We start from the raw sequence: 120,381 nt of genomic DNA on the forward strand, positions 1-120,381 counted from the left end.
GCGGGGTTTACAGAGGCCCAGCGCACTTCCCGAAGGCACTTAAATGAAGTGCCGGGAAAGCGGCAAAGGCCTCTGTAACCCTTACTTACCGTGGTTCAGCCGGCATCTGGAGATGCATCACCATGGCAACGCGGCATCACAGGGTCATGTGACGTCACTTTGCTATGGCAACATGACGTCATGACGCCAAGACGCCGGGTGCCACGGTAAGGAGGGAGGGGGGCGCGCGGAGAGCAGGACAGCCGGCAGGGTGGCGCAGGCGAAAAAAGATTGTGCTCCCCTTACTCCATGTGACCTTCATCAGGGTCCTGTGTATATAACACTTGGGACTTTAGCAAATGAGGTCCTCTCTCTTCAGCAATCTCTGATCGGTTAGCCTGACTGTGTAAGGTTTAGCCAGTGATGTTTGTAGTGGTGAAATAAGGAGTCAGACCCTAAACACAGAAAAAATTATTTATATCTGAACATTGATAAATAATTCAGCTCGAAATAAATTATTATTCCAGCCCAATAATTTCATAATCATGACGTGGTATTCTTCATTGTTTCTAAAAAAAAAAGAGCTGGCACTAAATTATTAAGGTGCATTTATTTGTAAGATATGCGAGGAGGTGACCAGACCCTGAGTGAGTCACTGAACTAGGACAAGAGTCTCTTATAGGACAGGAAGGCGCTCGGTGTACTGTGACCATACTACAGTTTGATGAAGAGTTCTGTGACCCAGCGCTGTCTGAAGCTGACACTTCACTGAGCACTTAAACCATTTCCCCAGAGAAATACAGTACAAGGGTTTCATCTTAAATCATGATGCGGTCACTGCTGCCGACCTTCTCCGCTCATTAACCCTTTCACTGCATCTCTTGTGCTTAATCCACACAGGGGACTGAACTCCTTGCAAAAACAGCACGTCTAGCGGTCGGAAAATACTGATTGTCCATCAGATTTTTGTCACCAGGGTATGGGGGAAGTAAGGGTTTATTTTCATTGGCTGTCTCTGAAGCGGATCTACGTACCCCTCTTCTACTCTGCCGTTCTCACCCTTCTAACCCCAGACCCTGGCTAAACTGTCACCCACGCATGCTCCGCTCCTGCACTCGCTCCTCTGATCACCTCTGGAGGAAATCTCACACTCTCGCAGACTTCCTTCACTACAAATTTATACTATCCCATCTATGCCCTCTCTCTCAGGCTAAACAAACCTAGTTTTCGTCACTAATCAACACGTATAAGTCTAACCCACGCACTCTTCCCTGTCTTTGACGCTCTACTCAGATCACCATCTGTTACCTGTTTTTCTTCCTCTATTGTACCTCAGACCGTTGCTGATTATTTCAAGACAAAGGTGGAATCCATTCGGCAACACATCCCCTCTGTATCCTCCTCACATCCTACACCGCTTCCTAACGCTCCTCCTAAAGGAAAAAAGAATAGTTGCGCCAACCGTATTTAAGATGAATGGTATAGTTCAGTCCCACTCAGTGTCACTGAGGAAGCCAAGGGCGAAACGCGTTTGACAAATTTTGGGCATCACAGGCCACCGTATGGAGGAGTTGTAGCTTCATCCGGCTTGGAGGCAGAAACTGCGACTGACGCGCATGCGCATGCGTGAAGGGTGAACACGGAAGCTGCGGCGAGGAGAATGGCAGAGGGAGAGACCTGGTCTGTGCACAAGCACCAGGAGATCCCCCATTGCTGACATATCCTTGCAAAGAAACACCTTAACTGCTGGAGCAGGATCCACACTGACAACCAGGGACTCTGGAGGACGGCCTGTGGAGCCTGGATGCATCCTTCTCAATGCCATAAACTGCTGGCTGTTTGTGAGTTTTCAATCTCTTTTTTAAGTATTTGTTAATAAAATGGTGTTACACTATATTTGCTTTTTTATCCAATTTTGAGGTATCATCAGGAAGTATCCCCTATTACTATTGAAGAAATACTGATTTATGTAAGTGTATTTCCTATCAAGCTTAACCAAAGGTTTTATTGTATTTTAAATACTCCTGATTGTGTTTTTTTTCCTTTATAATTTCATGTGTCCTGGAGTTAAAGTGGAACCACGCGCCGGAGAATCCCTTTTTTCCATGCTTAACTCTCCTCCTGCCTTCCTCGACTCTTTTTCCGCTGTCACAGAGGAGGATGTGTCGCTGCTGATCTCCTCTTCCCCCTCTACCACCTGTCCTCTTGACCCCATTCCCTTCCATCTCCTCAAACCTCAACATTTTCAACTCCTCCCTCTACTCTGCTACCTTTCCCTCCGCCTTCAAACACGCAACAGTTATACCTTCACTCAAAAACAGCACGCTTGACCCTGCCTGTCTCTCTAGCTATCGTCCTGTCTCCCCTGCCTTTTGCCTCTAAACTCCTTGAACGTCTTATATTCTCTCGCTCGCTCCATTTTCTCAACACCTATTCTCTCTTAGAGCATCTACAATCTGGTTTCCTCATGCCATTGAAACAGCCCTCACTAAAAGAACTAATGACCTCCATGCTTCCCAAGACAAAGGTCATTACACTCTACTCATACCCAAGTTCAACCTATGCTAAAATGTAGACGACATTTCAATGTACACAATTCTCCTCCTCTCTTTTAAGACTATACCCCGCTCTGCCTCTCCTTACATCTCAGCCCTAATATCTCCCTATACACCATCCCGACTCTTGTGTTCTGCTCAAGGATGTCTTCTGTCTAGATCTTTTGTATCTAAAGCCCTCTACCAACTGAAACCTTTCTCATTCACTGCCCCCACACCTGGAATACCCTTCCTCTCAATATCCAACTGGCACCCTCTCTCTTCACCTTTCTTAAAAAAAAAAAAACCAAACACCTCTTTAATGAAGCATTTGGGTAGCTCCGCTGGCTGATATACACCTCATATGCACTGACTGTGGCCCCTTTACCATAACACCCTCCTACTTTCTCTGTAAGTTCTCCCTGCTTGCCACTTAGATTGTAAGCTCTTCGAGGCAGGGACTCCTTTTCCTATTGTCTTATTCCTAATGTGTTATACTATTATGTCGCGTGTATTGTAAAGCGCTACGAATCCTCAGGTCAGACCAGGCTGTTAGAAGATTAAGATAAAAAATATGGGGATTTGTATGGGGTTCTCCCAGCTGCGGAACTGCTGCCACGTCTGCGAATAAACGCTCTACATCGCTTTGAGGTGTTTCCTTCCTTTGCTGGACAACAAGTCAAAAGTGACGCACTGTGAGTGCTCATTTGCATGTGATTACCCAGAATCCCTGGCTGCAGTGAAAGCATCGTACGCTAAGAGGTAATGGGGAAAGCAGTTTTATGGACCTGTCTGAGGCATGTGAATGTGCTCACAACGTGGGATTTGTATTTGCTATAAACTCCTCCTCTTCTTCCATGATAATGCAACTCAGCCCTTATCATTCTTCCTCAGTATTATTGCCAAGATCCACCCTTTCCTCTGTCAATCTACTGCTAAAACTCCAATGCCTGCCCTTATCCTCTCCTGTCTGGGTTATTGTAACATGCTGCTAACAGGGCTCCTTGCCTCACAACTTTCTCTACCCAAAAGTCTGCTGCTTGAATAATTTCACGTTCTCCCAAAACAGTCTCTGCTCATCTCCTTAAATCTCTCTCCTGGCTTCCCATCAAATTTTGGATCACCCACAAAGTTCTCCTTCATACCTTTTTAAGGTTTCTCCATTTATCTGCTCCTCCCTACATGTCAGCTTTGATCTCTCGCTATGCCCCTGCTCGTCTCCTGCGCTCTGCCCATAACTGTCTCCTCTCCACCCCTTTCACCTCTACTGCTCTCTCTCACCTTAAACCTATTCCCCCCACTGCCCCTTACCTGTGGAACTCCCTCGCACTCAGTATACGCCAAGCACCTTCTCTCCCCACCTTTAAGTCAAACCTTAAAACTCGCCTCTTAAATGAAGCATCCCAATAGCCCAGACGTATGGCTACTGTCCCACACCCACCGTCACTGCTACCAACCACTTTAGCCAAGCACTGCCATCTACTGCACTTATTCCCTCACCTGCTGTCTCTGTAAGTCTCCCATCATACCACTTAGATTGTAAGCTCTCCGGGGCAGGGATTTCCTTTCCTACGGTCTGATTTTGTGTGTTGCACTCAATGTATTATAATTCCCTGTATTGTTTTGTCTCTCTTGTAAAGCGCTCTGTACACCGTGGGCTCTCTCTCTATATATAAATAAAGATATGCAAAAGTTGAAAGTCGGCAGCACTCACAAATAGAAAAAGGTAATTTATTCTCAATAAATCACCAGGCAGTCAAACAAACTCCAGAGAATCGTACGTTTCAGACCACAAGGTCTTTTCTCAAGCTGAGAGCTGTGGTCTGAAACGTACGTCGCTCTGGAGTTTGTTTGACTGCCTGGTGATTTATTGAGAATAAATTACCTTTTTCTATTTGTGAGTGCTGCGGACTTTCAACTTTTGTATATTTTTTCGATTGGCTGGTGTTCCCTATCCATCTACAAGCACCTGAACTTTTGATAAGTTTACTTGTATTTTTTGTATATTTTGCTTGTTTGAGTGCACCCAGCACTCTTTTTGTTTATAAATAAAGATATACATACATACAAAGGAGGAAGCGATGGCGGCCAAAATAATGAATGTCCTGCAATTATTAGTCCTGGTTACTTGGATGTAGGTGTCAGACAGAAAGTTCCGTGGCACTCAGAGTCACAGAAGTGCCACAGGATGGCGATCTCTTGGTTTGCCGGGTCTATATCCGAGGTGCGTGAGGATTCACAGAGTAACCTGGTTATGTGCACAGACACAACGCTAAAATGTCACGGTTAATGTCACTGGACACTTTTACATTTTCCTCCCTCCTGGTGTGGCTTTTCCTCCCCGAAGCTTTTGCAGTTATCGGTGTGACGGTGGAAATGTTCTTTTGATGGTTAACCCTTGGATGTCACATCCTGGGGCACGGTAACTGTAACACAAATAATAACCAATCTCAACTCCGACAGAATAGTGTAAATCTGGGGGGGAAGCATCTCCAGCGCTCCGTGGGTTAAACTGACTTTAAAATGTGACTTGTCTGCAGCTGATAATCCGGCGTGTGGGAGCATTATGGGGTGGGGGGTGGGGGTCCTCATACCAAGTTGCCTAGATCAGTGATGTATGAAATAAAACTGCCCCCACCCTGAATCGCCGTCTCTGGTCTGTGTCTCCGGAATCCTTTCCACCTGCAATTCCATGTATTTTGGCTGAGAAAGGAAACCCCCTCCCCGCTCCCCAACACACCCTCCCACTGACCACCTCCCCACTTACATGCCCTCACTCCCCACTCACTCATCTCCACTCCCACATTCACCCACCCCCCACTTACCACCTCCCCACTCACCCTGTATTTTTCCTGCCATGTTTAATTAATATATATATATATATATATATATATATATATATATATATATATATATATATATACACTTTACCATTACTTTCCATAATTTACCACTGCCCAATATTATTTCCATGTTGCACCTTCTCCAACAGCCACTTGCAATGCATAACAGCGCCCCCCTCTGACAGAGCAAAGGTGACCCTAATTACAGCACCTGCTCACTTTTTAGGAGGGGAGTTTGCAGTTGATAAGTGCTGCTACGTTACGCCACTGTCTCCTCTCTGGCAGTGACAGGGTTAAAGCCCCCCCCCCCTCTTTACTGTAAATTATTTTAACACTTTCACTGCCCAAATCAGAACATGTGAATTGTGGACATTAGAAACTGTTGAAAAGATACAAAATGAAGATACCTCGCACAGAACATCATTACCCCCAAATCTGGGAATATTTGGGGCGATTGTTTGAGAAGCGCAATACTGTAGGTGTTTTGCATCATTTCCCCCACATAATGGGTGATTTTCTTTTGTTATTGCGAATTTGGATCCGCAGCGGATCGGGCGCGGAATTCAGTGGATCAATCTCTAAAAGGGGCGAATCGCGACACTCAGATTTTAAAAATGATTATTTACCAATGCACTCCGCGGATTCAGCCTTCCCTCCGCGGGGGGTCGAATCCAATGGCGGATTCTGATGATTCCGCGAGGATTGAAACCGACCAAACCCCGTTTGTGGATTTTACACCGCGAAACGGATTTTGGGGGTGAGATCAGCGAAAATCCGGGAAACGGATTTAGGTGGCTTCGCCCACCGGAGGCGTTAAAATATTTACTGGAACATTGGGCCACAGATCTGAAATATATTCACACAGAGAAACAGCTGGCCACTCATATACTGTCCTGTAGATCCCTTGAAATAAACGTATCCTGCCACCCAGTGGACATTCACAGGTACTGCTTTGTAGGATATTTCACTGGGGGTTTGATTATAAAAATGATTGAATGTTTTCGATTTCTACAAACATTGTTTTTGTAACAAACTGGAGGTTTAAAAAAAAAAAATGTTTAACTATTTTATTAAAAATCAAACAAAGCAATCTCCCCCCCCCCCAAAATAAATAAATAAAAATCAATCAAAAAAAGAAGAAATAAGAACGAAGAATGAGCTTTTCTTGGACTTGAAATGCAAAATTATATATATATATATATATATATATATATATATATATATGGTATATATACAGCCAGGGTGACCTGCAACCTAATGCATTACACATAGCAGTGAAAGGGTTAATGTGCATCCCTTGCCTCTCCAGCTGGGGATAAAGGTGACTGCTCATACACGGACTTGTATGAAGATGTTTAGTGTCTTCCCGTGAATGCATTTCCCATAGACCCTCCTGTTGCCAGGAAAAGCTCTCGACGAAGCTTTCAAACCCTCGGTTTCTCTTCACCATGATCAGGCTGGAGGATCAGCGCCCTGCTGGCCCTGAAGGGGTTGTAGTGTCTGCGCCCCTTGGCTGGGGGGTTCATGGTTTCCTTAGTGGGCTCTGCATATACAGAAGACTTCGCTGCCAGAGAAACAGAGTGGTGCTGGCCTCTCTGGCAGTTGAGGGGTTAACATTTCATCCTGTGGCACCCGCTTTAATACGTGGTTTTTATGTTCGATATATATTAGATTACAGTATTGGAAGCGGGGGGTCCTTCAGGGTTGAACGGTGCTAATTTGAGCTCTGGGGACCCTCTGGTTCTCGATATACCTACCGTTTTAGGTGCCTGCATTCTATTCATCACCAGGGGGCAAAAGTTGCCATCAATCCGTGGGCTGATAGGAAGTTGCCACGGATAACCATAGCTGAAAGTAGTGCAGTTCAGCTCCGTGAGAAGCCGGATTGCTGCTTTCATTTTAATTCGGACCAGTCACAGACAAGACACAGCCAGAACTAGGCACTGCCCCATGGTACATTGTTTCAGAAACACATTACAAACTTAGGCCCAGACCTATAGAAGGGGGATAAGCTTTAGCACGCTTGCGGGTAAAGTCGCGCTAACGCTTAGCACCCTTCTACGGATCTGGGCCAGTGGGCCTGGCACATGAGATCATACTTAAGGCCACTTCCAGACCTAGAACATTAGAAGGCAGGAGGCAGGAGGCGGCCGTCTGGGATATGTGATATATGGCTAAATCATACTATATACTTCCTCACTAATCCTCCTGCCTTCTCTTTCCTCAGTAACAGTACACACACTCTGCCGAGAAAATATGCACATAACCCAAGAGGAACATGTGGAGAGCGTCCCACCATCTCTCCTCCCACTGTCCCATCTCAACGCCCCACCATCTCACTTCTCCACCGTCCCATCATCTCATCTCACCGCCCCACTGTCTCACCATCTCATCTCACTGTGCCACCGCCCCATCATCCCATCTCATCTCCCCACCGTCCCATCTCATCTCCCCACGGCCCAACTCACTGCCTCACTCTCACCATCCCATGTCACCGCCCCACAATCCCACCTCCCCACCATTCCGTTTCATCCCCCCATGTCCCATCTCACTGTCCCAAAATCCCATCTCACCGCCCCACCATCCCATCTCAATGCCCCACGTCTCATCATCCTATCTCACCGTCCCATCTCACCATCCCACCTCCCTACCACCCCATCTCACCTCCCCATCATGCCATCTCACCGCCTCACTATCCCATCTCACCGTCCCACAATCCCACCTCCCCACCGCCCCACAATCCCATCTCTCCGTCCAACAGTACCGTCTCACCGTCCCTCAATCCCATCTCACAACCCCACCTTCCCATCTCACCGCTTCATTATTCTGTATCACTGCCCCACCGTCTTACCATCCTATCTCACCACCCCACCTCACCCCCCCACAATCCCATCTCACCTCCCGATCATCCCATTTCATCTCCCCACCATCCCATTTCAACTCCCCACCGTCTCATCTCACCTCCCCATCGTCCCATCTCACTGCCTCACTATCCCATCTCACTGACCCACAGTCCCACCTCCCCACTGTCCAATCTCACCACCACACCTCCCCACCATCTCACCTCCCTACCACCCCATCTCACCTCCCCACCATCCCATCTCTCCGTCCAACAGTACCGTCTCACCGTCCCACAATCCCATCTCACAACCCCACCTTCCCATCTCACTGCCTCACCGTTTCATTATTCTGTATCACTGCCCCACCGTCTTACCATCCTATCTCACCGCCCCACCTCACCCCCCCCCCCCACAATCCCATCTCACCTCCCGATCATCCCATTTAATCTCCCCGCCGTCCCATCTCACCTCACCACCATCCCATCTCACTGCCTCACTATCCCAACTCACCGCCCCACAGTCCCACCTCCCCATTGTCCCATCTCACCACCTCACCTCCCCACCATCCCATCTCACCTCCCACCATCCCATTTCACCTCCCCACTGTCCCATCTCAGCTCCCCATCGTCCCATCTCACTGCCTCACTATCCCATCTCACCGCCCCACAGTCCCACCTCCCCAGAGTCCCAACTCACCACCCCACCGTCCCACACATGGTGCAGAACATCGCAGAGGGTCATGTATGAGGTACAGAAAACCCAAGGTGCTGGTTTTGTGGTGGAGCTGACAAGGACCCTTCCCCTGTGTGGCACATACATGTGGCGTGTGCCCGTTACATAGAGAACAAAAGACATTCATGCAAAAAAAAACAAAGATTCTTTGGAGAGACATTAGGCATAATGCAAATAAATCCAAGCAAAGCCAATGGGCAGAAGGTGTCTGTGGGTGCTGTGAGTGGTGGGGACCCCCAGAAGTCCAGCTGTTCCATTTATTGTCCACTTCCCATTGAGAACCAAATGATAATCAGCTGAATACAAAGCACTGACAACTAGCGTAACCCTTTGTGAGTCGAAACAGTGCAAGGGTTAACATCTTTATCTCAAACGGAGAACCTCTCCAACCCCCCAATAGTTACTTCTCAAACAACCACCAAAGGTGCAACCACAGGAGGGTGACAAACCCTCACTACTGTGTCAGTTTGGGTCACATTATGATCAAAAGGAGTCCGAGGGGTGTCCGTCACCTTCTGGTGCCGGTGTCATGAGCTGCAGAGATTAAGCATACGGAGGTGACCGCATCACGCCAATACACACCGGCAAACAGAGACAAGGAGACGGACACCGCAGAGGGCGCCACACCGCTCATTAAAAGTGTAAACGCTGGTTTGCTTGGGGTATTGTGAGTTGGATACCACTTGTTTTTAGAATTTATTTTTAGGTAAATTGTGTTACACTATGGGTGTTTTGTGCCCTTTCTTTTCTCTCGCTATGTTCTTCTCGTTACCCCCTTGTATGTCTAAAGCCCTCTCCTGCCTTAAACCTCTCTCACAGACTGCCTCACACCTCTTGAGTGTCCCTCCTCTCAATGTACGACTAGCACCCTCTCTACCCACCTTGAAGACCCCGAGAAGGTAAATAGAGACGCTGAGCACCATCTGTACAGAAATAATACACCTTGGTGGGACTCGCCTTTTGACCCGGGTAAGGAGGAGAAAAAAAAAGACACCCTACAAAACGTTCTCTCTCAAGTTGACAATTCCCATCGTTCTCTGTTTACGTTTTGTGCAGCACGGAACTTCCAGGTACTTCTACATCCGTAGGAAGCGCGCACTGCTCGCAGGGGACCTTCCAAACACAACTGGCAGGGGTCAGTGGGAACAGGATGACCGAGCGCAAGGGTCATGCTTGTCTTTTCTCAGTAGAAGGAAGGTGCAGGGAAAGACGTAACATTAGTATGGAACTGATCTGTTCTAATGTAGGTGAAACGCTCAGAAATAAGGTGAATTTCACTGCGGATAGTCTATTTCCGCTTTAATTCCGTTGGATCTCTGACTTATTGTATACATGCTAAACACTGTACAGCTGACCAGGTTGTAGTGTTTCATGATGTCAATTCTCTGCATCCTATCCAGGAGTTAACCATGAGTGCCCTCTTCCCCATAGAACATATTAAGGCAACTGTGTCGTTTTTATACATTTTTTTAATATGCGAAACGCCCTCCATGTTTCTGTGTTTCCGTGTCCATAGTCCGGGTGATGGCGTAAGCGATGTGGCGCGCGGCGCAAACAAAAGGCTGTACCTCAATGAGCACGGCCATAGAGCACGCATGCACGAGAGCGACGAGGCGGCCAAATTTTTGCGAGACGTTTTCGGATTTTGTCGCGTGACGGCCGGGTCACGTGGGCAGCTCGGCCAATGGGGGCAAACGGCTCATGTGACGTCACGGACACGCCTCCAACACGCGCGTCTCTAAACATTTCTCCAGTGTACAGGACTCTAACCCCTCAGGTTTAAGATATAGCGCCATTGAACACGTAGAAATCAAGTGGAGAAGGCGAGATAGAGACTAGAAATCAATCCAAAGAGAGAACTTTTGAATATTTAAACTCAAGACTCTAATACCACTTGGATAGTGTGAGGTAAGGACGCCACTGCGCATGACAAAACTTCACTAGGTCCCGGATGAAAATGCAAAAAACTTTATTGGCACAAGGCATACACCAGGGCTACACCACGATCTCCCCGCCTACGCGTTTCACCCTTAGGAATAGGGCTTCGTCTTGGAGTGGAGAGATGTGGTGCTCCCTGAACATTTATCGTAAAAAAATCCCGCGAAAACGGGTAACAATAATAATTAACCCCTTCATGGAAAAATGCATATACAGTAGCATTAGGAGGCTGTTCATTTCAATGTTGCAAGCATCTTTTTAAAGCACCTTCATGTCAATAGATTAGCCTTTACTTAATATCACTTTGAGTCATTTGTGGTTAGTATATATTTACCTTGTATATATACAGGCTATTTTGTGAATGATATTACCATGCTCATTCATAGCATTGTGCTATATGCATTTTTCCACGAGGGGTTAATTATTATTGTAGTGAAGTTTTGTCATGCGCAGTGGCGCCCTTACCTCACACTATCCGTTCACATCCATTGAAGGCAGCACGAGGACGCTGGAAGACAGAGGTTAGCAGGACCCAGACCGGAGTGGAGATAAAGGTAAGAGTTTACTTTACTACCACTCACATCACTCCGGTCACTCTAGGGTTGCTCACAGCTTCCTCATACCCAGCCAACATGACCCATTGACACAGTGGGGTGCATTGCTGTACAGCTGAAGCGCAGGACAGGTTTCTCTTTCTAATACCACTTGGTCTGAACATTGATATAGAAATTGTCGCCTTCCTCTGATTCTGACTCTTATTCTGTTTTTTATCATTCCAATTTTTTAAAAGAGAATTTTATATAAATAATTTTTTTATAGGATTTTTATATATATTTTTAAAAGCCTTGGAATCATGAGTATAGTTCTTTTCATCAACTGGTACTTTTTTAGCCTAATTGGCGAGTTGGATGTTTGATCTTAAAATATCCTTCTTTCCCTGGGGCCGGGTTATCATTGCAGTTCTTATGATATTAATTGTTGTTTGTATTCTCTACAGAACTCGCAAAGAATAATGTGGGGCTAGTTTTTTAATTAAAAAAATTATTAACAATTTTTTTTTAAAGATATGTCTGTTATTAATATTTTTGGAACAATTGTATTCATATTATGTTTTTGGTAATAGCATTTTTGTGTATAGCCCTGTTAGCTCGATTTAGATGGATGTGTATACAACAGGTGCATAATTAAGTTCTCAGCCCGTTTGGAGGCTTGCCCACAAAGCCTACGGTGATTGGGCAGAGGAAGATATTTCGTATGGAGCAACCAGTGTCCAACCAACTGACTCCAGACGAAGCAAGTGCGAAACGCGTAATCTGTGTGTCAGCTGGAGGAGCGCACGGCACCACGTCAGTGATGTCATCAGCGGGAGGAGACATCCGGGTACTCGGGACTGACTCCCCACCAGTTCCCTGCTACAGATGCCGGGCTGACCCTTAACCCCGCCAGGAACAACTGTTACTCGATCGTGGGACTTTGCTTTGTCTCACTTCCCTGTCAATATTTCAATGCCTAGATTCGAGGCTTAAAACGCGTGTGTGCATTTAGCGTGTGGACATCTGTGTATAATACATGGTGTTTTATTGCCTACACCACCCTGCTGTCTCTCTCGTTTTACATGAAATCATCTTCCTCACATTCTGTGTGTGTGACCCAACTGCAGGCTGTCTACGAGGGAAGAGACATCCCCACGAAATGATGTTCGAAGAACCCCTTCACGTGTGAGATTTAACCTGTCATTTATTTGTCACTTTGCACCATATTGCACCATATTGCACTTTATTCCTGTTGCCAGCGCTCCCGTTTTCTTTTCCACGGCTTCGTTTAGATCCTGTAGGAGGATCCTATGAGGGTTGAGTGAAGGCAACTGATTATATATCGCCTTATTTACACTATATATCACTGTCTAAATTGCTACCGTATTGCACAGCACTATTTTTTATTATCATTCATTTATTTGAGCACTTCATTAAGTGAACACTTAGAACACCAGGTCAAAATCGGTTTTCCATTAACTGCATCGGAGCTTCATGAATATCGCCGTAAATGCTTTTAGGAATAAGCAGTAAATGAGCATTAATCGTGTAGATGTGTTGTAGTTGTAATTCCTTTTAGGGAACCAACATAAGAGTTCTCCATAGATAAAGAAGAGAACTGTGAGGTTTGGAAAACTCTATACACGTGAAGAAGAGACCTGTGAGGTTTGGAAAGCTCTGTACAGGTGAAGAAGAGACCTGTGAGGGTTGGAAATCTCTGTACATGTGAAGAAGAGACCTGTGAGGTTTGGAAAGCTCTGTACATGTGAAGAAGAGACCTGTGAGGTTTGGAAAGCTCTGTACATGTGAAGAAGAGACCTATGACGGTTGGAAAGCTCTGCACATGTGAAGAAGAGACCTGTGCGGTTTGGAAAGCTCTGTACATGTGAAGAGGAGACCTGTGAGGGTTGGAAAGCTTTGTACACATGAAGAAGAGACCTATGAGGGTTGGAAAGTTCTGTACATGTGAAGAGGAGACCTGTGAGGGTTGGAAAGCGTTGTACACATGAAAAAGAGACCTGTGAGGGTTGGAAAGTTATGTAGAATAAATCTGTGAGGTTTGGAAAGTTTTGTACAGTATAACGCCATCTATGAAGAACTCATGTTTGTCCACTAAAGGGTTTCGCACCCTACAACAAATCTACACTTCTCCAGGACCTATAAAGGTACTAGAACTTCGTAGTACATACAAGATGTAAACGAATAGAACACTGATTACTTATTCCCATCTCGTGCAAGGGTTAGGAAATATCACTCTAATGCGAATCGGAGTCTATATAAGAGAGGACACGTGTGCCCCCCACCTTCCCACTGTTACAGGCTGCGAATGTCGTTTATCTTTGCTAGGCTGTTCCACTGATGAGCAGCTGCTAATTGCAAAACCCGACTGGAGAGGTGCAGTCATGGCCCTGTTTTGCAGCTATTAAATGCACAGTCAACACAGCAATATTTTAGTGACCCCCTTTGCTCACAAATAACACTCACTTGCCCTCCAAATTCCATGACGTGGTTGCACCTTTGAGAGAGGAGGTGGATGTGGAGACCCTGTGCTGCCCCCTGGGCACATGGGTGGTTACCCAGTGTCTCCACTAGTCTCAATATACCACGTGCAACCCTTTACTTGCTGCCTGACCATCCCATGTCACCAAAAGGTCCCTCCCCCGTGACTGACCTCGGGGGCGGCCCGCAAGGGGTGCAGAGATCAGAATCTGTGTCTGACTCCCCCTCAGCGATGTAAGGACGGGCCTTGGTGGACGGGACAGGACCCACTACAGCCCCATTGTTCTGCACCTCCAGGTTCTCCTTGGACTGGGAGATGCTAAAGCCACTGAACGAACGTTCTAGCTCCTCGTGGTCCACAGAAGGGATGGAGATGGAGGTGTCACTGTCCCTTAGGGCCGCGGAATCCCGAGGTTTGGCCGACCCTTCCTCGTTTCTCTCACTCTTGCCGCCTCCCATCCTGCTGCCTCCATATGCAGAAAGCGAGCGCTCATGTGAGGGCGGGGGAGGGATTCTCACCAGGGATCCGGGATCACCCACCGGGGAAGAGCCGTGGCTGTGACGGTGGTACGGCTGCTGCTGCCATGATGTGGAGGGAGGGCAGTGGGTTGTGGGTGTCTCCGGGGCAGGAGGAGCACTGAAGTTCTTATGACCCATGGAACTGGTAGAGCGGATAATCTTGGTGATACAGCTGTTCTTTTCCACCTGCTCCCGGGTGTCCTCTGGGCTGTGATATGGGGGAGCTGGCTCGGGGTCCTTGGCCCCAAAGTAAGCCTCAGTTTCGGAGGGGGCGATTCCCATCCTCTGCATGTAGATGTTCACGAGGAAGTCAAGCTTCTTCTCCATTGAGAGCACCTGCAAGAAGCACAGGGGTTAAGATCTCCTCTTGAACACCAGTGACAGGTCCTGCCAGTCAAGGCAAAGAAACGTTTGCTTCATGTACAGCCTCATTTTTGCACTCTGGGGCTCCAAAACGTTATACCCCTGGCTACTAGTGTACTAATATTACTTACACTTCGCTGCATTCATCCATATATATTTATAACATTGATACCAATTTCAGCCGGTCAGGAGAGTAGAATATTCTCACACTAAAGGGTTAGAAGACCAGCAATCCAGGAATCACAGTTTGGGAAGTAAAGCTGAGCTGCTGGGTTGGAGGTCACATACATTCCCTTTAATCGAGGGCTATTAACAAGCAATTAGCTCTTCTAAAATGTATATTTTTAAATGCCCGTCCAGGATTGTTCACTCTTGCAGAACCATCACAACGCAATTTACCTTCTCCTTGCCAGACATGAATCTGAAGTTGTTGGGATACCCCATTGGAACAAACAGCCGTTATGACCTTCCACCCCATGTACCAGCATTGTTGCATCTTAATTATCTCTTTCAGTGCTGCATTGCAAGTGAACTTCTGAACTGAGTGGGTTAAAGCCACTGTCGCTGTGCAGTCTTGCCAACCTCTACTAAACCTCTATGTCACTGGTAGAAAAAGATGTGTCTCACCTGCTTCTCCACCTTCCCTAGCCTCCCCATCATACTGGGGTCCTCCGGCATCTCAGCATCAGTTGCCCCCTTGGCCCGGTCTTTGTCTGTGATGGAACCTCCTCTTCCCACAATCTGGTCCACTCTACCAGAAACACAAAAAAGCCCAAAGATGCCCAAGAGTTAGTCATGTACCAGGGCAAGTTTCTGCTCCAGTGAAGGAAATGCCTCTCTTTTTTTTCTTAACTCAAGAGCAGTCCAATACCAAGAGACGCTTTAGCACCAGGAGCCCTCTATGTTAAAAGCTGCAAAATGTTTCATCATAGAGGACCTACCTCCAGGTATCTGGAGCCCATTACCTGTGAAGTTTAAGGGGGTCTCCCAGTCATGCTATGAAGAGTTAAACAAGAGTGCATTGGCTTAATCATTATTTGGGGTAGAAAGAAGAGGTCCCAGCATGTTCAGTCTGTCCTTTTTAAATGCTGGTAACGCAGACAGAAGGCACCAATGGCCCAAAGATTCTGTCCCTCCTACTGCATGGTGACATAGTGACACAGAGAGAAGTCCCCCATGGCCCAGCTGTGTCTGTTCCTCTCAAAGACAGGCTGGGATTTATTAAACTCAGGTAACCGGTATCGGAGCTCAATCTGCCGTTATCTGCCATTGAGTTCAGTTAATGCAGGATTTCGATCCAATATCCCTTCTTGGAGAGTAATTAATGTTCCCCTTTGTGTGAGGATGATGCAGCCTTTGGAACTCACCGATGGGTGAGCCGAGAACATTGTAAGGTGCCAGTGAGAAGCAGAGCAGAGCATTTCCAATGCTGAGCTCTATTCCTGACTTGGGTAACAGCAGCTCATGTTTAACTCTTTCAGCACAGGCTCCCAGGAGTGTTTATGGGAACCTTCCCTTGATTTTTCACTTTGCGCTCATTACATATGTGTGATGCTCGGATGCAGCTGGGCTCCCCCCCCCCATACCCCCCAGTCAGCGTGACATGTGTGATGGGGATACGTGCATTGAATAGGGGAGAGGAAGGAGATAGAATGGAGAGGACACAAACAGTGACAGCAGAGACGATGAGCAGCCATGATACTGCACGGCAAAAAGCAGCAGGCAACACCTGCCCTGTCACTCCGAGAGGGACTAACGGGGAAAAATAAAGCATTTGTTTAACCCACGGTGCACAGAAAAGCATTCATTACCTTACCTCCCCTTCACCACGTTTACTAACAATTAGGTTGGGATATTTTTGTGGCCTTCACCGACCATGCACTGTCCTGCCGTGTGCAATGCCAGGTATATAAAGATGTACTTTCATGTCCCGAGTTCTACCTTTCAGTCCAGTACAAAAGAAAGATTCAACTAGAGATGGGGGAATTGTTTGGCGACATTTGAATTTGCCGCTTGTATGGCTTTTCTTTGTAGCTTGGGTTTAAAAAGTGACATTCGCCTAGCTTCGTGTATATGTAAAACCGGCGGCCACCACTGCACATTCGATTGCGAATGTTTATACGCTCGATTCGCCCAGATGTTCCCTGAAATATGGGTTTTGCTCGAGGGAGAGAGAGTGGAAGAAAGAGAGAGTGGAAGAAAGAGAGAGAGTGGAAGAGAGAGAGACAGTGGAAGAGAGAGAGAGAGAGTGGAAGAGAGAAAGAGAGAGTGGAAGAGAGAGAGTGGGAGAGAGAGAGAGAGAGAGAGAGAGAGAGAGAGAGAGAGAGAGAGAGAGAGAGAGAGAGAGAGAGTGGAAGAGAGAGAGAATGGAAGAGAGAGAGAGTGGAAGAGAGAGAGAGAGAGAGTGGAAGAGAGAGAGTGGAAGAGAGAGAGAGAGTGGAAGAGAGAGAGTGGAAGAGAGAGAGAGTGAGAGAGAGAGAGTGGAAGAGAGAGAGAGAGTGGGAGAGAGAGTGGAAGAGAGAGAAAGAGTAGGAGAGAGTGGAAGAGAGAGTGTGGAAGAGAGAGGGGGAGAGAGAGTGTGGAAGAGAGAGATTGGGAGAGAGAGTGTGGAAGAGAGAGTGTGGAAGAGAGAGTGTGGGAGAGAGAGTGGGAGAGAGAGAGAGTGGGAGAGAGAGAGAGTGGGAGAGAGAGAGAGTGGGAGAGAGAGAGTGGGAGAGAGAGTGGGGGATAGAGAGTGGGGGAGAGAGAGTGGGGGAGAGAGATGGAGAGAGAGATGGAGAGAGAGAGACGGAGAGAGAAAGAGAGATGGAGAGAGAGATGGAGAGAGAGATGGAGAGAGAGGGGGAAAGTGGGAGAGAGAGTGGGAGAGAGAGAGTGGGTGATAGAGTGGGGGGAGGGGGAGACTGGGAGTGAAAGGGTGGGAGAGCACTGGGGACTATATTAAAATATGTCTCTCTCCCATATTTCAGGGTCTGGAACTTCTGGGTGAATCGAATGTCTCACAGATTCGGAGGCGGATGTTATAATATTCGTGTAAAGGGAAAATACCGGCGGTTTCAGGAGCATTCGTCCGAATGTTTAAAATGTCCCAACAGCCTACGAATATCCGTCTGCAAATGGAATTTTGTTCAGAAGCCTGCAAAGAATTTGTGGCACGAAGTTGGACACATTTGCCCATCTCTAGATTGAGCTGCATTGAGAGCCCAGTGTATGACCACAGTAATACCCTTGTGAAGGGGTAATGGGGATCCAGATTCCCTGATTTCCTCCTTTCATGGACATATATAAAGTAGCGTTACTAGCAAAAGACCAAAACAATAGGAGTCTTGCATAGCATTGTAACGGAAGGACTGGTGTTCTTGTCCATGGTGCTGAATGTTGTCACATTACAACGCTCGGCTGTTTGTGTTCACATTTCTCTCAACTTCTTCTTCCCTGACCCACCGCCGTCTTGACGCCGGGACAATTAGCCGCCGGCCGTTTCGCCACCAAGGTAACCCCCCAACCTTACCCCTTCCCCTAAAATCCCTAATTTTAACCACTAATGCTAATCTTAACTCTAAAAACCTTAACCCTGTACCCTAACCCTCTAACCTTATCCGTTACCCTAAAATCCCCTAACCTTAATCCCTAATGCTAATGTTAGTCAACTCTATAAAGCTTAACCCCCTTACCCTAAACTCCTAACCCCTTACCCTAACCCTCTAACCTTACCCCTTTTCTTAACCCTCTAACCTTACCCCATTACTGTAACCCTCTAACCTTACCCTAAAATCCCCTAACCTTAATCCCTAATGCTAATGTTAGTCAACTCTATAAAGCTTAACCCCTTACCCTAAACCCCTAACCTTACCCCTTTCCTTAACCCTCTAACCTTACCCCCTTACTCTAACCCTCTAACCTTAACCCTGTAACCTTACCCCCTTACCCTAACCTTACCCTAAAATCCCCTAACCTTAACCCCTAATGCTAATGTTAGTCTTGGCGCTAAAAACTTTAACCTCTTACCCTAGCCCCTTAACCTCTTACCTAACCCTACCTTAAAATCCCCTAACCTTACCCTAAAGTTAACCCCTAATGCTAATCACTTATCTTAAGGGCAGAATGGACGGTGGCTGACTGTCCTTGGCAGTGGCGGCGGTGGAAGGTCCCATTCCATCACTGACAGAGAGTGGATGCAGTAAGTCCACAGACTGACATACCTATTCAACGAAAATATGTGGAACAGGCCACAATACAATCATTGCAGTGTGTACAACATGAATTAAAACCTGGACTTCTTAAGCACAGGACTCACTAGGGAAGTAACCTTATTTTGTAAAGTTTTGCTGGTACAGAAGCACTGCTTAAAGCCTCAGAGGAAGAGACGTTTCTTAGCCTAATACCCTCAGTGCAGTATACCCAAGATAATAACTATGCACAATTCTGTCCTATTGTGAGACCCAATGCATGTCTGGCATATACAGATGTAGCTAGCTTTATTTGACCAACTCATAATGCAGAATATCACAGAATATTGCACCAGAACATGCCAGCAATAACCCTGGGTACATCTGGATGTCTCATATCATTTAGTCCCAATCCATTGCCAACAGGTTTCCAAGAAAAACAGATCCATGGCTGCTAGTGAATGATCTAACTAATGTATCAAACGTGTATCAAATAAACATGTCCACTTTGGGGTTAAAGTGATTGCAAGTTGGAAGTTGATGCATTGTTAACTTAGCATTAACACCTGAACAAGGTGTTAAGAGTCATATAGAGTCAGGAAGGAATGTATTTTTCCCCTTATGGGATATCATTAGATGATGTGTCACTGGGGTTTTTTGTTTGCTTCCTCTGGATCAATATACTGTAAGTACGGATATAGGATAAAGTATCTGTCGTCTACATTTAGCATAAATTGAACTTCACTGACGTATGTCTTTTTTTCAACTTTATGTAACTATAAAACAATATAACTATATACAATGTGCAGCTTTTCGCATCAATGGTTAAGGCTGCTCTGTGCTGATTTTGAGGAGTAGAAGTTAATCCGTTACGGGGTGGGGTTCATCAACTTCATTTTAGGGAAGCTACAGCAGCAAGAAAACATGACAATACTTTTTTTATCAGCCACGATGCCACCTCTGTCATGCTGCATTAAACCACATGCTCGCATGCAAAACAATGTATCACCCCAGCGCAGAAAATCCCCATCAGCAGACTCATAGCCACAAAGAAAAGAAAGGATGCTTTTTTTTTTTTCTCCCCTTGATGCAGCTCAGACACTTTAGCAAACCCCTTTCACCCACGTGTGAGAAGCACAGACCACAGGAATAGGAGTCGCGACAGAACTGGCCTTAAATCATCCAACAGTTATACGTAGTTTGTCGCACTGCCAAAGGTTCGCCAGCGTCTAGATGCCATCACATACCGAGGTGTGGAAGGGGTTTACCATCAACAAAATGAAATAAAAGAAGTCCAAACAAAGAGGCATTTTGGTGAATCCTAACCTAGGAGAGTATTGGGGTGATTCTTTGGTAGAGTGCATTGATCCTTTGGTTGGGTACTTCTTATGCCGGGGTGTTGAAGGGGGTGGGGCACCCACAATCATATCTATCCTGGCAAAGTAAATAGAAAAAAAAAACACCAGCAAAATGCATAATGAAGCAACATGGGGGTAAAGAAGGAAAGGAAAAGAGTCTGAAAATATATTCCACCGGGCCGAGTTCAGCTGGCTCTCGGGTGTAGGTTCAGATTGCCATGAAAACATCAGTCACCAAACATTAGAGGCTAGGAGCATTGGAATATATTTGCATATATGTATGTGGCAATATCCTTGTTGGAATACTGGATATAAAACAACATATATTCCTATGAATAGCAGTGAGCAAACACTGTGATGTAGTCGAGTACAGGGAGGGGTTGTCTATTATGGTGAAGGAGGGGAGTGTCAGAGTTGGACATATTAAACCAGGACAAGGACAAAGACACAATATGACACAATAGAGACATATCAGACACAAGACACGTTATCACACACACACGCATGCCAGTGTGTACTGGGTGCTGAAACTGGTTCTCTGTGTACAGAACACTGACAATAAAACTAATCTGTTTCCATGAGTCAGGTCTAGTCCTAAAGTCCCTCAAAATTAACCTACACCCTACACCTAGTTCCTGTACTCACTAAAACTTAAGCTGACAAGCTGCTCTGTGCTGTGCTGTAACATGTAAACTGGCTAGTTTAAGGCAAGTTTTAGAATACTTGTTGCCTCGTCTGTAAGTGTATATGGCTGGATGGAGTGTAAAGATGTTACAAGGCTGCTTACCCAGTAATTGTGATGTGCAAAAGGGTATGAAAGAATCATCCATGGGATAAACAGATTATTGCAGATACTGTTTGAAGAACTCCACAGTGATAAGAGAAGGCAGGGTATACATTAGAATAGCCAATAACAATACATAACTGTAATTGAAGTATTTTCACAGTTTTGTAACACAGCCTTGTAATATAAAACATTTTATGTTCTTTGGAGCTTTCTCAGAATCTCTCTTGTACAGTATTTCACAATTAATGTACTTGCTGTGGAGTCACAATTCCTTTTACATTTGGAAAAACCCCAAAGTATGGTCTAAGCTGCCACCCAGAAACGTAATGCTGGGTTCATGTGTAAGCCACTAACTCAACTTCTAACACTAACTTTCACCCAAGCATTGTTCCAGTGACTAGGCTCCCATTATCATGTGCTGCTGTATCTGCACTGTTCTCCTTTTCTAGATGCTGCTAGTAATACACCAGACCATCATAAGCCACAGTAGTCCATCTGAGACCATTGTATGGAGCAGCTCTGTTATTACTCAGTTTCCACACCCTCATACACTCTGGCATGCACTTACTAGCACAGTAACCACATGTGAGGAGCTGATCCTGACAGTGTAAGTGATGGGCAGCTCAGCAGACGTTTGGGTCCATCCATCGTGTGGTCCTCGACTTAAACACAGCAATGCATTCTGGGAGCTGGACCTCAGACCAGATGGACCTTACTGAATTTCTGTCTTAACTCATTCACCCCTGAAGGGGTATGCAGCGCACTGAAATATGGTCCCCCCCAGGGGCTGAAGAGGAAACCAGCACTTTCACGCAGCTCCCAACAGAACACGACTTTACTCAAAGATTAATGACATATTACCCAATGGCTCATGAAATTCCTCCATGTAGATGCATGGTGTTTGTGACTAAACATGTGATGGTAATGTGTTAGTCTGACCACTTTCCCTATCATAATATATTAAGCATTACCATCATATTGTACATGTGTTGTAATATGTTGCAATACCTTATGATGTCATAATGGCCAGTGACAGAGATGACGACTGAATGTGTGTGTTTGTATAAGTATGCGTGTGCAGTACATAGAAGGAAGAGTTTGAGAGGCTGGGAGGATTCCTTGCCTGGACTGCAGATTTTTGATCCGGGACAGCATGTCCAGATGTCCGGCTGAGTACTGCTCTATCACATCCATCACGTCGTAGGGTCGGAGGCTCTCTTTGAACTTCCGTTTGGATACCATAAATCGCATGATGCTGGTAGGGGGGGAAACCATGTCAATAGACATCAACCCATCTCACACCAAAAGCACAGAGCGCACTAGCGTCAGCCACTTGACCCCGTGCATCAGTCAATCGATCCTGTTGACCAATTGCTACTGAAGAAGCTAAGCATTAGCAAATCGTGTCATGCTGAATTACAGGAGGCTCCTGGTTCTAAATTCCATTAGAATAGAAGCTAACAAGAGTTTGTTACATAAAGTAGTTGCAGGAAGCACTGGCACATATTGGAATACGGTTAGCAGCAGAAAACTCTCATCGGTTTAATGTCCTCTTAATGCCACTCATATTTACAGATTAAAATTGTGAAATATTTCGGCAAGACCGTCTAGACTTTGTATTTGCCCCACAAGTGGAATATCAAATACCTGCAATATTGGTCTTATTGGACCTCCTCCATTCTACACATATTCTATTGAATGACCTCATCCAGGGGAAAGATATAGCCCAGGCGAAACCTTGGGGCCCGTGCTCTTGCGGGTCCCACTCAGGGTCGCTGGCAGGGGGAGAGCCGAGACATTTGGCCGAGCAGTCTAGCCGATGACCTCAGAAGTTAGGGCCCCCTTGCTACTCCAGGCTCCATAACAGCCACTTGCCAGCTGGATCGGGAGCTGGGACCAGTGAGAGGGGAGGGGAGGTTTGCAGAGAGCAGGCAGCAGAGGCTGGGGGGGGGATTGCTGAGAGCAGGCAGCAGAGGCTGTGGGGGTGGGAGAGAGAGCAGGCAGCAGAGGCTGGGGGGGGGGGGGGGGTGGCAGAGAGCCGGCAGAAGAGGCTGGGGGAGGGGGTTTGTAGAGAGCAGGCAGCAGAGACTGGAGGCGGAACTGAGGCAGAGAGCTGCAGAGTGCTGCCCACCACTGCACGCCATGACACCAGAGGCAGGAGTTACCATGTGCTTCTGTGGAAAGGTATGCTGTGAGTATTTGTGTGTCAGTTTGCTTTGTGTTTGTATGTCAGTTTGTTGTGAATGTGTGTGTGTCAATTTGTTGTATGTGTTTCAGTCTGTCAGTGTGCTTCAGTGTGTCAGTATGCTGTGTGTGTTTGTGTGTAAATTTTTCAGTTACAGTTTGCTCTGTCAGTGTGCTGTGTGTGATTCAGTGTCTGTCAGTGTGCTGTGTGTGCTTCAGTGTCTGTCAGTGTGCTGTGTGTGATTCAGTGTCTGTCAGTGTGCTATTTGTGCCTCAGTGTCTGTCAGTGTGCTGTGTGTGCTATTTGTGCTTCAATGTCTGTCAGTGTGCTGTTTGTGATTCCGTGTCTCAGTGCAAGCAATTCAGGTAACACGTGATAGTGTTTTTATTAGAGCATTTTTTTCAATAGTTTGTGTCATTGTTTACACAATTGTCTCTTGTTAACGGTATTAAAGGAAGAAGTTACTGGGCAGTATACTGTACACCAGTGTTTTTCAACCATGTGTGTGCGGGAGGGGGGGGGGGTTATTGTAGTGTGCGTGTAGGTGGTTATTCTAATTTGTGTATGGGGGGGGGGTACTGTGTGTGTGTGTGGGAGGGGGGGGGGGGAAATTGTATGTGTGTGGCCAGGGAGGGGAGGATTGAGGGAGCTGTATTGAGTGTGGAAGGGGGGCGGGGGGGGGGGGTTACTGAGTGATAGCCGAGGGGGGGGGGGAAAGAATGTGGGAGGAAAAAGGGGGTAGTGAGGGAGGGGGTGTAAGAGGGGGGAGAGAAATACATGAGGAGAGAGGGGTGAATAGAGGAGAATGAGGTGGTATTAAATCAGGGGGGGGCTCGCAGGGCTGCCAACACGCTGGGGGGGGGGTGGCGGGGGGCCGATGGAAACTCCTGAATCTACGGAATATGTTCACTCATAACGGGGGCCCTGAATTTGTCCAGCTATGCCACTGACCTCATCAGAAAATGGTACCTCTTCTCCTGCCACTGTAACTCACCACACAGCTCGCACAGAGGCCTTCAGCCCAGGAGTCAGATCATCCGTCATAAATTCACAGTTGCAGCTCTTGTTATCATCAGGAACATCCTCCCCCGGGAGACTTGCTTCTGGGGGGAGACACCTCCCATTAATCAGTTCAAAAGTGAAAGCAGGTCCTAGAACCTTCCTCTGGTGTGATAAGCGGGGTTTCACACACGGGAGGCCGGGGGACTGAACGGAAGATGGGATTCCAAGCAATCCCGTATGTGAGATACCCTGTAACCAACTACGAGGAAGGAACTACTAACCATATGAACCCATCACAAATCCAGGTCTCAGGTTCTGGAAAACGAAATGTGCACATTACAAGGAAAACAGATCTTCCCTTAGTCTACTGCTAATATGATTTTGACAAGAACCTTCTGGTGAAAATATGTAACAATAGGGATAATACATATGTTTGCAAATATACTGATAGACTATACCGGCAAGAGCCCAGTGTTTGCGGGATTCATAAAGTGTAAGATGAATACTTTGACCCTTCACAGAATGCTCTCATGGTTTAGCAATGGTTGTACAAAATCTACCCACCTGTGTAAAAAGGTGCAAGGTGCAATTCTGGGCAAACCATTGTGTAACCAAATGTAACAAGTCTATAAATGTGTCAAAGAAGAAATGGCATACAGTACTGCTTCCATGGAATTGTTTCTTCCGATTCATCTTGTGCAGTTTTCATGCCCCAGAATTGCACCAGTTTTCTTGATACATAATATAATATACATACAGTATATGGGTTACTGTATTCTGACTTCAGGACCTGTGCAGTGTTTATACGAACGACGACTCCACATTCACATAATTCTCTCACCTTCAGAATTTTGACGGGATGCTGATCCCTTGATTCGGAAGGCCTGGCGTGAGCGACCACGGTCCCCAAAGCTCCAGCTCTTGGTCACTTTGCTGGGACTGTCCTCAAGGCTCTGGTCAGCGCTGGGGGAGCGTCGCACCCCTTGAGACTGGGGGGAGCCTTTGCCTTTAGATGAAACACTTCGGGGGCTGGAGAAGACCCGCTCTTTGAGGCTGACCTTCTGGCTGTTGAAGAACAGACAGAGACGCTAGGCAATGGGTCAAAACTCCTGTGCAAGAATGCTGCGGTGAGAGGTCCCGATGATCCAAAACTCAACATGATGCGGAAAAGCGGTATCATTAAACTCACCACGAGCTTGGGCTGGGCCTAGAATCAGCACTGGAGAAATAAGACCTGCATGACCCTACCTCCCTTTAGCCTTCTTCAGTCCCTCTGCTGCTAATATGTTGCAAACACCATTGTTAGTAAAAGCCTTCAATGTGTTTGCATGGCAAATAAACAATGGAATATGAATGATTTCACCTTCAACTATGGGGGTAATCCCTCAGTTTATTCATCCCATAAACATGTGCTTAAAATATTATCAAAACATTAATTAAATATGCATGCTCTGTTATCCCTGATAAAGGTGCTTAAAATGATCTCAACATTAATTAAATATGTACAGTGCTCTGTTATCCCTGATAATAAAGGAGATAGGAGTTCAGGACAGGAGCAGGGTCCTCTTTATACTCAGGTCCATCTCTGTTACCTGAGAGTGTGCTAGTTGTAGAAGAACTTATTACCTGGGCTTTGTGTGGCTCGGATTAATGTCAATGTGTTGGTGGCCTCCAATGTGTCCTTCGCTGTTGGAGGGACCTGCAGCTGCAGTGAATTGTACATCAATACTTTGTCGGCCTTTCCAGCATGGACTGCTTTAACCATGCTCTTGGGCCACTTATAAATGTATGACAGTATGCCGTATCTAGTTATTGCATACCAAGAACTAGTAGTAGAAAATCAGGGAGCGCAGAGAACCGGTGTAAGCATGAGGGAATAAAAAAAAAAGAAATTGTGCAATCCTGTCTTAAGGATGGGGACTATAGACACAGCTCCTAATGGTTGAAGGCACCATATGTTTATTTTTATATGTATTTTTATATTTATTTTAGTCCATCTTTTAAACAGTCGGTTATTTTATGGTATTTCCTCACTTTTTTTCCACAATGGTTTGGACAATCATTTAAAAGGTTGGATGTTCTCTCAGTCACATTTATTATCATTAATACGGTGTTACTAATATTGTTTGTTGGTTTTTAATTTTTAATATTAATTGCTTATTTATGTCTCCCTATGATTCAACAGCTTCAGTTACATTCATTCTCTGTACATGAGTACTATATGTTCTTTTGTGTGTATAATGTATTTTTAGTACCCTCTTCCTTTTCTATTTTGGTGCTTACTTTGTGTATTTTACTAGTAAGCCTACCACTAATGTTGACTAGTTCTGTGTATTTATTATATGTATTTGTGTATTAGTAGCTTTAGTCTCCCCCCTTTTAGGTGTGTAATATGAGACTTTTAGCTTCACTATTTTTTAACTATTTATTGTTATTTAATAAATTGTTCTATTTTTTGATATGTTACTATTTCATAGAGACATTAGGGTATACTGATTGATTATTTACATTAGTATTGTCGGCATACTGGTCACTGCTGCATATTGAGCACTTCCATGATTGGCTAGTGAACCGTATTTAAGGGATTACAACCACTGTCAGGGAATCACTGAGCACTACTCCACGTTTTTTCGTACAGTGCCCTTGCATGGGGCTTCCCTGTAAGTTGCTCACCGCCACTGATTAACATGGGACTCACTTTACAACGGTTTCACTATCCAACGCTACTTCCAGAACAGATTCCCTTGGATAACCGAGGACCGCCTGTACTCTCTATCCTTAAGACAGGATTGCACTATTTGTTTCTTTTTTTTATTCCCCCATGCTTAGGCTAAGGCCCCGCTCCCTCAGTCAGCACGCCCGCACTGCAGACAGGCGGGGCGCTGACAGACACAGACCGCGATATGCGGTCTGTAGGGAGCGGGAGCCGGAGGGGGGCGGGAGTGGGAGGGAGGGGGGCGTGGTTTGAGCGGAGTGACCCGCTACTCCCCCCCCCTCCCTCCACGGGCTCGGGCTGCAGGAGGTAGCTGCTGCGGGCTGCTGTAAGGTAAGCAGCTCCCTCCCCCTTCTGCCACAAATGCCACAAACGCCACACACACACACACACACACCCCTACTTTGTGTAGGAAGCTGCCTGATGACAGCTCCCGCTCCCGCCCCCGCTGCTGATTGGCTCATCAGCGCACCACGTGACGCGTCACCTCTCGGGATCACAATTTTCTTGCATCCCCTGGCGGCTGACGCGTCACAGCGCGTAGTGAGCCAGCAGCGAGGGGGGACTGAGACCTGCTTGGGAGGATTCCCCTGCTGGTGGGGAACGCTCACGCGGCCGCCCGCGCCGCCGGGCGCAGCGGGTCTCAGCCCTTACACCGGTTCTCTGCGCTCCTTGATTTTCTACTACTATGGTTATGGAGACCACCAAGGAAGCTCCAGTGAGGGTTGAGCTGCATACTACCAGTGTCTGTATTGAAGGGTTTTTTTTTTTGAGTATACATTTTTATTTATTTCTATTAATCCACTATTTCTGCACTAATTGAGCAGCATCGTGCACTGTATTGTGGTGTTGAGCATATTTAGTATTTACACATCTGGACAGGAGCGCCGGGTGAATATTTGTCTTTATACCAAGAACTAAGGCATACAACAGAGTGCAGGACATATAATCCTTATATTATGTATCTGTAGAATAAGAATCCACTACAGACACTAATGTTTTAACTAATCCATGGGCATTACATGTTAAAAGAATCTCTAATTATATATAGCACTGATGTAATAACACATGCAGTGAAATAGAGACCCAGCGTAAACTAACACAGGTGATACTCTGTTTTCAGCTGTGCCTGTTGTTTATATAGAACCTTATTCAAGCACTTCATCACTTTGAGATTGCCGGGTGACTAAACAGGGTGCCCTGGTCTGATTTGGTACCATTTTATTGCATCTATAATCTCAGGTGACAAACCAAAGATTATAGGCAATGCATGGCTTCAGGGAAGGGCAGTGCATGGCATCAGGGAAGGGCAGTGCATGGCATCAGGGAAGGGCAGTGCATGGCATCAGGGAAGGGCAGTGCATGGCATCAGGGATGGGCAGTGGTCCCTTGTTACCATGCATATGCTTTGGTAGGTGAAAATGGGATATTTCCACATGCAGTAAAACTAATTCTGCACAGGTGCATTTTCCACCAATGAAGGGGACAATGGGCAGACTTGAACAGAGAGAACAAAAGATTCGCGGAGAGACAGAATGAGACAGGGACTCAAGGAGCAGTGTGAGTGTTATATATGCTTGACATGCAATAACTGATTTGATTTCAGAGAAAGATGCAAGTTGTGGGTTAAATGTTAGGGTCATGTTGGGGGATAAATGGAAGGATGGGATTTGGAATTTTTTCACCCCTTCACCTATTACATATATTTATACACACTTCTTCTGGCCAGGACACTGCAGAAAATGTAAGAAACTCAGCTGGTTCTCTCAAAGAAATGATTCAGCGAACAGATGAATGTGTTTTCAGCTCATACATTGTTGGGTTCAAATGCATTGATATGAATGGATATTGACTAAATGTATGTGTATCGAGCTGATTCAATCAGTGATTGTGAAATGACCATATGTTTCTCACATCTCATGTTCCCATTGGAAGGTGGAAATAGAAAAGAAAGCACTTTAATATAGTAGAGATGCCACGGGTGCCAATTGGGGGCAAAGACCATTAAAAAAAAGCATGCTGCACATGTGAGAATAGAAACGAAAGCACTCTCGTGGACTTGTGCAGAAAGTCATTTAAAATAGCTCATTAAAATAATGTAATGAACACTCATTCATTATAAGGTCTGCAAAGCTCACATGCAAGCAACACCCATAAATAACTCATCAGGGGCCATAAAAAGGTATCACCACGTTACATTACAGATTCAGGAACAGAACACTTGCAGTTCCCATCTTACATGTTTAAACAATGACCAGAGACTGGCTATACTGAACTTTCCATAAAACTTTTATTTGAAGGGTAAATGAGCCCAAGAAGGATTCACTCTTTTAAATTGGGATTAAGGGCAACCAGCTCTGTTTATAGTTGGCCAAGAACCTATTTGCTGTCTGACGTTTGACCACAGTAGGCACTTCTGTCAGTAAAGGGAGGGGGGCGTGTAAGTGTCAGGGTGAGGATTGGGGCGTGTAAGTGTCAGGGTGAGGATTGGGGCGTGTAAATGTCAGGGTGAGGATTGGGGCGTGTGTCAGGGTGAGGATTGGGGCGTGTGTCAGGGTGAGGATTGGGGCGGGTTAGTCTCATTGGATCTTCACTGCCTGGTAGAGGTACCATAAGTCTCATGGGAGGAATTCAGGCTCTCGCCTCTGAAGTGGGATATCCAAATGCTACACTCCAGATGAATTGTATATAATCTTTTAAGTAGCAGGGGTTCTTTGTACATGTATTATTAGTGTTATATGTTTACCAAAAAATTATTACCATTATTTTATTATGTGGCCTAATAGCAGCAGGATGTTTGTGAGACCTCATAACTGTAGGTGACCAACAAGCATTCTCTCTCCTGGCTTCGGGAACCTCTACTGAGCAGGAAGGTGGTATAAAAAAGGTTCAGAGGGTTAGAGAGGGGGTCAGCACATGCAGCTGGGGGGGGGGGGGAGCCCTTGGGACATGTCTCCCACTGTACCTATTGTCCCCCGTACAGCAGCTGCAGAGATTTTTCCCTTTACTGGAAATCAGGGAAGAGTGAAAAATTAGTCTCTAGGAGAAGAGCTGGAATGGGAACAAGTAAAGAAGAAGAGTACACAGCAAATCAGGAGATCTCGGACATCTGCAAAGGATGTCATCTGTCCTAAAGGGATTGGGGAAAAGTTAATGTTTAAGTGTCGTCTCAATAAGATGGGAAATAGTGTAACGTGCAGTTATCAATGCAGCGACTTCCATTCCTTCAATGTAACATATTGCTATTGTGTGTCATTCTGCATGTCAACATATTGAAGACTCACAAGTGGCCTTTGCGTCAATAATCCCAACTTGGATAGTGATTTCACAGCTCTGATCTGTAGCATAATAGACTATATTGGTGAAAACATTTCCTTCTTACAGTTACTCTGTGGGACATTCACTGTAAGGCCGCGCCGGTATAGTGCCGGTGACGCGGGCTTGGTATAGTGCTTGGTTCAGGGGCTGTCACATGAGGCCACAGCCCCTGAAAAATCAAATAATTACGGCTGCCAAAAATCTATAAGCGCACGCGGCGGCGGCGACAATGCATTTGTTTTCGTGCGACGTTGCGTCGCCGGCACTGTAAGCGCGGCCTTAGTTTGGAGAATCACTGGTTTCCTGTGATTTAAAAAATGATTGTCAAAAACTAAAATAAAAATACATTTAAAATAATAACAAATTGTTTATGAGGTTCACCAGCACTTCCACTGAACAAGAGCTCAATGTTGTCATCATCTGATGACCTGTTTGGCCAAGTACAGATGCAGCAGCCATTGTTCGAACACTTCACGCGGTGTATACCTCGGAATACCCGTGTCATGGCGCGCGATTTCTTCCAACTGTACCGCCTTAAGACGCGAGTGCAGAAGATGGCATTTTAGTGTTCTGTTTTTTAAACACCTGACATTAGCACAGTAGCACAGTAGCACAGTAGCACAGTAGCACAGTATACATTGCAATTCATTCATTTAATTGCATTTAATTGCACACAATCCATGAAATACAAACAAAGCAATCGCGATAAACACTGGGTGCCTGGGGCGATTGGCCACGTTAATGCCGTGTGGAGTACAGCAGAGCACACGAAAACGGCTCTGTGATTTGTTTGAATAACGTCCGCTGCATCTGTACAACGTAGACAGCTAAAGATACCCAGTTAACACTGTACTCCTCCACTATTGATAATCTATGGCACTGTGAACAAAATATACTGCTTTCAGATACTACAAAGGGCCCACATACATTAATGTCAGCAAAGCTGCAAGTGAATATGCTACCAATTCATTCAACAAGGCTGGCATAACACTGACAGTATCGGAACAAGAACATTTCAAGCACAAAACAAACAGCTTAACATGTAGAAGCAAATCTGCAGCAGTACAACATAAACACAACTTGTATCATTTTAGTATCTGTGATATTCTCAAGACCAACACACACATACACACACACACGCCATATAAATAATAGGTACATGTTTGTGTGATTTTATTAGTATATTTAGTACATTATTTGACAGGAGAAGTGGACTAGCTAAAAAGTGTAGAGGGGTCAGCTAGTGAATTACTTTGGTGACTCAACGAGGCTATGGGATTCCATTGAATTCTGTCATCCCTCAAACTACTTTCCGTTGAGTCCATCCATGTTCTACTTTGCCTGTGTTCCTAACTCTAACCAACCCATGTACCAGACTCACCAAAATGGACTGTAAGCTCTTGTGGGTAGAGTGTATCCAACCCAACCTATCAATGGGAGATACATTGTTAATATGTAGTTCCCTTACCACTATAACTCTACAAAGCTGCTACACACAACAACAAGATCTGCTCATGTCCATTATGGCACACGACTTCCACCGGCTCGATATCTGATAATCAAACAGCAGCATTAATGCCGGCCTCATCGGTCTGACATGAGTATTTGATTATGCAGGGATTGGTTTGGGATGTGAGAAAATCACAGCAGAAACACAAGGGGATGAAAGTTGCATGTGTACATGTCGTGTGACCAAGTGTCCGTACTGGAACTATAAGCAGGAAGGAAGCAACAAGCAAGGACCAAGAAGAGTAGAAGTTATAAAGAGCCATGCGGGTTAAAGCAGAGGAACGCAGGGTCTGAGGATATATACCGGTTATGTCAACTACACAAAGGGGTGGGAGCTGTTACATGTGAGATTAAGTGAAGCACATAGAGTCATGGGAGCTGTGAGTTTCTGTGTAGGTTACTATGAAGGGCACACAGAAGCTTATATGAGGGATACACTGGGATACCAACCTGGGAGAAGGCTCAGGCTGCTGCTCTTTCCTTAAAACAAGAAGCAATATCATGTTAGATGTGATGCCATGAGAGAAGGGATGACACATTCTCTGTTAATACATAGCTATCCTCACCCTGCTACAGGCAAGAGCAAACATAAGCCAGGCAGGTGGGAAGAGCAGTTAGAATGAAGAGGAGACGATGAGTCCAGCTATGGTCAATCTGGGAGACTCTTTAGGTGCCTCCTGAAGTACAGTAAAAAAGTAATGGGGTCTGGCATGCGAGTGGCCCTATGGCTTGCAGGGTTATTTTCTATGGGGAGATCGCGTTCACTGGTCCATCAGAAAGGTGAATTTGACCAGAAAAGAAGTTTTGCTCCCTCCCCTTCTGTTCATGTAATCAGAGGCCTGCCCAAAGCCATGGGATCGCTACTCCCAGCATTCATGGGGTCATGATCCAGATAACGGTGGCACTCAGGTGCTGACAGTTTTCCAGCACCTATAGGATTAAAGGCCCATATATACTAAACTGTGCTATTCCGTAAACAACATTTCAGCGACAAGTGAATGAACCACAATGTCTTCTGACAACGCAAGGTATTTTCTGGAATAGCACTACTTATTAACCATGTGTCTCTGATCAGATGTGAATATGAGGATACACACATATCCAAAGGTTCTTCCATATTGTTATGGTGCTGTCTCGCTAACTCCCATTATTAGATCAGGATAATCAGCCACTTGGGGTTTCAGATGCCCAGCAGCAAACGCACAGGGGTAAGAAACCCATCACTTCTTCAGTTCTCCGTGTCAGATAAAGAACAAGAGAACACTTTTACTCATCGTGTCCTGTGACAATTCTGCACAAGCCAGACCCTCATGGGCGACTTAAATCAGAATAAAGAAATGATGCAAGATAACAAAGGTCCCAGTGAAAGGACTGAAATGTTAATCCTGATTAAATACACATCTGATATAAGTCACCAGTGAATGCCCAGTGGTGACCAGTGAGTGCCTGGTGGTGACCAGTGAGTGCCCGGTGGTGACCAGTGAGTGCCCGGTGGTGACCAGTGAGTGTCCAGTGGTGTGTGTCCAGTGAGTGCCCAGTGGTGAGTGCCCAGTGGTGACCAGTGAATGCCCAGTGGTGACCAGTGAGTGCCCAGTGGTGACCAGTGAGTGCCCGGTGATGACCAGTGAGTGCCCGGTGGTGACTAGTGAGTTACTGGCTTCTACAGAATTGTTCGAATCTGCATCCATATCTCTTTAACCCATGAGCAGAGTGACCCTCCGTAGCATGAAGATTATAATTTAAGTGGTCTGCGAGGTGGGAAACTGTAAGAACTCTTGCACTAGGATAGAGGGATATTGGGAGAGAGTGGCAGATTCTCTCACAATGATATCAATTTTGGACTACATTATATTAAGGTGGATTTGTTCCTGATATTACACAACCTTTCCCTGCGCTGTACTCCCCCCTATTAACCCACATGCTTGTGCCATTATCCCGTCTCCTGTGCAGGACAAGAAATTTTTGAGGAGCAATGTGGGATGATCTGGAATTTGGGGGTTGGGTCTCAGGGAAGGATGGAAAGTAACGGCAGAGTCAGAAACGAGGGGCCCCTGAACTGCCAGTGATTCGGGAGCTCAATATCAACATGTTAAATATGAAACCATACTAAGGCGACAACAATCCACAGCTTCTTCTAACTAGAGGATAGTACCCTAAATATATTATTGAAGCCCCCAACACGTACTGTACCTCACATGCCTGCAAAGCTTTAAGTAATTTTTTGAAGTGTATGCAGTTCACAGTGTAACAATGTATCTTTATATAGTAACGAGTGGTGGGGAGGAGAAGTCTATTGCTGCCTTAGGGGCATCCAAAGGGAGTTACAAAGAATCAGCCTTTCCTCACTTGTCTGTGATTTTCTCGTAGATAGGATGGGTGGGAGGAGGTATTGAAGGAGAAAGGTGTTGGCATAGAAACGGTGATAACTGTGGTCGCCATGGTGATCCCATACTGATAGGCCAGGGCAAACCTAACTAAAACGGTCTCATCTGCTCATCTAAACTGGAAACATCAGGTTTCTCCTCTTCAGCAACTCAAGGGCGGCACTTTAGAGTAATCTCTAACTCACTGTGGGTTCCAAAGGGTGGCAGCATATCTCAGCTAGAGAATCCAAGACAAGGGACATTTCAAATATGACAAATGCTTTGTGCACAGAAAGGAGGATGGTTCTTGATGATTTTTTTAAAACTATGTAGTAAACTCAAGAGGAAATGTAATGCAGGACTTAATCAGGTCAACAGGTCCAATGTGAATGTGAACTATTCAGTATGTATAATGGTTTAAGCCAAGTGAAGGGTTTCAGTAAGAATCATGTAGTCACCAGTTACAACTCGGTGCCTTTCTGCTTCATCATCACATCACACAAAACATTACAGACTATAACCTACTCACTATAGTCCATGTACGGGATGTCTCCTGGCTCCATAAAAAACACCAGAGTTATTAAAATAAAAATTCCACTGCTTTTATATGGATTTTTTTAATTTATTTTTTTAGAAATCTGGTGTTTTTGGATGGGTTTTGCAGCACGGGCCCGTAATTAATAACCACAATAATGAATTTTCTTCACTCCAAGCACAGAGAGCCCGAGACTAATCTATTCCTAACTCTGCTTTATTCACTTAGCAGACAAAGCCCAGAGATTCCCCTCAATCTAAGGCCATGGCCGTGTTCCTTGCTTGCTGGCGGAAGCGCGTTGACGCCCCTACAGTCACAATTAGAGCGGCTTTAGTAGGGGCTCACCTGTGCTTCCGCGCGCTTGCGGAAGCGCATGTCTTAGGGGAATTTAAAATTTCCCCGCTTGCCGGCGCGACAGGCCGGTCACGTGAGCGGTTCGCCCAATGAGGGCAAACCAGCTCCATGACATCACTGGCCCGCCCCTGGCCAGTGACGCGCCCGCCCCCGGCCCACCTCCTGATGGCCCGCCCCCTGACAGCGCGTGCGGTAAGCAACTGCAAGGCCAGGGAAAGCACCCGCTTTCCCTGCGCCTCAGCGCACCTCAGCACGCCAGCAGGGAGCATGGCTGAGGCCTAAGTGTGAGGTCGGAGACGGAGACTTCTCCTTGGATCCACTTGCCCCTCATTTGATTTTATGATATAGAAGCAAATAAATCCTCATGGGATAAGGAGAACCGTGAGACCATCCACGACTAGGATTCACTAGAAATGTAGCAATATCAATAATTGTTATTCAGAATCAGTATGAAACAATCTGTGGATGTAGGTTAACTCTTCCATGGAGACATTTCCATTCACAACGCCTTTCATTCTCCACGGTATTCTGGTCACACACAAAGTGTCAGTTTTAACCGAAAACATCTCATTAACAAAACATTTCTGGATGAGTCATCTTCTATCGCTATACCAGTCTTATTGCATTCATCAGATTTTCTCTAAATAACATGAACTACGACTTTTCAGACAAAATAATAAACATCATTTCATCAAAATGTCAGCCAATGCAAAAACTTCTATCCAAGTGGATTTCAGATTTTTGTGAGAATCATAGTCTAAAGTGGAATACTCAATGTTTAATAACATAACATTGGGAATATTTGCACTCTCTAATCAGGATTTGAATAGCCTCCTCATTTACAACCCTCCACCGCTCAAGGAGCCTCACAATTCCCACCAGCCCTCTCCACCTCCCACCCCCCTTGGCACATCTGACCTGAAGGTGAGTCCCGATTTGCTCTTCAGGTTCCGCAGAAGGTCCAGCTGGTTGAGTGGTGGAATCAGCCTGCGATGGTGAAGGAAGAAGGAAAGAGAGCTGTCTGAGGCACACAGAGAATTAATGAGAACATCTTCTGGGGTTTAATCACCTTGTATTCTATTGTGTGTAATCTGGAGAAATGGTGGGGTCCAAAAAATCCCAGTCGGTAGTCACTGGCTAAAAATCATTTTTTAAGGTCTGGAAGGGTCAGTAAGGCATCACTGTACAGCCCGCCAATGATTGATGTTTACCCCTTAATAATTAAATGCTTACAAAAAGAAGTGGCCATGAGTTTGAATGGTGGAGAACTTAAACCTGGTAAGAATGCAATTTGAATGTTTAAAGGATTTGTCCCAGAAAGTTAAAGACCGTCCCTTTATTCCCGAGCTGAGACGTATACTCTTCATAATGGAATGTGGTGGAACCCATATGGTAACAAGTCAACTGTAAATCTGCCCACATGGGAGTCACATCCAGGGAGATAATAGCCAACACCAGCACAGGACAGATCACAAACACATCTTCAAAAATACAACAAGAATTACAACACCACTCACAAAAACAGCTCACGTTAATTATTTACACAGCATGAAAAGCACAACGTTAACACAAAGCCACACCAAGCAGATTTATATTTCAGTGTTAGGGTACAGTAGCATACCCTCCGTGTGGGCTAAATCTGTTATACGATCGCCAAAGGTCACCCTGTGTTTTCCCTGGAGAAATGTGGTCATCCTCTGGTCATTTATTAAGGCCCCTCGAATGACACAAGAACTTTGTGTGCACTGTCACTTTCTTTGCCACATTTTTTTTTAATGCCAATGAAATAAAACCCAAAGCATGAGAGGCACACACGGAGTCTGTTACGCGCCTGTGGGATTCCCAATGGGAATATGCTGGAACCAAGGGACGATTCACAAGGTCCGCAATATATTTACTTATTTCAAACATTTCTGTGTTCCAGGGAGAACAGATAATTAAAAAAATATATATATATTTTTTTAAACCATATAAATATTTATTCTGGTTTTCGTTGTTTATGTCCCTCCCCCCCTGTGGTTTCTTATTAAAATAATTTGTGCTTAGTGTTAATAATGAAACTAAAGATGCATTTGAATTTGATGTTTATATGTCCTCTTTATTTTAGGTTCCATGCTCCCATTGTGTTGCCTTTATCTCCCACCTGTCTCTCACCTGTCTCTCACCTGTCTCTCACCTGTCTCTCACCTGTCTCTCACCTGTCTCTCACCTGTCTCTCACCTGTCTCTCACCTGTCTCTCACCTGTCTCTCACCTCCACAAGAGATGGAACTCAATAATAAATAGCTTATTTCTGTTTACCGGTTTTAACTGGAAATATGCGAACCCCTAAATATAACACAGTGAAAACTGTCCTGGGATTACTGAATCTAGCAGGATAGGCGTAAGACAGCTGTAAGGAGAAAGATGTTATTTCTCTATTGACATGTCCCCATATTAAAGCAGCAAAACATGTGAAATCATATAGGTTTGTTTTTTTTAAATAAATTAGTTCTGTAGTATTAGATAAAAGTGACAGTTTTTTTTTTTTTTCCGTTTTATTCAACTCTTAATGCTATTTTTAATGAGTCGTACGGCAGCCTTTGATTTCTGTAGCAGGTTTTATCCCACCTCCCAAGCAGTGCACGATCTTGGCAACACTTTCCTGTTTGGGACAATTTGTTGCCAATGTTTCCAGCAGGTTGAGCAGCAAACTGTAACAATAGATAATGTTACCTTAGTAATATCAAGATACACTGTAGCTGCTGAGTTACACTGACAGAAGGATTGATTGACAGTGAAAGGCGGCCATTATGTTGTTTTACACATTTATAATAGGTGCGCCTCTTACGATTGGCGGTTTAGGTAAGAATGTAGATTTGTCACATGCTTTACATATAAAAATAACATAACAAGTTTAAACAAGTAATACTTTGGAAAGTAGTATTGCTGCTTTAATGACGCCTCCTATTCCCAAAGAAGTCAGGTGTGGTGAGGGTTGGCTTCCTGGAGTCTCCTTAAGCACAGCTGATGACACACCTGACATTGATACAGTAACAGCTTCACCACAAAATGTTCACACCAACTTCACAATTCTTGTGGGTACACAAGCCACAGCTGTGACAGCACAACAGAAGCACAATGCCAGGCAGTGGGTGGAAAACAATTAGTCCACAATACAACCACGGCATACCTGGATGCACCATACGACTGTGAGCTGTTCACCAAAGAGAGGTTTGGAGGGGAAAAGGGGGATTCAAGAAAGAGAGAGAAAGCAAAAAGATCAGGTGTGTCAGGAAGGCCTTAGTGTTAGGGAGAGTGAACATACCCACCAGGATTGCCAACCTAGCTCCATGTTATCATGAGACCGATCCGGTCCGTGTATTATTATTGTAACCCTAATGCCTTCAACTTGGAGATACTGTAGTCCTGTATCTGTATGGACAACGGAGAAACCCGGATCTGCCTCCATGGAGCCAGGTTGGCAATGCTGCACCTCACTAAAAAATAGATACACCACAAGACTATATGTGCAGATATACTGGGAACTGGGTGTCTATATTTAAAGCGCCAGTAACTCATAAAGTTTAAAGAATAGCGTAAAAGAATATTTTCACAAAAATAATAATAATAATAATAAGTGATTGCTTTAAAGATGGCCCCTCTGCGGCGTGAGAGCTGCCACGGAGAGGATAGACGTCCTCGGGCATTTCCCCTTTTAATAGTTTATTTTGTAATCATCGTCAGGCAATTGTAGAAATGTGACGTTAACCAATGAACATATGTTTTGCATATACAGCTCAACCCCCTTATAACGCTGTGCTTGGGGTCCAAAGAATCACATCGCGTTATAAGCGGATCGCGTTAGAAATAATGTACAATTGTATGCATTGTACAATAAAGTGTTTAAGATACCAACAATCGTGTTGTAAAGTGTTCATACATATAAAAATTGGGGGCCCCGCTCGCATCGCGCTATAAGCGGATTCGCGTTGTAACGGATCGCGTTATAACGGGGTTGAGCTGTACTACTTCTAGGGATATTAGTGTTGTAACCCTTCATTAGTAAGAGAGCCACAGCATCTATCTCTTGGTATTAAGGGGTTCCGCTCACACCAGCGGTTGAGTTCTAGCGGGGTTCTCGACATAATGAGATGCATCAAGTCCTGCCCTTCTTGCCCTCGGTTCTCTCTCTTCTGCCTGTGGGAATACATTTCGGAATCCCACATCTTCGCTAATCACCAGAAAACTGAACTTACATTTCAATACAAGACTGAGGGTGAGATATGACAGCGTTCTGAGCACACATTTAAGAGAGGAATAAAAAAGTAAAAGAAATCAGATTTGATGGAAGGGACTTTTATCATAGAGTAAAAATATTATTCAGCATTTCGACATTCAATACCCAGCGGGATTTGTTGCCAGTACAAAGCAAAGTGAATTAAGGAGCATTAGCATCTGCACAGATAATGGGGACACCACGTCACTCCAAGCACACATACCCCATAACTCGATGGGAAGTTACCAGGGATCCACTGGTGCTGGTGACGTCTTCAGATGTTGATATGAAACAACATAATGCTACAAGCAATGGGGAGAGGTGAAGAGAGCAGATGTGAAGAAAGAAAAAGGGGCCAACGAAAAGAAACAACAAAAAAAAAAAACACAAAAAGAAGAAGAAAATTAATGCAAAGTTACCGGAAAATCAATCGCATGCAAAACATGGAATCCAAATAAAACTGAAACGTAATTCCTCAAGCAATGCGGCTGAGGACCGAATGTGGGGACACAAAAAGATGGGCAGCTGCAAGATTGATGGTGAGGATGAATTTATGGGAAATGATGTCAAGGGGCAGAGTGATGTCAGACAGGAAGTGATGTCAGAGCAGATACCTGTACATTGGCACTGTCACCGTGCGTTCATAATACTGCCAAGTGGAGTGAAGGTCCAAGCGGGAAAGGTTGGTGGCATAGAACCTCCATGCAGCCTGGAAAGAGAAGCACGCCCAGGGGCATTGTGAGTTTCAGAGTTACAGAGCTGGGCCAAACAATGACCGCACGGGTTCAACAATAAAAAGAGAGGAGACACCATCACTAGGCCTCACCGGGAGGGTGATGGGAAATTCCATGGCAAGCCTTCTGTCGGAACCAGTGTAGGCCCAGAAAGAGCTGAGCAATTGTCCTGGGCTCACATATTTAGGGGCCTCAATGTGACTGGAATATGAGACAGTGCATTGTGTATTTTCTGCACAAACAGAATTATTGGTGGGTGATTAGAGGCTATGAAGGAGCAGCAAGGCCAGAGACTCCTAAAACGTAATAGTGAGCTATAGCAGACATGATGGACACAAAGCAATATCCTGCCGGCTCCTGCAGACTGAAGAGATTCATATTTATTTACCCCTCATCTCTAATGACCTCTGCCATAATGACATCTGCCCAGGATTCTCCCCCCTCCTCCGTTCCCCACTGAGGATTGAGAGGCCCAGAACACCTTATGGCTTTAGTTTGCCCCTCTGCATATACAGAAATGTAGGTCACCCGGATATTTTTGTCCTGTCCCTTAAGAACGTGGCACGTGGCTTGTAACCACACAATGATATTTGGGAGGAAGGATTCCATTATGGGAAATGAATAATAGGGTCATGTAACTCTTTCATATCGGGGTGCTATATCCGCATCCTCCTGCCATAAAGGGGTTGATGTTGCTGCTTCTATTACAATAGTCTTATTTGTTTCTACTTCCTCCCTTGTCTAAGTTGGAGGTTGTAACACAGATCCGAGTTTCTGGATTCCATCCTAGAGGTGGCTGCATATTCACTTCCTGACATGCACTCCCAGCCGGGTACCAAGGACTCATTATCAGAGTAAAACACAGTAACAGCCAGTAATAATGTCCCCATTGGTTTGCGCATACATAAGTAAAGATGCCATGAGTTCAAATTATTAGAGGTTTCCTTGTGGTGTGAAACACGGGCCCAAATCACCACGTTTAGCAAGAAAAATAACTTGTTGGTTTTAATTTATTTATTTAAAAAATACAGCTAGTGCTGTTATATTCCCCAAAGGTTGCCCCAGATTGGCATCAGGAAAACAAACATTCTCTCTCTCCCCCTCTCCCTCCCCCTCCCCCTGCCTCCCTCTCTCTCTCCCTCTCTCTCTCCCTCTCTCTCTCCCTCTCTCTCTCCCTCCCTCTCCCTCTACCTCTCTCCCTCTCTCTCTCTCTCCCTCTCTCCCTCTCCCTCTCTCTCCCTCTCCCTCTCTCTCCCTCTCTCTCTCCCTCTCTCTCTCTCTCTCTCCCTCTCTCTCCTTCCCCAACAGCCCCTGATATCATGTTTCCGAGCCTTGCAGGCTCTATTTTCTGTCTTCTTGTGCTGCTTAGGATGACGCCTATCCTGTTATTCTGCCCACTGGTGATACAGAGCAGCGATCACACCTCCCACACTCTAAAACAGGTCTCAGCAGCGAGGCGGAGAGGGGGACTCAGGGCGCCCAGGGCTTCATCCTGATACAAAGTGGCCACCACCTCCCTGCCTGCCCTGTCCTACCTGTATAAGCCCAGCCGCAGGATTGCGCCTCTTCTCGAAGTGCTTCTGGCGGTGCTGTTCTTGGACCTTGAGGGCAAACCCGGAACCCAGGATACCCTGCAGCAAACAGACCGCTCAGTTTCATGGCTTAAAGAGATATAGAGCACTGCTGGTATTTAATTTAATTTATTAATGTATCCTTAGAGGATACATAACAGACAGAAAGTTTCATTACTTAACCCTTTCAGTACCTGAGGAGCCACCAACACATTTCACCAACAGAAGGCAGTGCTGGCTCTATGGGTTAGCAGATTTAGGATGTCTTTGAATTGGGCTCAGTACCACTTCTTTGTTACGGCACCATAACTTCTGTATATTACACATTTAAATAGAAAAAGAAGGGATTTGATCTTTAGTTGACCTTGGGCACGTCCATATATCTCCATGTGCAACGGGCATCAATATCAGATTGTAAGCTCTTCAGTGATAGAATTCAAATTCTATATACAGCTCTATACACAGCTATAGACACTGCATCTCGACGGAACAATCTCTCACTATAACTAAATGTCTGTCTTTTTCATATGCTCTGGAGCATCTCATAGATTCCAGGTGTTCTACCACATCAGCAATAGGGATGAAGAATGAAAACCAAGGATCAAATGGGGTTTTACAGCAGATAGGAAAATGGGCCGACTCAGTGCCAGGGGCAGAACAAGCCAACAGTGGGCCCTACCTGGGGCCCCTCTCCCGCCGGGGCCCTATCTGGGCCCCCCTCCCACCAGGGCCCTCCTCTCCCACCAGCGCCCTACCTGCGCCCCCCTCTCTTACCAGGGCCCTACAGGGGCCCTCCTCTCCTACCAGGGCCCTACCGGGGCCCCCCTCTACTGCCAGGGCCCTACCGGGGCCACCCTTTCCTGCCAGGGCCCTACCTGTGGAGCGGATGGGAAGTAGGACATGACTTCCAATGTGGCCTAACGTCCGTGTTAGTGCCACTTGGGTACTCTGCCCCACCGGGTAAGGGCCCCGCACCCCAGGTAGGTCCCAGGGATGGGGTGTGCAGAGAGGAGCGCCTTTCAATAAGTGCTGGGACAGCGTTCCAGCATGTGGAGGATTGGCCCCTGAAGGTGGTGGGCCCTAGTGCAGCCGAACCGGTCGCACATATGGTGGTTCTGTCCACGGCTAGTTGGGCCACGAACTTCTTATGTATGTTTCCATAAGGGAACAGTTTCCAAAATCATACTGAAAATGGTGCTAGCAAATACCCCACAGTACCCTTTCCAAAACATCAAATATAAAATGTCAGAGTACTTAGGACGTATGACATAAATGAAAGAATGTATCAAGCTTGATAAAGGAGTTTGCGCTGGTTTTATTAACTCTGCCCTTCTGTCTTTAGAATAGTGATGTTGTTTCATGAATACAGTGTTTCCGTTTATACATCTTAAGTGCAGAGAGCGAAGGTTACCCTAACACATCTGACATGAATCCCTTAGTTTGGGGGGGGGGGGGGGAGTAAAAATGTGAAAATGTCTGCAAACATTTTGGTAACTATCTCAAAGATTTTGTGTTTTCAGAATTTCTCCACATCTCGGCAGAAATGTACAGAAATAGTTGCATATGAAAAGTCATGTGACGTGAACATTGACATTTAATGTTTGGCAAGTCGTGTGGGCGATTGACCTGCCCGAGTGGGGCTGGGAGAGATCTGGACTTACGGCAGGAAGAGCAAAGAAGGAGACACCGATGAGAGTGAAGGTCGCGGCAAGGAGACGTCCGTTCCAGGTCTGAGGATACTTATCTCCATAGCCAATGGTGGTGAGAGTTATCTGAAGGAGAGAAACATGCTTAATGTCTGACCAACCATGAATGTGACCAGTGCAAAGGATGACGGTTGAATGGAACAGCCTCCCAGTAGCGACTGATTGTGACGGTAGGGGGTAACCAGGCCATAAAATAAAGGTTAAGCCCATCTGGTTACCTCTGAAACCGTGGGTTCCTTGGCAGCTACATAGCACCATAAGCCACATGTGCCGCTGGCTGCACTGGGGACCTAGCCTTATTCTCTGCTTGTCTCCGCTCACAACATTATTATTCTGTGGATCTGTCATTACCAAGTTTAGTCCAGTTGGGGCTGCTAAGTGTTCTCTGCAGAAAGAGAGAGAGCTCAGGGAAACTCACCAGGCCCCACCACAGGGCATCTGCGTAGGTATCAAACATGGCGTTTGCTTCTTTCTCTGCCAGGTACACCAGGAAAGAGGCCAGGATGAGGCAAAGGAAGCCGATATACCAAGCCGTGATAAGTTCCTGCACAACAGCAAAGTGTGAGCACGACAGGCACAATCAGAGAAGGCTGCCTCACTAATGGGCCAGTTACACACAATGGAGTTACCATGCTTCAGCAAAAACATAGGTCCCTTGGTATTAACTGGGCTCTCCTGTAGGTAAGCTATTACCTACACAATGATAATAACAGGCGGAAATGAGAGCTATCATCTATGTACCTTACTGAGGTGACAGTGGTACCCGGAGCATGACTTTTCTCAGGACTTGAGAATCGTGCATGTACAAAACTGAAGCATTTTGCTGTGCATTTGCATTCTGTCATTTATATTACTACAGCTCAACCCCCTTATACCGCTGTGCTTGGGGTCCAAAGAATCACATCGCGCTATAAGCAGATCGCGTTAGAAATAATGTACAATTGTATGCATTGTACAATAAAGTATTTAAGATACCAATAACCGTGTTGTAAAGTATTCAGAAATAGAAAAATTGGGAGCCACGCTTCCACCGCGCTATAAGCGGATTCGCGTTGTAACGGACCGCGCTATAACAGGGTTGAGCTGTATCTTATTTAGGATAGTTATGACTCAAACATCATGCGCTGCATCCCCTTACTGGCATGATTGTATAACACATGCAGGTCACTTATATAAATTGACACAGAGTAGAATTGGTGTAAGTTGCCTCTTTGTCGTTGGAGTGTTAACCCCATTGTGTAAAGATCAGACAGTCAGGGTTCCGTGTTGTGGCTGTTTGCGTGTGACGGCTCACGCCTGCACGTTACCTTGCTGTGTGCGTACACCACAGAGCCAAGCAGTTTCCACGTTCCTCCCCTCCGGTCCATACGGATCATGCGCAATATCTGAAGGAACCTCAGACTCCTGAGGGCCGAGGTGGCAAAGACATTCCCCTGTGACCCTGCAGATAGGACTGCGATGGAGGCGATGAGCACCAGGATGTCTACATGTGGAAGGGGAAGAGAGACGCCTCTGTAACTTGAAATCCTTGGAGACCTGTCTGCACTGTATACTATATACTGTAAGTACGGATATAGGATAAAGTATCTGTTGTCCAAAAGTAACATTGATGGAACTTGATGAATGTATGTATTTTTTCAACCTCATCCACTATGTAACTATGTAACTATGTAACTATGTAACCTATGCTTCTTACACTTCTCTATCTACACTGGATGGACAGGGAAAAAGAAATATGGAGAGACCACTGTGACTTAGAGCAGCATAGCTGGCTGACTCACTCCAAGTGAGGGAGACTTCTCTTGGTTCTAGGGATGAGTCTCACAAGCTGTAGGACGATCTCACATTTCCACCATGGGTTTTATTGGAAGGCAGTCTCATTTACTGGAAAATCTGAGTCTTTATTAACTTCAACTAAGTCTCACTCACCATCAAATGTCATTATGTGGTTAGAGCCCCAAATCTTACTTATTTGGATCTGGGGCTGCTACTGTTGATCACAGAAACACTGCACGGCTCTGTGGCTGCACTGCATTAGCAGATTCCCACTGCACTGCATAACCCAGCACTGCCCTCTCTCTACGCCCAGCACTGCCCTCTCTCTACGCCCAGCACTGCCCTCTCTCTACGCCCAGCACTGCACTCTCTCTACGCCCAGCACTGCCCTCTCTCTATGTCCAGCACTGCACTCTCTCTACGCCCAGCACTGCACTCTCTCTACGCCCAGCACTGCCCTCTCTCTATGCCCAGCACTGCCCTCTCTCTATGTCCAGCACTGCACTCTCTCTACACCCAGCACTGCACTCTCTCTACGCCCAGCACTGCACTCTCTCTACGCCCAGCACTGCACTCTCTCTACGCCCAGCACTGCACTCTCTCTACGCCCAGCACTGCACTCTCTCTACACCCAGCACTGCACTCTCTCTACGCCCAGCACTGCACTCTCTCTACGCCCAGCACTGCACTCTCTCTACGCCCAGCACTGCACTCTCTCTACGCCCAGCACTGCACTCTCTCTATGCCCAGCACTGCACTCTCTCTATGCCCAGCACTGCCCTCTCTCTATGCCCAGCACTGCCCTCTCTCTACGCCCAGCACTGCACTCTCTCTACGCCCAGCACTGCCCTCTCTCTACGCCCAGCACTGCCCTCTCTCTACGCCCAGCACTGCACTCTCTCTACGCCCAGCACTGCACTCTCTCTACGCCCAGCACTGCCCTCTCTCTACGCCCAGCACTGCCCTCTCTCTATGTCCAGCACTGCCCTCTCTCTATGTCCAGCACTGCCCTCTCTCTATGTCCAGCACTGCCCTCTCTCTACGCCCAGCACTGCACTCTCTCTACGCCCAGCACTGCACTCTCTCTACGCCCAGCACTGCACTCTCTCTACGCCCAGCACTGCACTCTCTCTATGTCCAGCACTGCACTCTCTCTACGCCCAGCACTGCCCTCTCTCTATGTCCAGCACTGCACTCTCTCTATGCCCAGCACTGCACTCTCTCTACGCCCAGCACTGCCCTCTCTCTATGTCCAGCACTGCCCTCTCTCTACGCCCAGCACTGCCCTCTCTCTATGCCCAGCACTGCCCTCTCTCTATGTCCAGCACTGCCTCTCTCTATGTCCAGCACTGCCTCTCTCTATGTCCAGCACTGCACTCTCTCTACGCCCAGCACTGCACTCTCTCTACGCCCAGCACTGCACTCTCTCTACGCCCAGCACTGCACATTTCTCACCGATGACACAGAAAGGCTTGCGAGCAAATTTCAACCTTCCCTTCCAGCCACGATACCGACAGCAGCAGCCGGCAGCCCATATCCGGACAAAGTATTCCACGCCGAACACCACAATGGTTACAATTTCCTGCAGGGGGGAAAAGGAGGGGGATTCATCCCCTACACGTTGTGGTGCCTTTCATTGAAACAAAGTAACTCAAGACATCACTTTTCTGTAACTGAGCTTTCCGTATCTCATGACTCTGCTCTGAGTCCACATCAGCCATTGCTAGCGAGACGCCCCAATGTTCCGCATACAGAAACTTACCAGGATGTAGAGCGCTCCCTCGGAACTGCTCTCGTATTCCTTTATAGTGGAGAAGACCGAGAGAACAAGACAGGAGAAAACCAGGAGAAACCTAAGGGAAGAGAGAACAGAATGAAACACCACGGTACAGAGGTAGATCCTCGGTCCTGCAAATAACTGAATAGTGTGATTCTCAGAGATTGGGGGAATGTTAGGGACATTGAGATGCATCGCCAAGTACCTCCCGGCTTTTTGCTGTAGCCTGTAAGTGGAGGGTGTGGTCCTCTTTTTACCCCCTATAGGCCCATATGCATGAAGCTCCGTTGGCCAATTTAGCATAAAGTTAACCCAAATGTACGTTACGTTAATCCCAACGCCTATGCACTAAAGAGAATAACGTTACGATAACCTTAGAGTTGGCCTCTGAAGTAACGTATCGATACATTTCTACGGACATTAAGGTGGTACACGTGCAAATAAAATGCTAATGACCCGTTAGCCTAAAATCGCAGATCCGCTAAACTTCGTTTAGCATCAGGAAATAGCGTTAGGATGACACCTAAACTTGTCGCCAATCCCAACCAGACCATGATTATCCTAACGTTATAATGACAAAGTTAAAGCGTATGGCTGAAAAATAAAGCGATCAAACGAAGTGTAACAAACAATTATCAAGGGACACGCATTTAAAAAAAATCTCTGCCTCTTTTTAAATGTTGCGTACAGCGCATGCGTTACACGGCTGGTACCGCAGCACTCATAAACAGCTGTGACACTAATAGATCTCCTGATGAAGCTGACCAGTTCAGCGAAACGCGTTGAACTATTGCCTGCTGAGATGCTAGGAGGCCATGCCGGGAGGACTTGCCCACCCACTGCTGCATCTCTATCTCCCGGATCTGAGGACGCGACGATCCGGCCGGGAGAGACGCGATACGCTAAGCCGGAGGATCATCAAGCTACCAGCTAACAGGGAGATACTTCTGAGAGACTGGGGAATGGCGCGAATCTCTTTCTCCACAGCGAACGACGACGACCTCATGCGTCCAACACCGATTACGTGCCCGCACTTTATGTAAACAATGTGAGTACGTATTGATTGTATCTTCTATTTAGATAAAAACTGTCAGATTGGTCTGCACAATCGTTTTTTCTCCTTTTTTCCCGAGACCATACTTCAACTCCACATCTGATCCAAAAATGTGAATACTGCATTCTCTGCCTACATAATATTTGCACCCTGTAAGTAGACTCTCTGAAGGAGCCAAGAACCGCACCCCTTCAGAACTGTTAAACTGTTGTGCACTATAGCCTTTCCGCCTCTTTTTTTGGGGTGATCCTGACTCAAACGCTCACTCTGGACCACGGACAAGACTAATAGAGGTCAAACACAAAGAAATTTAATGCAAAGAGAGCAACAAAATCTCATAAACAGAGCATATTACACAGGGCACTGTCAAGAGGCAGCTACCAGACAAATACTCCCCCAGAGAGGGGTATACCCAGGAGGACTGGGGAAGGGGGACATGGAAGACAAACAACACACTGAACTAAACAATACAAATATCACAATAAAGTGCAAAAAAGGCGCTACACACTGCCAAAAAGGCAACAACACAAAAAAGAAAAAAAGGGAAACACAATCCAAAAATAAAATAAATACACAAGCACCTAAAACCTCAATAAAATAACTAAATAGCCTAATAGTACACATCACTAAAATGTATCTATCACCAAAATAGCAAAATAATTAAAATTATGTTATTCCAGAACATAACAATACAATTAAATTTGTATTGTATTGTGATTTTGGGAGAAACTCGCCATTCTAGAGCCGCGATTAGCCTCGACAAGCTAATCACAGCTACTAGAATTGCACGAGTTTCAGAACCTGCCGATAAGTGGCTTATCGCCACTCACTCTGTTTTGGACAGCTGAAAAAATTGGCGATTCACGCCTTTATCGCCCACTTATCGAGGCTTACAGAATAGCAGGAGGCATTTTGGCCGTAAAGGCCTCGATAAGTGGCTTATCGAGGCTTATAGAATAGGCCCCATAGTCTGTAGGAAGGTGATGCAGGAAAGATCCAAAAGATCATCTTATCTGCTGCTCTGCAACTCATCAACCCACCATCCAGCATGCACCCACCATCCAGCATGCACCCACCATCCAGCATGCACCCACCATCCAGCATGCACCCACCATCCAGCATGCAAGAGGAGTGTTTAACTTAAGTCTTTAACTAAATGACCCTTACTCATGAGAATACTAACATTGAAGTATTCAACTATGTAAACTATGTATTTTGTCACATTGGGTGTAGCATTGGGCATTTCTGTCTTTTGTTGTATACATTTGGTCAAGCTCAGCATCATTCCTTTTGACACACACACACACACACACACATATATATATATATATATATATACTAGCTGAGAGACCCGGCGTTGCCCGTGAGTTAAATTTCCCGCTAGGAAAGGGGGGGGGGGGAGAGGGGGAAAAAGGGGGGGGGGGGGACAGTGGACAGGAGGAGGGGAGGGGGGGGACAGTGGACAGGAGGGGGGAACAGTGGAGGAGGGGGGGACAGTGGACAGGAGGGTGGGGGGGCAGTGGACAGGAGGGGGGGGAGACAGTGGACAGGAGGGGGGAGACAGTGGACAGGAGGGGGGGGGAGACAGTGGACAGGAGGGGACGGGACAGTGGACAGGAGGGGACAGTGGACAGGAGGGGACGGGACAGTGTACAGGAGGGGACTGGACAGTGGACAGGAGGGGACGGGGACAGTGGACAGGAAGGGACGGGGACAGTGGACAGGAGGGGACAGTGGACAGGAGGGGACGGGGACAGTGGACAGGAGGGGACGGGGACAGTGGACAGGAGGGGACGGGGACAGTGGACAGGAGGGGACAGTGGACGGGAGGGGGACAGTGGACAGGAGGGGACAGGGACAGTGGACAGGAGGGGACGGGGACAGTGGACAGGAGGGGACGGGACAGTGGACAGGAGGGGACAGTGGACGGGAGGGGGACAGTGGACAGGAGGGGACAGGGACAGTGGACAGGAGGGGACGGGGACAGGAGGGGACGGGGACAGTGGACAGGAGGGGATGGGGACAGTGGACAGGAGGGGACGGGACAGTGGAGAGGAGGGGACGGGACAGTGGACAGGAGGGGGATGGGACAGTGGACAGGTGGGGGACGGGACAGTGGACAGGAGGGGGACGGGACAGTGGACAGGAGGGGGACGGGACAGTGGACAAGAGGGGGATGGGACAGTGGACAGGAGGGGGACGGGACAGTGGACAGGAGGGGGATGGGACAGTGGACAGGAGGGGGGGACAGGGAACATTGGACAGGAGGGGGGGACAGGGGACAGGAGGGGGGCAGTGGACAGGAGGGGATGGGGACAGTGGACAGGAGGGGACGGGTACAGTGGACAGGAGGGGACGGGACGACAGTGGACAGGAGGGGGACGGGACGACAGTGGACAGGAGGGGGACGGGACAGTTGACAGGAGGGGAATGGTACAGTGGACAGGAGGGGGACGGGACAGTGGACAGGAGGGGCACGGGACAATGGACAGGAGGGGGACGGGACAGTGGACAGGAGGGGGACGGGACAGTGGACAGGAGGGGGGCGGGACAGTGGACAGGACGACAGTGGACAAGAGGGGACGGGACGACAGTGGACAGGAGGGGGAGGGGACGACAATGGAGGGGAGGGGATAGTGGACAGGAGGGGACGGGATGACAATGGACAGGAGAGGAGGGGATGACACTGGACAGGAGGGGACGGAACGACAGTGGACCGGAGGGGACGGGACGACAGTGGACAGGAGGGGGACGGGACAGTGGACAGGAGGGGATAGTGGACAGGAGGGGATGGGGGACAGGAGGGGACGGGGACAGGAGGGGACGGGGACAGTGGACAGGAGGGGGACGGGACAGTGGACAGGAGGGGGACGGGACAGTGGACAGGAGGGGGACGGGACAGTGGACAGGAGGGGACGGGGACAGGGACAGTGGACAGGAGGGGACAGGGGACAGGATGGGATGGGGACAGTGGACAGGAGGGGGATGGGACAGTGGAAAGGAGGGGGACTGGACAGTGGACAGGAGGGGGACGGGACTGTGGACAGGAGGGGGACGGGACAGTGGACAGGAGGGGGACGGGACAGTGGACAGGAGGGGGGCGGGACAGTGGACAGGAGGGGGATGGGACAGTGGACAGGGGGGGACGGGACAGTGGACAGGAGGGGACGGGACGACAGTGGACAGGAGTGGATAGTGGACAGGAGGGGACGGGACGACAGTGGACAGGAGGGGAGGGGACGACAGTGGACAGGAGGGGACAGAACGACAGTGGACAGGAGGGGATGGGACGACAGTGGACAGGAGGGGACGGGACGACAGTGGACAGGAGGGGACGGGACAGTGGACAGGAGGGGGACGGGACAGTGGACAGGAGGGTTGTGGGACAGTGGACAGGAGGGGGACGGGACAGTGGACAGGAGGGGGACGGGACAGTGGACAGGAGGGGGGCGGGACAGTGGACAGGAGGGGGACGGGACAGTGGACAGGAGGGGACGGGACAACAGTGGACAGGAGGGGACGGGACAACAGTGGACAGGAGGGGGAGGGGACTACAATGGACAGGAGGGGAGGGAATCACACTGGATATGAGGAGACGGGACGACAGTGGACAGGAGGGGGACGGGACAGTGGACAGGAGTGGATGGGACAGTGGACGGGACGACAGTGGACAGGAGTGGATAGTGGACAGGAGGGGACGGGACGACAGTGGACAGGAGGGGAGGGGACGACACTGGACAGGAGGGGAAGGAACGACAGTGGACCGGAGGGGACGGGACGACAGTGGACAGGAGGGGGACGGGACAGTGGACAGGCGGGGACAGTGGACAGGAGGGGACGGGGGACAGGAGGGGACGGGGACAGGAGGGGATGGGGACAGTGGACAGGAGGGGGACTGGACAGTGGACAGGAGGGGGACGGGACAGTGGACAGGAGGGGGACGGGACAGTGGACAGGAGGGGGACGGGACAGTGGACAGGAGGGGATGGGGACAGTGGACAGGAGGGGACAGGGGACAGAATGGGACGGGGACAGTGGACAGGAGGGGGATGGGACAGTGGACAGGAGGGGGACTGGACAGTGGACAGGAGGGGGACGGGACTGTGGAAAGAAGGGGGATGGGACAGTGGACAGAAGGGGGACGGGACAGTGGAAAGGAGGGGGTGGTGACAGTGGACAGGAGGGGGTTGACAGTGGACAGGAGGGGGGGTGACAGTGGACAGGAGGGGGGTGACAGTGGACAGGAGGGGGGGTGACAGTGGACAGGAGGGGGGGTGACAGTGGACAGGAGGGGGGGTGACAGTGGGCAGGAGGGGGGTGACAGTGGACAGGAGGGGGGGGACAGTGGACAGGAGGGGGGGGGTGACAGTGGACAGGAGGGGGGGGGACAGTGGACAGGAGGGGGAGTGGACAGGAGGGGACAGTGGACAGGAGGGGGGGTGAAAGTGGACAGGAGGAGGGGTGACAGTGGACAGGAGGGGGGGACAGTGGACAGGAGGGGGGGACAGTCAACAGGAGGGGGGGCAGTGGACAGGAGGGGGGGTGGGTTGCTTAAAATTTCCGGGTCCCTCCTCTCCACTCCCCCTGTATGTTTCTCGGCTCCCCCCTCTCTCTATGCTCCTGACCCCCCCCCCCGTAGCACCAGCCCCCGCACTACAGTGCCTGACACACACACAGTGTCCCACACACACAGTGTCACACACACACAGTGTCACACACACAGTGTCACACACAGTGTCACACACAGTGTCACACACAGTGTCACACACAGTGTCACACACACACACACACACACACACACACACACACACACACACACACACACACACACACACACACACACACACACACACACAGTGACACACACACACACAGTGACACACACACACACATACGTCACCTCTCGTTCCGGCCGCCGCCATCTTAGTTACTCCGCGAGGGAGGAAGGGGGTCCTTCCGGCCGCTGCCATCTTAGGTGCCACGTGTCAGCTGCCTGTCCCCCCGCCGGGGGGGGAGGTGAGTGGAGCATTGGGGGGATGTGAGTGGAGCATCGGGGGGGAGGTGAGTGGAGCATCGGGGGGGAGGTGAGTGGAGCATCGGGGGGGGGAGGTGAGTGGAGCACCAGGGTGGGGAGGTGAGTGGAGCATCGGGGGGGAGGTGAGTGGAGCATCGGGGGGGAGGTGAGTGGAGCATCGGGGGGGAGGTGAGTGGAGCATCGGGGGGGGAGGTGAGTGGAGCATCTGGGGGGGGAGGTGAGTGGAGCATTGGGGGGAGGTGAGTGGAGCATCGGGGGGGAGGTGAGTGGAGCATCGGGGGGAGGGGAGTGGAGCATCGGGGGGGAGGTGAGTGGAGCATCGGGGGGGAGGTGAGTGGAGCATCAGGGGGGGAGGTGAGTGGAGCATCGGGGGGGAGGTGAGTGGAGCATCGGGGGGGAAGGTGAGTGGAGCATCGGGGGGGAGGTGAGTGGAGCATCGGGGGGAGGTGAGTGGAGCATTGGGGGGGAGGTGAGTGGAGCATCGGGGGGGGAGGTGAGTGGAGCATCGGGGGGGAGGTGAGTGGAGCATCGGGGGGGAGGTGAGTGGAGCATCAAGGGGGGGACGTGAGTGGAGTATCGGGGTGGGGGAGGTGAGTGGAGCATCGGGGGGAGGTGAGTGGAGCATCGGGGGGGAGGTGAGTGGAGCATCAGGGGGGAAGGGGAGGTGAGTGGAGCATCGGGGAGGGAGGGGGGGGAAGGTGAGTGGAGCATCGGGTGGGAGGGGGGAAGGTGAGTGGAGCATCGGGGAGGGAGGGGGGGAAGGTGAGTGGAGCATCGGGGAGGGAGGGGGGGGAAGGTGAGTGGAGCATCGGGGAGGGGGGGAGGTGAGTGGAGCATGGGGGGGAGGTGAGTGGAGCATCGGGGAGGGAGGGGGGTAAGGTGAGTGGAGCATCGGGGAGGGAGGGGGGAGGTGAGTGGAGCATGGGGGGGAGGTGAGTGGAGCATGGGGGGGGGAGGTGAGTGGAGCATCGGGGAGGGGGGGAGAGGTGAGTGGAGCATCGGGAGGGAGGGGGGGTGAGTGGAGCATCAGTGAGGGTGGGGAGGTGAGTGGAGCATCGGGGAGGGGGAGGTGAGTGGAGCATCGGGGAGGGAGGGGGAGGTGAGTGGAGCATGGGGGGGAGGTGAGTGGAGCTTCGGGGGGGGGTGAGTGGAGCATCGGGGAGGTGTGTGTGTGTTTGTGTGTGTGTTGGCCCATTACTCCGCCTCAGGCCAATGAGAGGTGTACAGGGGCGGGCGGCCCAAGGGAGCAATCTCATTGGCCTGGCCCAAGGTCCAATGAGATTTCCGCTAGGGACACAGGGAGGGACACAGGGAGACACATACAGACACGGAAACATAGGACACTTTCAGAAATATATAGTAGATATATACAAAACTCAACCCCGTTATAACGCTGTGCTTGGGGTATAAAAAAGAATCACATCGCGCTATAAGCGGATCGCGTTAGAAATAATGTACAATTGTATGTATTGTACAATAAAGTATTTAAGATACCAATAATCGTGTTGTAAAGTATTCATAAATACGAAAATTGGGAGCCACGCTTGCATCGTGTTATAAGCGGATTCGCGTTGTAACAGATTGCGTTATAACGGAGTTGAGCTGTATATATATATATATCTAGTGGTGGGTTCTGGGGTTAGAGCTTGCTAGGATTGTGTGTTCATCAGGGACACATACCTCTTACCACCGCCTAATACACCGATATCAGGGACACGCACCTCTCACCCCCACCCCTTAATACACAGTTATCAGGGACGTATCTAAATACCAGGAACAAGCCCTATAAATCATAGGACAGATTCTCATTTAAGTCGGATGGGAGGCATACAATGAGTAATACTGATCAAGTGCTCAACTTGCAATACTGTACATGTTCTCAAAAGCTCAGCGTTGGTTTAATAAAAGGCATCACAACAGACATCTGGGAGATAAACAAACAAGTCTGCTTGTCTCTGCTTATCTTGGGCCCGGTGGATCAGCCTTATTACAAGCACTGGCTCTGTTTTAATGACCCAATGGAAATTATAATAAAGCAGATATCAATAAACTAAATGTGGCATGAATTGCCTGGAAAAAAAATATCTTTTTTTTTTTTTTTTTCAAGAGCTCAGTTAATTGGATTATGAACGATAAAGGAAATTAATTTGTGGTTTTGGAATACGAGCTTTGTAATTATCTTCCTTCTGTGAAAGCCCCAAATCAGCCAGGAGTGGAGAAGCAGAGTAGGAATGTACCAGAGCGAGAAAAGCAAACCTTCCAGCCAGTGGCGGAACTGGACATTGGTGACGGTTACCAGGTGTCCAGTATTGAACTGGACTGAACCGGAATTTGGACACGGCCCACTAAGAAATGAGAGGTAATACTGGAAATGTATGTGTATACCGGTATTGACATAGTGACCTGACCGGCTTTGGGGGCCGCGGGATTTCCCCTGAAAGAGAGAGCGCAGGGCTGCTGGTGTGTGTGTGTATAGAGGGGGGCTGCAGTGTGTGTTTGAGTCTAGAGGAGGAATGTAATGTGCGTGTATAGATGGGAGCTGCAGTGTGCGTGTGTGTATGTGCGTGTTTAGAGGGGAGCTGCAGTCTGTGTTTGTGTATAGAGGGGGAATGCAGTGTGTGTATGTGTGTGTGAGTATATAGAGGTGGAATAGAGGCCATTCTGCTACAGAATGTCACAGCCTCTCCCTACATACAAACACACCGCACTGCTGCTGCATGTCACAGCCTCTCCCTACATGCAAACACACCGCTCTGCTGCATGTCACAGCCTCTCCCTACATACAAACACACCGCTCTGCTGCATGTCACAGCCTCTCCCTACATACAAACACACCGCTCTGCTGCTGCATGTCACAGCCTCTCCCTACATACAAACACACCGCACTGCTGCTGCTGCATGTCACAGCCTCTCCCTACATACAAACACACCGCACTGCTGCTGCATGTCACAGCCTCTCCCTACATACAAACACACCGCTCTGCTGCATGTCACAGCCTCCCCCTACATACAAACACACCGCAGTGCTGCTGCATGTCACAGCCTCTCCCTACATGCAAACACACCGCTCTGCTGCTGCATGTCACAGCCTCTCCCTACATGCAAACACACCGCTCTGCTGCTGCATGTCACAGCCTCTCCCTACATGCAAACACACCGCTCTGCTGCTGCATGTCACAGCCTCTCCCTACATACAAACACACCGCTCTGCTGCTGCATGTCACAGCCTCTCCCTACATGCAAACACACCGCTCTGCTGCATGTCACAGCCTCTCCCTATATGCAAACACACCGCTCTGCTGCTGCATGTCACAGCCTCTCCCTACATACAAACACACCGCTCTGCTGCTGCATGTCACAGCCTCTCCCTACATACAAACACACCGCTCTGCTGCTGCATGTCACAGCCTCTCCCTACATACAAACACACCGCTCTGCTGCTGCATGTCACAGCCTCCCCCTACATACAAACACACCGCTCTGCTGCTGCATGTCACAGCCTCCCCCTACATACAAACACACCGCTCTGCTGCTGCATGTCACAGCCTCTCTCTACATACAAACACACCGCACTGCTGCTGCATGTCAGAGCCTCTCCCTACATACAAACACATCGCTCTGCTGCTGCATGTCACAGCCTCTCTCTACATACAAACACACCGCACTGCTGCTGCATGTCAGAGCCTCTCCCTACATACAAACACACTGCTCTGCTGCTGCATGTCACAGCCTGTCCCTACATACAAACACACCGCTCTGCTGCTGCATGTCACAGCCTCTCCCTACATGCAAACACACCGCTCTGCTGCTGCATGTCACAGCCTCTCCCTACATACAAACACACCGCTCTGCTGCTGCATGTCACAGCCTCTCCCTACATACAAACACACCGCTCTGCTGCTGCTGCATGTCACAGCCTCTCCCTACATACAAACACACCGCTCTGCTGCTGCATGTCACAGCCTCTCCCTACATGCAAATACACCGCTCTGCTACATGTCACAGCCTCTCCCTACATACAAACACACCGCTCTGCTGATGCATGTCACAGCCTCTCCCTACATACAAACACACCGCTCTGCTGCTGCATGTCACAGCCTCTCCCTACATGCAAACACACCGCTCTGCTGCTGCATGTCACAGCCTCTCCCTACATACAAACACCGCTCTGCTGCTGCATGTCACAGCCTGTCCCTACATACAAACACACCGCTCTGCTGCTGCATGTCACAGCCTCTCCCTACATGCAAACACACCGCTCTGCTGCTGCATGTCACAGCCTCTCCCTACATACAAACACCGCTCTGCTGCTGCATGTCACAGCCTCTCCCTACATACAAACACACCGCTCTGCTGCTGCATGTCACAGCCTCTCCCTACATACAAACACACCGCTCTGCTGCTGCATGTCACAGCCTCTCCCTCCATGCAAACACACCGCTCTGCTGCTGCATGTCACAGCCTGTCCCTACATACAAACACACCGCTCTGCTGCTGCATGTCACAGCCTCTCCCTTCCTTCCAAACACACCGCTCTGCTGCTGCATGTCACAGCCTCTCCCTACATGCAAACACACCGCTCTGCTGCTGCATGTCACAGCCTTCCCCTACATGCAAACATACCGCTCTGCTGCATGTCACAGCCTCTCCCTACATACAAACACACCGCTCTGCTGCTGCATGTCACAGCCTCTCCCTACATACAAACACACCGCACTGCTGCTGCATGTCACAGCCTCTCCTTACATGCAAACACACCACTCTGCTGCTGCATGTCAGCCTCTCCCTACATGCAAACACACCGCTCTGCTGCTGCATGTCACAGCCTCTCCCTACATACAAACACCGCTCTGCTGCTGCATGTCACAGCCTCTCCCTACATACAAACACACCGCTCTGCTGCTGCATGTCACAGCCTCTCCCTACATACAAACACACCGCTCTGCTGCTGCATGTCACAGCCTCTCCCTACATACAAACACACTGCTCTGCTGCTGCATGTCACAGCCTCTCCCTACATGCAAACACACCGCTCTGCTGCTGCATGTCACAGCCTCTCCCTACATACAAACACACTGCTCTGCTGCTGCAGGTCACAGCCTCTCCCTACATGCAAACACACCGCTCTGCTGCTGCATGTCACAGCCTCTACCTACATACAAACACACCGCTCTGCTGCTTCATGTCACAGCCTCTCCCTACATACAAACACACCGCTCTGCTGCTGCATGTCACAGCCTTTCCCTACATGCAAACACACCGCTCTGCTGCTGCATGTCACAGCTTCTCCCTACATACAAACACACCGCTCTGCTGCTGCATGTCACAGCCTCTTCCTACATACAAACACACCGCTCTGCTGCTGCATGTCACAGCCTGTCCCTACATACAAACACACTGCTCTGCTGCTGCATGTCACAGCCTCTCCCTACATACAAACACACCGCTCTGCTGCTGCATGTCACAGCCTCTCCCTACATGCAAACATACCGCTCTGCTGCATGTCACAGCCTCTCCCTACATACAAACACACCGCTCTGCTGCTGCATGTCACAGCCTCTCCCTACATACAAACACACCGCTCTGCTGCTGCATGTCACAGCCTCTCCCTACATGCAAACACACCGCTCTGCTGCTGCATGTCACAGCCTCTCCCTACATGCAAACACACCGCTCTGCTGCTGCATGTCACAGCCTCTCCCTACATGCAAACACACCGCTCTGCTGCTGCATGTCACAGCCTCTCCCTACATACAAACACACCGCTCTGCTGCTGCATGTCACAGACTCTCCCTACATACAAACACACCGCTCTGCTGCTGCATGTCACAGCCTCTCCCTACATACAAACACACCGCTCTGCTGCTGCATGTCACAGCCTCTCCCTACATACAAACACACCGCTCTGCCGCTGCATGTCACAGCCTCTCCCTACATGCAAACACACCGCTCTGCCGCTGCATGTCACAGCCTCTCCCTACATACAAACACACCGCTCTGCCGCTGCATGTCACAGCCTCTCCCTACATACAAACACACCGCTCTGCTGCTGCATGTCACAGCCTCTCCCTACATACAAACACACCGCTCTGCTGCTGCATGTCACAGCCTCTCCCTACATACAAACACACCGCTCTGCTGCTGCATGTCACAGCCTCTCCCTACATACAAACACACCGCTCTGCTGCTGCATGTCACAGCCTGTCCCTACATACAAACACACCGCTCTGCTGCTGCATGTCACAGCCTCTCCCTACATACAAACACACCGCTCTGCTGCTGCATGTCACAGCCTGTCCCTACATACAAACACACCGCTCTGCTGCTGCATGTCACAGCCTCTCCCTACATACAAACACACCGCTCTGCCGCTGCATGTCACAGCCTCTCCCTACATGCAAACACACCGCTCTGCTGCTGCATGTCACAGCCTCTCCCTACATACAAACACACCGCTCTGCTGCTGCATGTCACAGCCTCTCCCTACATACAAACACACCGCTCTGCTGCTGCATGTCACAGCCTCTCCCTACATACAAACACACCGCTCTGCTGCTGCCTGTCACAGCCTGTCCCTACATACAAACACACCGCTCTGCTGCTGCATGTCACAGCCTCTCCCTACATACAAACACACCGCTCTGCTGCTGCATGTCACAGCCTCTCCCTACATACAAACACACCGCTCTGCTGCTGCATGTCACAGCCTCTCCCTACATACAAACACACCGCTCTGCTGCTGCATGTCACAGCCTGTCCCTACATACAAACACACCGCTCTGCTGCTGCATGTCACAGCCTCTCCCTACATACAAACACACCGCTCTGCTGCTGCATGTCACAGACTCTCCCTACATACAAACACACCGCTCTGCTGCTGCATGTCACAGCCTCTCCCTACATACAAACACACCGCTCTGCCGCTGCATGTCACAGCCTCTCCCTACATACAAACACACCGCTCTGCTGCTGCATGTCACAGCCTGTCCCTACATACAAACACACCGCTCTGCTGCTGCATGTCACAGCCTCTCCCTACATACAAACACACCGCTCTGCTGCTGCATGTCACAGCCTCTCCCTACATACAAACACACCGCTCTGCTGCTGCATGTCACAGCCTCTCCCTACATGCAAACACACCGCTCTGCTGCTGCATGTCACAGCCTGTCCCTACATGCAAACACACCGCTCTGCTGCTGCATGTCACAGCCTCTCCCTACATACAAACACACCGCTCTGCTGCTGCATGTCACAGACTCTCCCTACATACAAACACACCGCTCTGCTGCTGCATGTCACAGCCTGTCCCTACATACAAACACACCGCTCTGCTGCTGCATGTCACAGACTCTCCCTACATACAAACACACCGCTCTGCTGCTGCATGTCACAGCCTGTCCCTACATACAAACACACCGCTCTGCTGCTGCGTGTCACAGCCTGTCCCTACATACAAACACACCGCTCTGCTGCTGCATGTCACAGACTCTCCCTACATACAAACACACCGCTCTATGTCACAGCCTCTCCCTACATACAAACACACCGCTCTATGTCACAGCCTCTCCCTACATACAAACACACCGCTCTGCTGCTGCATGTCACAGACTCTCCCTACATACAAACACACCGCTCTATGTCACAGCCTCTCCCTACATACAAACACACCGCTCTATGTCACAGCCTCTCCCTACATACAAACACACCGCTCTGCTGCTGCATGTCACAGCCTTTAGATGCTCATACACCAACATTTTTTATAAATAGAGCGCAGTTTTGAAAAGGACACAAAAGAGAGCAATAGAAATCAACAGCGTAATAGAAACAAATCTACCAAATCAGCAGCAATAAAACCGCATTTCATTTATTTAAGGCTTTTAACAGATGACACTGAATCCGCCTCCTGAGCTGGGAACACGCTCCGATCACATTACTGCTGACCAGCTGTTTCCTGGCACAGAGAAATGTACTCTACTGAATGAGATCATTAACATATTCAATGCTGGGGCGGGGGGCGCAGAATACTGCCTGCACCCTCTTTCAGCAGTGACAGGGTTAATCAGAACCCCGGGGGGGGGGGGGGGGTCCCCATTATGTATATGCAGAAGTGCATTCTCCATGCCTCATTAACTCATTCACTGCCAGGACTGAAGGGATTACAAAACCACCGCAAATATCAGCAGCATTTTCAATCAATGCTGGAGTTTCATTGTTCGCTGCTTCTCTGTAAATATCACCAGCATCATAAAGGTAATAAAAAGAAAACACATGCACATGTCTCACTTGGTAACATAATGTGCATCCGAGTGGCCACAATGTCTCAAGGCAAAAGTGGAGCAAATATGGGTCACAAAAGCGTGAAGAATCCTATTACTTTGAATGGGATATTTTCCTTTGAAACACACAGTGCAGTTAGTTTGCCCGAGGGTTGCTCCACCTTTGCCTTGATACTTAAGGTGTGTGATTGTTGCTGGAGACAGTAGGAGAGTGTTTCAGTAAGTGTGTCTGTCAGGGCCGCCAACAGAAAGCGTGGTAGATATATATACACATCATATAAAAAATACCCCAACCCATATAAAAAATACCCCCAACCCTCCCCAATACGTATAAAAAAACAACCCTCCTCAATACATAAAAAAAATACACCAACCCATATAAAAAAAAATACCCCCAACCCTCCCCAATACATATAGAAAATACCCCCAAGACCCCCAATACATATAAAAATCCCCCCAAGCCCCCCAATACATATAAAAAATACCCCAACCCATATTAAAAATACCCCCAAGCCCCCCAATACATATAAAAAGTCCCCCAACCCATATATAAAATAACCCCAAGCCCCCCAATACATATAAAAAATCCCCCAACCCATATATAAAATACCCCCAAGCCCCACAATACATATAAAAAATCCCCCAACCCATATAAAAAATACCTCCAAGCCCCCCAATACATATAAAAAATACCCCAACCCATATAAAAAATACCCTCAAGCCCCCTATACATATAAAAAATCCCCCAACCCATATAAAAAATACCCTCAAGCCCCCAATACATATAAAAAATACCCCAACCCATATAAAAAATACCCCAAGCCCCCAAATACATCTAAAAATCCCCCATGCCCCCCAATACATACAAAAAATCCCCCAACCCATATAAAAAATACCCCCAAGCCCCCCAATACATATAAAAATACCCTCAACCCTCCACCAATACATATAAAAAATACCCCAACCCATATAAAAAATACACCCAAGCCCCCCAACCCATATAAAAAATACACCCAAGCCCCCCAACCCATATAAAAAATACCCCAACCCATATAAATAACACCCCCAAGCCCCCCAATACATATAGAAAATACCCCAACCCATATAAAAAATCCCCCCAAGCCCCCAATACATATAGAAAATACCCCAACCCATATAAAAAATCCCCCCAAGCCCCCCAATACATATAAAAATCCCCCATGCCCCCCAATACATATAAAAAATACCCCAACCCATATAAAAAATACCCCCAAGCCCCCCAATACATATAAAAAATCCCCCAAGCCCCCCAATACATATAAAAAATCCTCCAAGCCCCCCAATACATATAAAAATCCCCCCATGCCCCCCAATACATATAAAAATTCCCCCAAGCCCCTAATACATATAAAAATCCCCCAAGCCCCCGAATATATACAATAATCCCCCCAAGCCCCCAATTCATATAAAAATACCCCCAAGACCCCCAATACATATACAAATTCCCCCAAGCCCCCAATACATATAAAAAGACCCCCAAATACATATAAAAAGACCCCCACCCCCAATACATATAAAAAAGACCCCATACATATTAAAAAGACCCCCACACCTCCCAATACATATTAAAAAGACCCCCACCTCCCCAATACATATTTTAAAAAAGCCCACCCCCCAATGCATATTAAAAAAGTCTCCCCCCCAATACATATTAAAAAGACCCCCACAATACATATAAATAAAAGACTTACCTTGTGGATGATCAGTCCGGGTCCAGTGGATGTTGAGTCCTTGCGGCCTGCACTGCAAGTTGAGCTCGACCTCTGGCCAGGCCTGGCTGCCGGTGATCTGGCGGCCGGACCCCGACTCTCCCCTCAGCAGCAGCCTGCATGCCTCTATCCCTCTGTCCCACGCCGAGCTTCCGACAGGCCTCCCTCTCATGCCATCGCGCGCCGGAAGCAGAGAGCGCTGTCGTCAGAGGGCTTCCAGCGCGCTGACATCAGAGAGGCCCGTCGGCGTGGGACAGAGGGATAGAGTCATGCAGGCTGCTGCTGAGGGAGAGCCAGGGCCCGGCCACGAGAGGATCGGTAGACGGGCCTGGCCAGAGGTCAGGCCCAACTTACAGTGCCGGACACCGGGCCCCCCCGACTCACTGGGCCCGGGACGCCAACCCCGGCAGACCCACCCTGTTGGCTGCCCTGGTGTCTGCAAGGATCAGGTTAAATGCATCTGAGATGTATAGCATCATCCAGCGGCGGCTGGCGACCCAAATGCTTTGTTACATTATCGCTTTCCAGTGTAGCGTATCACTATGGCAATGACTCAGAACCTGTTAGCTGCATTCATACTGTGAATCTCTCCTCTTTAGGCCCCTTTTATAGTGGCGGGCGCGTGCTACGCCATGTGCGCGCGGATTTTTAGTTGGCTGACGTTAGTCAGCCTTTCTATAGAAGTGCCGCGCGGGCGCACGGCGGGGGAGGGGAGCCGACAGACAGCGGCAAAGATGAAGAAATTCATCTTTTCGCGCCGCTGCCTGCGCTCAAATTTATTTATTTATTTGTAAAATATTTTACTAGGAAGTAATACATTGAGAGTTACCTCTCGTTTTCAAGTATGTCCTGGGCAAATGTATGTATTGGTGTGTATGTGTGTTTGTATGGATGTGCGTGCGTGCGTGCGTGCGTGCGTGCGTGTGTGTGTGTGGGGGGGGGGGAGGGGGAAGGGGGGGTAAATAACTGCAGAAGTAAAAAAAAACATTATTAAACTTTTTTTTTAATTTAAAAAAATCTTATTTACACTCACACAACATATACACGCGTATACACACACATACACACACATACATATATACATTACCTGCAGCTCCCGGCACTATATACAGGAAAAGCATGCGCCACATGCACGCGCGTTCGCATAGGAACGCGTGGCCACACGGCCGCATCCTGTATATAACAGCCCTTACAATGTTTCTGATCCCAATTATAAGAACATTTAAGGGAACTGGGGAGGGGGGGGGAGCTTTGTGTAGAGAGGTGGTCCACACCCCTCTTTTTCCATCCTTCTTCTGAATCTCTCCTCTTTTACATCAGGTGACAGACACAAGTCCAGCAAAGTGCACTATTATAACTTATATGAGAACCTAGGGCAACGGTTTCCAACCTTTCTTGGTCAAGGAACCCTATACAATTCTGAGGAACCCCAACGCGCTCTAACAGTGAGTTTCAGATCAGATGCAGTGTAAATTCGTCTGTATTTGGTGCAATTTTAAATTACCTTAAAATTACAGGGAACCTTTTAGGGATGCCAAGGGAACTCTAAGGTTCCTAGGAACCCTGGTTAAAAAACACTGACCTAGGGAGAGAAGATACTGTATAGACACACAGAGTGTGCATGTCCTCCTGTGCTAGTAACATGATCTGTTGGAACCTCCGAACTTCTGGAGAGACTTGCTGCATTACAACGTTATTCTGACACATCCAGCAGTGAAGAAGTGAAACACCAAGCCCTGCAATGCCAGTAACACGCTCAGCGTTCCCTCTGATAACCCACCCTCACTGCCCTCTCTAAGCTCACATACGTAAGCTCCGTTAGGATATTTAACGTAACATGCAGCAAAATGAATGTCATGTTAACAATAAGGCTTAGCCACTAACGAGAGTAACATAATCCCAGTTTGACTCATTTAAATAGGGTAGTGGTCATTTCTATGGCCGTTAGTGACACGGAGCTGCAAAAGAGGAGTTCCACCTAACATCACTAAAGCTCATTTAGGTTAAGACAGGGGCGTAACGTGACGTTAGTTAGGTAATACTTGATGGTGCTCACATCCAGACCTTGAAATATGGGGTTTTCAGGGTCTGGATGGGTGGAACACCACAGTTTGGTGTGGTTGAACAAACATAGCGTTATTTCCTTATTTTCCTCTTGTCTCTTTCCCAACTTTAATTAAACATCTATTACAGTGTCTGGGTGGGAGTAAGACACACGTAGCATCATGTTATTGGCAGATAATGCAACAGTATACTACAATAGAATTATATTAAACCTACGCTAATGAGATATTCCAACTGTAGTTTTTGCATATAATAATGACGTCACGTTTTGAGTCCTGATTAAAGCTGCAGACCAAGCAATATCCTACATGTGTGTTTTTAAAAAAAATTCAGTTCTGTACTATGAGAAAATACTTGTTGCCTTTTTTAAACAACTCTGAATTACATTTTTAATGCATTATAATGTAACAAGCATTTTTTGTTTCTATAGCAACAATTTACAAAGTCACATCCCCTTCCTCTTATGAAACAGGCTCTGGCACACCCCTTTTTGAGCCCTGCCCTCTCTCTAGCAGTGCATCAATTGTATAGAGTGACTGCCTGGTCACATGATCTTCCCCACAGACTTTAGCATCTTTCATCCTCTTCTGCTGCACTGACAGCCATTTAGTGAACCCCCGCCCCTAATCTTGGCCGATCAATCCCAGGAGAACGGATCGATCGGCAATTTAGCGAATTACTTATCATTGTGTGGATTGTATTGAGGCACATATTAAAGGGGGGGGGGGGGGGGAGAAAATGGCAGCTTCGACTGCTGCTTTAAACAAAGCTTTTGTGGATCTGAGTGTAAAAGAGATGTGAGAATATCACAGATCAGTACACAAATGTTCCTAAAATGTTTTAAGAAATGTGTGAAACTGTATTAATGCACTGTACAGACGTCATAGTCTCATAAAATGGACAGAAATTGAAATATGCATTGTACACAATTCTAAATAAATTACAATATAGTCATTAGACAGTGTCATAAATCAATTCTAAAATCCTCTCTCTCTCTCATCCCCTCTCACCAAGGATCCAGATCTGTACAAAGCTCACAGGGTTTGTTTTTCATGCTAATTTGTTGCATCTGATAAAGATTAGCCTGTAGTGTTTCCTGTAGCTGTGAGGAAAAAAAAAAAATCAATGTAATAAAACCCGAGAACATTTGGGATTTCAAAATGACAAATGTTTGGCTTTTTTACATACTATACATAAGGACAGGTAGGGTGTGTATCAGCTGTGGATTGCTAGAATCCCCTCAAACTACTGCAGAGTTCTCTTTTTGGGCTGGGTGGGAGTTTAGGGGGTTTGGAGGTCTCAGTTTGGATTAATTCAATGATGGAAGAAACAATAAGGGATGTTTAATGCAAATATAACTATAGAAGTGTTGGGGACACGAGCCTCAGAGGTCTGGATGCCTTGGGCCCCTTAAAGTCTAAAGATGTTTACACCCTGTCTGCCATGAAAACTGTGTCCTGGATCAAATATGTATTTTAGCAGAAAAGCTGTGTAACCCCCCCCCCTCTAAATGGTTACTTGTATGGTTAGAGTGTACTGGGCCCCACTCTGTGTTGTCATGGGAACATGACATCCCGGAGCGTATATAAGGGGAGGGCAAACTTGGATTAGGTTAGGTTCCAGGAGGACAAGAGTAGAGGAGCCTTAGGGAGAGTGGATAAGTAATGTTTATAAAGCACGGACCAGGTCCCCCTGTTTATTATGGTATAGATAGGGATAATACCCTTTAAGTCAGGATCCCATAAGAAGATTAAAGGAGACCAATATAAGCTGTGAAGTATGCAAGTGGCATGCCACAGAGGGCCTCAGTATCGAGGACTCCCAAGTGTCAGTGTCAGCTCTAACCGCAAATCTGCATGAATAATCTTCTCCGGATACAGGGAAATGGCAATTCCGACACCGACAAAAGGTATTAGGGTTATTTGTATGGGACCCGCTAGGCCCCCCCCCCCCCCCCGTGGGACTACTGGTATAATACAGAGGGATATCCCAAGCAGAAGAACAAGAGGAGCCTGGGTCTCAGAACAGTTAACCAACTAAGAGATATATCTCCCTCTGAGTGTTGAGTGGGCATCATGGAAGTGCATAAAGCATCGATAACCATAAAGAAATAAAGAGACAGTACAACGTTGTATAAAGTGTGGTCTGCGGTCCCCATGCCTGGGAACCTGAATAAAAGACTGTTGTATGACAAAAGTTCCTGGCACCAATTATTCTACAACCTTACTACCTCATCGCCCAGCCGCCTGAATCCAGCACCCTGAGCCAAGGTAACCCATGCGGCATAGCCATACATAACACACGGATGTAATCTTCTTAGATAGGGGTTATAGGTGTAATGAACAAATTTCTGCTGAATCAATGTTTGTTTTCAAAGATCTATAGGCAGGAATTACATGTTGAGGAGATACTCATAAATCTATTCCTCAGCTACATAGATGTAGAAATTGGCAAAGAAAGGGTTCCAAAGAAGTCTTTGCAGATTAGCAATAATTATTTTAAAGTAGAACAATGCAGCATAAGCTGCGTGGATATTGCTTCACTGATTGATTATCTTATTTCTTGGAAGATGCTTCTCAGATTCCCATTGGAGAAGACCCCAACTCCCTAAACCCGACAAGACACCATGGTACAGTTAGGCTCTAGAAAGGAATTCAACCCTTACTTGAGGAAATATAAGACTGATCTCCTTAAACACTCATTAACTTATAAATAAATAATCAGAGTATGTGGTAATTCCTCCGACCTGCCACTTCTCTTCCTGTTTAACCCCAAAACACATTTTAATGGATGTTTTTCATTCCCGGGCTGTGCATTTTCTGTTAATTTACTGCTTAAAGTTTTGTGGTCATTGGTGGGGGTTGGCCTGAGGTGTGATGTATGTGTATTACTTTTTCTTAACCCTCTAATTCCCTGCCAGGACTGAAGGCTAAATTAACTATGCTTTGGAGAGATCTGTCCTGCACGCCTATTTCCTTTACCAAGTAGTATTTAAAATAAAACACTTTGGGGGCTAGGGTTGCCATGACTGAAATACTGAAACACAGTGGATTCAAAACACCTCCTCTGTGCAGCAGTATTGCAATTGGTTTTCTCTATTTGTAGAAGCGAGGAGAAGTTGATAATTAGCTCTCTTAATAGGAAAGATAGAGAACCGAAGGCTCTGTCCAGCCGTGAAACCTCCTGAATGATGAAAATCCAAGGTGCTAATAGTATACCAATGTGTGTGTAGAACACATGAAGTTCAGTGGAAAGATCTGAGTTTGGACTATGTACAATACAATAGGGATAAGATGTGAAATATTTTGGATACTATTTACTTTTTATCCCATCGTATTCAGCAAATGTGGCTCAAGGTTGCATGCGTTTACATTTGGAGAATGGAAAAATCGTTGACATGTTTAAATAAACCAATAAATAAAGCACGATTTTAGATTACTACAAGACTGGTATTAGATAATGGGGTCAGGCAGCACTCTAAGTTAAGGACAATTAAAAAAAAGAATATACTAAAGGGTGCACGGACATAAGGGGTGTCCCTAAAATGCCCCTATTATTAATACTCGTATCCTTTAATGTTTATCTCCAGTACTCCAAAAATGAAATAGTATTGTTGCCCAAATATCATTTAGATGTAATAAATATGGAAAAATCAGCAGAAAGATTCCATTCTAAATATAAACAAGGTACACTTTCACTTTGTGTGCACAGATCCCATATAGTGAGTTATTTAGGCTATCACATAAATATTTATCAGACCAGCGCATCAAAAATAGTAGGAGTCCAAAACATAAGAGTCCATGGATATTGAAGGTAACCAGAAAGGTACTTAGTAGGGGGGCAACATTTCCAGTCTGCCTAGGCCCTTCTTCAAGTCCATTCCAACAAAACCAAAAATCTGGTACTTCCTTCTATCCTCTGGTTCTGTTCTGGTGTCATCAAAGCAATCTGTCTCCCTGTGCTGAAGGCAAAGTCATTCCTGAAAGGGATTCCTCCATGTGTACCCTTTCAAGACTGGTGTGTTGTTCTCCAAATATAAGCCTGATCTGAGTTTGCAGCTAATGTACCTTCATGTCAATAGGCACCCAACAGTGAACATGAAATAATGTGTGTGTTCTCTTCTGCATTATATCCTGGTTACATGGGACCATCCTGAAAATTGTTCATAAAAGTTGTTGGTGCATGGTCAGAAAATGCTATTCTATTTTTGGGGCGCATTTATAATGAGAGATGCTGACTTTGAGTAACACAAGTGTCACAGCTTTCCAGGATACAATACTGTACATTAACCACAATCCATGTGGAGCACATAAACACATAAGTGACAGAGCACACATCTGACCACACAGTGGTAATTTCTAGGGACATTTGGTAATTACAAAAGAAAGAAACGTTATGATGTGACACATTTGGTCTTGCACAAATACCAGTCTAATTTTTTTTGACAGAAATTGAGATAGAAGCAAAACCTCCCATATTGTACAGAATTGTGAATAAATTACAATATATAACTGAGTCATTAGACAGTGTCTGGGTTACCCCATAAATCAATTAATGGATGAGGGATTCTGAAGCTTCTTTACATCTGTTCCTCCACCACAAATAACACCTTTATTTTTATTATAAAGATCCCATATCTACTTGCTACACACAACCCAAATGAAAAAGGGACTGAAACCATTGTTGGTGTCTTAGAAGTCTTGAATAGAGCGTTTTCTTTGTGTCTCTGTGTTGTGGAATGGGCCAGTTGAGCACAGGCAGAATCTGCATTACAGTCTGTTGTCTATAGTATAGTATGTACTTCACAAACAGATCAGAATATCTGAAAATATAATGCCATGCTTTGTGAGCAAGACATTGTGGAGGATACAAGATATTGCCAGAAATGAGAGGGGCATACACAGAGCTTTGGGAATAGCTTTGTTACCAAGATGTAAACGTATTACTATAGAAACTGCATCAACAGAAGAGCACCCAGTCTAGTACTTATGTACCTGCTGTCTCTACATTCTGCCTACTTACCTCTTACATTGTAAGCTCGTCGGGCAGGTACTCCTTTTTCTACTGTTACGTTTATGTCTGAAGTGCTTAATCCCATTGTGTGTTATATTATTATGTCATTTGTATCATATGAATTTCTATGTACATAGATGGCGCTATGTAAATAAAAATATACATACGTGAAGAAGTCACATACCTGGCATGAGGTGGGAAGCAATGGGAGCTACTGACCCAGGTCTAAGGTATTTTATTTGGCCTGTTAAATATGCACACCACTATATTCCTGCTATTAACCCCTTGGTGCTCCAGTAACCAGCATTATGCTGATGGTGAGCCTCCACTGCAGAAAGGAGGCATAGTTGGGGTGGAGTTGTCAAGAGGCACCTAACCTTTTGGCTGCCATAGAGGCACAGTCATGCCTTGTTGACCCCTGGGACACTAGTGGTTGCCAGTATTAGCCTTTCATAGAATACCCAGAGACAGGGACACAAAAACAGAGGGGAACCAGTCGCCATAAAGGTGCAGTTACACTAAATGCTCATCACTGCTCAGTGATATTAACCCTTTCCCGACTGTGCAATAAAACCAGACACAAAGGAGGCCATTACTATCCAGCTCAGTGTGTGCAGGTGGATGTCTGACTGGTGGGGTGGGGGGCGGGGGAGGTTTAGATGTTAGTGATCCAACGCCATTACCATGGAGAGGGGCATACTGAGGGGTAAACACAACAAACAGAAGCACCTCCTGCACCCCAACTCCTGGCTCTGTGCAGAGGGTGGCAGAGGGACCCTGTCTTCTGTAAAAAGGTTATTGACCTCCACGTGCCCAAACCGGGTGCCCCTATAGACTTCCCCCCCTCCCCCCTTACTGGCATTGTCCTGGTGTAGTGATGTGCCCCCTCTGCATATACTCACACATAGGCATGGTATATGAACGCCCATCCCCGCGGTCTCTCCAGCACGTTGTACAGGAAATTCTGCAGCTTGCGGTAGAAAGCGTTGCGTTTGGGGGGTTTCCCGGTCCCCGAGACCCCCGAGCGGGGTTTGCTGAGGATGCTGCCACGTTTGGTGCTGTCTGACCCGTCTATGAGCAGAGCCCCGTCCCGACTGGAGTCCGGAGCCGCCGGGTCCAGCCCCACGAAGCCCACCTTCTTCTCCCCGCCGGTGGGGCCGGGGTACACCCCCCCATTGCGGGATTTCTGCACCATGCTGCTGGGGGTGATGGGGGCACTTAGCGGGTATCTCACCGAAGCTCCATACCGAGGGTTGGGCAAATGGGGTAGGTGGGGGTTCCCTCTCCGGGTGGGGGGCTCATGGTGGTGGGATGTGGGGGCTGCTCGCTCTGCAGCTGCTCAATGGAAAATGAGGAATGAAATCAGTGGATCTGTGCAATGTGTTCTCTGGATGCTCAGACTCCTCCTAGACATAAGAAGACCACCCTCTCCCAGATACTCCTCCCTTTAACCCGTTGCAGCCCCTCCCCCCCTTTGCAAGCTCTTGGAGAGGGGAACTCGACATTTCAGACTCATGTCACTTTGATTCCTCAGGTGACAATTTAAGTTCACCCGGATTGTCCCTTTAAAAATGAAGTTCCACTCCCTCCCCCCCCCCCCCAAGTGAATTTGTACACATTTATTTTCTTTATTTCTGATCGCATTATAACCCACTGGGTGCTCTGCAATGTGCTGCTGACCATGCCTCTGGCACTTCAGGGGATAAGGTTGAAATGATCCAGTGGTTTGGTGTGATGGAGAAATAGGGGTGTATGTATGTATGTATATCTTTATTTATATAGAGCCCACACTGTACTCAGCACTTTACATTAAAGACAATACAGTACAGGGAATTATAGTGCAATAAGCGCAAAATAGTCATACAATAGGAAAGGAAATCCCTGCCCCAGAGAGCTTACAATCTAAGTCATATGTTGGGAGAGTTACATAGACAGCAGGTGAGGGAATAAGTGCAGTAGATGGCAGGGCTTGGCCACAATGCTTATGCGGAGTGACTGTGGGTGTAGAAACATATTTTTGTTGTGGGGTATTTTCTAAGGATAAACGGGCTTTATAGCCCAGCCCAGATCCCTGCAACTTTGAATAAATCCCTAAAATGACATATGATAAAACATGACGTCGTTAATTCTATAATATCCCGTGTAATCCTGAAAACACACAAAGAAAGACAATCATTATCCACAGTATGGCCGACGTTTAATTTCTCCAGAAAGTGAATTCCCACTTGGATAGGAAGCATACTGTACCTGCTGCCCTAATCCCCTAATCCTCTCTCTGCACTGTGCACTCCTCGGGTCGCTGTCCATTCAGCACCATACAATAACCAAGGAGAGAAGTTCTTCCTAGGTCTGTTGTGGTCATTTGTCATTTGTTGTAATTGCTTCTAACTGTAGGGACCTGATTAGTAACTTTCAGCCTCTGGGGACAGTCAGTGGCCTCTGATGGGTCATTTGGAGGATGTCACAGTCCTGGAATTAATTAGTGAACAGTCTTTTATCTTGTGTTATCATGTAGTCACATAACTTCATGTCTTTCTCTTACATATTGGGACCAGCAGGGATGGACTCGGGGCACTAGGGACCTGTATGGCCTATTTTATGGTGAGATGAGATGAAGTGATCAACACAAACTGCATGACGGGAATGTGTGCCAAAGAGCTTACAATCCCATTTGTTTTACAGCTGTGCAGTTCTGAAAAGATATGCAGACAGAAACTGTTAGGGCCTTGGGCATCAGATATAAGAATTTAGGTGTTCAGAGGAAGGTGGAGCCTTGGGTCCTAAGGAGGAAGTTTTCTAAGGTTTCTACTCCTGACACCCAACTATCGTTTACTCTCTGTAGATAACGAGGCCGAAGTTAGCTTCTTTTTTGCCCAGCCTCTTATTCATGAAAACATTATTTTCCAAGGGTTACATGATGTTGGGAAACCTATCTCATTGTGTTGTCCTACAGCTTGGGGTAGCTTACATAAAACCCATTTATATTTAGCCTGGCCCAAAAGAAATTTGGTCATCAAAAAAAGGGGATAAGCTGGCCCATGGCTGCCAATATTTGTACATGTTGCTGCAGTATTTCCAGGGATAATACTCCTATTTCACATATGGAGATCCCCTATGTAAAACCTAGTTGCACTTTGGAAGGTAAAAAAGATCAGCCGCTCCTGGCAAAGATCCACACTCACCAGCGAAAAAGATAAAAAAAATGTTTATTGATTTACATAAAAAAGATACGGTCCACAAACAAAAAGGAACCTCCTCCCATGCATTTCAACCAACAACTGGTCTTTCTCAAGGAGTGTTATTTGCACTTTGCCTGGCCCAAAAATGGTATAGGCATCGAAACAGGTGCCAAACCAGGAATGGGTACCAATATTGACCAATTTCAACAAGTACAGATGTAACAAGCTCAGTGTCCTCGGTACCACTGTCACGCGTGGTCAAAGGATTAATGCTGCAGGATCCCATTCAGAAGCATGGACCCTCTGTGGCTCCATCCCAGGGCGCCGCTGAATTGTATTTGTTCTGCCATTTTGCTACATCTGTAGATGCAGTATTTCAAGGGTTACATTTCTTTGGCCCACCTATTTCACAGTGGTTATCCAAAGAGGTGAGGGAGGATCCCTTACATAGAACCCACTTATATTTAGCCTGACCCAAAAAGGGTTTGGACACAGGAATAGGTGTCAAACTGGACATGGGCACCAATATTGACCAATTGTAATAAGTACTGTAGATGCAGAAGTTGAAGGGATAATGACTTTTGGAAACCCATTTGACATTGTTTTGCCACAGAGGGGGGTCCCTTACATAAAACCCATTTGTATTTCGCCTGGCCCGTGGTTTAACCTACCAGTACAAGTGTCACTGTACACCTTCATTACACCAATTTGCCACATTCCCGCCACTTTGAGGCAGAGAGATACGGATTTGAGAGAAGGCCAGGGAGTGACGTGGAGAAGATAGGCTGGAACCACAGTACCTGGAAGATCATTGGGAAACCTTCACCCAGCAGTGAGGGAGACACGGGCTGAAAATGATGATGATGACAACAATGATGATGTTATATAATAAGAAACTATGTTTGATATTAAGACAAGAGCAAGATCCTGATTGCATCCTAACAGTGTGAAAATAAGAAAATAGGAAATCAAATTCCCAGAACAATGGATGTTGCACATCTGTTTGCGATATCTGAGTTTCAGCACTTTACCTACAAACATTATTATTTTGTGATATATAGTGGTATGGCATACAAATCTAATACAGATAAAATATGGACTCTCCTTAAAATAAGCAAGAAGAGTATGAAGTATGTAGGAAGAATAATCTTTTCAAAGGCTTTTCAACATATAGGTGAACAGAAACGGAATAATTCTACATAGCTACCTGGGTTGATATACACTGAAAAATAATATTATTTTTGTTCTACACCGGCAAGGAGATCAACATTTGTGGATCTAGAATGTAAGATATGTGGATTGCATACATACTGTAATTGCTGTAGCTGCAGGATTTGAAGTACAATACTACCTCTGCCCAAAACCTTTTTGGAGCAGTCTAAATACAAGCAGGGTTTATGTAAGGGACCCCCGTATGTGGATAACCACGGTGAAATAAGTGGGCCAATGTCATTTACCACTTGAAATGCTGCATCTACTTGTCCAAATTGGAAAATATTGGCACTCATGCCCAATTTGGCACCTATATCAATACTCAAATTCCTTTTGGGCCAGGCTAAATACAAATGGGAGTCCAGAACATATATAGAAACGTGGGTGCTCTAAACATCCCGGAGCCAGAATGAAATAAAGCCATATATTGAAGAGACATAAAGTTCTGAATGGCGTGGGTAAGCTACTAGGTGAGGTGATAATTCAATTAAACCAATAAATATCTTCCTGAAGACCTCAGCGAATAGAAGGTAACCCCCCTCCACTGAGTCTCATTGGAGACAATAATGAATAATGTTCTGAAAAGACACACTCACCAAATAATGTAGCTGTAGTAATGAATCCAAGAATAGTTCTTGTATCATACCCACTCTTGGCGCCAATAAAACGTCTCTTGGTGGCGTGTCCAGCCGCAAATGAAGATAGACCAGCAGAAAAAGTGTGCAAATAGCACATAACAGCGCACTGCCAATGATGAGGAATACAGGTGGATAAAAATGGAGGATTTAATGCCCAAACATGATGACAAGCAAGGGGTAAAGACCCTCCTACGCGTTTCACACAAAAGTGCTTTATCAAGGAGTATGGTGTGGTGTCTGGAGGGACCCCTTATATAGTACCGTCCATTAAAGAAATGTTTGCTTTTTGAATTTTTGCCGCCAAAATTAGGTGCGTGTGACGTCATTGCAGGACGCCATGTGTCCGTGGGTGTATCTGTGCTGTGGTGCCAATAATCCTTCTCGCCAGCACGCACACATCATAACGAGGTGCTCCAGTCAGAGGAGGATCAGGAACCACCCCCAGTTAAACCTTTCTCCGTCACCTGGGCTGATTGGTGGTGAACTCGTGTGACGGAGAAAGGTTTAACTGGGGGTGGTTCCTGAAGGTAACTTTCAGCCGTATCTGTATATACAGGTTTTAATCATCAGTTTTATTCCATTTGATAAGCCCCATCCGTGCAGAAGGTGTCTGCTAGCTTGTTGCGCAATGGGAAGGAATCTGTCATTTTGTAAGTTTTGCAAAAATAATCATTATTCCTTTGAATAAACTTCCCTCTGAAATGGTTTGGTTTGTTTTTGCCTTGATCCACTAATGTATTTTTAACTTCGGAGCCTCCTTGTGGTGAGAATTAACAGCAAGCTTGCATTTAAAATCTTGCTCTATTAAGATGTTTACCTGTCTCACATAAACTATGGCACTGCAAGAGTGTGGTTACCACTGAATGATTTTTGTTGTTGTTGTAAGATATTGTATTTTTAATTGTATAGCTCCAGTGTACACATCATTTTACTGAGATATATACAACATATTACAGAGAAGAATTTTACAAATAAGGTGTGCTCATTTGCATGCCATTTTCATGTCATTTCCCAGAATCCCTTGCTGTAGTGGAAGCACTGAATGCTGAGAGATAAAGGGGAATGGCAGGGTTGCTGACCTGTCTGAGACGTGACTGTGCTCAGAAGCCATCATTTCATTTGCTGTATGCTGTACAGTGGAGGGTTTTTGTCCCTTTTTTCAATCTCAGCTTCAAATTACAAAGCCAGTATAACCAGTCCCACGCTGATGAGACCCAACATGTTGGAGCAGCTGTCTGTGAGTAGGTTTATTGGCTATGCTGAAAAGCTGTGTAATGTGGTAGGCAAAAGCTTATAGGGGTCCATGTCAAAATGCATTTGAAGCGAAAGATGACACTGTGCTCACTTACATGTCATTTGCATGTTGTTTCCCAGAATCCCTAGTTGCAGTGGAAGCAGTTTATGCTGAGAGATAAAGGGGGAAATGCAGGGTTGCAGACCTCTCTGAGACATGTGAATATGCTCACAAGTGATATTTTCATTTGCTGACAAATAAATGCACAATACATAAAAGTAACATTGGAGGCAGGATTACGTGCGCCAAAGATCTGAGCGCTGATGGGAGTACGTACAGGGCCGGCTAGAAAAATGGGGGGGGGGCTTGGTGTAGGGCCTCTTACCTTTTCCTTCGCGATCTCTTCCTGACAGTATCTCACATCACGGCGCCACGTTGCCGTGACAACATGACACTGCATGATGCCGCGTGATGTCCCATTGTCATGGCGCCGCAGCGCCACGATGAGGGACACTGACAGGACGAGATTGCGAAGAAGAAACTAAGAGATGGTTACAGAGGCCTCCACGCTTTCCCCCCGGCAATCAGTTTAATTGTTGTGGGGAAGAGCGCGGGGGCCTCTGTAACCGCACCGCCCGCCACAGTGGACCAATAGAATCGCCATCACGCCGACACTGAGTATGTGGAAATACAAAACTCTATTTTCACCATAGGCAACATTTTTGTGTTTGAGAGACTGAAATACAAAGATATTGGAATATCGGGGATATTATGAACTAAAAGGAGAGTGACAGCCCAGCGCAGAACATACAGGATGAGTATCCACCAGCAACCGGCTTATGAATTTTTCAGTGTAGCCAGAGTGTTCAGTCAGCCAGTCCCGTGTAAGCATTCCTTCAATTATGGACAAAGCAGAGCTGGCAGAAGTCCAGGGACAGTGACATCCAGTCAAGTCTAAACAGGAATAAAGAGGTGAGAAGAGCAGGAGGGAGCAGTGGTGCGGATACAAGGCAGAAAACCGCAGTGGGTGACAGGGACTGGCAGGGAGGGGAGTTTCTGGGCATTAGCACAATAAAACATAAACTTTAGGTACAAGAACTCTAGGGGTCTACCCTTCACTGCCCAAATATATTATTATTACCTACTATGCTGATATTGTCTCCCATATATTGTATAAAACCAAACAGGTCCCATGGCACTCCACTGGGCTTTGAACAAAATAGTAAATGTGTTATGTACAGTAGATACAGAGAAGGAGATACCTCGCTCCACCCACTTGTCTTTTCTATATGGGAAGTGTTTTATAACACAACCCATTCCTTTTCTGGCAATGTATTATGTAACAACAAATATCAACGTTTCAGTCTCAGTATTAGGCCTTCATGACAGAGATCTGATAGTGGGAATGAGACGTTGATCATTTCCGCTATGTGATGAATGTGCTATTTCTCTAAGCCCAGTTGAGAGCCATGTGCTTTTTTGTTTCATCTTTGCCATTAATGTTTTCATTGATTGGAGCAACGTGCACCTGTGGCAAGGTACCTGCTGTTATTGTGAGCCCAAGGGGCACAAGAACACGAAATAGCTTGTGTAGAAGAACCGCCGGTGAGCTCACTGAGGATGTACAAGGTCTCCCTGATATATTCCTGTTTAAAGCCCACCATTGGCTGGAATCAGGATAAAACAATAAAGGGCGTAGTTATTGCTTTATGCTGCTGCCTGTTCTGCATTATTAAAAGAAATAAAAATGTTATCTAATACTTCACTTGTATTTGACCCATATTAGGTGTTTATGCCATTTTGTGTTAAAAATATTTTTTATATTCTATAACTTATATAAATTCAATAAAATGTAAGTGGGAAAAAGAAACACGTATTTGTCAGATGCAAAATATCCCACCTGTTGTGACCTGTTTCTCTGAGTTCCTCGCTGCAGTGTCCCCAGGCTCGTGCTAATTGCTCCCATTAGCTGTGGCTCCCATGTGGGTTTTCCTTAATAAGCAGGGATAAAAACCGTAACATTATGCAAGCTTAACATATTCATTGCTGGAGATCTGTGGTGAGAGGTGCAGCGCTGGGCTCAACACAGAAATAAGATCTTCAGTTTTACACCCAACATAGAGGCGATGCGAAGACATCTTCGTGCTAAGCTTATGGAGGTTACAAAGTTACATAGTCGATGAGGCTGAAAAAAGTTCAACCTATGTTAAATTTAGAGGACGGATACTCATCCTATTTTGTATTTGCATTATATTGATTCAGAGGTCACCCCACGAGTAAAGATGCATTATTAATGAGGAGTGTTAGGCCCCTCTCTGTTTCCATGGCTCTGTACTCATGTTACCCTCCCATTGCAGTTCAAATTGCACAGAACCCATCCTGACTACACAGCTGGGTCTATTCCTCCAATAATGCAACAATAGGGTAATCATTTGATCTGTATAGTACACATTGAATATAAGAAATAAGTTACATGCAGATGTGTCAGCCTGACAGAGATATAACAAGTCACACATGGCAGAAAACGATATTATAATGTGTGTCACCTCTTGTATTGATCCAAATAAACATTGCCCACATCACCCAATGTTTGGAGAATAGAACAATATAAGTGGTGCATCAATATTAATCTTGGCATCAATGTGACAGCACCCTTTATAGCGGTGGATACATACTGTAGACCCTGAAAGGCCTTTGAGATAACTAAGTGACACAGGGACTCTGAACCAGGACCACTGACCCATGAATCTCTCTCACAGCTGATAGAAAGGAGCTGCCTGAATGAGCATACAGTATGTCCCTTTATTTGTGCTCTTCATATCACAGATTGGTTATCATTCTAGCGGCGGAGAGTATATGTCAGTGCTAAAGGAAGGTAATTCCCCTGAGGGACATATCACTTGGGCTACATTCTACTTAAGGATAATGTGATTGATATTCACATTGTGCTGCAGATAAAGGTTTACTGAAAACTCAATTTCAAATTTGCTGCATTACTGAAGCAAACATAGATTATAAGCACATTAGGGCAGAGCTACCGTAAGTACCCGACACATGCAACAGCAGCAGCACCACCATGTACAATGAAATGAATAGTGTAACGCTGGAAGGCCTGGTGTATCAGTCTCACACACAGGAAGCCTGTCACCCACACTTAGTCAGCAGGAGGAGATGGAAGTTACTACTCCTGACTATGACAGGAAGCAGAAATGTGTCATGTCATTGACATTGAGAACTTCCCTCTATGGTCCCCATCACAGCTTCTCTGCTCTAAACCAGGACTGGTGCTAACAAGAAGGGACCTTGTGTAGCTCCTGCGAAACTGTCTTAGGACATGAGCTGCCTGAGCATACAGACGTAACCTCTTCCCAGAGGGAGCTGCAGTGTGTTCTGCAGAGACACAGCACACAATCTGCCCTGAAACAAAACTCAATAGAACCCCCAGCATTTGTTTGCCCTTGGCTCTGCTACATGATATACTGCTTTCTGAAACCTTGCAAGAGAAGAACTGATATGTGGTATCTGTGAGGCTCATTAAACAAAGACAATGCATAAGGCTTTCGCATGGGGTGTCTATGAACAAGAGAGTAGCGTCCGATAACCTCATCCAGTTCGTAATGTTTGGCAAGTTTTATCATGTATCTGATCACTTTAGCAGCCAAGGGGCTGTGGCCCCATCCAAACTCATACGCTTCAGACATATGTTCAACCACTCCTCACACAGACAGGTGTCCAAAGAAGCCCACACAGTCTCCCCGCATGAATGTTGCACCACTTTAATTGGTAAAATGGACACTAAGGGTCACACAGCGGGGACATGCTTTTCCTCTTAAAGAACTTCCACTGGACTTTAATGATGAGCATCCAGTCGTTTATGTACAGGCTTTTACAAGCGGATGGGCTGACTTGCACCTCAAATGGGAGAAGGTGTAGCCTCTCTGAGGGGCGAGGCTTGTGTGCCAGGCACAGAGAGCCTACGATTCATTTGCTGGCCTTCTGGGCTTTCTGTGCAGACTTGGTGACCTTGCCGGCTCCTCCACTCTTCTTCTCTACATTCTTGATCACCCCCACGGCCACCGTCTGCCTCATGTCCCGCACGGCAAAGCGCCCTAAATGAAACAGAGAATGGGGGCAGGATAAATCAAAGCTCAGCTCCATAGACCTTCATTTGAATCCAGTGTCCATAAACTCCCAAGCTCATGGGATCCCACAAGGAATGATCGGTCCCCATATACTTTCATGGGATCCAACTCATCAAGAAATTAATTGTCCCCAAAACATTAATTGGATTCTGCTCTACAAGAAATTATTTGTCTCTATAAACTTTTATGGGATTCCTTCCACATGAAATGCTAAACTACAAGAAATTATGTGTTTGTCTACATGTTACTGGGATCCACCTCTGCATGAAAGTTATTGTCACTTTGTTTTCCAATAGTACATAGGGCTTAACAATTTTAATTATGAATGTTGCAAATACAGGAGCATAACATGCCAGACATACATGAGAGGAGAACCCTTGTCCTGAAAAGGTTATCATGTAAAAAGTTTAGTTGGAGATAAGAAGGGACATATAGATTACGGACATGTGGTGTGTCATTGTCCCCTCCACTAAAGACTGAGCTCCGTACCGAGAGGTGGGTACTGGGAGAAACTCTCCACACACATGGGCTTCCCAGGAATCATTTCCACAATGGCCGCATCTCCGGATTTCAAAGACTTGGGGTTGTCTTCCAGTTTCTTCCCGGAACGGCGATCGATCTTCTCCTTCAGCTCTGCGAACTTGCAGGCGATGTGAGCAGTGTGACAGTCAATGACGGGAGAGTAACCAGCACTGATCTGCCCTGGGTGGTTTAAGATGATCACCTAAAGATGAGGCATACAAAATGACCATCCTTAAATCTCTCTCTGAACAACAAATGTTAGTGTCCAAGCCAAACTAGTAGGGAAATGTTAGTGTCCAAGCCAAACTACTAGGGAAATGTTATTGTCTAAGCCAAACTACTAGGGAAATGTTAGTGTCCAAGCCAAACTACTAGGGAAATGTTATTGCCAAGCCCAACTACTAGGGAAATTTTAGTGTCCAAGCCAAACTACTAGGGAAATGTTAGTGTCAAAGCCAAACTACTAGGGAAATGTGAGTGTCAAAGCCCAACTATTAGGGAAATGTGAGTGTCTAAGCCAAACTACTAGGGAAATGTTATTGCCAAGCCCAACTACTAGGGAAATGTTAGTGTCTAAGCCAAACTACTAGGGAAATGTTAGTGTCCAAGCCCAACTACTAGGGAAATGTTATTGTTCAAGCCAAACTACTAGGGAAATGCTAGTGTCTAAGCCAAACTACTAGGGAAATGTTAGTGTCAAAGCCAAACTACTAGGGAAATGTTAGTGTCTAAGCCCAACTACTAGGGAAATGTTAGTGTCCAAACCCAACTACTAGGGAAATGTGAGTGTCTAAGCCCAACTACTAGGGAAATGTTAGTGTCTAAGCCCAACTACTAGGGAAATGTTAGTGTCTAAGCCAAACTACTAGGGAAATGTTAGTGTCTAAGCCCAACTACTAGGGAAATGTTAGTGTCAAAGCCCAACTATTAGGGAAATGTGAGTGTCAAAGCCCAACTACTAGGGAAATGTTAGTGTCTAAGCCCAACTACTAGGGAAATGTTAGTGTCTAAGCCCAACTACTAGGGAAATGTTAGTGTCAAGCCAAACTACTAGGGAAATGTTAGTGTTCAAGCCCAACTACTAGGGAAATGTTAGTGTCAAAGCCAAACTACTAGGGAAATGTTAGTGTCAAGCCAAACTACTAGGGAAATGTTAGTGTTCAAGCCCAACTACTAGGGAAATGTTAGTGTCTAAGCCAAACTACTACGGTAATGTTAGTGTCTAAGCCCAATTACTAGGGAAATGTTAGTGTCCAAGCCCAGCTATTAGGGAAATGTGAGTGTCCAAGCCCAACTACTAGAGAAATGCTAGCGTCTAAACCCAACTACTAGGGAAATGTTAGTGTCTAAGCCCAACTACTAGGGAAATGTTAGTGTCTAAGCCCAACTACTAGAGGAATGTTAGTGTCTAAGCCCAACTACTAGAGAAATGCTAGCGTCTAAACCCAACTACTAGGGAAATGTTAGTGTCAAAGCCCAACTACTAGGGAAATGTTAGTGTCCAAGCCCAACTACTAGAGAAATGCTAGCGTCTAAACCCAACTACTAGGGAAATGTTAGTGTCTAAGCCCAACTACTAGGGAAATGTTAGTGTCAAAGCCCAACTACTAGGGAAATGTTAGTGTCTATGCCCAACTACTAGGGAAATGTTAGTGTCTAAGCCCAACTACTAGCGAAATGTTAGTTTCCAAGCTCAACTACTAGGGAAATGCTAGTGTCCAAGCCCAACTACTAGGAAAATGCTAGCATCTAAACCCAACTACTAGGGAAATGTTAGTGTCTATGCCAAACTACTAGGGAAATGTGAGTGTCCAAGTCCAACTACTAGGGAAATGTTAGTGTCTATGCCCAACTACTAGGGAAATGTTAGTGTCTATGCCCAACTACTAGGGAAATGTTAGTGTCTAAGCCCAACTACTAGGGAAATGTTAGTGTCAAAGCCCAACTACTAGGGAAATGTTAGTGTCCAAGCCCAACTACCAGGGAAATGTGAGTGTCCAAGCCAAACTACTAGGGAAATGTGAGTGTCTAAGCCCAACTACCAGGGAAATGTTAGTGTCAAAGCCAAACTACTAGGGAAATGTTAGTGTCAAAGCCCAACTACTAGGAAAATGTTAGTGTCAAAGCCCAACTACTAGGGAAAAGTGAGTGTCCATGTATTGTATTGTATGTCTTTATTTATATAGCGCCATTAATGTACATAGCGCTTCACAGTAAGTAATACACGTGGTAATCAAATAAATAACAGATAATATAAATAACAGATCATGGGAATAAGTGCTTTAGACATAAAAGTAACATTTCGGAAGAGGAGTCCCTGCCCCGAGGAGCTTACAGTCTAATTAAGTCCAACTACTAGGGCAATGTTAGTGTCTAAGCCCAACTACTAAGAAAATGTTAGTGTCAAAGCCAAACTACTAGGGAAATGTTAGTGTCTAAGCCCAACTACTAGGGAAATGTTAGTGTCAAAGCCAAACTACTAGGGAAATGTTAGTGTTAAAGCCAAACTACTAGGGCAATGTTAGTGTCCAAGCCCAACTACTAGGGAAATGTTAGTGTCTAAGCCCAACTACTAAGAAAATGTTAGTGTCAAAGCCAAACTACTAGGGAAATGTTAGTGTCAAAGCCCAAACTACTAGGGAAATGTTAGTGTCCAAGCCAAACTACTAGGGAAATGTTAGTGTCTAAGCCCAACTACTAGGGAAATGTTAGTGTCAAAGCCAAACTACTAGGGAAATGTTAGTGTTAAAGCCAAACTACTAGGGAAATGTGAGTGTCCAAGCCAAACTACTAGGGAAATGTTAGTGTCTAAGCCCAACTATAAGGAAAATGTTAGTGTCAAAGCCAAACTACGAGGGAAATGTTAGTGTCCAAGCCAAACTAATAGGGAAATGTTAGTGTCTAATCCCAACTACTAGGGAAATGTTAGTGTCTAAGCCCAACTATTAGGGAAATGTTATTGTCCAAGCCCAACTACTAGGGAAATGTGAGTGTCTAAGCCCAACTACTAGGGAAATGTTATTGCCAAGCCCAACTACTAGGGAAATGTTAGTGTCCAAGCCCAACTACTAGGGAAATGTGAGTGTCTAAGCCCAACTACTAGGGAAATGTTATTGCCAAGCCCAACTATTAGGGAAATGTTAGTATCAAAGCCCAACTTCTAGGGAAAGGTTAGTGTCCAACTTCTTATATCTCATAATGTCACCTTGTGATGGGCAGATTTTGCATGCTATAAAGATCAAACCTGTCTGACTTTGTCCCCCTTTATTTAAAGACCCAGAATTGTTGTGTGATAGGCATTTCTTTCTATGTTACTGTGTTACCACACCAGGGAACAGATATACTGAACGAGCCATAGGTTTCCTCTCTCTGTGTCACTACCGTATGTAACTCTGTATGCCCCTTTTGTGGCCATGAATCCTACACGAGGAAGAATATGCCCATGCCTTTTTTGTACGGTGTCACCATGTGATTGATGGGACAGACTCAATGCACTTGACGTCCTTGTGTACCTTAATTTGCTACTGTCCCTTCCTAACCTGGGAGGTGAATTGGGCAGCTTCCTGGGGTGGGTCACACTTGCTGTCCCCACACACGTTGCCTCGGCGGATATCCTTGACTGAGACATTCTTGACATTGAATCCAACATTGTCCCCAGGCAGAGCCTCGCTCAGTGCCTCGTGGTGCATCTCCACTGACTTCACCTCAGTCGTTATGTTCACAGGGGCAAATGTCACCACCATCCCTGGTTTAAGGATGCCAGTCTCCACGCGACCCACAGGAACTGTGCCAATCCCTGCAGGAGCAGCGGGACAGAGAACAACAGAGGGGACATGAGAAAGAGACAGAGTAAGAGACTGAGATAAAAGGAAACTGAGAAAAAAGATAGACCAACAATGGGAGAAGGGTATTGGGACAACTAAGGGGAGGAGAGAGAAGAAAGATGGGCAACAGAAAAGCCAACAGTTAAAAGCAAGAATATGAACTCTCCTCATGCAAAAGCTCAGTGTGCCATCGCTTCAGCGACTGGTGCTAAAAAGTATTTGAATGCAATCTTCTGAGATAAGGCTGGTAGAATGCATCTGTGCCACGTCTTAGGGGTTATCCATGAAAACATTGATAGTGCCATTTGGGGCAGCATTGCAGTTTAATAAATAATCCCCTTAGTATCTTAGAATCTGGACAGAAAGTTTGTCAAAGTCACCTAACCCCATAGTAAGATAAATAGTAGCATTACATTGGAAAAAGACATATGTCCATTGAGTTTCACCTTTATTAAACTGGCTGGCAAAGTTCCATAATAGTGAAAGTGACAGAGGGACAAGGACAAGGCATAATATTAAATCGGTGACCCCTGTAATGTCCTCTGATACCCGGCCAGTAAGTTACACATGATTTAGAGCTCGGTACGTTGGTTGACTACAACCCTCGGGTTATGATGAAAACATTAGTCTCTCTTTCACATTTTTACAATAAGATACAATTGGTGTGTGGGAAACATCAACGTGTACCAACCTATGAGGCTTTTACTAATGGTTTCATGACATTTAATCTAAAGTAATGATTTTCTGTAGGAAACAAATGCCAAAGGAAAGTATTTTCCCTGACAAACAGTTAGTGCTTGTAGAGACGTATAACAAGAAATAACAAAACTAACACAATAAGGCGAATGCTGAATATTATGTGCTTAGGGAATGTACCCAACAAAAGACAAAGAAATACCCAAAGCTACATCCAATGTGACAAAATACATAGTTAAATACTTCAATATTAGTATTCTCATGAGTAAGGGTCATTTAGTTAAACCCTTTGGCCAAAGCGTTATAAGCCTGCAGCCATTGACATATATATATATATAAATATATATATAAATATATATATATATATATATATATATATATATATATATATATATATATATATATATATATATATATATAATGTGGTGGGTTGATGGTTCTGGGGTCAGAGCTTGCAGGGATTGTGTCCATAGGGAATGTACCGCCAACACATTACTTTTAAAGAGCCTAATGGTTTTATTGGAGATATTACAACCCCCCCCCCAAAACACATCACATCTCTACAGGAGAGGTGCACTGTAAGGGATCATGTATAAGACCCCAGTGGCCCCATGTTACCTCCAATTTTGTAGACGTCTTGCAGGGGGAGGCGCAGAGGTTTGTCCGTGGGACGGGTTGGGGGGAGGATGGTGTCCAGAGCCTCCAGCAGGGATACTCCATTAGCGTTTCCTTCCTTCCTCTCAACCTTCCATCCTTTGAACCAGGGCATCTAGAGGGAAAACAGCACAGTGAGGCCCAGGTGCACAGAAGGGTGCTAAGCTTTAGCACACATATACACACATTCAAATGAATAAGGGCATGGTGGGCTAAAGCAGGTGTCCTCAACTCCAGTCCTCAATACTCCCCAACAGGTCAGGTAGTACGGATATTCCAGCTTCAGCACAGGTCAAACCAATCAGTGGCACAGTCAATGACTGAGCCACTGATTGAGCCATCGCTGCTAAAGCTGGGATATCTTGAAAACTGACCTGTTTGGGGGGGGGGGGGGGGTCTTGAGGACTGGCGTTGAGCCCCCCTGTGCTAAAGCATCTTATTGTGGATCTGGGCCTGAGAGGCAGAGGTGGAGTGAAAGAAGGAAGTGAAGCAAAGAGAAGGAGAGGAGAGGGAAAGAGAATCATAGACAGAGAGAAAAGAAAGAGACAAGTAATGTATGTTTCTGGGTCCTTATCAGTGTGTATCTCACCCCAATAGAATTTAGCAAAAGTTGATCCCGATGGACTTGTCTTTTATTCAATCTAAACGACAATGGTAATATATGACTTTATTAGTCTGTTACTATGTATGTAATGGGGGGTATATCCAGAGCATGAAAGATGGGACACACTAAGAATATAATAACACCCAACGCAACGCTGTTAATGCCTTCATGTTGTTTTCTGGGACACAATGGCAATAACTTACAATCTCACGCGACAGATTTTTCCGTATATTACAGGTGTAATTTTTTTTGGTGCCTAATGGATGTTTTTTTTTATGCATTTTAATGGAGCAATACAAGCTGCAGAATAAAGAGCAGTAACGTGTCTAACAATGTAACTCGTGGACTCTGGAGAAAGAGGGACTTGCAGGAGTTACGATATCATCATCTCATTCTCTGCAGTAAATGTAAGAATAGAAAAAAAATAAAATGACCGAACCGCACCGTTAGAAATATATGAACTAGTGATTTCCCCCAAGGATGAGATAGATTTGAAGTTCCCTCACCCCTGTCTGTTCTACACAGACCAAATGTCCCATCAGAAAGCTCCTGATTGCATCACAAGGAACTAGGCCCTTATCAGTGGCATGCTAAGAACCTATTATAACATGTTCAGAGCAGCTTGAATTAAAGGCTGTGTTCGGCTGGCTGAAGTTCTCCCTTCCAGAGCTCTCTCTACCGCCAGGGAGCCTCTGCCATGTTATAACTGGGTTTATAGGATCTGATGACCAGGGAATGTGTCAAACCTGCCATAGTCATACTGATGTGTCAGGGTTACTGATTTCTAAAGGAGGAGAAAGTGATGGGGAGTAAGGAGGAGACACCCCACCCCACCACCAAATCCAGCCACATAATAATGCTAGTTTCATCTAATCTGCACTTGGAATCAAGCGCAATTATCTGATTCTTAAAGACAAACGTACCGTCAACTCACAGGGCACTCAGGATCTGACTGCACTAATAGGCTGTTATCTGTGAGATAACTTTTACCTAATAATAGCACACACAGTGATGTCTCAGTCACAACCAATCACAATCACATTGCCTTCAGGAAAAATCTCTTCATCAATCACATATCATCCAACGGCTTCTCTCATCCAATTCCAACCCACTATGTCCTAACTCTCTGCCAATCATTGCTCAATATCTTTAAACCAATCACAAACCACTCACTGATGTCTATCAACCAATCACATCATCCTATATGACATTGTCCAGATGTACAGTAGCTACCATCGTCCTCACATTTCCATCACCATTCACTGTAGAATGTAGATTCTGGTGGTGTCAACACAGGTCAAAGGCTCAAGTGCTTCAGCTGCCCTGCCACTAACGCTCCGTGTGCCATTGTGGAAAGTACTTTGTTCTTGTACTGCAGATACCAACATTATTGGTATGGACAATGTTACCTGGACTTGCATGCCCTGTTTCCAGAAATAGGTCTCCCACTGAAGCCTAGTGATAACCATTCTGGTCTTGTCTTCTTTCTGCCAACTCCCTGTGACTACCAAACCCTAGCCCAGTTGGCACTTACATTAGGTGATGGCTCCAACATGTTGTCTCCATGCCAGCCAGAGATGGGCACAAAGGGCACCGTTGCTGGGTTGTATCCGATCTTCTTGATGTAGGCGCTGACCTCCTTGACGATCTCATCATAGCGCTTCTCACTGTAGGGAGGCTCGGTGGAGTCCATCTTATTAATGCCCACAATGAGTTGTTTCACCCCCAGGGTGTAGGCCAGCAGCGCGTGCTCACGTGTCTGCCCATTCTTAGAGATGCCAGCTTCAAACTCACCCACACCTGCAGCCACTATCAACACCGCACAGTCTGCCTACGGGGAAAAGAGACAGTGTTGCATGAAACTTGTTCATTTTGTTTCTTAGAGTTGCTGCAGATCTAAGAAGGTCCAACATCTGAGAGTGAGACAGGGTTAAAATCCCGGTGTCAGCTCCTTGTGACCTTGGGCAAGTCACTTTATCTCCCTGTGCTTCAGGCACCAAAAGAAGGACCAGTGGCGTTTCTTAGGTCTGCCCTCCCTCACCTGCGAGGTACCGGTGATCATGTTCTTGATGAAGTCGCGATGTCCGGGGGCATCGATGATAGTGATGTAATATTTAGTCGTCTCAAACTTCCAGAGAGAGATATCGATAGTGATCCCACGCTCCCTCTCGGCCTTCAGCTTGTCCAGAACCCAGGCATACTTAAAGGAGCCCTTCCCCATCTGGAAGAAAGTATTACAGAGTATTGCCCGCTAACACCACATGTTCATGGGGCTCCTTTCCTGTTCCAATTAAGCCGTCCCTAATTAACATCTGGGTGGGAATTTGGCATCGATATAACAACTGCTGCATACTATACTCTAAATCGTGTGAAAATTTAACTTTAAGATTTCACATTAACCTTTTAAAATTTGTGCCATTTTAATAATATTTGAGATTTTCCAGTAGTAGCTCTTTAACGGTTTCTGTATTTGATTATATTACATAACACTTCAATTGTGTTTATAATACACATTAAAAAAAAACAAGCCCTTCAAAAACATAGCGTGTACCTTATATACGTTGAATACAGAATTTGAGATGCGGCTTGCTGGCCAGTCTGGGTAAAGGTGAATTTACTGCTGCATGTAACAAAATATCTATTTTCAAACAGATGTGCGCAGGAGTCTGTATATTAAGCCCCGGGAAGTGCATCTAAACTGGAAATGTATATCAAGCTTTATTTCTCTGCTTATTTAGTCCACGGCCCTAGTCTTACCTGCAGCACGCCTGCCTGACGAACTGGCGGCGCATGCACAGTTTAAAGCCGCGATCGGCGGTCTGTAGGGGAGCACGCGGGCCATGACGGGAGGGGACGCGGCCATGACGGGACATATCTGCCCTTCCAATGGTGCGCGCCGACCACGTGATCACGCATGGCCACTGGGGCCTGCCCCATGGAGGGCTGTGCTGTGGTGTGGCGCGCATGCCGTAACGCGCGCCACAGCGGCCACTGGGGACCCGGCCATACATGTCAAATGTAAGAACGTGATTAATTCTGCTTATTGCATCTGACGTGTTTATGTTACCAGGAGACGATTTGGACACTTCAGACCTAAGTTGAGATGGGTGCATAGTCCTTCCATGTGGCGGGGAGGAGGAGGCCGTGTGATACCTTTTATTGGAACAAACATGTAGTTGATATGTTACAAGTTTTTGAATTTTGAAACCTCCCAGGGTCGTTCATCCGGTCCAGCAGCAATATAGAGACAGAGGATATTATATACAGTTTGTATATACATATATATAAATGTGTGTATATACATATATGTAAATGTGTGTATATACATATATGTAAATGTGTGTATATACATATATGTAAATGTGTGTATATACATATATGTAAATGTGTGTATATACATATATGTAAATGTGTGTATATACATATATGTAAATGTGTGTATATACATATATGTAAATGTGTGTATATACATATATGTAAATGTGTGTATATACATATATGTAAATGTGTGTATATACATATATGTAAATGTGTGTATATACATATATGTAAATGTGTGTATATACATATATGTAAATGTGTGTATATACATATATGTAAATGTGTGTATATACATATATGTAAATGTGTGTATATACATATACACAGTTTTTTTCGTTTCCACAACTTAGGCTGAGTCCATGCTGCTGCAGACCGTGCAGAGGCATCCACACGCGGCTCAATCAAATGCCTTAAGGCATTGATTGCGCCCATACACCGCACGGGCGACAGCAGGAGGGGGCGCGCGTTGCGCGAGGAATCAGTCGAGACTGATTTCTTGGCGCGACCGCATGTCACGTGAGCGGTTTGCTCAATGAGGGCGAACCAGCTCCGTAACGTCACTGACACGCCCGTAGACACCCCCCCGACGGCGCGTCTAGCATGGCCGAAAAATGCACGTCACGGACGCGCACGCCTCCGCACGGGCTAAGGCAGTATGGCCCGGACCTTACTCTTGTGTCTCCTGATTGTCTGGGTCCCTATTACATTACAATAGCGTGGCCTCTTATACTGTCTCTGTTCATTTTCACACTAGCTGCCAGCATCCTTATCATCTCCCCGTAACCATCGTAACTAGATAGCGCTCTACAAAACTGTATATAATATCCTCTGTTTCTCTACTTCTGCCAGACCTGATGAAGGACCTGAGAGGTTGGGAAGCTTGTAACATATTGCTTATTTGTTGGTCCAATAAAAGGTATCGCACAACCTCCTCTGTTATTTTACCACCTCAGACTTACAGTAGCACATTTTTGGTGCAGAAAAATGACACTTTTAGAGGTGGGGGAGAGCCCAGGGCTGGCGGCGTCGGAGGGGGTCAGCTTACGGTTGGCCGATTGGCCCCTTTTCGCTAATGGGCTCACCCTTGACCCATGGGGTGCTTCCCCACTCGCTTAACAAACTGACCCCCCTTCCCCTGCATAACAGCCGGACGGAGCAGGGGGAGGTTGGCATTCAGGACTTCAGTCCTAGGAATTGCTGGTGCCTACCTGTCTACCTATCTGTCTGCCTACCTAGCTGCCTGCCTACCTGTCTGCCAGTCTGCCTATCTGCCTGTCTGTCTGCCTACCTACCTGTCTCTCTGTATACCTACCTGCCTGTCTGTGATATTGTCTGCATGTCTATCTTCCTATCTGTCTGCCTGCCTGCCTGCCTACCTACCTACCTATCTGCCTGCCTACCTGTTTGTCTGTCTGCCTGTCTGTCTGTCTACATACCTGCCTGCCTGCATGTCTGTCTGCCTATCTGTCTGTCTACCTACCTACCTGTCTGCCACTCCATAGGAAAGAAATTATGGAACGAGGAAAAGTCCAGAGAAGAGTCACCAAATTAATAAAGGGATGAAAATCTGATTTATAATGAGAGGCTTGCTAAATTAGATTTATTTACATTAGAAAAGAGGCATCTAAGAGGGGATATGAACTATATACAAATATATTCGGGGACAATACAAGGAGCTTTCAAAAGAACTATTCATCCCAAGGGCAGTACAAAGGATACAGGGTCATCCCTTAAGGTTGGAGGAAAGGAGATTTCACCAGCACAAAGGAAAGGGTTCTTTACAGTAAGGGCAGTTAAAGTGTGGAATTCATTACCCATGGAGACTGTGATGGCAGATACAATAGATATGTTCAAAAAAAGGTTGGACATCTTTTTAGAAAGGAAAGGTATACAAGGATATACCAAATAAGTAAACATGGGGAGGATGTTGATCCAGGGAGTAATCTGATGTCCAATTCTTGGAGTCAGGAAGGAATTTATTTTTCCCTGCATGAGATATCATTAGATAATATGTCACTGTTTTTTTTGTTTGCCTTCCTCTGGATCAATATACTGTACGTACGGATATAGGATAAAGTATCTGTCGTCTAAATTTAGCATAGGTTGAACTTGATGGACGTATGTCTATTTTCAACCTCCTCTACTATTTAACTATGTAACTATGTGTAAATATGTAACTATGTAACCATGGTAAATCCTAATATTTGCCCCTATGAATGTTATGCTATACTGTATATGTTTTATTTGTAGGGTGTTCATGTTAATCCCTTTGGTACCTAAAGTTATTAATTTGCAATACATTGGTAGCTTCAGGCAGCCAGATGGTTAAATCATTTTCCACTACAGGATTTTGTAAGAAACCCTATTACATAACCCTAATTACATCCCCCCCCCCCACATAACTGCATCGTTAGCACTGATTAAGAAAGATATCACTTATTTGTATGGCTAGCTGAGTTACCAGAGTTTTCAGGTACGCCAATGAGAATGAAAATCGGAAAAGCAATAATAAAGGAACAATCCTCAGTGAATGTGGCGGGAATTCCAGAAATGATCGCTGCGATCCCATTTCTCCAAACGCCAACATTTCAATGCAGCGATGTCGTCCTTTAGGGAAAGTGGGGCCATGTTTTCTAAGCGCTGCAATTCCATAAGACACCGTACAGTCCGTTAAATAAGCAGGTTGTAAGGCGCCTTCCTGTGCGGGACTAGCCTCGCTTAGTAAATCTGACCCAAAAGCTGAAGACCCTTTAACCCTTTAATGCCTGAGGGGTCTGCAATCAGGTTTCAAGGTAAACTACCAAACCACATTTGGAAAATGGTACAGAGGATGTTCCATGGCTGAGTGCTTTACATTGTTGCAACATAAACATAGTTTGTTAAGTGGGGGTTCCCTGTTAACATCTTCTGCTCCCCCTATGGCACTGAAGGGGTTATGGGAACATTGGCCGATGCCCACGTGCTGCTCCATCCTTCACAACTCCCCCACAGGTCTCCATTTCCCAGCGATGTGGCAGAGCGGAGGCACGTATGCCATCCGCCTTCATACACAGAAAATGGAGCCTGCCAGCTGAGTGCAGCTATAATTAAACCCAGCCAGAGGCGGTCCCCAGATCACCGGGAATCTCTCTGCTCCAGGAGATGCAGAAAACAATGATCTGGGTGGGGGTGGAGGGGGGGTCAACCTCTGGCTTTCAGAGCCCCCCCCCCCAAAGGCCAAAACAGCCTCAGTCCCACATAGAGTCAAATATGTCCTGTCTTCTCTTGTCTCTCACCCTGATCTAATACTTCTCTGGTCTCTCACCCTGATCTAATACTTCTCTGGTCTCTCATCCTGATCTAATACTTCTCTTGTCTCTCACCCTGATCTAATACTTCTCTGGTCTCTCACCCTGATCTAATACTTCTCTGGTCTCTCACCCTGATCTAATACTTCTCTTGTCTCTCACCCTGATCTAATACTTCTCTTGTCTCTCACCCTAATCTTATACTTCTCTTGTCTCTCACCCTAATCTAATACTTCTCTGGTCTCTCACCCTGATCTAATACTTCTCTGGTCTCTCACCCTAATCTAATACTTCTCTGGTCTGTCACTCTGATCTAATACTTATCTTGTCTCTCACCCTAATCTAATACTTCTCTGGTCTCTCACCCTGATCTAATACTTCTCTTGTCTCTCACCCTAATCTAATACTTCTCTGGTCTCTCATCCTGATCTAATACTTCTCTTGTCTCTCACCCTAATCTAATACTTCTCTGGTCTCTCACCCTGATCTAATACTTATCTTGTCTCTCACCCTAATCTTATACTTCTCTGGTCTCTCATCCTAATCTTATACTTCTTTGGTCTCTCACCCTAATCTTATACTTCTCTTGTCTCTCCCCCTAATCTTATAATTCTTTGGTCTCTCACCCAAATCTTATACTTCTCTGGTCTCTCACCCTAATCTTATACTTCTCTGGTCTCTCACCCTAATCTTATACTTCACTTTTCTCACCCTAATCTAATACGTCTCTTGTCTTTCACCCTAGTCTTATACTTCTTTTGTCTCTCACCCCAATCTAATATTTCTCTTGTCTCTCACCCATACCTCACCTTACTGTATTGCCCTAAAAAAACACTATTTGTGTTCACGTTTATCACTTCTAAATGATATTTGCGCTCGTTTTCCTCTGTTTGTGCCTACATTATCAAATCAAACAAATGTCCCTCAGTAGGATGTGATTATAGACAAGCCATCCCCAAATTCTGTGCATATTTTTGATACAATATTTTACAAAGGTATTTCTTGCTTCCTGTACTGATTCTTACTTTGCGTTTTCAATCTGATACAATTTTTAGACTTTATTACCAGTGTTGGTGGGTATGAATGTATTAGAAACTCTAAGGAAGAAGAAAAATAAAAGCTGACTATTGCTCAGAGAAATTGGCTTTCCTGTGTCCACATATACTGTTTGGGAGGGATTAATCCTTATATCCTTTCTCTGCCAGTGGGTATTATGATGCTCTTCTTAACCATACCCCTCTGGGACTGTGAATCGGTTCATGTTAACATTGGCAGTGCTGAAATGGACAGCGGAAAGAGAAACTTAGGCACATAGAGCTATCAATTAATATTCCTCATTGAAACAACAGAGATGGGACATGAGAATCTAAGAGGACAGCAGGATGAAAGATACAAATTTATTACATATGGCCTTAAATGGACTGACAATACAGTAACCTCTCAAATAATAAAATACATTAATGCATACAATAAAAGTTATAATAAAATGAAGGACCCCAGTAATGACTGATCTATAATTAGAACCTGAAAAATTGGGGAGAATCCTCACTAAATAGTGAGTAACTTCAAAGGGGGCGAAAACACATTGGAATGTTCCAAATTGGCTGGTACGTTAGAAATACACATAGGTTAACTCCTAATAAGGAGTTTGGAATGAAAGTGTCTCTCCTAAAAAGAAGTAAGTCCCAACAGTAAGAAGTAAGCCCCTTTTTTTCTCTCTCTGAAATAGATAGCAGCTCAATTGGCAGGGCAAGTAATGGGGGGTAATAAAAATAAGGCCTGGACACCACCGTCCCTCCCTTCCCCCCTGCTCCCCCCCCCCCTCACCGATTCTCACCTCAGCTGCTTCCTTTTCAAATTTCTCTATCGTCCTCTTGTCGATGCCCCCGCACTTGTAGATAAGGTGGCCAGTGGTGGTGGATTTGCCAGAGTCGACATGGCCGATGACCACAATGTTTATGTGTGTCTTCTCTTTCCCCATCCTCCTGGGGGGGGTGGGGGGGGGAGTGACACTGCTTTGAGGATGAGGATGTCTGTAGAAAAGTAAAGAGTGTACAATCATTCTAAAGGCTCCCCAATGCTCTAATTACCAGGAGAACCCATTCAGAAGATGACCATGCAAGGACAACATGGATGTGTGCTGTGGTACTCAGAATCATTACAAAGTTGCATTGAACAGAAGTTGTGGTATGTGATATATATTTTGGGAGGAAAGGGACAATTTGCCATGGCCATTTCGCAGCAGGGTTTAGATTTTTTTTTACGGTTTAGGTTTTTTAGGGTTTAGGGTCAGAGGTTATGATTAGGATTAGGTGTTAAAGTTAGGGGTTAAGGTTAGGATTGGGGGTTAAGGTTAAGAATATTAGGGTTAGGGATTAGCAATGAGGGTTTTTAGGGTTAGAGGATAAAGTTAAGATTAGGGGTTAGGGGTTAAAATTAGGATTAGGGGTTATGGTCCTTGGTTGCAGTTATAGGCATTACCTAAAATGGCTCGGAATCTCCCAGATTCTATAGGTCATCTGTGGCGGCGAAATGTCCTGGCGGCCAAACAGCCGCTGCAAAATACCCTATTGGGCCTTATTATGTGAAATGAGATGGCAAAGCACATTTTCTTCAGATTTCATCTGCGAGACAAGATGACAAAACCTTTTCCATGTGAAGTGCAGGTTTGTAGATAAAGATATCATGATACTTAGTATCATCTCGTACCGCGCTACTCCAATCACTGAGTATAACCACGTACGTTCTGAGGAGCAGGAGGTGGATACTTCCCCACTGCATGGACAGCTGCTTTATTAGGATGGATACTTCAGCACTAACTTCGTATTTCTGGAGTAAGGCCTGCAATGCAAAGCACCTTCAGGGAGGGGGTTCATCTCACTGATGCTCTATAACCTTGAGCTATGGGGAATGACATTGAAATGCTCCTCACTGCCATGTGTGTCCTAACAGGTTGGTGTCAATCGCTCTTTCCTATTAGGATGTCCTCCGTACTTGGCTCATATCGCCCCCTCCTTGGAGTTCTGCGGAGTAGACACTCATCCAAAATTCTCAATCTATGTAACCACTTCATAGAGAAATACTGTATCTGTTTTATAGGAGGACAACTCTTATGGGGCAACTCTATGTGTGTAAGAGAAGGATTCACCCTGATAAATAAGGGGAAGAGATCAATACTGTATGCAGTGCTGCATGGCATTTAGGGGGTCCAAAGCCAAAGAGGCAACTGAATGTGATGTATATAAAAACGAACAAAAAAGAAGCAAAGGAGCACAGCGTGAAAGCAGGAGAACTGGAGGCGAAATACTAAAAATCTAAATTTCTTATAGCATCTTGCCAGAACGAAGACAAAAATAGGATAACTGACGCGTTTCCCGCCATAGCTGGCGCTTTATCAAAGAGTATTTTCCACAGGTTAAAACCAACATTTTATAGGGATACATTCGGTGGAAGGAGCTGCCATCACCGTGTTCAATCTGCAGCACAAACAGAGAACCAACCACAAGGCTGGCACAGACAGGGAACCACAAGGCTGCCACTCCCCCGTCAAAGATCTCCCATCAAAGGTGTATAGAAATTAAAAGAACAAACATCATGGCATAAAGAAAGACATATATAAATAGTTTAACCAAATTCACAATAAGAAACGTAAATATGCATGGAGAGATATGAGATTCTCAAAACAGCATTATAGTGGTTGAAGGTAAATAGAACTCAACTTGAATTAAATTGGTGAAATGTGTTTGACATCAGATTCACACTTCCACTAGTAGATCAAGCTGAAGCACTGTATTAATGTAATCAATATAACCAAATGGAGGAAATAATTCATCATTCTATTTTATAGGGTATCCTGTTAAATCAGGGACCTTAGTCACTGACCAATCCCAGCAGCAAACAGCGATCGCTACATTGTAACGCAAATGGATAAATAGCAACAATGTAGCCATATGGGAGAGATCGTTATTAAAACTCATGAAAGTATATGGATCTAAACTTAACTTGAATTAATGAGATATGTTAACATAAATTCATATTCCACCAATAGATGAAACTGAAACACATTATTAGTATAATCCATTTAGAAAAATAGAGACAAGAACAAATTATTCTATTTACTGAAGTATCCGACTGAAGTCAGTGAACTATGTCAGGGTTGCGCAAACTAGGGGGTGCAAGACTTTGGGGGGGTGCAGCGTTTACAGAGGCCCCACGCTGAGAGCGCGAGGCCTCTGTAATTTACTTACCCGGCTTCAGTCCACGCGTCTCTATGGCAACGCAGCGTCATTTGATGCCCGTTGCCATGGAGACGCGGCATCAAATGACTGGACGGGTCACGTGGCATGACATCACGTGACCCCGCAGCGTAATTTGACGCTGCACGGGCCGCGACACCGGAGGAGAGCAGGCGGGTTTAGGGGGGGGGGCACAGCGCAGGAAGTTTGCACACCCCTGAACTAAGTCACTGACAAGTAGCCACCAACCATCGCTACCTTTTGATATTGAATAGTTAGTGGCAACAATGTAGCAACATGACAAAAAGTTATTCAAGCTCATAAATGAATATATATCTAACTCTTGTATATAGTATTATAAAAATTAAATGCATTAATGAAACATCTGAATTCATCTATTTGTTCAAGAGAAACACATTATGAAACAAATCTTTTGCCAATTAAAGAAATTTTGTGATGAATATTTACCAATTGAGGTAGACAATGTATATAACATAACCTTATATTTTAGTATATATTTAGAGATAATTCCAATATTATTTTATATATCATAAAGATGTCTGATTGAAATTGTACTCATAGCTATGTCACAAACATTGCCTTGCCAAATATAATGTAAATATCGTCAGATGGAAACTATAGCTCAAATATTATGATCCACTCTATGTTGAACCAAATAAAGAATCATAATTCAACACAGAAAAAAAAACTACGTGATTAGATCAGAGGATTAAGAATGAACGCACAGATATCACCAGCAAAATGTATCATATAAAATGTTTCAAATCCCATTTGGTATTTATACCACGGGGAGATATTGTGTCCAGCGTATGTATCCAATACATCTCACGTCTGTTTAGAAGTTTGAGTCTCTCTCCTCCGTGTATTGGGGTCATAACACACTCAATACCGACAAATTTGAATTTGGAAATATCACCCAAATGGCAGCTAGTGAAATGTCTCGAAACTGGTAAGATCAGATCCTGTTTTTTTATAGATTGGATATGTTCCATCATCCTCACTTTTAAAGTTCGGATGGTCCATCCTACGCAACCTCTTCCTCAACCCCATGTAATATAGTAAATTATATATGTAGAATTGCAGTTTATGAACGTTGATATTTTGTGGTGATATATTGTTCTCAAGTTTCAAAAATGTGGTTGGTGTTCCACAATTGTGACCAGGATCTCCAGTCTGTTTGATATCCGTGTGTAATTGCAGTACATTCCAATGTTAATAGAAAATTGTACGAATTCTGTTGCTTGTCGACTGTGTTGAGTTATGAATAAAGGTGCCTGTTTATTATAGTTTGGGGTCTCAATCTTGACCCTTTTTGTCTTTTGGATTTATGTGTTGTTTCTAATCTTGACGATTTGCTGATTTCGCATATTGATATGCATTGTTTATGTCCGTCTGTCTATAACCCCTAGAAATAAACCTTGAGGAGAGATCGAGCGATTGTTTATTAAAGGACTCTTCATTAGAGCATAGTCTCTACTATGTTCTTGGTTCATATCGTCTACTCCTTGGTTAGCACTGGAGTCCTGCGGAGTAAACACTCACCCAAAACTCTCAATCTATTTAACCACTTCATAGAGAAATATCTGTTTTTTAGGAGGACAACTCTTATGGGGCAACTGGTGTGTGTAAGAGAAGGATTCGCCCTGATTAATAAGGGGAAGAGATCAATACTGTATGCAGTGCTGCGTGGCATTTAGGGGGTCCAAAGCCAAAGAGGCAACTGAATGTGATGTATATACTGTAATGATGGCACCTCCCATGGCATTGCCCACCACCACATAATGTATTGAGGCACTGTAAGAGATGTGTGCAGAGGTATGCTAATAGAGACCGATTTGGGGGCTAACTTACTTCCCCAGTCCCTCTCTACAAGACTGGGAGGAGAAGCCCCTTACCAGCCTACACCCCAAAGTCTCAAGCAGTACCTTAAGCAGGGTGGCCCTTCAGGTCAGTGGTCTCCGGGTGTCTAGCTCTCAGCACAGCGTTGGTGCTCAAGACATTGTCTCTCTCCTGTGTCAGCACTGTTGTGTGCTAAGGAATCTATCTAGCAGTTTCTCACAGGAGGCTTTTTTTTTTTAGAGCTTTGATTAGCCAGGTGGAGCCTGGTTAATAGCCTGGTTGCAATTAACCAGCTCCCTGCTGGTTTCCTCAGGGTATTTAGAGTCAGTTTAAACAGGGATAAGTACCTGTTACAGGCACTGAAATAAAACTGCATATTCCCAAAACCTGCCCACTACCAGTCTATACGTTTATAATTCTCTGGCAACAGGTTACAGAGGAGCCAACATGGGGGAGGTTTTATACCATCAAAGAATGATCACAAATGATAGGGAATATATGGCCCTTTTTCTTGGCTAGCTGTTATCTAAACTCTTGACTACCAGAGCAGCTTAACATCCCAATGACATGGTAAATAAGGCAGCTTCATGGCCTCTACTTTCAAAAGGAGCTTCAAATCAGGATTGTATCTCATCATTCAGCTGTGCCACCTTATCTCAAAGCTCTCAGGTGGGCAAATGATATGAGGGTGACAGAGTGATGAGAGGTTAGATACCCCATACCCACCCTGAACCCACTGCTCAGCACTGATCTAGTATGATATTCCCTGGCATCTGTATATGGTATCTCTCCTTCCCCGTGTTTCAGATCACTTACTGGCCTCTCAATATACCAGAATTACACGTCAACTCTTTCAATGCAGCAAACATCCCCTCACACAGTTCCATGGCAATCAATGATTACAAGGGCAGGCTGGCAGCATATGGGTGGATGAGATGGGGCAGGGCTGAAAGCAGAGTGTCTGGCACACATAGGCATAAATAAGGGACCCACATGCCCACATATTGGGAGGGGGAACTAGTAAACTGTTTACTATTTTGCTAGCAATCAGTAGGTGTGTCAATAAGTTTGTCAGTCACTCATTTTGTCTCACAGGCTGTAAACTGGTGTGTATCTGTCTGTGTGTCAGCCTGTCAGTGTGTCCGTCCGTCTGAGCGTCTGCCTCTCTGTGTGCCCATTTGTATGTGTGTCCGTCTGTCTGTGTGCTTGTCTGTCTGTGATCCCGCCAGTCTGGGTGCCCATCTGTCTCTGTGCCCACCTGTCTGGGTTGTCTGCCTGTCTCTGTGACAATCTGTGTGTGTCCCAGTATGTTTAAGTGCCCATCTGTCTCTGTGCTTGCTTGTCTGTGTGCCCGTCTGTCTCTGTGCTTGCTTGTCTGTGTGCCGGTCTGTCTCTGTGCTTGCTTGTCTGTGTGCCCGTCTGTATCTGTGCTTGCTTGTCTGTGTGCCCATCTATCTGCCTGTCCCTCTATCAGAGTACCAGTCTCTCTGCATGCCTGTCAATGTGTCCCTTTATCTGAGTACCAGACTGTCTGTGACTGTTTATCAGTCACTGTAACTGGCTGACATTTTGTCTGTCTCTCGGTGTATAGCTGTGTATGCCAGACTGTCTCTTGGTGTATAGCTGTGTATGTCAGTCTGTCTCTCAGTGTATATCTGTGTATGTCTGTCTGTCTCTCGGTGTATAGCTGTGTATGTCAGTCTGTCTCTCGGTGTATAGCTGTGTATGTCAGTCAGTCTCTCAGTGTATAGCTGTGTTTGACAGTCTGGACCTCGGTGTATAGCTGTGAATGTCAGTCTGTCTCTCGGTGTACAGCTGTGTATGTTAATCTGTCTCTCAGTGTACAGCAGAGTATGTCAGTCTGTCTCTCGGTGTACAGCTGTGTATGTCAGTCTGTCTCTCGGTGTATTGGTGTGTATAACAGTCTGTCTCTCGGTGTACAGCTGTGTATGTCAGTCTGTCTCTCGGTGTATTGGTGTGTATGTCAGTCTGTCTCTCGTTGTACAGCTGTGTATGTCAGTCTGTCTCTCGGTGTCCAGCTGTGTATGTCAGTCTGTCTCTCAGTGTATAGCTGTGTATGTCAGTCTGTCTCTCGGTGTACAGCTGTGCATGTCAGTCAGTCTTGCGGTGCATTGCGGTGTATGTCAGTCTGACTCTCGGTGTATAGCTGTTTATGTCAGACTGTCTCTTGGTGTATAGCTGTGTATGTCAGTCAGTCTCTTGGTGCATAGCTGTGTGTGTCAGTTTGTCTCTCGGTATATAGCTTTGTATTTCAGCCTGTCTCTCGGTGAATGGCTGTGTATGTCAGTCTCGCGGTGTATAGCTGTTTATGTCAGTCTGACACATGGTGTATAGCTATGCATGACAGTCTGTATCTCGGTGTATAGCTGTATATGTCAGTCTGTCGCACGGTGTAGAGCTGTGTACAGTATGTCAGTCTGTCTATAGGTGTGCAGCTGTGTATGTCAGTCTGTCTCTCGGTGTATACTGTAGCTGTGTATGTCAGTCTGCATCTCGGTCTATAGCTGTGTATGTCAGTCTGTCGCACGGTGTAGAGCTGTGTACAGTATGTCAGTCTGTCTATAGGTGTGCAGCTGTGTATGTCAGTCTGTCTCTCGGTGTATACTGTAGCTGTGTATGTCAGTCTGTCTCTCGGTGTACAGCTGTGCATGTCAGTCTGTCTCGCTGTGTATGTCAGTCTGTCACTTGGTGTATAGCTGTGTATGTCAGTCTGTCTCTTGGTGTATAGCTGTGTATGTCAGTCTGTCTCTTGGTGTATAGCTGTGTATGTCAGTCTGTCTCTCAGTGTACAGCTGTGTATGTCAGTCTGTCTCTTGGTGTATAGCTGTGTATGTCAGTCTGTAACTTGGTGTATAGCTGTGTATGTCAGTCTGTCTCTTGGTGTATAGCTGTGTATGTCAGTCTGTCTCTTGGTGTATAGCTGTGTATTTCATTCTGTCTCTTGGTGTATAGCTGTGTATGTCAGTCTGTCTCGCTGTGTACAGCTGTGTATGTCAGTCTGTCTCGCTTTGTATAGCTGTGTATGTCAGTCTGTCTCGCTGTGTATAGCTGTGTATGTCAGTCTGTCTCGCTGTGTATAGCTGTGTATGTCATCTGTCTCGCTGTGTATAGCTGTGCATGTCAGTCTGTCACTTGGTGTATAGCTGTGTATGTCAGTCTGTCCCTTGGTGTATAGCTGTGTATGTCAGTCTGTCTCTTGGTGTATAGCTGTGTATGTCAGTCCGTCTCGCTGTGTATAGCTGTGTATGTCAGTCTGTCTCTCGGTGTATACTGTAGCTGTGTATGTCAGTCTGTCTCTTGGTGTATAGCTGTGTATGTCAGTCTGTCTCTCGGTGTACAGCTGTGTATGTCAGTCTGTCTCTCGGTGTACAGCTGTGCATGTCAGTCTGTCTCGCTGTGTATGTCAGTCTGTCACTTGGTGTATAGCTATGTATGTCAGTCTGTCTCTTGGTGTATAGCTGTGTATGTCAGTCTGTCTCTTGGTGTATAGCTGTGTATGTCAGTCTGTCTCTCGGTGTACAGCTGTGTATGTCAGTCTGTCTCTTGGTGTATAGCTGTGTATGTCAGTCTGCCTCGCTGTGTATAGCTGTGTATGTCAGCCTGTCTCGCTGTGTATAGCTGTGTATGTCAGTCTGCCTCGCTGTGTATAGCTGTGTATGTCAGTCTGTCTCGCTGTGTATAGCTGTGTATGTCAGCCTGTCTCGCTGTGTATAGCTGTGTATGTCAGTCTGCCTCGCTGTGTATAGCTGTGTATGTCAGTCTGCCTCGCTGTGTATAGCTGTGTATGTCAGTCTGTCTCGCTGTGTATAGCTGTGTATGTCAGTCTGTCTCGCTGTGTATAGCTGTGTATGTCAGTCTGTCTCGCTGTGTATAGCTGTGTATGTCAGCCTGTCTCGCTGTGTATAGCTGTGTATGTCAGCCTGTCTCGCTGTGTATAGCTGTGTATGTCAGCCTCCTCACCCTCCCCTCCGTTGCCATTCCAGCCTCTGACGGATTTCTCAATACGCCACAGATAGATCGGATACATGGTCCCTGTATCACAAACACAACAATCAGATGCTGCCTCTTCCCCAGCCCCTGCTGAAGTTTCTGCCCCCAGTGCTGGTAAACAAAATCATCTCCCCAGCTTTGCTTCTGCTCCAGTTTCCCCTCCCTGCCCCTGCATCTCCTGGTCAGGTTATGCCAAGACTGAGGGGGGATAACAGAAGGTAGGGGGTCAGCACGGAGCTGCAGGCAGAGGGTAGGGCATCTGCAGGCAGAGGGTAGCGGAGCTGAAGGCAGTCAGTGGGTAAGGGGGCTGATGGCAGAGGGTAGAGGATTAGCAGGGGGCTGCAAGAGGAGGGGATTAACACGGGGCGGCAGGCAGAGGGTAAGGGGGTCGATGGCAGAGGGTAGGGGTTTAGCAGGAGGCTGCAGGGGGAGGGGATTAACACAGGGCTCAGGGGGAGGGTAAGGGGCTGCAGCAACAGGGTTGGGGGAACTCTTACCTGTAGCTGAGCTGTCAGACAGCAGGGGCTGTCTGCTCCTGATCAGGCTGTTTTATTTCTCCGGGTGGGGGTCCACCTATTGACGGTCCCAGCGCAATGCAGTCACCGCTGCAGCACAGCAATGCGGTACCGGGATGAGAGAAGGAGGGAGGGGGGAGAGAGGAGGGGGAAAGTGAATGACTGAGAAAAAAAGGAGGGAGAGATAGGAAGAGAGGAAAATGAAATGAAGGAGGGGAGAGTGAAAGGATGGGGGGGAGGCAAAGAGGATGAGATAATGAGAGAGACAAAAAGAAGAGGAGGGATTGGTGAGATAAAGAAGAGATAAGAGAGATGGAGGGGGTGAGGAGAGAGGAGAGGGGAGAGAGGGAAGGGTTGGGAATAAGAATATTCACTGTATTGAGTCAGGACACACGATGCTATGGAAAAATAGAAAGATGAGTGGATGCAGGAGTGTGTGAGGATGGATACAGGGAAGGAGGAGGGGACAGTGAGCGTGGAGAGGGAGGAGAGGGAGAGGGAGAGGGAGGGAGAGGGAAAGAGGGGAGAAAGAGAGAGGGTGCAGAGAAAAGGAGAGGGAGTGAGAAAGGGGAAGATGGAGAGAGAAAGGGGAAGAGAGAGAAGGGGGTGGAGAGGGAGAGAGGGGGAGAGAGAGGGGGGAAATGGAGGGAGAGATATCTAATGATGGAAAACAAATGGATGCATACATAGTGAGGCACACAAAGTGATATAAACATACAGGGTATGGTCTCCCACCTCCAAAAGTGCTACAATAATTGGAAGAGCATTACAAAGCATCCAGCATGAGGGTCACAAGATATTGCTCAGCAGGGGGAGTCCCCAGGAGGAGACAAATATCTCATATCTGGGATCTCAAAGTGATGTATGTATGTGTGTATGTCTTTATTTATTTAGCGCCATTAATATACATAGCGCGTCACAGCAGTAATACACGTGACAATCATATAAATAACAAATAATACAAATAACAGATCATGGGAATAAGTGCTTTAGACATAAAAGTAACATTGTGGAAGAGGAGTCCCTGCCCCGAGGAGCTTACAATCTAATTGGTAGGGAGAAAGTACAGAGACAGTAGGAGGGCATTCTGGTAAGTGCGTCTGCAGGGGCCAAGCTTTACATATCAGGTGTATAGTATTAGCCACGGTGCTACTCATATGCTTCTTTAAACACGTGTGTCTTAAGGTGGGTCTTAAAGGTGGATATAGAGGGTGTGTAAAGTCCATGCACGTCACACATCTCCACTGGAATAGTACCGGAGATCAGAGCACAAACTGGACGTTGATTAACCCTCTGAAAGTTTATGGGAGGGGGGGGGAATGACAGTATGTGGGTGCAAAGGGTATCTTCCACTGGGAGACACCCACTGATAAATGGAGAGTAGGGGGATCTGTGGCATATTGAGGGGGGTCCTCGCAGTGAAGGGCCTGGAGATCTGCAAGAAGGAGCTGGACGTTCCTGTTATTAATATGGACACATGAATTGTCTTCTCTGCCCGGTGAAGCAGGGAATGAAATATACATCTGTGACATCAATTCCAAATTCCCATGTCTGCCAGCCTCCCACAGCCTAGGGGGGGGGGGGGGGGGGGGCTGGGAATAACAGGCATGGAGGGGACCACTCCCAAATGTGAAGCAGGAAGAAGGAGAAGCCTTAAATCACTGTCCTCTGAAGTGGGATACCTCTGTGCAAGACGCAGTGGCAGCAGTGCGAGGCTTTAACAAGCCCCTTTATTCCCCTTTTTCCCCATGGGTACAGATGATTGCATTAGATTGTTAGCTCCTCTGAGCACAGATACCCTGGCCCTTCCCTGTAAGACCCCCTGTGATGTGCCCAAAGTGAATCTAGGGTGCAGGACCACAGACAATGCAATGAATGATTAATAGCACAAGTCTGAGGAAGGAAGCTACTGTACATCTGTGCACATCTCAGCTAGGAACCGATGTTCCTCTCTACCCAAGCACTCTCTGGTCATATATCCAGATCAACATCCCACACTGGGCACTGAGGGGTTATATGGGGTAATAGGAGGTGTTATGGGAAGTGGTTATATGGGGCAATAGGAGGAGTTATGGGAAGTGGTTATATGGGGCAATAGGAGGAGTTATAGGGAGCGGTTTCTCTGGTCATATATCCAGATCAACATCCCACACTGGGCACGTCCATTTAAAACAGATGTTAAAAGAGACATTGCAATATGCGTTCCTTAACATTAATGCAACAGGAAGAGTTATATGGAGAGGTTATATGGAATAGGAGTTATAGGGAGCGGTTATATGGGGCAATAGGAGGAGTTATAGGGAGAGGTTATATGGGGCAATAGGAGGAGTTATAGGGAGAGGTTATATGGGGCAATAGGAGGAGTTATAGGGAGCGGTTATATGGGGTAATAGGAGGAGTTATAGGGGGAGGTTATATGGGGCAATGGGAGGAGTTATAGGGAGGGTGTGACAGGGTGAATTAATGTCACTAGCTATATGCCTGGCAGACGTATGTGTAGGTATGCAGTGCAGCAGTGACAAGGTTAATTTCCAGCTGGGAAGCTCCTGACAATTACAGTGGTCCCAGCTGCATAATCAAGGTGTTTTTAAAAAAAACCCAGGTTGTACACACATGGAAGCTAGCTGGTCAAGAGATAGCATACATATGGAGACAAAGTGATGCTCAAATGCCTGGTCCTATAGTAATTGAGTGCACCAAAGACAAGGGAGAACACGCTGGGTTTAACAATTGAGCAATAATCCTGTAACACTCTAAACCTTATGAGAGGCTCTTAAGAACCCTGAAGGTAGGGGGTGAGCAATTGACTACCCTCCCCTCCTCATTGGGTTAGCCTAAAGGTATGAGTACTCACATAAACCCCCAGCAGTCTTCCTTTTGCGTGCAGCTGTGTCCAAAGTCCAAACGATCCAAAAGAAGTATGTGCAGCGCACAACATGAGAGAGAGGCAGGTCTGACCAAAAAAAATATAGCTTTATTGGGAACACATAAAATCGAGGGTAGTGGCCTACATTCAAAGTACTTGTTTGATGAACTGTCTGTGTCCTGCATGCTGAAGAGAAGCTATTTTGTTTTTTTGTATGCTGAAAAGAAGCTACAGGCATACCCCGCATTAAGGTACGCAGTGGGACCGGAGCATGTATGTAAAGTGAAAATGTACTTAAAGTGAAGCACTACCTTTTTCCCACTTATCGATGCATGTACTGTACTGCAATCGTCATATACATGCATAACTGATGTAAATAATGCATTTGTAACAGGCTCTATAGTCTCCCCGCTTGCGCACAGCTTCGGTACAGGTAGGGAGCTGGTATTTGCTGTTCAGGACGTGCTGACAGGCGCATGCGAGAGCTGCCGTTTGCCTATTGAGCGAGATGTACTTACTCGCGAGTGTACTTAAAGTGAGTGTCCTTAAACCGGGGTATGCCTGTATTTTGTTTTTATGTGCTGTATTTTTTAAGGCTCAATAAATAAGCCTTATCAAGAGAACCCGCGTGTGTGGTTGCATGTACCCTGCAACATATGGTGTCAGATGTGCCGGGATTTTGAGAGGCCCCTGCAGTTGAAGGGCCACACTTTAAAAGCGTTTCTGTGCGCGCAGGGCCGACTACAGGCAGAGAGAGATGAAAGATTATTGCAGCAGCAAACCCAGCTCCTAATTCAGCAGCAGGAAGCACAGGATGAGCGGATGGTCAGGTTGCTGACTCAATCCCAGGGGTCTGCCAGTCCAGAATTTGCGAACAAACCCCCGGTCCTCCTGAGGAAAATGGCTCCGAATGAGGATCCAGAGGCTTTTCTACTGACGTTTGAAAGAGTTGCCGAAGCCCAGGGCTGGTCTGCAGATCGCTGGGCAACCGCTTTAGCCCCGCTCCTCATAGGAGAAGCCCAGGCCTCATATCAGGGCCTCCCAGCAGACCAGGCAATGGATTACAAACAAGTAAAAGCCGCCATACTGGATCGCTTAGGTCTGACCCCAGAGACCTACCAGCAGCAGTTCCGGAGCCTGAAGTATACCGCTAAGATGAGACCCCGGGTCCTCGCTCAGCGGTTATTGGACTTGTGTACTCGCTGGATACAACCCGAGGAGCGCACTAAGGAGGCAATACTTGAGCAAGTTGTTTTGGAACAATTCCTACAGGTAATACCCCCTTCCGCACGCTCTTGGGTAAAACGCCATGCTGCTGAAACCCTAGCTTTGGCGGTTCGACTCGTTGAGAACTTCCTCGGGGCCGAGGACCAGGCAAGTCTCCGGGAGGGGACGGATCCGACTACACCGGCACTTGCGGATGCCCAAAGAGGGAGACCGGAGCAACGGGGAAACGACGGACCATCCATACGCCACCGCCAAGTTCCACGGAAGGAGCAGTCCTTCCAACAATGGAGATGTCTAAATGCTGGTCACCGCGGAAAACCTCCTCCACTTCCTGATGTTGAATCGTCGTCACATGAGAGGAACTTCGGAGGACGTCGCACACAGGACCCATCGGAAGCCTGGTCTCCAGTATCCGGCCCAGCTGAGCGATATCCGCGTCACCCTCCGGCGAGGGAACCCTGAACATGTTCTGCCTGTGGAGAACAAGGCCACCGTTACGTGAACTGTCCACAGATGGATTGTTCCTTCAGCAGGACTGTCGCCTCGGCCTTCACCGGAGAAAATTACAAGCCCTGGCTACTTCCAGCCCAGGTTGGGGATAAAACCGTCCAGGCCCTTGTAGATTCGGGCTCTGGGAAAACTCTGGTTTTTCAGGAACTTTTACCGCCTAACGTGTTTTCTTTTGACTCCCCATGGAGTATAGAATGTATACACGGCGATGTAAAACGGTATCCGACGGCCAAAATCCGGCTATAGGTAAAAGGTCAGGAGGCCTACATCGAAGTAGGAGTCGCTCCTTGGCTCCCTGCCCCTGTTGTGCTCGGCCGGGACTGGCCTTTCTTTTCAGACCTAATGGCTCCAGTCTCTCACGAGGAGCCTTATTCTATGGCTCAGATGAACCCTGGTAAACTGTTCCCCTTCTCAGCAGACCTTTTCCCCAGTAGACACCGGGTTCAAAAGACTCGGAAGCAAAGACGCTCTGACAAACAGGACTGGTTGCAGAAATCTGGGTCTCAAGGTGACCATTCTAGTAGCCAGAAGTCACAAGTGATGGCTGGGGATGGCCAGAAGGAGGGGGATATGGGCCCTGGAGATTTACCAGACCTATACCTCCCTGATTTTCACCAGAGGCAAAGGGAAGACCCAGTCCTTGCTAGACAGTATGATAAAGTGGTAAAAATTGATGAGCATATATTGAATGCACAGGGGGTGATAGTATTCCCCCATTTTGAATTATCAAATGATATCCTGTATAGGGTGAATAGGCAGACACAAACAGGGGAGGTCACCAGACAGATATTGGTTCCCAAGGCGTTTGTTAAATCTGTGTTCACTCTAGCCCATACTATCCCTTGGGGTGGTCACCTTGGTAGGGATAAAACATTGGACCGTATTTCATCCCGATTCTATTGGCCAGGGATGCATAGTGATATTGCTAAGTTATGTGCGGCATGTCCGGAGTGCCAGCTAACTAGTCCGAAGGAACAAAAAACAGCTCCTTTAGTTCCTCTACCCTTGGTGTCAGTTCCCTTTGAGAGGATTGGGGTAGACTTGGTAGGACCTCTAGAACCTTCTGCAAAGGGACACAGGTTTATTCTTGTAATAGTTGACTATGCAACAAGATATCCTGAGGCGATCCCCCTGAGAACAGCAACGGCGAAGCAAGTAGCCAACAAGTTGTTGGAGCTGTTCTCACGGGTTGGACTTCCCCAGGTTAAGTTGACAGACCAAGGTACAAATTTTTTGGCTAAACTGATGCAGGATGTCTTAAAATTACTAGAGGTCAAGTCTGTTCGGACATCGGTCTACCATCCACAGACTGACGGATTGGTGGAAAGATTTAACCAAACTCTTAAAGGGATGCTGAGAAAATTTGTAGATTCAGAGAAGAGAGCCTGGGATGAACTTCTCCCTTTTCTGCTGTTTGCAGTGCGGGAAGTCCCCCAGGCCTCCACGGGATTCTCTCCATTTGAATTGCTCTATGGCCGCCAACCCCGGGATATCCTAGACCTCCTAAAGGAGTCCTGGGAGGACAGCGATCCCCTTCTAAGAATACCCTGCAATATGTATTGGACCTTAGGAATCGCCTAGATGTGGTCGGCCATTTTGCTAGGGAGAATCTTAGATTAGCCCAGGGCAGTCAGGAGAGACATTACAATCAAAATGTTCGTATCAGAGTGTTTCACCCAGGAGACCAGGTGATGTTGTTGTTACCCAGTTGTGAGAGCAAACTCCGAGCCAAATGGCAGGGCCCATTTGAAGTACTCCGCCGCACAGGTGATGTGGATTATGAGATCGCTCAACCAGGGTCCAGGAAGGGTAAACAAATTTACCATGTGAACTTTCTGAAACCCTGGAAGGTGCAGCGGTCTCTATTCATCTACCCGGTGGAGGAAGAAACGGACCTGGGTCCTCAGCCCCCACGGGAGAACATCGTGGGTGACGATAAAATCCCAATAGGTAGACAATTGTCCTCTGAACAAAAAGGGGACTTGTTAGAAATAGTTACACAATTCAATGATGTTTTGTCTGATTTACCAGGGCAAACTAATTTAGTTTCCCATGTGATAGAGACAGCACCTGGGATAAAAGTACGTTCTCGTCCTTACAGGTTGCCTGAAAGCCGTAAGGCCCTGGTAGAGAAGGAGGTACAAGAAATGTTACATTTAGGCGTGATTAAGGAATCATGCAGTGAGTGGTGTAGTCCACTAATTATGGTCCCTAAACCCGATGGGAAGGTAAGATTTTGTGTGGACCTCCGAAAGGTCAATGCGGTATCCAAGTTTGATGCATATCCGATGCCAAGGGTGGACGAGTTAATTGACGCTCCTTGGTAACGTGGAATATATATCCACGCTGGACTTAACAAAAGGATACTGGCAAATACCTTTAGAGGAAAAGTCCAAGTGCAAAACAGCCTTTGCCACTCCCATGGGTTTATACCAGTTTGTGACAATGCCATTTGGACTGCATGGAGCCCCAGCCACATTTCAGAGGCTCATGGATAAAGTACTGAGACCTCATAGGGCTTATGCCGCGGCCTATCTAGATGACATTGTCATTTATAGTAAACACTGGCGGGCCCATCTAAATAGGCTGAAAGCGGTCCTCAAGTCGCTAAGAGAGGCAGGGCTCACAGCCAACCCTAAGAAATGTGCCTTCTGTAAGGCGGAAACCAAGTACCTGGGGTAGGCAGTGGGTGGTGGAAAAGTAAGGCCACTAGCCGATAAGGTAGTTGCCCTGAAAGAAGTTCCGACCCCCCGAACAAAAACGCAGGTAGGCTCCCTGTTGGGTTTAGCAGAGTACTATCGGAGGTTCATCCCCAACTACTCGGAAGTTGCAGCCCCACTAACAGACCTCACAAAAAAGTGTGCCCCTACACAAGTGGTATGGTCAAGGGAGTGCCAGAGAGCCTTTGAGGAGGTAAAAAGGTGTCTATCAGAGGGTCCCGTCCTTAGAAGCTGAGACTTCGATAAGCCTTTTATTGTACAAACCGATGCCTCAGAGATAGGGCTAGGGGCAGTGCTCTCGCGACAGTTTGAGGGAGTGGAACATCCGATCCTTTTTCTGAGTAGTAAATTGTTCCCAAGGGAAAAAAACTATTCAGTAATTGAGAAGGAGTGTCTCGCAGTAAAGTGGGCAATCGAGGCCTTGAGGCACTACCTGGCGGGAGTCCATTTTACATTGGTAACAGACCATGCTCCATTAAAATGGTTAAATACTATGAAAGACTCTAATGCTAGGTTGACCAGGTGATATATGGCCCTCCAACCCTTCTTGTTTGAGATTCAGCACAGGCCTGGAAAAGAAAATGCCAATGCTGATTTCTTTTCTAGAGAAGGGGTGGATGGTCGGGCTTCAGCCGTGCGTTGTCCCAGCCACACACTAACAGGGGAGGAATGTAACAGGGTGAATGAACGTCACCAGCTATATGTCTGGCAGACGTATGTGTAGGTATGCAGTACAGCAGTGACGAGGTTAATTTTCAGCTTGGAAGCTCCTGACAATTAGAGTGGTCCCAGCTGCATAATCAATGTGTTTTAAAACCCCCAGGCTCTACACACAGCTGGTCAAGAGATAGGACTGAAATGCTGAAGTAAGATTACTGCTATAAGGTCTGTTTTCAAAGTACATGTTTGATGAACTGTCTGTGTCCTGCATGCTGAAGAGAAGCTGTTTTGTTTTTTTGTATGCTGAAAAGAAGCTATTTTGTTTTTGTGTGCTGTATTTTTTAAGGCTCAATAAATAAGCCTTATCAAGAGAACCCGCGTGTGTGGTTGCATGTACCCTGCAACAGAGGGGTTATATGGGGCAATAGGAGGAGTTATAGGGAGGGGTTATATGGGGTAATAGGAGGAGTAATATGGGACGATAGGAGGAGTTATAGGGAGTTATAGGTAGAGGTTATATGGGGAAATAGCAGTTATATAGAATGGTTAAATGGGGCAATAGGAGTTATATGGAGGGGATATATGGGGCAATAGGAGGAGTTATAGGAAGAGGTTATATGGGGCAATAGGAGGAGTTATAGGGAGAGGTTATATGGGGCAATAGGAGGAGTTATAGGGAGAGGTTAAATGGGGCAGTAGGAGGAGTTATAGGTAGGGTGACAAGATTTTCAAAATGAAAAACCGGGACACATTAAAAAATAATTTATAAAATAATCTACATCACGTGAAGCCCCCCATTGCCTTGACAACGAGACACTCAGGCAGTGATATGTTGCCATGACAATGTGGCATCACGTGCTGCCTCGGCGCCATAATGCGTCCCGTTGTCATGTCAACTTGATTCTGCGTGACGTCACAGAGCGTCTCATTGTCATGGCAATGTGCATTACGTGATGTCGCGCAGCCATGTTGACGGCATTTGGAGAGGAGGACACAGCCAAAGGCAAGATAAATAAATATATAATAAAAAGATCGAAATATTTGTTATCTCCGGGTTAGCCTTCAATAGAAGGTTGCAACCCTGGCTGCAGTATGTGTTTGTGTGTACAGAGGTGGGCCCTGCAGTGTGTGTTTGTGTGTATAGAGGTGGGGGCTGCAGTGTGTGTGTATAGAGGTGGGGGCTGCAGTGTGTGTTTGTGTGTAAAGAGGTGGGGCCTACAGTGTGTGTTTGTGTATATAGAGGTGGGGCCTGCAGTGTGTGTTTGTGTGTACAGAGGTGGGCTCTGCAGTGTGTGTTTGGGTGTATGGAGGTGGGCCCTGCGGTGTGTGTTTGTGTGTACAGAGGTGGGGCCTGCAATGTGTGTACTGAGGTGGGCCCTGCAGTGTGTTTGTGTGTAATGAGGTGGGCACTGCAGTGTGTGTTTGTGTTTACTGAGGTGGACCCTGTAGTGTATGTTTGTGTGTACAGAGGTGGGCCCTGCAGTGTGTGTTTGTGTGTAAAAAAAGTGGGCCCTGCAGTGTGTTTGTTTGTGTATAGAGGTGGGTGCTGTCTGAAAAAGGGTGCACAAAGTCAAATATGAAGTGTGTGAGTGTGTGTGTGTGTGTGTGTGTGTGTGTGTGTGTGTGTGTGTGTGTGTGTGTGTGTGTTGTGTGTGTGTGTGTGTGTGTGTGTGTGTGTGTGTGTGTGTGTGTGTGTGTGTGTGTGTGTGTGTGGTGTTGTTTTGTAAGATAATTGAAAAAAGGAAGGAAAAGCAACATATATTTTTGTAATTATTTTTATTATTTTCTGGACTGACCTGAGATCTGTGTGGACTGATGGTCTGTCAAAAGTCGTCCTCGTGGCAGACACCACAACGTCCATTGTGAGTGACCACCCTGCAGGAAAAAGGGTGCACAAAGTCAAATATGAAGTGGAAATCAACATTTAAATGCAATACATTTATATTTCTAGACAGCAGCAGAAGAAAAAAACACACAAAAGGATGCCTTTTTTAAAGTTTAACTTCAACATAACAAATTCTATTAAGTAAAAAGGGATTTCACTATCAGAAATAAAATAAACCATTTTGCAGCCTGAAATCTGAAATGTACTTTCACTACTGTACTTAATAAAAAATTAATACATTAATTAAAATTAAATAAATAATTAAAACATTACAATTAAATAAATAATTAATGGATAATTACATAAAAAATGAAGGCGTTAATTAAAATAGACATTTTAAAAATGTGACATTCCTCATTCCAGACCTTGTGTATATAATATTACAATTTGCTAAATAAATTGGGGAAATAGGGTTGTGTATTATATAAAACATACAGGACACCTGCAAGCTCATATTGAACCCCCAAAATAACCACGACATATATATAGGGATATAGGTGTCATATAGGTGCTGTGCAACTAATTTTGACAGATTTATTATAAATTATTCTTCCTGGTAATGCACAGGTTATTAAGAATTTATATTAGTGTTAGGGACCCTTGAGATATAATCTGCCGTGTAGTGGCTCAGGGGCTTACAACACTTTGGCCAAAATGTTAAACTAAAAGACCATTTTATTTAATAGATATCTATACATATATATTTAGGCACTGTACCGTGTATAGGTTTCACTGGATGTGCACTGAGCTCTGTCTGTGTTTCATGTTCTGTCTCTGGTTTTAATTGTGTATTATATATGTTGCTACTTACTTATTAGCTCTGCTCCTAGGAGGTGGATTGAGAAGATAGACAGTCAAAATACAACAGCTCTGCTCAAGTTGTCTGACTTGCTCCTGTCCTCGTGGCTGGCAGTCAATGTCACATCAGTGACATCACTGCCATGGTACACTGCGCGAGGGCGTGTCCATCGGCTAGCTCCGCCCCCACCCAGCATCCACGCCAAAACTACGCTCCCTGCCCAGCACCCTCCAATCCCCTGCGGTCCTGCAGCATCCTCCAAATCATCAAGAGCTGCCCACTGCATCAGATATCCAATCTGCTGCAACATTATTGCTGTGCTCCTCACCTCACCTCTGCACCTCTGCTCACTACATCTGCCCCCGACAACCTTCAACCAATCCCCTGCGGCCCGGCATTTCAAAGCCCTGCCTCCGCCATCCTTCAACCAATCCCCTGCGGCCCTGCATTTCAAAGTCCCGCCCCCGCCATCCTCCAACCAATCCCCTGTGGCCCAGCATTTAGCCCAACCCCCCGGCATTCTCCACATGAAAATACTCGCCGGCAGCCGCATCCTCCTCCTAACCACTGCCGCCTCGCGGAACCGCCGCCGCATCTAAAAAACGGGACCAGAGCCAAAAACTGGGACATTTTCAAAAGGACGGACAACTGGGACAGAATAGAAAATAACGGGTCTGTCCCGGCTAAACCGGGACATCTGGTCGCCTTAGTTATAGGGAGGGGCTATATGGGGCAATAGGATGAGTTATAGGGAACAGTTATATGGGGCAATAGTAGATGTTATAGGGAGAGGTTATATGGGGCAATAGAAGTTATAGGGATGGGTTACATGAGGCAATAAGAGAAGTTATAGGGAGGGTTTATATGGGGCAATAGGAGGTGTTATAGGGAGGGAATATATTTATTTATTTATAAAATATTTTACCAGGAAGTAATACATTGAGAGTTACCTCTCGTTTTCAAGTATGTCCTGGGCCCAGAGTTAAGACAAATAATACATGGTTACAAATACAGTTACATAAATGAACAGGGTATACATTATATACAAGACATTGCATGCACAGTTAAAGAATATATATATATATATATATATATATATATATATATATATATATATATATATATATATATATATATATATATATATATATTATTGGCGTATGAAACAGTTACAGACCAGATTAAAATGTGAGACAGCCTTAGATTTGAAAGAACTTAAACTGGTGGTGGATGTGAGAGTCTCTGGTAGGTTGTTCCAGTTTTGGGGTGCACGGTAAGAGAAGGAGGAACGGCCGGATACTTTGTTGAGCCTTGGGACCATGAGCAGTCTTTTGGAGTCTGATCTCAGGTGATAGGTGCTGCATGATGTAGGGGTGAGGAGCTTGTTCAGGTAGATGGGTAGCTTGACCATAAAGAATTTAAAGGCAAGACAGGAAAGGTGTACTTTGCGCCTAGACTCGAGTGAGCTCTTTGAGCATTTCGCAGTGATGTGTGTTGTAGTTGCATTGGAGAACAAAACAACAAATTGAATTGTAGAGGGTGTCAAGTTTGCTAAGGCGAGTTTGAGGTGCCGAGCCATATACTATGTCTCCATAGTCAATAATTGTCATTAGCATCTGCTGTGCGATACGCTTTCTGACCAGGAGACTTAGGGAGGATTTGTTCCTGTAAAGTACCCCTAGTTTGGCATAGGTCTTGGTTGTCAGGGTATCAATGTGCATCCCGAATGTTAAGTGGGAGTCAAACCATATGAACAGGTATTTAAAACAAGTGACAGGGGTTAGGGTAGTGTTAGCGTTGGTTCTAATCTGGAGCTCAGTCGCTGGAAGCTTTAAAAATTTAGTCTTGCTCCCAAATACCATTGTTACTGCTGCGGCACAGTTTATTCGAGCATTTGCCCGTTCTGTGCCGCAGCAGTAGCCTGGCGCGCGCCCGAGTGTGACGGGCGCGCGCCGAAGCAGCGGAAGAGCGCCCTCCGATCGTGGCGCTCTCCCTCCCGCTGCCGGGTCCGCCGGGTCCCCCGGAACCCCCTGCCGCCGTCCCGCAGATCGCGGGACACCAGGGCTCCCTCGGGGAGCCCTGGACGCGCGTGCAGGGGGCGCAGGCTCCCGAAGACGCGTGACCGCGCGTCTATGACGCGCGGCACGCCGAGGGGCGGCCACTAGCAAGCCGGGAAATCTCCCGGCTTGCGGATCTGGCCGCACTGCGATAAAGTGTGTCGCCAGTGTACAGTCTTGTCAGTGTTTAAAAACAGTTTGTTGTGGGAAATCCAGTTTTCGAGTCTCAAAAAGTCAGAATGAAGTATGTGTTGAAGGTCAGAGAGGCTATGGCTGTGTGCATATAGGATTGTGTCATCTGCATACATGTGTATTGAGGCTTCCTTACAAGCTGTGGGAAGATCACTGATGAACACTGAGAAGAGTAGGGGCCCCAGAACAGAGCCTTGCAGGACAACACAGGTGATATCCAGGGGGTTGGAGTTAGAGCCTGAGATGGACACATGTTGGGATCTACCTGATAGGTAGGACTGAAACCAGTTTAAAGCATGCTTCCCTATTCCAGAGCTCTGGAGTTTGTTAAGCAGGATAGCATGATCAACTGTATCAAAAGGCTTTGCAAAATCTAGGAATACTGCACCAGTGAGTTGACCCCGTTCCATTCTACACTGGATTTCATTGCAAACTTTTAGCAGGGTAGTTACGGTGGAGTGTTTGGGGCGAAAGCCAGATTGGAATTGGCTAGGGAAATTTGTCTTGGTATAGTAATCGCTTAATTGAGAGTGGACACATTTTTCCATGACTTTGGATAGAATTGGGAGAAGTGAGATTGGCCTGTAGTTTGAGACAGTGTTTTTGTCCCCACTTTTGAAGATTGGGACAACTCTGGCAGTTTTCCAGGTCTTAGGGATATGGCCTGCAGACAGAATAGAGTTGACTATGGAAGAAATTGGTTTGGCAATGGCTGGGGCACCAAGTCGTAGGAACCTAGATTGTAGTAAATCAGGTCCACATTGGCTGCTTAATTTTAATTTGAGGAGCGCTTGTGTAATCTCCTCTTCGGATACTGGGCCAAATTGAAAATTGTGGGCAGTGTTGGGAGGGGGTGGGACTATAGGGGTACTCCCAGGATGAGATTCAGGTTTGTGGTTTGGGCTACGTTTCATACCCCACAAAGTAATCATTGAATGCATTTGCAATGTCAGTGGGGTTTGTCAGAGTAATATCCCCCTTAGTGATATTACTTGGCTGTTGATGGTTAGAAGGCTGGAATATATTGTTGATAACCTTCCAGAAGTTAGCTCAGTTTGATGTATTCTGGAGGAGATTGTCAGAGTAATATTGTGCTTTTGCATGCCTTGTTTGCCTTGTGCACATGTTCCGCAGGCATCTGTAGTGATTGAGATCCTTGGTAGTGCCAGTTACTTTGTAGCTTTTCCACAAGGTATCCCTGAACTGGTAGAGTGCTATAAGGTCAGGTGTAACCCATGGAAGGTGGGCAAAAGGAAGAATTATAGGGAGAAGTTATATGGGGCAATAGGAGGAGTTATAGGGAGAGATTACATGGGGCAATAGGGGTTAAAGAGAGTGATTATATGGGGCAATAGGAGTTATAGGGAGCAGTTATATGGGGCAATAGGAGGAGCTATAGGGAGCGGTTATATGGGGCAATAGGAGGAGTTATAGGAAGCGGTTGTATGAGGCAATAGGAACAGTTATAGGGAGTGGTTATATGGGGTAATAGGAGGAGTTATAGGGAGAGGTTATATGGGGCAATAGGAGGAGTTATAGCAGGCGGTTATTTGGGGAAATAGGAGGAGTTATAGGGAGCAGTTATATGGGGCAATAGCAGGCGATATAAGGAGCAGTTATATAGGGTAATAGGAGTTATAGGGCACGGTTATATGGAGCAATAGAACGAGTTATAGGGAGCGGTTATATGGAGCAATAGGAGGAGATATAGGGAGCGGTTATATGGGGCAATAGGACGAGTTATAGGGAGCGGTTATATGGGTTAATAGGAGGAGTTATAGGGAGTGGTTGTATGGGGAAATAGGAGTTATAGGGAGCAGTTATATGGGGCAATAGGACGAGTTATAGGGAGCGGTTATATGGGTTAATAGGAGGAGTTATAGGGAGCGGTTGTATGGGGAAAAAGGAGTTATAGGGAGCGGTTATATGGGGCAATAGGACGAGTTATAGGGAGCGGTTATATGGGGCAATAGGACGAGTTATAGGGAGCGGTTATATGGGTTAATAGGAGGAGTTATAGGGAGCGGTTATATGGAGAAATAGGAGTTATAGGGTGACGTTATATGGGTTTAATATGAGGAGTTATAAGGAGAGGAGTCATAAGGAGCAACTCTAAGAACATTTTATGAAATAAGATTGTATCAGATAAATGGCAGGTATGTGTTTTTTACCTCCTATCTATCCGTTTCTTATACTTCATACATATGCACACGGTCTGAATAAGAAGTCACTGCCTCTGCTTGGTTTAGTGCAGTCTCTTCGATACATACTGTAGACCCCAATACTGTTCCAGGGCTCAATAACCAAATGGAATTCCCATCCCTGAGCTGCTCTGTTTGCCTCTTACCACCAGGTGGCAGCAGCACCCAATGAAGCTACTGAGCCTTATGGTGACCAAATTTCCCATGATGCATTTTGTGGGGCCAAACTGATTTCACTTTTTAACCACTGCAGTACTAGAGCCCTTCAACTGACTTGATGTTAATAGCAATAAGCTGCCCGTCTTCCATCTCTGAAGTAATTAAAATCGCCATGGCAACGAGATCTTCTATTCTCCACCACTCCTAAGGTTGCGATTATAGTGGCCTCGGCGGCGTGCGCCGCCAAAACACACACCTGAAATCCGTGAAGGGGCACATAGTGCGCGCGAGCATGTGGAGGCGCGACGGAGAGGCAGAATCCTGGAGCGACAAATTAATTTGTCTCTCCATGGAAATGGCCGCGTGACGTCAGCGTCACGTGAAAAGGTTCAGCCAATGATGGCGAACCGCTTGCGTGACTTCACGGGCCACGCCTGCCTGTCGCCTCCCGATGTCTCCTGCATACAGTGCAGGTTTCATGCGTGGCCTAAGTAGAGTGGCCAAGTGGCTTCTCCAAAAATACAGGACACAATTGTGCAACGTGCACGCCCCCCCCCCCCCACACACACCCTCTGCTCCATGCTGTTTCCTCCTCTCCTTGGCTCCACCCCCATGCCCTTGACACCTCCTGGTTGACTGCTACTGTGTAATGCTGCCAATCAGGATGGAGAAAGCTGCCCAGCCCCCTAGCAGCAGCAACCCAGCTCTCTCCTTGCCCATGGTCCCCCCAAGCCGGTCAGGTCACTATGTCCAGAGAGGTAATACCAGACACAAACATTTCCAGAGAGGTAATACCGGACACACACACACGTCCAGTATTACCTCTAATTTTTACTGAACGGTATGTCCAAATACAGGATAGTCTGGTTCAATACTGGACACCTGGAAACCCTACCTAAGGTTACCCAAACTGGACCTGAAGCTTCATGTTGGTCTATATCACTGAACTGAATCAAACTGAGAATGACCTAGAGCAGCAGGACTGGTTCATCTAGTCCACTGGTTGTGATTTTCTTATCCTTGACCCACCTTGCTCCGCCTCTCCAGAGCCAACTAAGTGCCGTGTGATAATGATCCAGTCCAG

At 46.3% G+C, this 120,381-nt stretch overlaps 2 protein-coding genes across 10 annotated transcripts; both read right to left on the reverse strand.

The window, feature by feature from the left end:
• Positions 1-11,298: 11,298 nt before the first annotated feature.
• KCNQ2 (potassium voltage-gated channel subfamily Q member 2) lies at positions 11,299-71,480 on the reverse strand. Of its 9 annotated transcripts, XM_075571498.1 has the most exons (17): positions 70,990-71,471; positions 46,880-46,970; positions 46,573-46,699; positions 44,649-44,824; positions 43,760-43,885; positions 43,297-43,407; positions 41,600-41,695; positions 39,945-40,039; positions 38,245-38,268; positions 35,992-36,060; positions 32,272-32,301; positions 25,123-25,346; positions 24,274-24,379; positions 22,218-22,349; positions 20,276-20,383; positions 15,408-15,531; positions 11,300-14,753 (listed from the first exon to the last, which is right to left on the reverse strand). In XM_075571498.1, exons 1-17 carry the CDS (start codon positions 71,280-71,282, stop codon positions 14,016-14,018), a joined length of 2,670 nt encoding a protein of 889 aa, XP_075427613.1. In that variant the 5' UTR covers positions 71,283-71,471; the 3' UTR covers positions 11,300-14,015. The 9 variants fall into 9 exon arrangements, 8 of the variants coding, with proteins under 8 accessions (XP_075427614.1, XP_075427615.1, XP_075427617.1 ...); XM_075571499.1 differs by lacking the exon at positions 38,245-38,268 and having other exon boundaries at positions 11,299-14,753; XM_075571500.1 differs by lacking the exon at positions 32,272-32,301 and having other exon boundaries at positions 11,299-14,753.
• Positions 71,481-80,110: 8,630 nt separating this feature from the next.
• EEF1A2 (eukaryotic translation elongation factor 1 alpha 2) lies at positions 80,111-106,972 on the reverse strand. The gene is made up of 9 exons (XM_075571507.1): positions 106,876-106,972; positions 104,004-104,111; positions 95,238-95,433; positions 88,834-89,013; positions 88,327-88,623; positions 86,153-86,303; positions 84,554-84,810; positions 80,982-81,216; positions 80,111-80,459 (listed from the first exon to the last, which is right to left on the reverse strand). The coding sequence occupies exons 3-9, from the start codon at positions 95,379-95,381 to the stop codon at positions 80,332-80,334; spliced, it is 1,392 nt and encodes a 463-aa protein (XP_075427622.1). The 5' UTR covers positions 95,382-95,433; positions 104,004-104,111; positions 106,876-106,972; the 3' UTR covers positions 80,111-80,331.
• Positions 106,973-120,381: the final 13,409 nt, after the last annotated feature.

Source organism: Ascaphus truei, chromosome 15, assembly GCF_040206685.1.
Source record: "Ascaphus truei isolate aAscTru1 chromosome 15, aAscTru1.hap1, whole genome shotgun sequence".
NCBI classification, from domain to species: Eukaryota; Metazoa; Chordata; class Amphibia; order Anura; family Ascaphidae; genus Ascaphus; species Ascaphus truei.

Coding starts and splice junctions, on each gene's coding strand:
- KCNQ2 (XM_075571498.1), bottom strand. CDS start 71,282: ATGGTGCAGAAATCCCGCAATGGGGGGGTGTACCCCGGCCCCACCGGC. Junction 38,269..39,944: donor GTGACAGTGCCAATGTACAG/GTATCTGCTCTG, acceptor TTTGGTGAACAG/CTCACAGTCGTATGGTGCAT. Junction 36,061..38,244: donor CAGTCGTATGGTGCATCCAG/GTATGCCGTGGT, acceptor TCACCATCGCAG/GCTGATTCCACCACTCAACC.
- EEF1A2 (XM_075571507.1), bottom strand. CDS start 95,381: ATGGGGAAAGAGAAGACACACATAAACATTGTGGTCATCGGCCATGTC. Junction 84,811..86,152: donor AGACGTCTACAAAATTGGAG/GTAACATGGGGC, acceptor CTGCTCCTGCAG/GGATTGGCACAGTTCCTGTG. Junction 80,460..80,981: donor CTCCCAGTACCCACCTCTCG/GTACGGAGCTCA, acceptor TGTTTCATTTAG/GGCGCTTTGCCGTGCGGGAC.